This window comes from Paroedura picta, chromosome 6 (genome assembly GCF_049243985.1).
Source record: "Paroedura picta isolate Pp20150507F chromosome 6, Ppicta_v3.0, whole genome shotgun sequence".
Taxonomy (NCBI): Eukaryota; Metazoa; Chordata; class Lepidosauria; order Squamata; family Gekkonidae; genus Paroedura; species Paroedura picta.
The window spans coordinates 91,704,245-91,825,875 of NC_135374.1; the positions used below are offsets into that span (position 1 = coordinate 91,704,245).

At 41.3% G+C, this 121,631-nt stretch overlaps 5 protein-coding genes, 1 long non-coding RNA gene and 1 other non-coding gene across 21 annotated transcripts; 3 read left to right on the forward strand and 4 right to left on the reverse strand.

The window, feature by feature from the left end:
• The first annotated feature begins 5,658 nt into the window (after positions 1–5,658).
• On the forward strand, positions 5,659–5,730 carry TRNAV-GAC (transfer RNA valine (anticodon GAC)). The gene has a single exon. It is a non-coding gene; the product is annotated as a tRNA-Val (tRNA).
• A 17,601-nt stretch (positions 5,731–23,331) lies between these two features.
• On the reverse strand, positions 23,332–33,987 carry CHAMP1 (chromosome alignment maintaining phosphoprotein 1). Of its 2 annotated transcripts, none has more exons than XM_077343646.1 (2): positions 33,767–33,987; positions 23,332–27,173 (listed from the first exon to the last, which is right to left on the reverse strand). In XM_077343646.1, exon 2 carries the CDS (start codon positions 27,145–27,147, stop codon positions 24,145–24,147), a length of 3,003 nt encoding a protein of 1,000 aa, XP_077199761.1. In that variant the 5' UTR covers positions 27,148–27,173; positions 33,767–33,987; the 3' UTR covers positions 23,332–24,144. The 2 variants fall into 2 exon arrangements, with proteins under 2 accessions (XP_077199761.1, XP_077199762.1); XM_077343647.1 differs by lacking the exon at positions 33,767–33,987 and adding an exon at positions 33,202–33,224.
• Positions 33,988–34,171: 184 nt separating this feature from the next.
• LOC143840306 (F-box only protein 36-like) lies at positions 34,172–50,396 on the forward strand. 7 transcript variants are annotated; one of them, XM_077343661.1, is made up of 8 exons: positions 34,172–34,382; positions 35,462–35,608; positions 38,037–38,204; positions 40,011–40,135; positions 40,239–40,316; positions 41,538–41,646; positions 49,202–49,374; positions 49,641–50,396. In XM_077343661.1, exons 5-8 carry the CDS (start codon positions 40,260–40,262, stop codon positions 49,803–49,805), a joined length of 504 nt encoding a protein of 167 aa, XP_077199776.1. In that variant the 5' UTR covers positions 34,172–34,382; positions 35,462–35,608; positions 38,037–38,204; positions 40,011–40,135; positions 40,239–40,259; the 3' UTR covers positions 49,806–50,396. The 7 variants fall into 7 exon arrangements, with proteins under 7 accessions (XP_077199776.1, XP_077199777.1, XP_077199779.1 ...); XM_077343662.1 differs by lacking the exon at positions 35,462–35,608; XM_077343658.1 differs by lacking the exons at positions 34,172–34,382; positions 35,462–35,608; positions 38,037–38,204 and adding exons at positions 38,401–38,466; positions 39,244–39,333.
• A 1,437-nt stretch (positions 50,397–51,833) lies between these two features.
• Positions 51,834–72,634, reverse strand: UPF3A (UPF3A regulator of nonsense mediated mRNA decay). Of its 7 annotated transcripts, none has more exons than XM_077343651.1 (11): positions 72,310–72,634; positions 71,255–71,361; positions 69,762–69,799; positions 69,153–69,206; positions 68,196–68,294; positions 67,986–68,096; positions 66,359–66,414; positions 66,106–66,264; positions 63,470–63,618; positions 59,883–60,177; positions 51,834–56,156 (listed from the first exon to the last, which is right to left on the reverse strand). In XM_077343651.1, exons 1-11 carry the CDS (start codon positions 72,568–72,570, stop codon positions 55,983–55,985), a joined length of 1,503 nt encoding a protein of 500 aa, XP_077199766.1. In that variant the 5' UTR covers positions 72,571–72,634; the 3' UTR covers positions 51,834–55,982. The 7 variants fall into 7 exon arrangements, with proteins under 7 accessions (XP_077199766.1, XP_077199768.1, XP_077199764.1 ...); XM_077343653.1 differs by having other exon boundaries at positions 59,939–60,177; positions 69,762–69,868; XM_077343649.1 differs by having other exon boundaries at positions 69,762–69,868.
• Positions 72,635–72,782: 148 nt separating this feature from the next.
• LOC143840307 (uncharacterized) lies at positions 72,783–113,433 on the forward strand. Of its 2 annotated transcripts, none has more exons than XR_013232115.1 (3): positions 72,783–72,929; positions 73,841–73,929; positions 113,325–113,433. It is a non-coding gene; the product is annotated as an uncharacterized LOC143840307 (long non-coding RNA). The 2 variants fall into 2 exon arrangements; XR_013232116.1 differs by lacking the exon at positions 113,325–113,433 and adding an exon at positions 78,231–78,355.
• Positions 75,057–90,569, reverse strand: CDC16 (cell division cycle 16). The gene is made up of 18 exons (XM_077343648.1): positions 90,344–90,569; positions 88,871–88,925; positions 88,276–88,373; positions 88,013–88,051; positions 87,059–87,199; positions 86,578–86,737; positions 84,542–84,636; positions 83,468–83,601; positions 81,370–81,449; positions 80,764–80,813; positions 80,594–80,667; positions 80,216–80,341; positions 78,792–78,944; positions 78,076–78,139; positions 77,321–77,382; positions 76,608–76,743; positions 76,395–76,485; positions 75,057–75,819 (listed from the first exon to the last, which is right to left on the reverse strand). The coding sequence occupies exons 1-18, from the start codon at positions 90,389–90,391 to the stop codon at positions 75,554–75,556; spliced, it is 1,872 nt and encodes a 623-aa protein (XP_077199763.1). The 5' UTR covers positions 90,392–90,569; the 3' UTR covers positions 75,057–75,553.
• On the reverse strand, positions 91,538–105,264 carry CFAP97D2 (CFAP97 domain containing 2). The gene is made up of 5 exons (XM_077343665.1): positions 105,071–105,264; positions 96,817–96,897; positions 95,413–95,531; positions 93,784–93,976; positions 91,538–92,686 (listed from the first exon to the last, which is right to left on the reverse strand). Exons 1-5 carry the CDS (start codon positions 105,161–105,163, stop codon positions 92,534–92,536), a joined length of 639 nt encoding a protein of 212 aa, XP_077199780.1. The 5' UTR covers positions 105,164–105,264; the 3' UTR covers positions 91,538–92,533.
• Positions 113,434–121,631: the final 8,198 nt, after the last annotated feature.

Consider the following 121,631-nt stretch of genomic DNA (forward strand, 5'->3'; position numbering starts at 1 on the left):
CAATTGGCTGTTCTATTTGATTGACGGCCAGGGGTGGGAAGAAGCACGGGAAAACATTGCCTCCTTTGTTGCGATTTCGGCGAGACCGGAAACTTGTGCATTACGAGAACAGCGCTAGTGGGAGAGCCTTTTTTCTATAGAAACGGCTGTGTGCGTTACCGAGACCTACCGCTTTTGATCGCAGTGCTTTTCAATAGCGCTCAGATTTAGCAACATTGCCCGTTGTGCGGAATGGCCCCCAATTATACCTAGCCCTTAAACTTCCAGAGGTATAAGGAAAAGGCATATCTTTACAACAGAGGGGCTTCCTTTTTTTCAAAAAGTGGGAATTTAAGAGTATCCACTGCACCAGTCTTTACAATATTTGGCAAGAGCTCAGCTTTGGCTAGAACAGAGTTTGCTAGTTTACTTCTGAAGTGAATTTTCTATTTGCAGTTATGGTAATTGTATCCAATGCTCTTGTTTCTTTCTTCTCCAATCCCTTGTCAAAGGGGAAGGAATGCCCAGTTAAAAAGCCATTTAATCTTTTCAAAGCATCCTGTTTGTGTGCAAGCAACTGTATCACATAAGCCAGCATTGTACCTCAGGGGAAGGAAGTTCCGCTAGCATAAGGAGACTTCCTCCAATTTAAGTGGTTCTTCACAGGAGGACATTTGCCTTAGGCAGGAGGAAGGCTTCAAATTCTGTTTAGAGTAGGAGACAAGCCATTTTCCAGGAATACTCTCTTGCTCCTGAGCCAGTACTCCAAGCACACAGGTAAGAAACGTTTTGCCAAGCTGCCTACTCTGTATTTATGATGAAATCAGAGGATTAGGCAATTGAGCCAAAGCCACCCTTTCGAATTAACCTTTTCAAGAACAACTTAAATAATCAACCTATTTTCTGCTGCATGTAGATTTTATTATGTCAGCCAAGTGTTAATGGTAAGGACTTTGCTGAGTTGCTTCTAATTTTGAAAATTATATATATTTTGTTACGGATCTTTTAAAAACAAATACTATGGAAGAGCCCAGAATGAATGTGTATCCTTTTACTGTACAAAAATATTTGAAATTTCTTGCAATTTTTGATTAAACTGAGCATGGAAAGGATGAATTTCTCACATGCCTCAAAGTTAAAACTGAATCCCTCACTATTCATTCATTCATTCATTCATTCATTCATTCATTCATTCATTCATTCATTCATTCATTCATTGTGTGGCAGAGTTACACACAGGAAGCATATCATAAAATAAAATACGTAACCAGGTTGATACAATGGGTATACAGACCTATGATATTTATCAATTAGTATCATTATTATTCACACATTTTATCCTGCTCTTCCAGCAGATCACAGCATCATATATAGAATTAATACATTGATTCTCATGCAACACAGCTCATGCAATATGGTAAGGAAGGTTCAATATTGTGAGTGCTGTTCCTTTCAGCTGGAGAGCACTGATACATGGGCCTCATGCTGCTCACCGGATCTTAACATTCTGAACCTTGACTGGCTATTGTCTCAGGGTTTCTGCCCTACCCTCCCTCCACTAGAAATGGCTCAGGCTGCTTCTGTGGCTTCACATAAATGCAGAATGGCAGCAGGGATCAAAGAGTTCCCAGAGTTCCCAAATCAAGTCTTCCAGTTCCCTCCCATAATAGCAAAGGAGAGGGGAAGGACATAGCTATTTAGGCCTTCTAAAATACATGAGCACGAGGCCACAGGAACCGGGCTGGTACAAGCGTGCTTGGTGGCAGCACTCCCCCAAACTCTCCTCTGCTGATTGAAAACGGAAGGGAAATGGACGAGCTGGAAAGAGGCCCCTCTGGAGCAACAGCTGTGGGTGGTAATTGTTGGGATGGTTTCATTTAGTGGCTTTCAGATTCTCTGCCAGCTGGCTGTGCTTTGTCCTTGGACACACATGCCACATGTCCTGGGGCATTCTGTCAGTTTATGCACTCCATTGGACAAGCTCATTATTTCCCCCCATGCGATCTGAAGACCAAAATGGACCTAAGTCAAAAGATCCATGATCAGGCTCTTCCGAGGTGTTTAAAAAAAAAAAATAGGAGTCCCCTCCTCCATGGCTGTTTTCAAGATGGGGAAGGACTGTTGGGTGAGAAGGTGAGGAACCCTTTTCTACCATGTGCCTTTCCTTCCTTCCATGTGCTCTTTTCATGCCTCCTGCAGCATGCAGTGATGATTTGCATCTGTTAATGGATCATCGCATCACAGTCATAATCATTCAGATCACATTAACTGCACTGTTTTGCAGTTGTATCAGATCCCTGTATCAGATCCCTGTATCCACTGCAGCATATGCTATATGGTTTGTTTGTTTTGTTTTCAGTGGGGAGCGTGTGACATAGAGTAATAACTGATGTCAGCTTTTTGTTTGATTGTTTACATGGTACTGCCACAAGGCATCCCCTGTAAAGTACTGGAGAGAAGAAATGCAACCATGTGGACAAGGACCATGTGTTTTTGCAGAATACTGTTTCTTTTCCTGAGGGGAGGCTGTGCATTTAGGCAATAAAGTGCTAAATGAACAACTTCTTAATTTCCCTGCAGAATTCCAATTAATAGTGATGCATTTGTTTAAATTGCCCCCTAATTTTAAGGCTTGCACATTCGGCACACTTTTGTATCTTGGTTTATGTTTCCTTTTCCCAGGCTGAGAAACGCTTTGCAGCATGAATCAAGGCCCCACCCAAGAAAGCAAGGCTGTGCCTGTTTGCATAGCAGATGGAAGCTGTCATGCTAGAAATTCCATTATGACAGGGTTTACCAAAAACGCAGCCCATCGTAATTGACTATCATGCCAGCAAATAAATAAAACCACAGGCCAATCTTCTGTAACAGCTATTTAAAAAAATGAAAATCAAGAGTTTGCTAAAAAGGAAATTCAGCAAGGGCAAGGTTCTTTGAGTTTAAACAAGTTCTTTTAAAATTAACTGTCTCATGCAGCTTTTGTAGAATGAAACTACATTTCTGAGCTATCAAGTCTTCTTTTGATTATTGAGAGATTCCCCCCCCCCCATGCTGAGGGGATTTTTGTGCCTTTGGCAGCTCATGATTTGGTGCCCCACCTACGGCTATCTGGATACAACATGACCCAAATATGTGCAGAATCAGACAGACAAGGAAGCGACCACCATCACCATCTGAGAAGCTTGTTGCTAATTCATGTGAGAATTCTTTTGCCCCATCAGGCCAAAGGTGGCATCTGGCAACCCCACAGGGTTGTCAAGGCAAGAGATATTCAGAAGTGATTTGCTACAGCCTGCCTCCATTTCACAACTCTGAAATTCCTGGTGGTCTCCCTTCTGAATACTGACGAGGGCTGACCCTGTTTAGCTTTCCAGTTCTAATGAGATTGGGCTAGCCTGGGCTAACCAGGTCAAGGTGATATGAGATTACTGGGTTTTATACTGAGGAGGGGAGAAGTTAGCATACAAGTGGATTGCCAAAAGTACAGTAAGTTTAGAAGTAAGTTCTACTTCAAAAAGTTGGAGAACCACAGAAGTAAGACACAGATGCAAAGGAGGCAAGATAGTAATGGGTTAAGATTTCCCCTACTGCTTCAGTGCCATGATTTGGGGGCAAATGACATTTCCACACTGGCAAAACATTGTTCTTTCAGCTCTAGGAAATATGGTATATGAAAAATTACAGCTTGCCGATGCTGTTTTTAGGGCTCACTGAGAGTCTCCTCATGCAAATGTAGTGCCCACGATGACTTGTTTACAAAACACTTCACAGAATGCATGACTTACATGGATATCACATTACTTTCAGAGTCTGAACTAGAGCTGCCTTTGGGCCCAGTTGTCATGGCTTTGGTGAGTTTCAGCTGACTTCTCACCAAGAAGGTACTTGGAGAATTCTGCAGCATACTGTGGCTCTGTGTGTTGGCTTTGGTTGTATGATGATAAATTGACAGCAATATGTGCCATTTGCCCAGAGAGAGATGGTAGTTAGCCTGCCCCCCCCTCCCCAAGAAATTATCCTTCTATGTTCATCACCCAGCAACAATAGACGGATTTTTAATCTGGCTTTTGGAAGCAATGTATTTGATTGACAGGATGATTCTAGTTATTGATTCTACCTGATCATTAGGATTAATCTCAATCAGGCTTCTTATTTGGTGTTGGGAGATAGATAGATAGATAGATAGATAGATAGATAGATAGATAGATAGATAGATAGATAGATAGATAGATAGATAGATAGATAGATAGATAGATAGATAGATAGATAGATAGATAGATAGATAGATAGATAGATAGATAGATAGATAGATAGATAGATAGATAGATAGATAGATAGATAGATAGATAGATAGATAGATAGATAGATAGATAGATAGATAGATAGATAGATAGATAGATAGATAGATAGATATGGCAAATCTTATCAAGTAGGGTGACAATAGCAATTCAAGGCACGGTGATCTGACCATGGGGTAATGTTACTCACCACTAGATCCACCTCTACCTCTGCATCAAACATCAAATCGAAGGTATGGCCATCCTTGATGAGTGGGGCTGGCAACACATTGCCAAATCCTGGGGACGGCGAATCCACATGGACACTGAAGTCCCCCAGGATTATAAGCCTGAGAAAATGTAGTGCCCAGGAAGTCGCTGCCCCCAGCAGGCCCAACAGGGTGTCTGGTTGGTGCAGTAGGCAAATGGTACACAAACCAGGTACCCAAGTTCTCAACCAATTCCCACCCAAGGCTGACACATTCCACCCCCGGGATCAAAGGTACAGGGAGAGCCCTGTAGGAGTAAGCCTCCCAGACAAGTATCGCCACCCCCTTCTCTACCATATAGCCAATACTAATGGACCAAGAACCCAGGTGGGGCCAGATATTTCAGGGTGACAGTTTTGCCCTCCCGCACCCAGGTCTTCGTCACACACACAAGGTCTATTTTATACCTTGTGAGATAATCCCGCAAGGTCAAGGATTTCTTGTTAATGGACCTGGCATTAGACATTATTAGCCCATGACCCTAGCGCACCCCCTCCCCATCACTTTTTGTCTTAAATGACACTCTACTGTTCCATCTCGAGCATATTTAGTTTTCTTCTGTCCAGTTTAACATATTTCCCCCTCTTTTGGTTAATTTAGAAAGTCACATTTCATGAATATGCTGAGAGTCCCCTGGGAAGACAGAAATCCATAACTTATCCTTAGATTAACTGCTTTTTCTGCTTTTGCCAGCCATACAGCCAGTCAATTTATTATTAGATAGAGTGATATAGTCATAATGTTGTGGAAAAGTCCTCTGTTGGTCATTGTTAGTGCCTACTTACCATCACTCCTATCAACCTCTGCACATCTCTTGCTGCCTGTTTTAATCTATATTAGGATGTAGCAAACAAATTAACTTTCACTTTGATCATGTTTTGTGAACAGTTAGCTCAACTTCAGGTATCTTGCACTACAAGCCCTCTGATGACCTGGTTCTCTGAAGCTCAGTCCCAAAGGAAACAAGTTTACCAAAAACCCTTCTCTTCCTCCTCTTTCTCTGCTCTCTGGGTGCCTCAGAAGTCAACAAGGGAGTTCTCCTTAAGTAAACTTGAGCATGCTTTTACAAACCCTGATCTTCTTTTCATCTTCTTAGAAGACATTTGGTCTTCCAGTCTCCCTCTGGTTAGGGTGGCATTGTGGCTCAGTAGTAGAGCATCTGCTTGACATGTAGAAGGTCCCAGGTTCAATCCCTGGCATCTCCAGTTCAAAGGATTAGGCTGTAGGTGATGTGGAAGACCTCTCTGACCGAGACCAGGGTAACTGCCGCCTATCAGAGAAGACTGTGCTGACCTTGATGGATCAATGTTCTGATTCTGTATAAGGCAGCTTCATGTGTCTGTGTTCCACTCTGTCCAACTTTACCCACTGTTTCCCCAATGGCTGGGTTAACTGGAAGATGGATGGCTACTTTAGCACCTTGCGCAGCTTTCCCTTCTACACTGCAGTTTGGCACTCTGATCTTAGAATTCCTTTGGTCTCTTCCCTTTTTTGTTTTAAGTAGCCTGCCTGCTGAGGCAGGCATTTCCACTGGTGTGACGAATGCCAGGGCTTCTGGGGAAATGCTCGAGAAGCTTATTTGCACACCGCTTCTCAAAGAATGCTTCAGGACAAGGTGTGCATTTTCAGCCTTGGCTGTAAGCATTTCCTTTGACAAACTACAGGAAGACCAGCCAAAAGCTGGATGAGGCATGTACGATGATGCATCTCTGGTGACTGGGTCTGCTAATGATATCTAAGGAGAGTATTATGAGCTTGGAGCAGAAGTGGGGAGGGGAGGAATGGAAATAAAATATTAATGTGTATGTATTAAGTATTGTCAGGTCACTTCCAACTTATGGTGACCCTAGGAATTAACAACCCCCAGAATGTCCTATCATTAGCATTCTTGCTTAGGTCTTGCAAACAAAAGGCCATGAATCCATTCATCTCATGTTGGGTATTCCACTTTTCCTACTACCTTTCAATTTTTGCTAGCATTATTGTCTTTTCCAGTTACTCATTTTCTCTCTCTCTCTCTCTTTTTTTTTTTTGCTGTCAACATGCAATTGATTATGGACACCCCATAGCAGGAGTATAGTTCTATGGAGTTCCCTCCTCCAAAGCAGCCATTTTATCCAGGGGAGCTGTTATCTTTCATATGGATATCAGTTGTTATTCTAGAAGCTCTCCAGGTCCCACCTGGAGGCTGCCAACCAGGCTGGGCCCATGGATCATACCTCCAGCAGCCAGGGAATATCATGGTTGCAATCCTGAATTTGGCTGCTGCCCATTACTAGTAGGGTTCCCAGGTGTGGGTCATGCAATACCTAGGGATTTGGGGGGTATAGCTGGGAGTGGGTGGAATTGGGAGCAGAGAGGGAACTTGGTGGAGCAAAGTTCTATGGAGTCCACCCTCCAAAGTAACCATTTTCTCCTGACCTCTGTAGTCTGGAGATAAGATATAGTTCCCAGGGAACCCCAGGTCCTACCTGGGGACTGGCATTTCTAATATGAGCCTTTATAAACAGAATTAAACAAAACTCCCACAGGCCTACAGACTAGTGTCCATTGCCTTTCAGGGTGCAATGGACTTTGCCTCTAGTGTATTTATAATGGTAAAATAATTCACATGTTTTTCTGTTTGTCCATTTGTGGCAGGCATAACTCATTGGAAAAGAAAACTAGGAGTTGCATAATAAAATGACTGTGGGAGGTCCATGACCAAAAATGAAAGAAATCAGAATATTTGTTGCTATTACTATTAAAAATGTTCTAAGTTACCAAATCAGAACAGATGAGAATAAGTTAGACCAAAACTGAAAAGAGGGAGGAATCAGGATAGAGGAATGATAGAAGTTTTGTGAGTCCCCAGTTGTCATTACTTTTGTCTACTTGATGTTCAGAAGTAATCTTGCTTTGGCACATTCTGCTTTAACCTTCCTCAGAAGCTGTTTCAAGTCTTCACATTTTTCTGCCAGTAATGTAGGATCATCTGCATATCCCAAACTGTTGATGTTCTCCCACCAATTTCCACTCCAGCTTCATCTAAATCTAATCTTGCTTTCCTGATATGCTCCGAGTCTGCATATAGATTGAACAGATACTAAACAGAAAAAGTGTTAATGCATGAGATTAAATGCTCCACCTTCTTTTGAAAGAAAACGGTTGCTAGCAATATGTTTATCCAGATGAAAAGGATTAAGGAAGGACAAGGAAAATCATACTATGAATAGACAGAAACACCACTCCCTTTGAGTGGCTTTGGATGGCATAATGTGTGCATTTTTGTTTCATGTACACATTGACAGGTACATTCAGCTTTGCAGACTTTACAAGATATGTACATGAATCATTGGGTTGGATCCAAAAGCAGTGCCTCTCTATACATTCCACTCTTTCCAGCGATCCCAGAATCATTTCCCAGTGTTGCAGGATCCCTTTAATTTAGGAGTCATGCAGGTTGTGAAATTGGTCTTCCTTCCTCTATCATCAGTTTGTGCTTGTGGAAGAGGTGAATTTGCCCCTTCGCACTCTACAATGCAGTCTCCTGCCCCTCCCCAGTGGCTACTGATACACATAGGCCTAGTGACTTCAGGAATGCTGGGCAAGGGAGAGAAAGTGTGCAAAGATCTGCATCTGCCAGTGCCCTCCACCCACAGGTTGTTGGATTCAGCCCATTAAAACAGCTCTTTCTTTGCAACACAAGATAATTTGCTACATATCCCACTCTTAAGTCTCCAAGGGTTGACTGCCAACCTTCAGGGATTTCAGCTGAAAACCAGGCACCAGTAATCAGTTAACCTGGAAAAAATGGCTGCTTTGGAAGGTGGACTTGACATTTTGTCCTAAGATCTTTCCTCAAACCTCATCTTCCTCAGGCTCCAAGCTTAGAATTGTATTTCCCAACCCAGAGCTGTCAATTCAATGCACTCTACAGATTTCAAAGAGAGAAGCCAAGCTCGCTGTATTTCCCCCTCCCCACAAAACTGCATCTCTAGCAACAAAACTTGTCTGTAAGACAAACAAAATATGTCATCAGCATGTTATATTCTTTCCATATCGTATGTTATTCCAGAGTCAACTTCAGGTCTATCTTTGGGGCATAAATTGGGTTTAATTCATGGAAACAAACCAACCAACTAACAAATAATGTAGATTATAATACATAATTGCCATGTTTCATCAAAATAAGAACACAAAGTTAAAACCAGTTGCTGGTAAATTATTGCATTCCTGCTTTACTTGAGATTAACACTGAAAACAATTTTAAAAGTTGTTAGGTGGTTTGGGGAAAAGATTTGTTCTTTCAGAAATGCTAGTCCAAAGTATCCTCGGACTCATCAGATAAATAGTGTGGTTCCATTAATCTAGGCCAAAATGATCTATCAGATAAGGGATTTTCCGCTTCCTTGCATACAGGCACTCAGCATATTGGAGAAAGAAGGGTGCATGCTGGGAGAATTCTGTTATATTTTGTCAGTTAGAGTCAGTTAACAGAATCTCAGTCAGTTGATGCCCTTACTTGTATGTACTTGTGTGTTTGAGACAGTGTCTCAATAAGTTACTGTAACAAAATGTACTGTATTGTGAAACAAGATTGAATCTGTTATTACAATTTTATCAACTGAGAAGAAAAGAGAAAAGCCTCTCGGCTGTACAAGAAAAGTTCTTTGTGTTTGGTAACTGTGATTATAAGTAAACGTGTTTAACAGTTACTCAAAGAAAACTCCATTCCATTCCATTGTATCTGAAGAAGTGTGCGTGCACACGAAAGCTCATACCTTGAATAAAACTTTGTTGGTCTTAAAAGTGCTACTGGACTCAACATTTGTTCAAAGAAAACTGAATGATTATTCCAAGTGAAAAACAAGCTGATCTTAGCTGATACAGAAACATTGTCCCAAAACAAAACTTCTCCACTATCACACAGGTTTATTCTCATATTCAACAAGGATATTGGTTTAAGTCATAAACCCAGTCCAAAATCCAATTTTTACAACATAACATGTATGGTTCAGATATCTCTTGGCTCTCTTTTTCTTTCCTGCATCCCGGCCTTCCTCCTCCTCTGTTTCCCTCTCACATTAAAAACATGAAGAAGAAGCTTGATGAGAACAAGTATGCTGCTTCTGTCTCCCAACTGCATGTTGCCTAGGTCCCAGGGAGACTGGATCCCTTCTCAGATCCCCTGCCCGTGATTCTGCTCAAACCAGTATAGCAAAAGAGCAGGGAAGAGCTGCCAGGTTTAAATCTGTGCTGGGGTGTACAGATGAAACTCTGTGAATGTACTGGGAATGTTTTAAAGCATGGAGGGTCCAGGATTCACCTGGGAAATGGTATGCCTATATTTGTGAAACAAGTAGGAGAGCCATGTAGATGTACCCTCCTGTGGAAACTAGTGTTTGAGGGAACACTCTGGAACACTGAGAGCCATTCTGTACCTGATAAATATAGTAAAATGCTTATCTTATGAAGACACCATCTTTTTTACAGACTCGTAATTTGATAAAGGGTGGCATTATAAAAAGCACTATGCATCTATGATTAGATTCACAGGCATTTCAATGGAGAAGTCTTACTTTAAAAAACAATTAGCTGGCACCATGGGCCTTTTAAAGCACGGAGAAAGGGGATTGGCTCCCTGGCTTGACTGATGTGCAGAAGAGAGTCGCGTGTAAAGCACATTGCTCTCTTCTGCCATTTCTAGCAGGCATGTGGAGTGTGAGGAGCGCGTGAAGATGGCAGATGAAAGTGAGACAGGAAGGAGGTGAGAAATAACCAGAAGCACAATTATTTTTAGTGCTACGCCATTTTGCTGGTGTAACGCTATTTTAAAAGATGTGCAGAATTGCTCTGAGAGTATTTGAGAATGATTAGTAGTGATAATAATCCTTATTTTACAATTACCACAATAGATTTCTTCCAGATTGTAGCTAGGTGAGAGTAAAATCAGCACAGAGGACATATCATATCAAAAAAAGACTTGTTGATTAACTAATTAAATCTGATGTCTTATTACACATTCCAGAAAATAAGATCTGCATAAAATATTAAACTTGTACCTTTTGAAGAGGCATTTCAGATATCAGAGTAAATGGATTACTAGTTCAGTTTTTTTCCTGAATCCCAGAAAGCGGGGATGTTCTGTTTGCAATACTGATTATTCTTAGCTCAGTTGCCATGTAGCAAAGCCAAGATAAATCCCTGTGTTGAATCTAATACAATCTCTCCATTTAATCCTTTTGCTTTACTCTTCACCATAGCTGCTGAACCAAAAGAACAAGATTTACATGGAACTGTCATTTCATCAAGGCTGAGAAGAGCTAGTGCTTCCCTCACTGAGTATATGTTCATACAGCCATTTTAAATTGCCTATTAGACCATAAATTTCAGCCACGCACACCCATACACACCCATATTATTATTTATATATAACAGCTTTAGAAGAGTGTAACTGCTTAGGAACACACTGCTAAATATGTTTTCTGTTGTGGCCTAAAGTGAAATGATAGAGTTTATTGTTCAGAGACTTTCCTTTATCTAAACTGTCTGGCAACTGGTCATCTGTGGATGTGTCCCAAGATCATATAACAGTAGTCAGTTCTACAAGGCTTAAAGACTGCTTTACAAGATGTTTTAATGACTCTTCATATTAAAGTTGTGGCCCAAATATATTACATACATCTGTAGCATTACAGTTCATTATAAACCATTGATGCTATAGCTTAAAAACATGTTTACTTTGAGATTTTTTCAGTGTTGGTACTATCAAAGGGAGTATAATATCAGGGGTGGATTTTTCTTCTAACACATGAATAGTAGCATTTGTTTGTTTACAAAATTTATGCCTCTCCTTTCTGCCCAATCAAGTCAGGTTGTCAGATAGTGTCAGGGACTCAGCAGAATACTGTGGAAGCACATGAGGGGCACTGCTACAGTGACATCATTGCATAATTTCTGGGCTGAACCCAAAAGTAACAATATTGTACCTCTAGGATTTGGCAGTCTAGAGAAGTGTGACATCACATCTGGGTTTTGGCTTGGAAATGACATCATGCCATTTCTACGATAGCATTTTTCTTCATTATTTCCCCTACCAAGTAGCGATGGGGGTCAAGGGATTGCCAGATGAAGGTCTCCCCCAGGAGCTATAATGAGAGACTTGGCAACCTTGCTACCAAAGCAGCTAGCAAGCAAAACATATATATCATTTTAAAAACTGGCCAAAGTAAAATACATACCATATATACTCAAGTATAAGCCGAACCAAATATAAGCTGAGGCACCTAATTTTACCACAAAAAATGGGAAAACTTATTGACTCAAGTATAAACCGAGGGTGGGAAATGCAGCAGCTACTGGCAACTTTCAAAAATAAAAATACATGCCAATAAAATTACATTAATTGAGGCATCAGCAGGTTAAATGTTTTTGAATATTTCAAAGAAAAACAGTAAACTAGCTCTGTAAATGCAAAAGAGGATAATCCTCAGAAGGATTATCGCATGAACCAACCCTACTGTCCTCCAGTGGAGGAGCTCAGGGTGGCCTAAGTGCTTATTCCATGTTCCATCATCACAGGCTCTCCCATCCAGCCTCCCCCCCAACAAATACAGAAAAGTCAAGAGGATGAATAGCTGCTGGTTTTTGTACCCCGCTTTTCATTAATCAAAGGAATCTCAAAGTGGCTTACAATTCCCTTCCCTTTCTCTCCTAATGCCAGATACCCTGAGAGAGCTCTGACAGAACTGCTCTGTGAGAACAGCTCTGGCAGGAGAACCAAACCGTGCCCCCCAGGCCAGCAAACCAGGGCAGAACAACAGTATCCGAAGTTGACAACCTACTACAACAAGTACAACAGCTACCAAACTGGGAGAATGGACAACTCTAACTACAACAACAGTGTCCCCCAGAACAAAACACTGAAAGAAAGAACTGTAATACTGAACACTGAAAGAAAGAACTGTAAAAATCAACTTTTAAAAGGAACACAACCCCAAAAAGAAAAGCCAACAATGCTGCTCCTCAGAAAAAAGAAAGAAACACTAGGAGAAAGAAACAATGAATCCCCAAACCCACCCCACCAACAGGAACCCAAAGAATAGTCTGGAAGAAGTGATAAAGAGGAAGAAGAAAAGTGAAGGCAACAGGAAAAAAAAGATCATAGTCCCTCAGTCAAACCATTGATGTCTTCTCCAGCAATGACCCTCCAATGTTCAGTACAGCAGCCAGCCAGCCAGCAGCACATTCTCTGGGAGTCAGACTGTAAGACTCTACTCCACCAGACAGAGCAGCACGGGCCAGGAGGCCAGTAACAGAAGGCAGGAAAGAAGACCCCTAGCCTTATATACTTTCCTGGCCAAAGACAGAAGATTTTCAAAATGGAAAAACCTTCTATGCTTGGCCAGGAAATATTTTTTCCCGAAACATGCTTTCCTGTAGGCTAACTTCCTCAGTAGTGCAATACATTTTGCAGATGCAAAATGCATTGCAATGATTGGCTAGCCTCAGCAGGCTGCTTAAAAGAATTTATTTCAATTACCATATATACTCGAGTATAAGCCGAGAGTAAGGGGTTCAGTGTGAAAAATGTGCTGAAAAACTTGGCTTATACTCAAGTATATACGGCATATAAAACCAGCAATAAAAACATAAGGCAGGAAACAGGGGCTCACCCAGTCAAAACAAAACAAAAAAAGTTACCCTTTGATCTGGAGAGTAAGAATGTTCACTATTATTAATTAAGCCTTTATCTTTGCCTCAAGTCTATCAAAAGAATATAAGTGATTCTGTAAGTAAGGAAAGGCTAAGAATAGGATGGCAACAGCTTGATCTTTAAAGGACCAAGGAGCATTTGATGGTGACTCAGGTCCTTTAGTTTCAAATAATTTCATTCTTTTGGGCACCTGACATAGCCCCGTTTACTGCTTCAGGGCTTAACTTACATTTAAACTAAACAGCTGAGCTTTTTTGTGAAGAGCAAAGCCATTTAACCTCCTGCTTTCTGTTCTTCATGTGCTGCCACAAAATTTGTGGAAGCTCATGGTCACAAAGATTCTGTTCATGAACATTGCTTATTAAACCCCAAACTGGCAAAAATTCACAGTGAGCTATAATTTGTGAGTCAGTTTGTGCCCATCCCTACTTAAAGTCATCTTCAGTCTATGGGAAAAAATAAGTAGCAGCAGGATACACTACTGTTACTATTACTAGTAGCACTTTTTCTTTTGCCCACTTTACTGTTAAAGCTAGATTTAAGTCTCTAATGTTGTATAACCATAGATGAATAACCATAAGACATGCTAAAGCATGTTGTAAACATTAAGATTTGGACTCAAAGTGGTATATCACCTCACCAGTACACTATGGTTTGACATTTATGTCCTCACAAATAAGCTTTATTGGGTAAGCAGTTTGATAGTGTCTGAACAGAGTAGGTCTGGTTATGGTTGGTATTGTAATACTGTTTTCTGTTACTTTTTAAAAAATTCTTAAATGTCTGTGTTAAATGTCACTGTCAGATTGAATTTGGGGTTGGATTGTAACATTGTGCAAAATACTCTAAAATACATTTTATTACTCAGTTTAAATTCCCTAAATTCCCTACATATTTTGCTAACAGGCTTCTTCAGGGAGATCTGTTATTCTTGCAGTATTTCTTCCAAAAGAGTACAAGATCAGTACTCATTGCTACTGCAAGATTCCCCTGAATGAGCTTTGTGAAGCTCATAGCGAATTTCGGGAATTTTAATGTGCTGGTTTCCTGGATAGGGAGGTATATAAATCGAAATTAATAATAATTAACTTGTACCATTGGTCTTGGCCTTATTTGTACCTGTTAGTGATTGGCACGGTCCTTTTATTTTCTCCTGGATTGTAACATCACCACATCACCTTGGTGTTGACTTTTGAAATGTTCATTTTCTACTAGTTAGAGCCTAGTGGCATTTAAAGGTAAAGTGCGTGACGCCCTCTAGCGTTTTCATGGCAGACTCAATATGGGGTGGTTTGCCAGTGCCTTCCCCAGTCATTACCATTTAGTGGCATTTAGAAGAGCCTAAAAAACAGCCTCTTGTGGCACAGAGCCTCTTGTGGTGCAGAGTGGTAAGGCAGCAGACATGCAATCTGAAGCTCTGCCCATGAGGCTGGGAGTTTGATCCCAGCAGCTGGCTCAAAGTTGACTCAGCCTTCCATCCTTCTGAGGTCGGTAAAATGAGTACCCAGCTTGCTGGGTGGTAAACAGTAATGACAGGGGATACCTTTGCCTTTTAAAAAACAGCCAGTGCCATGAACATCATGAAAAAGATGGATTAAAGGCATGGAGACCATGAGAAATTTAAATAGTCCAGCTTAGCCCAGACTTGTCATAGCTTGGGAGCTAAGCAGGGCTGGTCACGCTAACTATTTGGATGGGAGGAAGATGCGGTTGCTATCAAGAAGGCAGCAATGGCCAACCACGGCTGCTTGTCTCTTATTTGGAATGGGTTTTCCAGGACTCAGTTGTGAGTTGACAACACATTTTTCATATCCTCCATTTTATCAGGTGTATTTTATCTGTCATGTGTATTCATGAAACCTGTAGATTCTAGATGAGTGCCATTGTGAATGTAGCCAAGTTTCAAATTCAAGCTCAATTTCACACTAAATTTCTTAAGCATAAGGAAGAAAATTATTCTTCCTCTCTCTCTCCTATGATAAAGGAGCTGCTGGCTTATGTTTCACATCCAACTAAAGAATGTTCCCAATATGGGTGATGACTAGTCAACACAATGACAAAGAATCTTTTTACATGTTTTCACTGGTCCATGTAAAGGAAGACAGGAAAGAAGTTGGTCCCATAACAAGACTGTGGGGGCAGACATAGGAACCCACATATACACTTGTTGGCAACAGTCTTCAAATGAATTTTGTGTTTAAGTTACTTTTTCACATCTCCTTTGATGTCCTATGTATTTTTTAAGGGTAGTGTACTGAACCTTAAGAATGCTATTTATGGCTGTAATTATCTTTCCCTGACAAAGAAATTTAAATTAATTCTTGGCTAGACCTTCAAGATTTCTGAACAACAATTGGATCTATTGACACCAAAGCTTTAGTTGTTTTCTGTTTCAAAGTAATAATGGGAAAAAGGTCATCACAGACAAAACCACATTGTTTTCTCTTGAGACAAAGAGAGCAAGTCATTTGAATTTAAGCCTTGCTGAAATGGCTGTTTCTTGAATGTGTATAAAAAGTTCACACAATATGGCTGGGGACAGATAAGATAAATTTTTGTACGAACCTGGGGGAACTTCCAGATTTGTAGGTAAATCTGAAATTAACTGCCCTGCCCCTAGGGAAAAAAAACATGGAAGAGTTAAAACCCTCCAGAATTATAGAAATAATAGTTGTAACTTATTGAGAATATATGCTAACAAAGTCTCACAAGGCCACGTGGTGAGGTATTGGCAACAGTGTTGCCAAAGTATCAATCCACTTTTTGGCCCAGTTGAGTGGAGGGAAAGAAGCTGAAAAGGTAATAAAATAGGAGGAAAAGAAAGAACTAAAGAATCAGGGAAAGGGAGGAGGGTTGACCTGCAAGGGGAAGCAAAGAACAGGAGGTGGGAGGAGCAGTAGAAAAGAGGATAAACTGCAGGGGGCAGGCAGAAGATGATCCAGACAGCTAAATAAATTATGGGAGGGAGGTTGCGGAGAAAGGCAAAAGGCTGTGATGACTACAAGAAAGAGGAAGAGATAGTGGGAAGGAATGGGGGGTGAAATATTCATTGTGGGGCTCCCACTTGCTAGGCACAGGGAACCCAGCATTTTTCCAACGCACCATTTGAAATCACCAGATAAAATGGTATGTGAACTTTTGGGGGGTTTTCTAACTAATAGAAGCCTTCAGCAAACAAACAAAAGTAAAAAGACCCCCAAAACAAAAGAGTTTACATAAGAAATAGGATAAAAATAGATGAAGGCTGCTCACAGCCTATCAACAGACTCCATCATGCAGCTGTTTTAGGATCTTTGGCAATTTCCAAGAAGTTATTATGTAATCAGAGATAGACACAGTTGCTTCAGAGGTTGATGACTCATGATCATCCTGCTCAATTAACATCTGGCTCACATCACAAATTAATCCCAGGACACCAGCCCTCTCACTGTCCCCCTGTTTCCAGATACTCTATTGCAGGGGTAGTCAAACTGCGGCCCTCCAGATGTCCATGGACTACAATTCCCACAAGCCCCTGCCAGCATTCGCTGAATGAAGTTTGTCATACCCCTGCTCTATTGCCTTGTTAATGTCATTTGATAGAATACTTCCCCATTAAGGAAGCCTTCAAACTGGTCAGTGTTATACAACTGAGTGGTTTGCCCAGAGCCAACTTTGCTGTATTGTATGGACTGATCCTAAACTTCTATTGCAGCACAGGGACACAGAATTAGGAATAAATATCCCAGCATAAGAACAACCCTACCTAACCCTTTGCTTCAGTGGTATCTAACATTCTCTTCCTTCTATGCCCCAGGGTAATGCCAAGCAAAAGGCATGGAGTTAAAAACAGTAGTCTACTAGAAACACCTTTAGCAACAGGAGGGAAAGGACTGAACAGAGTAAATGAATTCCAGTTGGTATAAAAGTATAAAAGTGCATAAATTCACCTGTTTGTCCCTGTTCAGATTTTGAATTTTGTGATGGAGTTGCTAAATAAAAAGAGCTGTTTTGGAAGAATTGGGAGTCTGTATTCACTGAGCCCGCAGACTAAATAATCCAGTATCAGCAGAAGAGAGTGTATTTTGCAATCATCACACGATCTCCATCCCAAGACTGTGATGAAATGTTGGCTTGTGCCAGGAGAAGCAAGAGGAAGTTTGTCATAACCTGCCCCTTCCATTAACCTTGTTAGACACTACCATTAGCCAGGAGATAAAAAGATGAATATATGGCACCTGGTTGATGACATAAAATGCCATGGCTTAGACCTTAACGGGATTTCTGCTTGCTCAGGATTCCCTGCCCCCACCCCCTCCAACATGCTGCATTTTATTTACAAGGATCACCCAGTCCTTAGCAGAAGATTCTCAGGGTCGAAGGGAGCTCTTAGGGAAGGTGGGGAAGCTGTGCCTCTGCAGGCAGAAAGTTCATAGGACATAACCTCCTATCTGCCTCCAGAAGAATTACTTAATGTGCTTATTAGGCCCTTAAAAATGAAATCAGCTTGTCTGGATTTGGTTTAAGAAACTCTGGCCTCTTTAGATAACACTGTTACTAGTAAAGTGGTGGCAGCCACAACAGAACATTCTTAAGGGCTCTGGCATTGCTTGCCTGCACATTCCTTTGCAACAAACTCCCACATATTGGCAAAATGTTCACTACTCGAGACTTCCTTAGTATAGATAATTTTTAGAAAAAATTAAATGGTAGCCAAGTGAAAATTACTGCATCAGCTAATTAATAATTCAAAGCATTTCACCCAGTTGACTCGAGTGATTGATTTGAGGGGGCTGCCCATGGAAATCAATGATGAAATCTCCACCAACATCAACCTAGTTGGATCAAGGCAGCATTCACAGTGGCCTGGAATTGTATTTGGCTGCAAGCTCTGCACGCCAAAGACTCATATGCTCCCCATCTCCATTAATTTTAAAAGGGTGCGCAAATGAGAACAACAGCTGTCTTTTACCATTTGTGGTACATGGTGAACAAATTATTGCTTTGAAAGGGATTGCGTATACTGCAGGAGTTCCATAATTTGCAGTAGGAAGATTGTACTGAAATATATTCTCTGTTCTCTTGATGTGTTTCTACCCATTGCAAGACAAATGTGTTTTTGAGATGACAGCTGTGTTTTTAAACAAATGACTGTATAGAAGACTGAACTGTAGACATAGCCCCACCGCTTTCCAGTTGTGAAAAAAAGGACAGAGCTCTCGGTGAACCTTAACAAAGGAAGTGTGGCTGCTATGTTAGCAAATCCCCAGTTGGGGCACGCCATGGCTACTAGGCCATCCATCAGTCGGTTTCCTGCGTTCAGTTTGTTTCTTCTTCCAAAGTATCTTTCCCAGAGCAAAATGTCACTGCTGGTTTTCCTCCACCTCATTGGAACAGCAAGAACCCAGGACATATTACCTTTGTGTCCACATGAAGCACTGCCTTCATAACAGGAGGTTGTTGGGATTTGTAGTCCATGAGCATCTGGACGGCCAGATCATTAATGCAAATGCATAACTAAGCTTGGGCATGCAGAACTAAGGCTTCCTCTGAAAACTCAACTTTTTAAAGCTGTAGTCCGGGGGTAGTCAAACTGCGGTCCTCCAGCATTCGCTGCTGTAGTCTGTCCCTGTAGTCTGTCCCTACAATCCCCAACAGGGTATCCACAACTATCCGTACGTTGTGACCTCCCCCACCTCATGGAATTATTGAGAGCTTTTCTACACAGGTGAATGTTTGTTCCTCTTATCCATATGCTTGCACTGCACAAAATGCTTCGCAGTTATTTGGAATAACTCTTAGGGACTGTAGTCCATATTACAGTGTATAGGTTGCTATAAGTTGTTGTTAGGTGCGGAGTCGTGTCCAGCCCATCGCGACCCCATGGACAATGATCCTCCAGGCCTTCCTGTCCTCTACCATTCCCCGGAGTCCATTCTCCTTCAAGGATCGCTGCCTTGTCATGGCGAAGGGGCTTGCGTAGCTCAGTGAAGCTATGAGCTATGCCATGCAGGGCCACCCAAGACGGACAGATCATAGCAGAGAGCTCTGACAAAAGGTGATCCACTGGAGAAGGAAATGGCAAACCACTCCAGTATCTTTGCCATGAAAACTCTATGGACAGTTGCTGTAAGCAGGCTCCTATAATTTTGGCATCATTTAATGTGTCATGTTAATACTTACACTTCGCTTTAGTTCTGTTTTTTTTAGATTTCTGAGTGGTCCAGGGAATGGTACAGTATAGCCCAATCTTGTCAAGACTGGATGGGAGATGTTCAAAGATGTTGCAAAAGGCAGCAATGGCAAGTCTTGACAATTATTAACTCCTTATTAACTTGCCTTGAAAACTCAGCGGGATTGTCACGAGTCATCACTTTACATACATGGCCCCATTGCATTTTGCAATCTGTATTCAGTCCCAGCGAGAAAGGCGGATTATAGACAACTGAAATAAAAAGGAAAAAACAAACAAGGTACTGGCCAGTATTTCTTTTTTCTTGGATCCTTCCACACTCCCCGATCCTTTGCCATCGCCTTGTTCAGACTCCCTTTTGTTACATTTTACATGCCTTTCTTCCTTCTCATTTCCATGCCTCTCTTTCTCACAAGTCTCAGTGTCTTCTCTGGCCAGCTTCCAGGCACACTAAAGGCCATAGGAGATTGAAGTGGTGACGCTCGACGTTTTGTGCGGTATGTGAAGGAATTAAGCTCCAGGCAGCTCACACGAAGTCCCAAGCAGTTACTGCTGCTTAAATAGTCATTGTAATGGGTACCTGAGCACCCAGATCATCTTGTTTTCATTACAGGTGTGTGTGCTTGAAACTAACCCACAACAACTCCGCCCTCAGCAGGAAGCATGTATCTATGTCACCATAAGAAGGGACATGTAAAAGTCAAGGAAAGAATAGACACTTTATAGTCTCCCAGAGTAACTCAGCTCAGCTTTCTCATACCAGCCACATCTGACATATCTTCAGTCTTCCTCTCCATTGGGCTTATGGATCCCAGTATTGCTTGTAATGGAATGTTTGGAACTTGTTGATAGTAACTGAGGTAATCCACAGTTTATTCACTCCCTCCCATGAACGCTATCAACAAAAAGAGGTCATCTTAGATTCACATGCAATTTACAAGTAGGTACAGGAATAGTTTTCTGTATGCCAGTGGAAGGGCAGGGGTTGCCTTCATTCAAGTAAATAAAGTAGCTGAGTTTTCTTGGCCAGGACTCTCCTCCCGTGAGCTTTCCATTTAATGGGAATTTTATTTTTAAAAAATATACACCAGGAAGCATAAGGTTCTCTATGGAAGCCATTTTACTGTTTGGCATCCATTATCCTATCAGGAAGTTTTCTGCAGGCTCAACAAGATTGGGGATCCTTGAGTGCTTAAAGCTACACAAAGCCATCAGGTTGCACTGGCTGTGAGTCACCATAAATACACCAACATAATGTGTCAATCCTGTCAAGTAATACATTCTTTGCCTAATGCACACCACAGGCTAAAAATTACCCAGTGAGATACAAATGTAAGGAAGATAATTTCCCATTTAATGTCTCACTGGTTATATGTATTTTTAAGATAGAACTTTTAGACGAAACTAATATTTTAGTTTTCTGTGTATGAAAGGATGTTTTACTGGGCTAGGCCCTATGACTTCTGGAAAGTGAGGTCTTGCTATGGAAGTTCTTCCTCCATAGCAAGAATACTTATTTTGTGGACGTGATAACATCCAATACAGTTTTGATGCCCCATAAGCAGCTTTTGAAGAGCTTTTAAAAAGCTATAGTGACAGTATAAATTCCTCAGAAGTACATGCTTCATTTCCCTTGTCATTATAAAATCATATTTCTCTACAGTACTATACACCAATAGTCATTCAAGTAACACCCATTTATAGCATCGCAATGGAAGAATCCTGTTCTGTGAGTTTTGACTTCCGCAAGGACAAATATTATTGTGCATTTCAGCTGCATACCTAATCTCTGACAAAACAAAATGCAGATCATTATGTTTTCTTACATAAGGGATCACGGTGACCTCTCTGGGTATTCAAAGTGTTTAGAGTAAACTCACACAAAGATAATGGGGTCTCTCTCCTCATTTCATTAAATTCAGATGAAGTTTCACTCTCCTTAATCCATAATAGAATATGATTGAAGATTCCTTCAGTTATTTTACATATTAAAATACTTGCATATATTTAGCCAGCAATCAGGTACAAACCAATCAAGCAATCCTGTAAAGGCAGGTAACTACTTGATTAAACTGAAAAATGGCTCATGTTTGGCACACAGGCAATGGAAACTTCCAGCTGCCTTAATTCTATTTGCGTACCTGCTGAGATAGCACTTGTCCAATAACTAATACCTATGGCTGAGCGTCAAAAGAATTGAGGCTTTTGAACTCTGGTGCTGGAGAAGACTCTTGAGAGTTCCTTGGACTGCAAGGCGAACAAACCGGTCAGGCCTAGAGGAGATCAGCCCTGAGTGCTCCTTAGAAGGCCAGATCCTGAAGATGAAGCTCAAATATTTTGGCTCAAATGAGAAGGAAGGACTCCCTGGAGAACAGCCTAACGCTGGGAGTGATTGAGGGCAAAAGAAGGGGACGACAGAGAATGAGGTGGCTGAACGGAGTCACTGAAGCAGTTGGTGCCAACTTAAATGGACTTCGAGGAATGGTGAATAGCAGCTTGCTGTGAGTTCTCTGGCACTGTAAAAGGAAAAGATAAGATGCTCCATAGTAAAACACAGACAGTTCTTGCTAATACTTTGGATTCTGGATGTACTTAGGAACCCTGAAACAATACAGAAATCCATGGACCCTGAGACAGTGATACATTATTAGGATGGCAAAATTGTGGCTTTTTGTGGGAGCAGACAAGCTACTTGGGATCTCTCGGCATTCCGCAGGGCCTGCAAAACGGAGCTCTTCCGCCAGGTTGAAGCCCGGTGGCAAGGAAGATCGAGGCCCCCCTACAGGAGAGTTGGTAGCAAATTCCACCTGCGTCCTGTCACCCTACCCCTCCAGGATGTACTATTGGGAGGATTATTAGTTCTGGGATGAGTTTTTGCGGCAGCATCTTTTTCTCCACAGGGTTTGGATTGTATTTTGTATCTATATTTGTTCTGTTTTTATGTCTGTTTTTATAATTGGAGTTTATTGGGGTTTTATCCAGACGCTGTAACCTGCCTTGAGCCTTTGGGGAGAGGTGGAAAGTAAATTAAAATAATAAAAAAATAATAACTTTTAGCACTGCAGGCTGAATTTGGTCCTCAGAGATATAGATTTAGTTAATTTTTTTCTTAAATTGCAGTAAGCAATCAACATTGAAATTATCTATAAACATGTGCCCTCCATATGTAGATAATTAAATCCATGAATTTGGACCAAAATGAGGTGAGACATTTTTCTACAAACTTGGGGGACCCTCTTAGGTTTGCAGAAAAATCTTAATAAAAATATACTGGAGGTTTCAAATTCCCCCCAAAGTAAAGTAGCAGTCTCTGGTCAAGTGCAGAGAAAACACTTAGCTTCAGTGGTGGGCAACAGCAACAGGGAGCCATGTTGGGTCCAGCGCAGTCTGGGGCTCCATGCCGGTCCCTGTAGATGGCAGCATAGCCCGAGACCTATGCTTAGCATGCTGCTGCTGGTGGCACAGCCAAGAGGTCACACAGGACTTGATGGCAGAGGCACGGGCCTGGAAGTCATGCAGCAATTAAGTATGGGAGGGGAATCCCCCCCCACAAGTATTGCAGGTGGTACATTGGCAGCTGCTGTGGGCCTGCATGTGGTGGATGATGCCACAGAAGAGGTTAGTAGCTGCTGCTCCAGACCCAGGTGTGGCAGCAGCACCGCAGCAGAGACTGGCAGCTCTGTTCCAGAACTGGGTGTGGAGGCTGATGGCTGCTGCAGGCCAGAGTGTGGTGGCAGGGAAAGGTGGCAGCTAGTGAGCCTGGCCACAATGGCAGAAGCTAGCATGGTAGGTGATGGGGGCCGGAGCCTCATAAGGTCAGTGATGGGGAGGAATATGGGGTCCCCCCCTCATGAGTCATGCAGGCCCCTACTTGTACTTACGCTATTCATCGTAATTTGAGTTAAAACAAACTAATGAAGCAGTAATGCTTACAAATTAACAATCCCAAATGAAATTTTTATTGTTAAAAGAATAAAAAATGTCTTTAAAATGCACAGTTTCTCTGCTATAAAGAAGCATACAGGGCACTCAGCATATATGCATTTAAGTTATACATCCGACATTGCTGTAGCTATTTCACACTCACTAATTTCATGCTTCTAGTATGAAAATGGAAGAAGCACAACTACTTCAATAATCTAAGCAAACAATTCATTGGAGAATTGGAACTCCCCCTCCCCCAAATACTTAAACATTGCTACAATTTACAATTCCAGCAATCTAATACTTCATGCAAAATTTAATCAGATTACTCTATGATGATATAACTATTTTATAAAAAAGCTCACTAAATATTTTGCAGGTATAAAACTAGGAACTGTTAAATTGAACTAGATGGACACTGCCAAGCATCTGCTTTTGTAGCTTCATATTTTAAATTTGTAAGGGCAGTTTTTTGTTTAACAATTGTGACACTAGTACACAAGCTTAGTGATGTAGTGATGCCTGAAGTCTGTTACTATTTCTGCTTCCTAAGTATAATGGTCACAATCTAATACATGGTCAAGCATGCTAGAGTTCCTAATATCAATGGCTTGAGCATGCTTACAATTGCCTTAGATTGTGCCCAGTGATTTTAGGATGACTGCTAACATAGCTCTATATAGTAACAGCAGCCGCTTTTTACTTTATTTATTTGATTTTTATACCTTCCTCCCATATGGCTCAGGGCGGTTTGCTATATAAGCCCAACTACATCACATAGTACAATGCAATATGTCTGGGGCTTCTCAACCTTTAAAACAAAAATCACTGCTTTTGTTCATTAAGTGGCTCAGTAAGCGATTCACTCAATGGTTCAGGGCCATCCACGGGTATCTTACTGGCCTCTTCATTGGGATAACTCTGGCTAGGTGGCTCAGTGGTATCCAGCTGTTTCTTATTGGCTTCTTCATTATGACGGCTTTGGCAATGGGTCAAATGTTTCTTAAAGCCTCTGGGGAAATTTGACTCAAAACTGCAGCGCGGACATTTAAGCAGACTCTGACCGTGAGCAGCAACATGATTTTTCAGGTGAGATTCCAAGAGAAAAGCCTTCCCACAAATGTCACACTTAAATGGGCTTTGGACATTATGCTTGTTGACTAAATGATGCAACACAGCACCCTTTTTCATAGCTCGGCAGCAACAAATTTTGCAATAATATTTGCCTTTGCCACGTTTCATGTACTTTGCTATTTCTTCTTCTGAGATAAACGCTTCCTTCTCTTCTGTAAACTGCAGCACACACTGAGGCTGTGTTGTAGTTGTCGCATCAGTCTTAGTCTCTTTACTGAGATCAGATGATTCTGGATCAAACTGTTCCTGATCGCTGAGGGAATCCTGCTCTTTCACCTCTGACGTATCCATCTCAGTGTTTCCACTGTCGCTGCTATTTAGCTCTGCACTAGAAGCTTCTGGGTTTTCTTTCTTGGCTTTCTTCTTTGGACAAGTATACAAATCATCTTCTGCAGATTCCTTATTTTGCACAGGCTGTTCTTTGGGAGCTAACAGGCCACTGAAAGGACTCTCATCTTCGGGATTTTCAGTTAAGAAATCTTTACTACTAGGTTCAGAACAGGCCTGCAACTCTGAAAAGTCAGGAGCAGAAGGCTGGCTAAACTCAGAGGCAGTTGTTTTGCTGACTTCAGAGGAAACAAGAGGCATGGGTTTGGGGATCTCAGAACTGAGAACTTGCTTCTCATCGGAAGCCACAGAAGGAGGTTGTTTCTGGAGTTCAGGAGAACATCTTGGGGGTTCTGTAAAGAAAATCGGTCTTTGTTTCTCAGGAGAACCAAGAAGTGGCTTCTGGATTTCAGAAGTTACAGGAAGTTTCAGCATTTCATGAGAAAGAATAGGTGGTTTCTGAGGTTCTGATAAAGGAACGTGCTCTTGTATTTCAGGGGAAACAGCAAAATGTTTCTGAGGTTCTGTGAAGAAGGCATGTTTTGGGGCTTCAGGAGAAACAGGAGTAGGTCTATGAGATTCAGAATAGAGGGCATGTTTTTGAACTTCAGGAAAAGACATATGAGTTTCATGGAAGAAGAGTCGCTTTTGTATATCAGCAGCAACAGGAGGAACAGGTTTTTTGGGCTCAGGATACAAGGCCCGTTTTCGAGGTTCAGAAAAAAATCCACGCTTCTGAAAGTCTGGGGAGACAAAAGGACTGGGTTTTGGAGCCTCTTGCAAGAAAGTAGATTTTCGAGGCTCAGAGGAGAATTTCCAGGGATCAGGTGATACAGGAGTTGGTTTACGTTGCTCAGGAAAGAAGGAAGGCTTCCAAAGATCGGGTGACATAGGAGGACCAGGCTTTTGGAGTTCAGCTGGCATTGGAGGAGGTGGAGGTGGTGATGGCCTCCACGTGTCAGGAGATAAAACTGGCTTCCAACCTTCAGGATAAACTGATGAAATGGGTTTCCAAGGTTCTGAGGAAGCAAGACTAGTTTTCTGGCTATCAGGTAAGGAGCTTGATTTACAAGGGTCTGTCACAAACTTCTGAGGCTCTGTGGACATCATAGGGGCTGGCCTTCGGGAATCTGAGATAGGCCTTCTGGATTCAAGTGACATGGATGAGGAAGGTTTTGAAGACCAGGGGGACATATTAATAGAGCACTTCTGTTGTTCATGAGAGGTACTAGGGGCAGGCCTCCGGGGATCTGGAATAGTGGGAGGTCTCCAGTGATCTGCAGAAATTGCAGTTTCTGTTTTCCAAGGCTCGGGGGAAAGTGCTGAAGTGGGTCTCCGCATCTGAGGAATATGCCTGCGCGATTCTGAGGGCAAAGCACTGGCAAGCTTCTTTGGTTCCGGGGACACAGCTGGAGAATGCCTGCGGGGCTCAGGAGACGCAGCTGGAGAAAATTTCTGCGCTTCAGATACAGCCAGAGATGGAGGGGAAGGCAGTGCAGATTTCTGAAGTTCTGGGGATACAGGTGGAATTAATTTCTGTGGCTCCATGGATACCTGCATTGTCGGTTTCTCTGGCTCTGCCGCAGAGATATGTGGTTCTGCCTGTACAGCAGCGAGGAGCTTTTGAGCCTCAGTGCCTATAGCTGAAGCAGATTTCTGTGGCTCTGGGGACATAGTGGAGACAGGCTTTGGTGGCTCGGAGGGCTCAATTATGGCAGGTTTCTGTAGTTCTGGAGACAAAGAAGGAACTGACTGCAGTGGTTCTGACGACAGTACCGGAGCAGGCTTTGGAGGCTCTGCAGCTAGAACAGAGACAGGTTTCTGTGGTTCTGGACACACAACTGGAACAACTTTCGGTTGCTCCACAGATGGAACTGGAATGGCCTTTTGCATCTTGGGAGATAAACCATTATCAGCCTTGACGGGTTCAGCAAGGGCAGGCTTCTGACACTCAGGAGACAGGGAGGGTTTTTGTGACTCTGGAGACACTGAAGGCTTTGGAGACCCCACAGATAGAGGTTTTTTCAGGGATTCCGAGTCTAACAACTCTTTCCGCTCTTCGTTCCATTTGTCTTGCATGGCATGTTGTGCCGTAATGTGATAATAAACATTACAGTACATCTTGCTGGTAAAAAAGCATTTGTGGCAATGGAATAATTTCGCGCTTTTCTGGTAAAAGATAAGTTTCCCCAAGCCAGCAGTATCCATTTCATCGCAAAACTCAGGGTGGATGGTACCCATGTGTATCTGTACATTTTCGTAGTCAGAGCCTCTGAAACTGCAGTGATCGCATTCTAAGCTCTCTGCTGGTTTACGCAGGATCTTCAACACGTCCATTTTCCTCTCAGCTTGCAGCACACTGCACATGATTCAAAGTGTAAGCTTCCGTATTCCTGAAATAAATGTTAAAATAATTAAGCTCCTGAAATATAGAAATATTTATTTTTATTGATGTGATGTGAAAGTTGGATTAAGCAATTAAGTTACACACAAAATCAATTGTAGAACTAAAAATGTTCTTTCATCTTGTAAAAAAGTTAACATTTCCAAGTTTATGACTGCACAAAGCTTTCTGAATAAAAATCTTTTCACTGTTTACAGTGCTGTCAGCACTCTGTTGACAGCCCTTCAAGCTGGGTCTTCTTTATTTATGTTTTTATATTTTTATACTGCCCTCTCTGAAGGCTCAGAGCGGTTACAGAAAGACTAACAAAATAAACTACTATATGTAGAGAAAGTGCAGCTAGTTCAGTCATGTTTTATAAGGTGCCATAAATAGCCTGATGCACATCCCACTGACACCAATGGTAAGAAATTGAATTAGGCTTAAACAAACTCTTTCTGGGTCCCCTGTTTATTTGTTCTTTATTCCAATAAGTAAACAGGTTGAATGTTTTCATTAGTGAAAACAGATCAACATCCATCCATAAATTATATTTGCACAAGTAGAAAAGATTGTAAACATTAAATTATTAAGATTTGTTCCAAAGCCAAATCATGTTAATATGCATTTAGTTTCTTCTCCAATTAGCAATTTTCTCATCTTCCTGTTTTTCTCCCTTTTAACTGGCTTTCAATATGCCCCCTAGAACATATTCATTCTTCATCAGCCAAGCTTTTTCCTTCTTTTGACTAATTTACAAAATCATAATTTTAGATACTGAAGGAGTTTTCCAATTATAATATTCCTACCATTTCAGTAGGTGGCTTAGTTTTACTGTGTGCAACCACCTCCAGATAGACTTATTATGTCAGGATCAAATTCTCAGTTGGAACCTATGGCTTCCTATTTGGGTTGTTTCTGAGAGTCTTTATTCCCATAATGAAATCATATTTCAGAGATTCTGCAGACTTCAGTCTCTCCAATTATTTGTGGTAAGAACCTGGAGGGGGGAGGGGGCACCAGATGTCATCTATGTGCCCCTGGCCTCAACCATATGCTTGGTGGAATAATGCTGTTTTATATGCCCTGAGGAACTTTGATAGTTCTAAGCTTCTGTCAGCAGTATATTCTACCTGGCTGGGGCCAGAGCCAAAAAGGCCCCGGCCCTATTTGAGGTCAGGCATCACCAACATATTAGTATTGATGATCTTTAAGTTTTTCTGGGGGAATATGGGGAGAGGTGGGCCTTAAAGGTTCTTGGACTTGATCCAGAATTCAGCCAATGCAGCTGTTGGTGTACAGATTGAATATAGGTCTTCCCCAATTTTGCATCAATTGCAGTTTCCAAGTCAAGGTTAAGGGTAGACCTGTGTACAGCAAGTTATAGTAATCCAGCCTAGAGGTGACCATTGTATGGATCACTGTGGCCAGGTTCTCTTGAATGAAATAGGGTGCTAGTAGGTTCGCCTAATGAAGGTGGAAAACTGCCTGGTAAGCTACCACTGTGATCTGAGCCTCCATCAAAAGGGAGGCATCAAATACCACCCCCAAATTCTTGATGAATTGTAAAGTTATTAATTGCACCCACCATCTAGGTGGGACAGGCACACTTCCTTCTGGTCCTTTCTTCCCCAGCCATAGAACCTCCATCTTTCCTGGGTTTAGTTTCTACTGATAATCTTTGGGTCACAATATTTAGCACATGAATATATGACATGAAAAGACCCTCTCTGTTGTGGAATTTTTTCTTCAGAAGACATAAGATTTGTCTTCTCCCACTAGCTTTTTGATGAAACTCCAATAAATTATCCTAGATAAAAATTATTTTCATTCTCAAGAACAATTTTATTTCCAAATTCAGTGGTTCCTACCACAGATTATTTGTGCCATTTTGAAGAATTTATTTTAAAATTTTCTTCTACTTTAATGAATCAATTGACAGTTTATTAGATATACTGATACTGATGATGCCATTTTTATGATTTTAATGAGATAAATTTTGTGAATGTGCTGAGTGGCTGAATAGCCTACCATGCCTCTGAATCCACTCAGATTTTTTTAAACAAAGGTATATGTCAATGAAAGTCAGTTATACACCAAAACTTTTATGAAACCTACAGATAAAAATTATCTCTTGCATTATTCCAGTTTTTATCATCCAAAGCTGATTAGGAATCTTCCTTTTAGTTCCTCTTTATGTATTAAATGCAATCTTCTCTTGCTTCTTTCTACTTTGTTGAGGCTGAGGCCTTGGCTCAGAAATTTTATCAACCTGGATTTCCTAACAGGGTCATGACATCAGCCTGGAATGGACCTAACTGCAAACCAAGGAGAAAATTTGTCCATTCAAAGTCTTACAAGAAAGGTGTGATATTTTTTTCACTAGCATTTCCCCAGTCAGTTTACAGATTAAGAGTAGAATTCTTAGACACTGGCATGTGCTAAATAACATTCCATCCTGTAAAACACGACTTATCATTGGATTTAAGAAGATACCATCTATTAAAGAATTACTGGTATATTGTGATCTGAGAACAGCAAAAGCATTATTTTGAATGGAATGAATGTGCTAACTGTCCAGGTGGCTCCAATCAAGAGCTTTACTCATCCACTCAGCAAATAACATTTTCACCATATTTTTTCCTACTGCTTATCTGTTCAAATTGTTTACATATTAGTATGCCTGTACAAGCTCTTGAATATGGGAGTAAAAGTCTTCTTTGAAAAACAGGCTGCCCGTAGTAAGATGAGGAATCTCAACTTTGAAACTCCTTTGATAACCTAACAACCTACTGGTTTCAATTTTTTAGTTATTGAGACAATTCCATCTAAACCTTATCAATTTCAAAACACTGATAACTTATAGTTTCAGAGTGGTCTTTTAGATTTGTACATGGGACACATTATCACCCAAAGAACTTAATGACTGTTTGTATTTGACTGCCTTTGTTTAACGTGAGATATTTTTTGTTTGGTTTTTATCTCTAAAAGATCTGAGTTGTCATGACAAGGCAATTGTATGTGTTTGCTGTCCCTTTAAAATTTTGGCTGCTTAGCTCACATATAAGAGGGTCTAATAGAATTCTCATTTACCTTGGCTTCTTGGTTATCACAGGCATACATGAAAAGTTAGATTACGGGTATTTTTAGAATTTAAATTGTGAGCTTTTCAAATTTTGTTGCATCTTTCCTTTTCTCTTTACTTCTCTTTACTTTTGACTCAACTAATTGGCTTATACTTAGTTACAGATTATTTAAATGTTCTTTTTTATGATTGGCTTATATAAACAATGAGTGTTATCTTTGCTGTAACAAGTCCACTTAGATTATCCATTCTCAACGTTTTTACCATTGAGAAACCCCTGATATTTTCTCCAGGCTTCGAGAAACCCCTAAAGTGGCATGATTATGGAGAATATATGCACATAGCTGTTCTGACTCTTGCCTTTTATTGATAGTTCACAACAACTGCACAAGGCAACATAAAAAGGTAATGAATCAGTAATTAGCTTGTTATCAGGACATTTGGGAACTCTTACTCTTTACTGGGACAGTCAGCACTGTATATAATAACAATTTATTTTTAGACAGTTAAAGACAATTACTCTCTCTTTTTGTGGTAATAGTACCTTTTCTAGTTTTACTGAGACCAGATACCTCACTATTAGGAATGGGAATTTTATTACACAAGTAATCACTATGAATATTATTTTCAGCCATGCTATTGTCCTATTTAGATATGTCAGGTGCAGCTAAAGATCCAACATAATCAATTGGGCAGGACAGTTCAGCATGTACACTATTCAACAACCCAGGACTAGAAGATTTAAACAACTATTGGCCAACAGTTAATATACATTCTTTGGCAAGATATATAGGTGTGGCAATCAAGCAACAGGCAGTCTTGAAGGAAGCAGACTACCTAGAGCCATTTAAATCTACATTTAGACCTGGTTTTGAAATGGAAAAAGCCTTGCATATTTAGCTTGACAATAATAGCTGGGAGAGACAGAGTACATTGTTTCTCCTGGGCCCCTCAGCTATCCTTGACATCCTCAAACATGAACAGATTAGTTGAGTTAGAGATCAATGGCACTGCACTAATGTGGGTTTTCTCCTACTTGGCCAATCTACCCTGGAGAGAGTACTATGGGATTGCTGCTCAGTCCTCTGGACATTTATGTAAGGGGTTCTGAAGGATTCTAGTTTGTCTTCCAGGCCATTTAACATGTACATGAAATGGCTGAGGATGTTCACCTGAAGAGTAAGGAGCTATCACCCAGCTCCATAACAGCCCACTCAAGCAGGTCTGTGGAAGTCTAGAAAGATAATGTGGATAATAAAGCAAAGCTCAGCAGGGATAAGCCTGAGGCACTATTGGTAAATACCTTTGAGTTAATTTATTCCTGGCAATTTTCCTCTCTAATTTTATGTGTTCTGTTTTATCTGATATTGCTTGTATGGCTTTATGCTGATCACAGTTCTTACTGCTGTTTTTCTATTACCATATTGATATTGACTATTAGTCACTGTTTTGATTGTTTTAACCCCTGTTCCAAATACTAACAAATTAACTTAACAAAATCTGTCATGCATTTTCTAAGCTGTTTCATGCAGTTCTCTGGAGAGACAGCTAATAAATAATAAATAACAAATATATATAATTAAATTATTGTTCCATCAATGAGTTTGTGCTACACCAAACTGTATATCAATTACAGCTATAGAGAAGATGCCACTGCCTCTGAGGTCACTTGTAATAGAGATGCTACAGCTTTTTTGTAAGATGCTTAAGGCTTGGGGAATTCCTCAAACAAAGATCTTGCCTTGTGACACAGATATCTCCATCTACACCAACAACTGGGCCCAAAAGTATGATCCCAAAGAAAAGAATTCTGTATTTTCCCCAAATCTGTGTTAGGATTGTGTTCTGCCAAGTTAGTCTTCCAAGTGGTTTTAGTAAAAATGGAAGCATCTGAATAGATTTAGACCACATCAGTACAGTGTTTACCTCCATAAACAAGCACAACAACAATATTTGTTACCTTTCTATAAAGAATAGTAACATAGATTTATTAGCCTAATTTGATCTCCTGTATGCTTATCAATACCTGTAATTTTTGCAGCCGACTAAAAATATGTTTCAGGAAATAGGAAATTGTGATTAAGCAAGGAAGCCGTAATATTTAAACGTAAGTTTCCGTTCTGACCAAGAGGAATAAAATCTTCCCTTATTCAAGAATGCAATTAATACTAACAGGATCGAGATCAACTCTTTGATTAACTATTAACAGCATCACTTTAATGTGATAAAATGATAGCCTAGAGCTTGCTATTGTTATTAATTGTATCTAAGTCACCTCCTTTCAGTTGTTACTTCCTTCCCTAGAGTAGCGATCCCCAACCTGTGGGCCGCGGACCACATGTGGTCCTTCGACTAATTGGAGGTGGGCCCCGAAGGATGCCTTCTCCCCCCCAGCCCTTTACAACACACTTCATTGTTGTGGCGTGTCTGCATCTTATTTTGAAGGGATGTTTAAACATTACCATAGCGATCAGAGAGCGTTAGGGCAGTGGTTGAGAGTAGGGGAGTAAACTACCCCCCCCCACTGGGCCTCAGTAAAAGGCGTTGAGTGGTCCCCGGTGAGTGTTCCCCGGCATTGAGTGGTCCCCGGTGATAAAAAGGTTGGGGACCACTGCCCTAGAGAGCTTTGTCTATCTCCCTGCAGTGTTTTTAATAGCAGGTTTTAAAATGTCTTTTTAATTGTTTACCAGCCTGAGGGCTCTGATAGGGTTGGAAAGGCAGCACAATCCATCTGTAAAGAGTTCCTGTTTGATTAAAAAACAGTGTACATCAAAATTATTGTTTATATGTTAATAATTTTGCAATAAAAATGTTTTTAATGATAGCATGTTATTAATGAGTTCTATTTTCTAAGTTATAAAGTTAAGCTTAACATCCAAACACGCTGCCAGCCCTACCTGTTGTGTCTCTCTGAGAAAGCTTCTATGCAAAGAATACACTTTCCTTAACTTACTAGCGAATTTGTTTTCCATCTTCACCTTTTGCTTTTTCCTACCTCTCAGGTAGCAAAAGGGTTCATGTGCTCCAGCAGTACAACCTGTAGCAAATTGCAAGTGTGTCTCAAGAACTGGATGCACTTGCAGTCTTTCTTTCACAAAATGAAGGTTCAATCCCATACATTTGCCAAACAGTTTTGAAATGTGGCTGGGGGTGGGAGTCAGAACGTAAGTCACTGAGAGAATTTCCCCGTGAGCTCTTCACAGGCCCCTGCTTGTGAGCATAGAAATGCCTTCGAAGCGTCCGCCTGGCGAAGGCGGGGAGCGCGCCCGCTCAGCCCGCTGGCGGAACAGACACGGTGCCCGCGCGCGCGCCCCCGACACTAGGAAGGAACGCGCCGTGTTTACGAATCGCGCGCACGCAGACACGCTCTGGGAACGAGAGGGGCGGGAGCGGAGCAGCCTCGCGGAAAAGCAAGGAGAGGAGGCAGTTCTAACCCCCTCCTCTCCGAGCCCTCCCCGTTCTGTTCCCGTAAAATTAATAACTACGTTTGTGACACGAAAAGCACGGCAAATACGTACCCGAGACGAGACGTAGGCAGAGAGGCTCCCGCTGGGGCGCTGCGCTCACAATGTCGGCAGTTTCCGAACCGCAGAATCGAACAGGGGGAGGAAAGGGGGCGGCGGGTGGGACAAAGAGGGGCGCGCGGCCAGAGACCCGCTTTTTTATTGGCTCGCGGCCTCCGAAGGGGCTACCCAGCCGCTCCTCGATGTTTGCCCCGCCCCCCGTTGTTGGACTTGGCGCAGGCGCAAGGAGGCGGGAATACATGTCGTTGAAAGACGTAATGGGGCGGGTGGGAAACGAGCGTGCCGTTAGGAGGCGCAACGACGTCCCCGCTGGATAGGGCGAGAAAGGCCGGGGGGGGGGGGGATTTGTATGGGCTTGTTGAAAGGATTTGTTACACCAACGCGCTCTGAACGCGTGTCTAGTGTTGTAGTACTTCATTTATTTAAAATATATTTATTATATTCTGCACTGCTCCTGGTTAACGGGGTCATAATTTACGATGATAAACCCGGCTAAACAAAATTTGAGTCCGGTGGCACCTTTAAGACCAACAAAGATTTATCCGAGGCGTGAGCTTTCAAGTGCAGGCACACTTCCTCAGACCATGGAATAGCGATCTTAAGAGTACAGGTATAAGGAGAAAGTAAATTGGTGGCAAATTAGTAAACAGCATCATAAGTCCAAATATGTAATGGGATAATTCTTTGCTGAGCCTCTTGTGGCGCAGAGTGGTAAGGCAGCCGTCTGAAAGCTTTGCCCATGAGGCTGGGAGTTCAATCCCAGCAGCCGGCTTAAGGTTGACTCAGCCTTCCATCCTTCCGAGGTGGGTAAAATGAGTACCCAGCTTGCTGGGGGGTAAACGGTAATGACTGGGGAAGGCACTGGCAAACCACCCCATATTGAGTCTGCCATGAAAACGCTGGAGGGCGTCACCCCAAGGGTCAGACATGACTCGGTGCTTGCACAGGGGATACCTTTACCTTTACCTTTAATTCTTTGCTAGACAAGCCAGTCAGTCCCATGGGTTCAATTGTTTACAAAAATATTGGAGCAATAAAAGTGTGATTAATGGCAGGTACTTTCCTAGTTGTGAAAAGTAATTAAAAACAACTTCTTGTTAGCCGGTGGGGACACCTTCAAGGAATACCAGAGTTGCTATGCTGAGGCAAGCAATGGTAAATCACCTCTGAACCTCTTGCCTTGAAACCCTTACAGGGTTGCCAGAATTCAATTATATTGAAATTAGACATACAGTATTGTATTCTTTTAGAAGTGAAAGCATTTTTGTTAGGTTTGTTTGAAAATAATGTTTTCCATTGTTAAAATATTTTTGTGAATGTGTGCAGTGTATGTTATGGAACATCTTTGATTTTGTAATTGCACAATAAAAAGAAGTTATCCACAATCATAATTGACCATGTACCACTAGAAGCACAGGACAAAAGCTGCAAGTGGAGTTTCTACAATTTTTGCAATGTATTGGTTGATTGCAAGGTATTGGTTGAACTGTTGTTCAAGTGTTAGTTTAACTTTACTTCAGTTATCACATTACTAATAACAGAGCTGGATCCCTGATGCCGGGTGGATCAATACATGTCTTCCTGGTGAAGAATAAAGAATAAATATGCACTGTATATCATCATTAGGGAGAAGAGGGGACTACAATTTACATGATCAACTGACCCCCACTCTTCCCTCCTTCTTGTCAGGAGCTGCTGTGAGACACCTCAGAAGCCACTGCTCCTCAAGTGATTCCAGTCTAGCATTCAGCATTCATTCTCACTAGACAGAGTCAAACTGTCAAAAATAAAGAAAATATTTGGAAGCTGGAAAAGGAACAGATGGAGATTGTAAAAGTAAAAAGGGGATGAGGTGGGGGAAGGAAGGTATGAGCGGTGGGAGGTACAAGTAAAATGTGGGTGGTGTTGGAGTGTTCTCTGAAGGGCCAAAAGGATTGGGGGGGGACTAATTCAATGGAACCTTTATGGTTTTGTCTTATTTCAGTTTTTGAGCAAAGTGGGGGGAAGACTGCAGCAAAAGGACTTTCAAATAAACTGGAGATAAAATGGTCAAAAAGCAAACTGAGGGCTGAAGTGAGGGAAAGTGATGCAGAGTCCAAAATTAACCCTAAATAAGGTGCATAGTGAACTTGATGGGAAAGCAGAATGACTTTAAAAAGTTGATGGAAATGCACTGTGAAAGCAAGGGAAATTTCTAGTGCAAAAACATAAAATTTTCTTTTGTATTATTTCTTTTAATAACTATGATGATTGTTCAGAGCAATGCTTGCTTCCACCTAGTGGCTGTTCTCTAAAAAGCAGCAGTAAAATGGTTTTGGAGAAAATATAAGCATAATTTTTCTATCTCTAGATATGCATACATAATATGTCTATTGCACAAGCATCATTTTTTTAATTAATCGATATCTTCCTAGCAACTGCAAAAAGAAAGAAAAACAGAAGGCATATTCGTGTTATGTCTGTTGTGCAAAATGTATGTTTACTGGTATATTCTTGATTAGCTACCTCTGTCTCTTGTCTGTTCATTGGGAGATATGTTGTGATATATTAAACAATCTCACAGCTGCAGCTAGTGTCCAGACCAGCTTTTTTCAACCTTTTGACTGTGGAGGTACCTCTGAAATATTTTTCAGGCTTCAAGGTAACCTGGAAGTGATATCAGACATGATGTCAGACCCCTCAGGTCTGAAGAATACCTGAGTTTGTGAATCTCTCCACTGCCAGTGTGTCATAGCACTACCTTTAATAGCATATAAAAGTACAATGTAAGAAGGGAACGTGCAAAAGGATCCACTGCTAGTGAAAATATAGGCAAAGATCATGCTTTAGGGTAGGACATAATACATTCATGGTTTCTCATGGCAAGATATAAAAACCTTGCAACTGGTTCAATTATATCAGGGTTCTGGGATGTCAAAAGAAACTGAGTCTTTTGTTCATCCGAATGCAGTTCTCTTTTACACAGCAATGAGTTAAGAAATTTAGCTCGGATCGAATAATAAAATGGACAATAGAACAAAATGTGTGTAATTGATTCTATACAGCATTGTCCACATGGGCTCAACCTAGCTGAATACGGGATCTGTTGAAATCTCCCATATAGAACAGCAGAAAGCAGAGCATTAGTTTTAGCTAACAAGAATGCTCTATGCTGTTGTGGGATGATTAGATGGTAGAAGTACACAGCTAGGGGCTGAGAGCTTGGTGAGATCCCCAAGCTCAATGGCGAGCAAACGTTTCTAGCTTTACTGCTAAGTTCCTGCAGTTCATTGTAAGCCGTGACTTCTTCGGGTAGTAAAAAGTTCCAGCTCTTCATGGCACCACCTGTGAATGTTCCAGTCTGCCTCAATTGCTGCCACTGCCACTGGTTCCAAGAAACTCAATTGATAGCACATTCTTGGTTGTTATGCAAATTAGCTCCTATATCCTTCCACTCGTTATGGGCAGGACATTGGATTCATAAGTGGCCTTTTTCACCAGCCAATCCACACATAGAGTTTAGTTGTTAGAAATTATTGGTCACAGAATGCAAGGTCTGATGGCTCGACTAATGTCCACGGCCGGCTGAACTTCCAGGATAGGTTGTGTCACCCCTGGGGGGGGGGTGCTCCAGTCACCCTGGTTGAGAAACACTGGTCCAGATATTGATGGAATAGGCTAGTATTTGGCTGTCCCTGGTGACTTCTGTGTTCTCTGATTGCTTCAAAGCTGACTGTCGTGGAATGGGAAATATACTTAAGAGAGTAAGAGGGTCACAAAATGTGGAGGAAGGAATGTGAAAGTGTACAAAAGAGGGAGGCCAAAGGAAGAAAAAAATAGAGGGACATGAAAAGGTATTAGGAAGGAGTGTTAAAGGAGTCATATAACAAGCAGACTCCAGGAAATTCATTGGTGGGATCATTCCCTGAAAATGTTCTTGTTTTATCCATTTACTTTTGTTGTTTTCCCCTCCAACTGTTCTTATTTCAACTTTTAAAACCATTTTATCTTATCACATTAAAAAGGCAGCTGTTACATAGCCTAATAGAGACCCAGCATATTGCCATATTCATTCATTCATTCATTCATTCATTCATTCATTCATTCATTCATTCATTCATTCATTCATTCATTCATATTTGTATACCTTCCATACAGCTCTGGGCAGTTTACATAGAGCGTCACAGGGTAATTACATAGAAATATTTAAATGTTTTATTATACTTTTAGCAGAAACTGATAGCAATACATTAAAACAACCAAATAACTTTGTATGCTCTGGCAGGAACGGTTTATATGCACAGGAAGGTTTGGCGTGATGCTGGTTGTTAACTTGCTGATGGAAAAAGAATACAAGAAGTGAATCGGCAATACAAGAAGTGAATTGGGCATCAGAAAATACCTGCTGTGAGAGTCAGGGTCAATCACAAAATACTGGGAGATTCCAAACCAGGTATTTGTATATGATGGAGACTTATTTCTGAGTAGTTGCTCCTTGCAGCAGAAAGGTTATGCTTCTTGGCCTTATCCTGAAGCAGCTTGTATGGACAGAAGCAGGTTCTGCCTTTCCCTAAGCAACCAATGAGAGCTGATGGAATGTTGGGGCAAGACAGTTGGAAAATAGCAGGTAAGATGAAGATGGCAGTTGGCAATTGGCAGTGGGGGTGAGAGGGAAGATAGTGTGTCTGACTGAGCGAAATCATGGAAAAGGAATGGTTAGAGTGGGATGAAGATATTCAATTTTAACTAAAGGTTCCCAGTTAGCAGATGTGGGAGTTTTTGAAGCCAAATTCATGGGTGGTGGGAGGGGGTGGGGGAACAACTGCTGCATCCTCAAAACTAATGTCCTCTGAATGCTTTCTTGTCGCTCCCCTGTATATAAATTCATAACTAATCTAACCATGTTATAAACTTGAAGTACACTCTTCTTCAAAGGTGAAATGTCTACTATTTAGGTGTAGATTTGCGGAATACTGTGAGAATGAATAATTAGAAATCAGCTATGAAAAAACAAAAGTAATGGCTTTTGGCAAATACTATAGGCTTGGCCTATAGTAGAGAAAAAGGTAGAACAGGTTAAGAGTTTCAAATACTTGGGGGTGACCTTTCAGTCCTCAGGATCTAATCTAGAACACTGCAGACAAGTTACCATCCTGGGAAAGATCCTCGCACAATATAGTACAATTTTTCTGATAAAAGGGAGCCCATTTCGTTCCAGCCGCTCTTAGGCTATTCCAGGCCAAAATAATTGCACATATGTTGTATGGAACATTCCTTAGTTCCCCTCCTTCAGGCATCTCCTTGTTAGAGCACCTACAGTCTAAGTTTCTTAGAGCTGCATTACAAGTCATTAAATGTATCTCTAACTCTATGAACTGCTTGGAAACTGGCATGCAGAAGATTTGATGCTAGAATTGGCTTTTCATCTATTATGATTTGGCTCAAGGCTCACTGTTCCCCAAGTGGCCTGCTACATTTAATTATAATTTTAGATCTAGATGGTAGCAGCATACAGAAGGAAGAAATTTAAGCCTTGGATTCTCTACACAAGCTATACTGGAGCTGGGCACTGACTACGCAAGGCAAGTCATTAAAGAAAGGATTAATGACACAGAGTGCAAACTAGACCTGTCAAGTCCCCCCCCCCAACAGATATATTCAGAAACCAGCTGCTTAACTGTCCTTTCTTGAGATTAAGAACCACACGAAGACATCTACACTTGTGAGGTGCTCTGCTTTGCCATCTGCTTTGCTTGAGGGGCACTATAAAAAGACTCCCAAGAGCAGAGAGGATCTGTATATGTGGAGGTGGGGAATTGGAGACCATTGGGCATGTCCTCTTCAGATGCTCACTTCATGTGGGAGTTTGAAATAAAATAATCACATACCCCTCATGCCCTGGATTCCCAGTGACTCTGAGGAAGGGGAAATTAAGAGCCTCCTTTCTGGGGGAAATACTGAGGTCACAAAACAAATTGCCAAATACTGTGCTATAGCATGCAAAGTATGACAAAACTGTGCTATTGGGAATTTTCCTTCGGTAATCTTGTCATGTTTTAATAGTTTTATAAGGTTTTAAATGTTTAATTCTTAAGAGTTTTTATTGTTGGTCATTTGTACACTGCCATGATTATGGTTTTGTAAATTGTGTGAGTTTTGTAGCTGGCTTGGAGCCATATTTCAATAAATCTAATCTAATCTATTTAGGTGTGCAAAACATCACTGAAATTAATGAGAGTTGCTCCCTCCCCCCAAATAGGCATAGGATCAGACAACTAGCATTGCCTGACTATTGACTAAATGATGCTGCTGTCAACATTGCACATTTGAGTTCTACTTGGGTGAAGATATTGACCTCAGGAATGCAAACACTACTGAGACAAGGCAAGTTCAAGCCCTCTTTATATAAAGTCCATAGAAACAACCTTCTGAGTTTGATTTCAGTTGCTAACAGACAAGGAAAACCAAAATGTCTTCTCTACTGCAGGATAAATTGTATGAAGTTCACATGCAGGCACCTCCCCCTAGCAAAGACTTCCATCACTTGACAATTACAAAAAACGAGGTAAAAAAAAACATTGATATCTTATTGTATTTGGATTAGGATGGGAAAAAGCTGTACCTGGTAAGCTTCTGCCTTTCATGCTGCTTTTAAAAATAGGTGAGGGGGGAATATGGCAATACAACTTATAGGTTGTGCAGGCAGTCCTAGAAATAATCCAGATATTTTCATTCCTGGGGCTGTATTCAAAAATAGGGAAAGGAAATTACTTTGTTTCTGTGTAAGCAGTGTAATTAATTTGTCTGCAAATATAGTTTGAAATTAAAACCCTTAATTCATTATGTAATATTTGATAATCTAAACTAGGTTCAGTATCTCTTTTCTGCCCATTTTTAAAGATTTATATCTATTCTGTAAAGTAGTGAAGTAAGACCAGACTTGTACGAACTTATCTCATGCATGTCTTTTTCCATACCAGGACTTCCTATATTCAGATATTTGTGTGAATGTTCCTGCCTACACCAACTTGTGCTTGTGTATTTAAGCAGAGACTGACAAGAAATCTCCCTACTCAAGTTTTAAAGACATATGGGAATAACAGATACAGTTACTTGTTTGTGTCTAATTTATCTTGTTTCATTTTTATACAAAGTTACCTCATTCCTGTTGCTTGTTCACCTAATAAGTTCTAAACTTAATTCCTACCTGACCATTTCAGCAGTTTGTTAGTTTTGAATTATAGTCAGCTTCTCATGTGACATTATAAAACAAGGACAAAAAGAGGATTTTAGTCTCTCCCCTCAATTCCCTAAACTGGATCAACATTTGCTAATAAAATTCAAACAACTGGGTGGAACATCCGGAGAAAAATAAAGAAGGAAGAAAAATAGGCTGTTAAGCTAAGAACAATAAAAAGAAAAATCATGTGATGGAGGGTTAAATTGCCATAGTCTTATTCCAAAACAATTATGTACTGCCACCAGATATGAAAGACTAAGCCATTATTCATCACATCTCCATCTTATATTTGATGTGGTAGATGTTAGTTTCTTTAACCTGTCTGGTGTCAAATACTACTAATACATGCATTTAATGATGATTTTCCTTATAGAAATATTTGCTGAAACATTCTTTATACTTTTATGGAGATTATTCCACGGATATTGTATTATGTTATGTAGTATTACGTGTTGAATATTATGAAAGTAAAGCCCTGAATTCCTGACAAAATAGATGAAGCAGGATGCACAAATTGATTCATTTGTTTAAATATTGATGTTCAAGGTTATCTGGAAATCATGGAGAATCTCTTTTCGACCTAATCAAGAAAGAAATTGCCCAAAAGAAGTGAAAAAACTTCATAAAGATTTTGGCATGGATGAACAATTACAGAGCAAGTATTGACTGACTAAAGAACTTCCATCAAACTTTGTATTTCTAGTTCCATAGTGTTTGTGTGACTCCATAGGTCACTGTACTACTTTTACAGCCTGATCATTCATAGGATTTTTCAAAATAAGTACAGCTGAGTTCAGTGGGGCTTATTTCTTTATAACTCGATCTTACATGGAAGCACACCTCTCCTGTCTCAATGGGGTGTAGCTGCAGGCCACACATAATATCAGGAACTTGGGGTTGATCCTCAATACCTTCCTTACTATGGAAGCCTAAGTCATTAGAGTAGCCCACCAGGGTTTTCCCCATCTATGCCATGAAGTATACCCTGAAACATTCATCAGGCTTTAAGTAACCCTGGAAGTGATGTCACACCCCTGGAAGTCACATGATTATAGTATGCCTGCGATAACTAATTAAATAAAATGCTTGTTAAATAAGAAGTTACTTTCATTTTTGTGTGTAGTACCTTGCTTGAGCAAAACAAGGAAGCATTCATCTCAGCTGTCATAAAGCCCACTATGCAAAGCAGCAATTCTCGTTAGGGAACTGGCTATCACTTGTAACTTTGGAACTTTGAAACCTCAGGGTTTCATGAAACACTGGTTGTGAAATCCTGTCCTAGATGCTTAAGAATGATCCAGAATAAAATTTACCTGGATACCTAAGTGCTATAGGATAATAGTTTAACAGTTTCAATGTTTAATAGCTGAACAAAGTCCAATTTTGTCTTAATCATCTTAAGTTTTCTCTTAATAGTCTTAAAGGGAAGAAACCCATATTTATCTAATACTAAAGATTTTGAGTTGAACCTCTAGTCTAAACAATGTTACTGTGTCTTTAAGAAAGCATCTTTTCTTATAGTTACTCGCAATTCTAACTACAATTTAGCATAACAATCCGAGTGGAGGAACAGGCAGGAAAATTAAAATGAAATCTCAATTACTACACTCAGGACACTCAGGTAACTTCTTGGATGGAACAATGTAAGTCCAAACTGGAGTTACACTCAGGTAACTTCTTGGATGGAACAATGTAAGTCCAAACTAGAGTTCATACCTTATGGAGATAAAGACTGTAATTTAAAAAATGTAGTACGCTTCCTGCTGTAGTAGGATACTAGTAAGATCTCTCTTATTGTATCTGTGCCCCACCACCTTTTTTCAAATTAGAAATACGAAATCCTCAGGGGAATGTCCACCCTCAAGGAAGTGTTCAACCAGAGGAACATCAGGAACCTGATTTTTGATCTGTAATTTGTGCTCGAATAACATTATTTTGATTGGTCTTGTACTGATTCCTATATAGGTTTTTTTCACAGGAATATATAACTGCATATATTACATTCATTGTATTGCAATACCTCCCTTACTATGTTTGCCTTTTTGAAATAGAAATAATCAGTTTCAATTGAATGTGTACAAGCCATACAAAAGAAGCATCCTTATCTCCACAGGGTATGAGCTCTGGGTTTATTGTGTTATCTCCACACACTATGCAATCCCCTGTTTTTTTTCTTACCCCCAGGAAGTTGGTAATCCTAGCAAGATTTGAGAATGTATTTTCCCAGGGTCCGAAATGGCTGCCAGGGCAAGGGGAAACCTTGCACAGGCTGTGCACAGTCCCTGCACTGGATCCAAGTGTAGTAGCTAGTGAGATTACAGTTTATCTCCAGACTACAGAGATCAGTTTCCCTGGAGAAAATGGCTGCTGTGGAGGGTGGACTCCATGGCATTGGACACAGTCCTCAAATATTTGAATCCCTTTGCTTGCAACAGCTTTTCTCCTGCCACTTTCTGTCGATGGGGCTCTGAGAAGAAATTCTGAAAGGGAGGAAATGGGAGGAGCCAATGGGGGGAGTGCAGCTGATTCAGCTCTTCCCTCCCATTCCTTTTCCATTGTGTATAAATGTAACAAGACCACTGCAGAACAGACAGATAGGCAGAAAGCCACTCAGTCCTCATGACTTCTCCCCCCTCAACAGAGACCCCTCTGGGGCTCTGGTATAATCTGGGGCTACTAGTAACTCTAGCTGAGAATGTTTGAGCTAGAATATCAACTACAGAATGTTAACTATGATGAAGCTGTAGACCTGTGTGCATATGGTGTGGATCTGGAAGCTGGATCTTGGACTGGGAATCAGCTTTGTAGGTTTGATGAGGATAAGAAAACTACTGTTGAGGATACTAGCTGGAATGACCACTAATTAAAGCACAATAGTTCATTGGACTTTTCTGTAATTTATTAAATAGCTCAGAGGAGGATGGGAAAATGGAGAGGGGTGCTGATTTTGGTGGGTGATGACAGAGTACTTTGAAATGAACCAAGATTTAAATTTCTTCACTTTGTTTAAAAAGCTGGACAAAAATAGTGACTAAAATTTTAAAATGATATAAAATGATATAGTATGACATTCAGCTCAATTCAATGTTACTCCTTTTTTAGTTTATAGATTAATTTTCTATCCTGTAGCCCCAAGGGTTATCAGTACAAGTAGTCTTTCTCTGGAAAGCTAACTGGAAAGCAGTTGGCAGAAAATTGTACAGAAATCAAATGCTTATTTCTTTCACAAATAGGAGTTGGAATGGTAAATCCAGCTTTTGTAACATGAATTACATAGATGTTAGGGATCCATTTACATGGCCTTTTCTGAAATGCAGTCATTTATGATAGATTTCTGTGGATTCCACATTCTATTTTGAGGCTGTTACAGAGATAGTTTGCCTTTCTATTGAAATGAAATTGTTCCAGTAAAAACTATCCTAGATTGTACCATCTATCCCAATGTTTTGCAGCCTTCACTCATTCTTGTTATGTTGTTACTTCTTACAACCTCCCTTTCTCCCTTTAGAAAATGCTCCCTGTATGCGGTTCTTTGGTGTAATTTCCCAGTCAGTTTTAGCTAACTTGGACTTTGTTGTCTGTGAAGCAACAAAACATAATTATATTCTGATAGTAACAAATCATGTTTTACCTAGGATAACAATTGACACTAATTGTGCAGTGCCAAAGCAAGATGTATATTCACTGCATACAGTTAGTTTAATTTCTTCCTGTCTTATTTCCCGTCATTCACTCTTTAAAATTAACTGTTTGTTCTGGTTATGTACTTAATGAATAGGCTAGACCACATGATCTGGTAGCTATGGAGAAATCCATTTATCATTCCAAATACCCTCAGTATACACAGCAAGCTAAGCTTTTGTGATAAATATAATTATCCTTAATTATCCTTTAATTTTATTTCTATTTGGAATCTGAAAAGCTTTCCGAGTTACAAGAACTATGATACCTGACATATGAAAAGGAAATGCCTTGGACCCAACTGGACAAAGAAAACAGTGTACCTTTCATATGCCATACCAGGACAACTCAGAATTAGTATTCTACTTAATAATTACCATGGCAGCTTTCTTGTGCACCTAATAACCCATTCTTAGTATGGTAATGTAATTCATTGGAGTGGCTCCAAGTTCCTGAAAAGACCTCGGTATTGACCATGGCAAAGTCGGGCAGCAGGGAACAGGCAATTCTGTTGGGGGATTTGCATGATCATATGTTCCTGCCATAGAATGATGTCTTTCAATCTGCTTTTGCAATCAGCTGTTGAATATTTGTTGAAATAATTGAGTTCTTTACTGATGTCTGTTGATCTTATGGCTGGCAGAGGTACTAATAGGGCGGTGCTTTCCCCCCAGAAGTAGGATTGCCCAGCCTGGCCACTAGCAGGAGACAAGGGAGGCAGGGATATGCAGACAGCTGTTGGTGAGAAATCACTTCCAGGTTTTTCCTGGGAATGATGTCATACATTGATAGGCATTGCCAGAAACTCTATGATAAAGCCTGTTTTCCCCCTAGAAGTCATGTCAGTCTTTTCTAAGAATTGCAGAAAAATAACATATCCAGCAATTCCTAGAGAGGTGTAATGCCATTTCCATTTTCTCTAAAATTGATGACATACAGGTGGCCTTTTTCCAAAATGTTTTATTCAGCCAGAAATCAGCGGCACTCCCAGAGTACATACTACTTTAAAGAAGTGTACATTGCCATGATTTATTCTCACAGTAGCAGAAGATAAATCGAATGTGTATCCACAGTAGACTTGAGTACTTCTTGCTTGGGAACTCTGAAAATTGTGCTGAGGATCTGTTAGAGCTGGCTTGGTGTAGTGGTTAAGAGTGGTGAACTCTCATCTGGAGCACCAGGTTAATTTCCCATTCTATCACATAAAGCCAGCTGGGTATCCTTGGGTCAGTCACAGTTCTCCCAGCCCCACCTACCTCACAGGGTGTGTCTGTTGTGAGGAGAGGAATAATCACCACCTTGGCTATTGTTATTGTTGAGAGGTCATATTGTGTTTTTATTATGTCATATTGTATTTTATTCTTTTACTGTAAACCCACCACAAGCCAGACTGGTTTCAGGAGTGACAGGGATGAATCGAAATATAAATAAATAAAATAAATAAAGGGAAGGCGATTGTAAGCCTGAGATTCCTTGAGGTAATGAACAGTGGGGCATAAAAACCAACTCTTCTTAACAGAGAATTTTTACTGGGTGGTAGACATGATAGACTGGTATAATGAAACTATTAATTGTGTATGTAAGGCCTTATGCAACTCTTCTAGTGAACATAGTTCTATCATCAAGTAGTAGAATATATCTAGTTATACTTTCAGTACACAGGATTAAGTTTTTTCTGTTCCCCAATTCCATATGGTTGGATTTGCTGAGATCTACTTATTCCAGCATACAGATGGTCACTTAGCAATTGGAACTGTCCTTGCAGCCCACTCAAATCATCATTACTGTATTAAGTATATAATCCTCTCTAAAGCTCTGGTCAGGGGTGCCCTTAGGGGTGCCCTGAGAAGGGCCTTTGGAGAGAATCTTAATGACCCATTATGCACGGGGGTTTTAGCGCACATTCGGGGTGGAATGGCGGCGACTAAAATCACGGATAACGCACGGAGCCGGCTGCAACCGGCTGCAGCTTCGGTGCATGCCGCCGAAAAAGCCGCGTCAGTGAAACGCGGAAGAAAGCGCAGCTTCCGGGTGAGCGGGGCGCAACCAGAAGCGGCGCCCGGATCGGCGCGTGCATAATCGGTTACTCTGGGTTTTGCCGCCGTCGCGCCCCGCCCCGTGTATAACCGGTATGCGTCGCGTCTTCCCCCTCCGCGTTTTCCATGTGACCCAAAATCGCCGTTTCGGCAGCCGTGCATAATGGGCCAATGGGTGGACAGAATCTTACAGGGTGGTGATTGTCCTTTTAGAATCTTAACCTCAGATGATCTGAGGATTCAAAAACTGTGCATCAAATGGCTCTCATAAGTAAAATGGAAATTAATGAGGGGAAAGGGGAAGACAAAATGCAGCTGTCCTATTAGCTGATCAGACTTTCAAAATTAAGCTAATATAAGATGGGGTTCTTCAGGGTTACACTTAGACCCATTATGCACGGGGGTTTTAACGCACATTCGGGGTGGAATGGCGGCGACTAAAATCACCGATAACACACGGAGCCGGCTGCAACCAGCCGCAGCTTTGGTGCATGCCGCCGAAAAAGCCGCGTCAGTGAAACGCGGAAGAAAGCGCAGCTTCCGGGTGACCGGGGCGCAACCAGAAGCGGCGCCCGGATCGCCGCGTGCATAATCGGTTACTCTGGGTTTTGCTGCCGTCGCGCCCCGCCCCGTACATAACCGGTATACGTCGCGTCTTCCCCCTCCGCGTTTTGCATGTGACCCGAAATCGCCGTTTCGGCGGCCGTGCATAATGGGCCTAATACTCATCTTTCCTTTTCTAATATAAGTGCTTAACTAGATATGCTCCAGAAAAACTAAACTTTTATCCTCTTGTTTTCACTTTAGCTAGGTGTCTGCTTCCCTTAGTGATTTCCCTCTGAAATACAAAAAAGGTAGCCATATTGGTCTGTAGCAAACTTCAAGAACAAAAAACATATTATCAATACCAGCTGAAATAGGATAACACAATGTGACTGATTATGCATGGGAGTGGTGTTCGCACAGCAGCGTTCGCACAGGGTGGCGTTCGCACAGCAGCAGGTCAAATTTCCACTGATAAAAGATGTCGCCATCAGCCCGGCCCCCGCCCTGGCCCCATGTAGGTCCTACAAATGCTGATTTTTCAGCATTCCCTTTTCTAATGAGGACGCCATCAGTATCTATGCTAGGCCAGGCCCCCCACACCTACAGAGTCACGGCAGGGACACAAAAGATCCTAATCCAGCTGGGCATGACCCCAAACATCTTTGTTAAAAAAATCTTAGGACTTCCTCAGGGTACTTGAGCAGCACACTTAAGAACCAAAGTGAAACTCCCTTCAGTTTCCATGAGGGTCCATCTAAAGCTCTTGCAGTTTTATTTAAATTGGCAAATGTGTCAAACACTGTTGTCAGATACAGACATCAGTTCTATTTGAAGGAGAACCATTGGATTGAGGTCTTGGCCCCTGTTTTACTACTCTATTCTTTACCTTCCTTAGAGGTTGTTAAAACGTAGGACTTAAATAGAACCCACAAATGGGTAATTGAATAGGAGGCAAGTCACATCATCCATTTAATTCAAAACTCCAGGTTCTCTGTATGGTATTCACATTTTAAGTCAGTCAAAACATTTTCACAGTATCCAGCAGATCTTTCTGATGCCCCTCTAAGGAAGAACATTCATGTATGCCCACTTTCAAACAACGCCCTCTGCCTATCTTAAGGGAAGATACAATAAAATCCCCTCATATCTGTGCTTCTCCCCTTGTGCTCTCAGTCAAACTGAAGATCTTCCTCACTATCTTTTCCACTGTCCATTATATGATTCCATACATTATAGCTAGTATGAGGTCATCCCGCATTATCTTGGAACAGTAGAGGACCACATCAGTTTTTTGCTGGCAGATACAAATTCATCCATTACATTTAGGGTTGTCTCCTTCATGCTATCATCAGTTAAGCTAAGGAAGTGTTTTACTCCTTTTATGGCTAAGTTTATTTTGTATTTTTATAACTGTATTTTTATTTCTGTATTTTCGCTGCATTTTATTGTTGTTATAGTTTGTCTGTGATGTTAAAACCTGTATCTATAACACTAATAAATTACTACTACTACTACTACTACTACTACTACTGCTGCTGCTGCTGTTGCTGCTGCTGCTGCTGCTACTACTACATCAATAAGTTATCTTTCAGATATTTTTTCAGCTCAGCTCAGATATAGTCAAATGCACATCCCAAGTACACACATCCCTAGTATACATATACTATATTTGTATGAGAACATGCATTTAGGCTTACTCAAGAGAATTTATTCCTGGAGATTACTAGGAGACCTAAACTCAAGAATTAGGAATAGAAGCTCCTCACTCATGCTACATTACTATACAGTACACTGAACATGCAGGTGTTGCAGTGGATCTTTATATTTTTATGTGCACAAACTTTTTCAATAAAATAAAAAACACAGCATAAGGTGGAATTTTCCTGCTGTGGCTGAATTTAAAATATTCTCTCTCTCTCTCTCTCTCTCTCTCTTTGAACAATTCAGAGCAACTACAAAGCATCTTTGGAAAGAAAATGTTAGATTATGTTCTCAACTTGTGTCAAGGACATTATGATTTCCTTATTCGAATGCCTGAGAATTTGATCATACACATCTTGTCATTTCTCACCGTGGAGGATATTGAACAATTGTCAAAAACATGTAAAAGGTTTCGCCAGGTAAAAATTCTTACATAATTATTTATTGGCACATATTGATCCTCTAAAGAATTTCATCAAGATGGGAACTTCAGTGTAGATGAACTTCACAGAAGAAACATGTAAAGTCACTTATCTGTAGAAGTTTGTAAGCATACTCAGAATAATGTTGGTTTCAGAGTAGATCAAAAGATTAAGTAATTATTGGAACAGTATTTTAACTAACCTGAGAGTCTGACATAAACTTATGTGTTATGTAATACATATTGCAACTATTTATCTTTCAGTTGTGCAACACGGAGGAATTTTGGGGAAGAATAAAACAACTGCAAGATAAATACACTCTTGATGCCCAAACAATCAGGTTTCCAACTCATAAGAGGCTGGTGAATTTCAGCCAAAGACCAGGCTATCTGAAACAGATGCAGAGAAGACAGACTACATTTTTTTAAAAGGGGGCACAAACTGATGGCTAAAGGCTGGAATCCTGTAAGCAGTCATGGGAAGAAAGAAAAAATCTGGACAACCCATATTACCCTCCATGTACCTCCACCTTCAGAGGAAAGTTACAACGTTACTGAGACATTCTCTCTTATACACCCCTGAATCTCTCTTGTGGACGATAGGCAGTATTATTTGCTCTTGTTTTTATGCCTGGTCTGCTTATTGACTTTCTAACATTTTATTTGTTGCTTTCCTGATATTATCTTTGTAGTTTTTATTGCTTAAATTTTGGCTGTAACTTTTCATTATTAGTTTATACTACTGATTTTATTTTGTTAGTCCACTTCCTCCTGAAACAAACAAGGCTGGAAGTCCAAATGATATGGGTGTAAGAAAGATATGCCTGTAGTTGGTCCATTCAACTACTTTTTTTAAAAAAGGAAAGGTTAGTAATAGGTTTAACTATGACCATCTATAAAGACAGCTTTTCCAGACCACAAAAAAATCTCTCTTCTGATATATATATAATTAAAATATTATAAATAAATAAACGAATGTAAAATAACAATGAATAACAAATAAATTAAACATGAAGAATTTTTCCGTTTTGAACTGATTATTGACTGTTTCAGCCACAGGCCTCTGAGCTCCACTTTGCTGGTCTTAAACAGCCAGGATGGACACGGATTTAAATATGTAGTAAGTTTGACAACCAAGAACACTATTGACACCTGTGAAAGAAACAAGGTTGAAAAGATCTAGGAAATTCTGATGTGGACAGAGGTACTATGGTGGGTGGGGAATAAAATAGGTCCGGCTACATTTACTAGCAAAATTATTACAATGAGTAATTCTCCAGTAACTTGTTTGAAAGGCATACACATCCATCACCCAGAACAGATCACCTAATTGTGATTTCACTGATAACCTGGTGACAGAGAGTGATTCATTTGTTGCCACCACTCATACCCCTGGAAACAGTCTCAGCTTTGGCATGCGTTATGCCACAAGTGCTCTCTACATATCTGTTTCATAGCTCTTCTGGGTATCAGAGGGTAAGAGTCCTTTGAGCCATGCGGAGAAGATGACAAGTTAATTTTGTCAATTATCCAGCTAAACAATCCAGCAGAGATACTGCTATGATCTCCTGTACATGTATTCCATTGCCCACATTTTGGAATATAATTAACTGCAAAGGTGACAAGGGACAGATCATCTTAATGGGCCTAGCAGCCATTTAAAGTGAATAATTTTGTTAATAGTTTCAATACAGATTTAAAAGAAAAGAGAAAATAAAAAGAACATAAGAAAAAAGAAAAAATGAAGACACAAAGAACATACATCTGTTTCAGACCTATCACCCACCGCCCAACCCTGAGGTAATGGTTTGCTCATGACAAAGATCTAAACTCAGTACTTATTATCACCATACAATCAGAATCCTACTTACTACAAATCAGTCTACTTGAGGTTTCATATGTGTAGATCATACTAATGTGCAAACAGATTCTAGAGGCCATAATGTCTTGAATTCCATCTTTTAATGAAAGTTCCCAGCGTTGAAAATCAGAGAGTGCTCAACATCAAGTCCAAGACGAGTATAAGCAACTGTTGAGACTGTATGTTTCTGTTGAAAATACAGGAGTTATATATAGTAGTATTAGTAGTATTTGGGCTTTTTTGCCACACCTCCCCGATGACAGGCTTGTGGCAGCTGACAACAATAAAAATATACAGTAAATATAAAAAAACATGGGCAATGCAAAATTTTGTGCGTGTCCAGACTGCTGCTGAGCAGGGCTTCCTGTGTTAATGAGTGGCTGCTTATACAGTTTATAAGGATAACCACTGGGTGCCACCTCCCCCCACGAGTAATATCACATACATGTGGCGGATCATCTATTTTTGTGGATGGACTGGCAATGGGACTAAATTCAAATAACTGGTTGGTGTGTGAACAGATAAATTTGCTGTGTATGCTAGAGATCAGAACATTTAAACTCATGCTCTGATCATATTAATTAAGAAACACAATGCCTTAATCATTTCAGTTTATTCTTCCAGTGGTTGAAGGTCAAAGCACTTTTATTTATAATTAGAACAATCAAATGCTGATAGTAGGATTAGTAATAGAAGATTTAAAACAGGGGTGGGCAAACTGTGGCCCTCCAGATGTCCATGGTCTACAATTTTCATGAACCCCTGCCAACATTCGCTGGCAGGGGCTCATGGGAATTGTAGTCCATGGACATCCGGAGGGCCACAGTTTGTCTACCCCTGATTTAAAACATTGAGTAAAAAACAAATGTATACATGAGTCTTGGCAGAGATGCTCTTTACATGTGGAGTGCTCACTGAAGATCCCAGAAACAACATGGTTCTGAACTATCGTAGTGAGCAGAGAGAGTTGCCATAACAGTTTACTCTGCATTCTATTCCATAGTTTATCTATATACAGGCTCCATTTGTCACTGATGAAAAAAAACATGTAATATGAAACATTAACATATAAAACATGCTCATATATTAAAAAGTGGCAAAACATTTAAAAATGCTATTTCAGGGAAATTAGATACAGTGTTAAGCCTTCAGCAAAACATTTTCTGGTTTAAATACAGGTAATCTGTTGAAAGGTAAATGCATTTCAGACACTGGTATGGACAATGGGGCTAACTAATGGTGACAGTTGTAGATTGATATGAGAATTTCTGTAAAATGGGAATGATTTAAAGTTCAGCATAAGCTGAAGGAAGAAGGATGCTGAACCCTTCCCATCCATGCCCAGCTGTTTGTTTCCTGGTGGAGTTCTGATAAAAGAAGCAACTGCCAGGGGAAAAGAATGGCATGATGGAAGAAGTTTAAGGCTGGAAAAAACATGAACAGGTTCAGCATTCCTGTCCTGCCCAATATGTTGTATTAAGCAGAGCTATCTTCTAAGACAGAATATGGATGCTATGCGGCGAGAAGGCGGAGCTATGGCACTTAGATAGCTTGAATACTTCGAGCTCCTGTTCCACTGAGGGTCAATCGCTGCTGTGATTGACAGAATCGGGTTTTGGATACGCAAATCCACCTACCATCAACTCAGGAATTCCTTGTGAATCTCTGGGGCCTCTCTGTTCCGCAGGGAAATTAATATTCCCTGGAACGCAAGCTCAGTGTGCACAGGGTCCAGTAAGTGCCGTTCGCCATTTTAAAACTTTCATCTTTCCTTACAACTCTGCAATCTACACAGCTCTTACTCTAATCTTCAAAGCTAATTGGATTCCTCCTTGCAAGACTTTTGACTTATTACAACTCCGGAGTGAAAACAACTGGCAGACATCAGATCAAGCCTACAAACAGTGAGTGGGGGTTTCCCTCGGCACCTTCTCTTTTGGAACAAACTCTTGGCGTGCAAAGCTGCTTTCTTTAACTTAAGCAAGCTAGAGATACAGAAGGAATGTGAGAGAAGGTAAAGAAAGGAGTTAAGGTAGCCAGAATATCCCCTCGCCACTGCTTATAAATCGGAGATTGAAAAAATAGATACAAGAATCTCGCGAGAGCTGCTTGCCAGAACGAGAACTGGCTCGGAAAAGCTTCAACAGGTCATTAAAGCGACGGACATTACTGTAATACCAAAACAGACTGTTGCTCTTCGTTAGGACACCGTAGGACCTCTACTGGTTATATGCAAAATTGCTTACAAAATGTCCATGCTAAAGAGATTTGCTTATCTACTGGAACTACAGACAGAAGACCTGAAAGCACATATAGATGGCTTGCTTAAAGATATGCTCAAGGAGTTCAAGGGTGGTAAGGAAGAAGTCTCTAACAGGAATGATAAATCAATAACAGTGGCTGATGACAGCTCTAAACAAGGTGAAGATATGCTCAAGGAGCTCAAGGGCGGCAAGGAAGAAGTCTCCAACAGGAATGATGAATCAATAACAGTGGCTGATGATAGCTCTAAACAAGGTGGAAAATTACCAGTAGAAGAGAAATTGGAAATTATGGAGATGGAAAAGGGGATGCCGGAGCTTTGCAGCCTAGATAAGGACCCCCTACCCAAGAAGACATACAGCCACTCCAAAACAACAGTATACAAGAACCAATCAAACGATATATGGATCTGCTGTGAAAGTAATCGACTGAAAGGAGCTTCTTGGAAAAAAAACTGTACTGATATTGGAGCCCAGGAGGTACAACTGTTTCAAGATTCACCGATGTATACACCGAGGGAAAGACTACAACTCCACTCGAACATGGGTCAGTGGGAACAACAAGATGCGGCAGGCCTCGATATGAGACCCCCTTAAGCCTCCTCCTGCTTTCTTCAGTAGCCATATAGGCAAGCTGAATTTGAATTAACATATCTCTGTAGTGACTCTCAGCTTAAACTTAAAGCATAACTAACAGGAGGCAGCTAACTGAGGAGGTGTAAATGTAACTAACGAAGACCTTATTTTACAAACTAATGAAGACTCTATCTAATCATTTTTTGTATTTAATACTGTACACTTATATAGCTTACAACCTTAACAACCTATACATATATATATATTTCTTTTTCCATACAATTAAGTAGGCTTTTATTCTTTTGTTTTCTTTTCCCTAGTGGAAATGAGGATGGCTCTGAGACCACGTTAAGTACAAATTGTTTATGATTGTTAAAAGTGTTAAAAACTATGCAAACAAATGTTGAAACTTCTCTTTTTAAATGTGGTGGAAAGGTGAAAAACTTTATAAGCTTTGCGTAAAAGTCTATAACATTGTAGCCATGTGGAGTCTTATAATTCAAATGAAGAGAAGAGGCTTTTCAAGAACAATGGGGCTCTTATCTGATCTACCCAAGAAAATAAGTTAAAAGGGGATTGAAACGGGGTATCAAGTGTATCAATCGAAGAACATAATCTTTTTCTTTCTGTATCAATAATGTAGATTATTTTACTTCAATCCAAATCACATTTACAAGGTCAACTATATAACCTGTTGGTAAAGTATGAAACTGAAACAGAACAATGTAGATTATTTGCATTGTATTATCTTTAAATATTACAAAAGGGGATTGAAACGGGGGACTAAATGTATCAAATGAAGAGCATAACCTTTCTTTTTCTGTATTAACAATGTAGATTGCCTGTACTTTATTATCCTTAATTTTGGAAAACAAAAATAAAAATCTTATTAAAAAAAAAAAAAAAAGAATATGGATGCTATGCCACAGTAATGACTAACATCCCCCTCCAATCAGAATAAGCTCAGTGAGGTGCTGTGGACTGCTGAAGATACTGAACACAAATGATTGCAAGTATGTCTGAATTGCCCACGAACTTGCTAGGATCTTGTATTGTCCTACAATAATAATGTAAACATTGCCTTAATTACAAACATATGAACCCTCCTAATGACAAGGTGCTATTAATTGATCATAGATAATGATGCATTAATGCATGCTAAATTGGGACTAAGCTCTTTGTAGGACTAGGACTATAGTACCTCTGTTGTATGTGCTCGCCAGCTATTTTATTGTTATTCTGTTCAGAATGCCTTAGTTTTGTGGTCCTGCAGGGCTGAGCTCTGTAGTAAATTTAATTCATAGAACATATAAAGGCCTCAGATTTTAAACTGATTTAAGTGTACACCAAAAAAAAAAAAATCCCCTCAGTTCAACAGATTAGAAAAGGCATTTTCAGAAATATTTCACATGACACACAAAATATAAAATAAACTAGCAATCAGTAAAAGTTTCCAAATCCTGGATTCAATCTAGCATAATATTCAACAAGATACGTCAAACATGTCCTTCATCTTTCAAGCGATAGGATACTTGAAGGAACAGTCCCCCCCCCCACACCTTAGGCATAGAGATGTGACAAAATTACAAAATGCCTGTAAAAAGACAAAAAAAAAAACAGGATTTTGTAGGATATTACTGTCACCTTAAGCAATCAAATATGCATCAATATGCTTGATGAGCATAGAAGGTAGTTTCGACACATACAGAAAACTTCAGCTGGAGAGAATAAATGCACTTTCAACATGGTCTTAAGACATAAAAGGCATTTCCTTTCCTTTTTCATAAACTGTTTCCAGGTACTGCCAGCAAAGTAGAGAGGGGAAAGGCCATAATTGTTTTGTTGGCGATGCTGGTTGACATTAGTGGGGACACTAATGATTAATGTCTTTGTTTTGCCCATTTTGTTTTATTCTGCATCTTCACTCTTCTCAGAACCAGCTCCAGTTGAATTGTCTGCCTCATACTTTCTATCATAAGCATCTTCAGGAGACTTTTCAGAACAGTCATAGGACCTACTTGTAGACCCCGTATGTGTTCGAATGCGAACTCCTGGCTGGTATAGTTGCATGGCTGGACGATCCTGTGCAAAAATATAGAAAGAAGACTTTCTCAAAGCCATCAGTTATCCACTCAGGGGATCTCAAGACGTCTAGTTTGAGTTGATATAGAAAAGGGGGCTTTGTAACAAAGTGCAGAAATGGGGAAAACTAGATTATTGTAATCTGACATTTGATCATTTCTCTTTTGGTTGCAGGGAACAAAGAACTTCCACCAAAACAAAACAAGGGTGGCCAAATTAGGCTATTATTTGTGGTTGAAAAGTAATGGAAGGTAGCAAAATGTTAAAGTGATCCATGGAAAATTTCAAAGTATCTTATAAAATTTTAAATCCATTGTGCCATTGTAGGAGAAAACTGGATGTAAACAAATGTGGAAATGAGTCTATATTGTCAATTTGCAGCCTGATTAAATAGTTTGCTAGTTGGCAAATTAGTGCACAATATTTATTAATTAAAATATTTATATCCTGCCTCTCCTTGTGGCCCAGAGTGGCTTAAAAACTATAATTACAAATATTACCATTTAAAACAAACAAAATCCCATTTAACACATACACCCTGCCTCCCCAAAATAAAGGCTACAAAAGAGGAATATTGTGTGGCCTCTATTGCCTCCACTACTTCACACTGTTTAACCTTGAGGATTGTCTGAAAATGCTTGGTTGTATATTAGCTATGAGGCTTTAGTGAACATTTTGTTGAGAAAATCATGCTGCTCTGCCAGGACCTATCTGCTGAGGCCCCTTGACTATCTCAGGGTCTGACTTTGGACCACTTCAGCCTGCTCTCCTTGGCCGATGTAGACAGGAGTCTGGAAGCTGTCTAGTATTTATTTATTTTATTTATTTCTTCAGTTTCTTACCTGCCATGCCCGAATGGCTCATGGTGGGTTACAAAGTCTGTATAAAACTCTCAATAAAACTTCCATTAAACCCCCCTGTGTCCCTCATGACTGGTGGAAGCTGCTGGTGAGGAGAAGAAGAGTTGGTTCTTATATGCGCTTTTCTCTACCTGAAGAGGCTTACAATTGCCTTTACTTTCCCCACAACAGACATCCTGTGAGGCAGGTGAGGCTGAGAGAGCCCTTATATTACTGCTCGGTCAGAACAGCTTTATCAGTGCTGTGGTGAGCCCAAGGTAACCCGACTTGGTTGCATGTGGGGGAGTGCAGAATCAAACCCGGCTTGCCAGATTAGAAGTCCGCACTCCTAACCACTACACCAATCTAGAGTTTCCTGGACAAAATATTGGCTCTTGATGTAAAAATTCGAGACACAGTCTTAAAATGTCTGCTGTCCTTCCTTCAAGGTCAGGAACAGAAGGTGGCACCAAAGAAGGGAACATCCCAGTAGTAGGCACTAGCATGCGGGGTCCTGGAGGGAACTATTATTTCCTTGTTGTTATTTAACCCCTTTCATCCCAGCTGGTCCAGGGTAAGATGGCCATCAGGATACTGATGACATCCATCTATTTCTGTTGATGGATGGCCATCCATCTACACCCCCAGATTCTCTGGCCAAATGTCTGGAGGCCATGGTAGACTGGCTCAAGTGGAGTTGGCTGAAGTTAAATCCAGCTAAGATGAAGGTCCTCTGACTGGGTTGACATGCCAAGGAAAATCTAGTGCAACTCTTGACTCTTGATGGAGTCTACTTAATACCGCTGGCCACTGTGAACAGCTGAGATGTGATTTTGGTCATAAATGTTGCTCGCCAGGCATTTTACCACCTCTGACAGGCACAACAACTTCCACCTTACCTGTTGGCAAGTGACCTAGCCACTGTGATCCATGCAATGGTCACTTCCAGGCTAGACTTCTGTAATTTGCTCTATGCCCTTGAAACTGCTCCAGAAACTCCAACTGGTCCATAATGCGTCAGTTTGGGTCCTTACTGGGACCCAATAAAGAGCACACATTGCACATGTGCTCCCTCAGCTGTACTGGCTCCAGATTTGAGACCAAATCAGGTTCAAGCTATTGATTTTGACTTTCAAAGTCCTAAACAAGCTTTCTCAACCTGGGTTTTATGAAACCCTGGGGTTTCTTGATGGTCTTGGAAGGGTTTCCCAAAGGGATAGGGCTTAATTTGTATATATATATTAAATTTGTTACACTTATTTGGATGATATGACCATATATGATCATGTTAACCTGCCCCTTCCTCCCCAAATGGCAAATTAATGTACCTTGAGGGGGTAGGAAGGGGAGGGGCCGCAGGTGGGCATGTACATAGCTCTACTTCCCAACCATATTCTGCATGATTGAGTCACTTCTGGGATTTCTTGAAACCTAAATAATGTTTCAGGAGTTTCTCAATAGGAAAAAAAGTTGAGAAAGGCTGTCCTAAATAGTCTGGAACCCCTGATCTTCTGTTACACCCCCAAAAAACATTAAGATTAAGTGAACAAAATGTGATCATAATCTTTGCCCCAAAGATGTAAAACTGACCTTGACCAGAACCAGGGCTTTTTCAACCCTGGCCCTGCCCTGTTGGAACACTCTATCAAACAGTTCCAGAAGACCTGTAAGATGGAGCTGTTCCATCAGGCCTACAGTTGAGGCCAGGAAATAACATCAAGAAGATGCCAGCCTCCCTGTCTGAGAATCCATCTCTCCAACTAATCCAACCAAACACCAATTAACCCCCGTAACAAAGATTTAAACTGTAAATAGGAGTCAGTTTTCAATAATTTTAAAATTTAAATTTATAATTTTTTGAATTGTATTATATATATAAAACTTTATACGGATTATTTTTAATTCTGATAAAATAAAAATTAAAATTAAAAGATATCTGAAGCTTATACCCCATTAAATTGGATCCAAGAGCTACTCCCCATGTGCTGTATTGTACCTTCAGGCTTTTTACTTTGCTAGAATATCTGACTGAGAAGTCAATGCTAAATCCTGGGCCATAGATATAGGCAAGACAGAAAACAACTCACTGCATACATTTCTAATGACCTTTCATCCAACATATAACCAGCTACATAGCCTAAGGCTGCAGTTCTAAACACAGCTCTATAGAACTTTCACATATTCTTGAATAATTGTAAATCAGTTTAATGGGGTTGCAACTAACAAGCTGCACACAGCAGGACTGCTTACAAAGGATGCTGCTGTAGTGAGGTTATTGAAAGCCACTCTTTATGCTATGGAAGCCACACATATCCACAGGATCAAGGTATAAGAAATAAATTTGTAGAAAACACTAGTCTCCTAGACTGTGTCACTATTAACACCTAAACTGTCACTTAGTCTACCTGTATAAACCTTGAGAAAAAGGATTCCTTAACATTTTAGATACCTTTCTCCATTACTCAACAGATACCCCTGCTGTGTCTTTTCTGTTATTTAACCTATGCTAATAGTTGTTAAGCTTAGATTACTTATGGGTGGGCTTTCTCTTTCTTGTAATATGATGGTGCATAAGGGCAGGGTTCCTATGAAGAGGGTAGGCATTCTGCCAAGTGCTTGTTAAAACAGGCAACCATTTTTTTAAAGAGCCAAGATCCCAATGCTTTGTTACATTATGTATTTTTTAAAATGAAAATTTATAAATAGGAAGCAAAGAGTGATGGCATGCCAATACCTATCATTTGACCTGCTTTGGCCATGTAAATATGGAGTGTATCTGACTGAAAATGAAACTGCTTAGAAAATCATGCTGTGACTACATAGGCAAATCCTGTGTGACCCTGAAGAAATTTACTAATGAAAGATTATCCTAAATGAATAAAAGAACCTTATTTCTTATGCGCTCCTTTTTGGATGCCATGTCATCACACTTGTCCTCTTTACCCAGTTTGTCTATTGTGTCCACAGTGAAGCTGTAGTTGTAGCTCACTTTCTTCCCTCGGTCTTGGTTGTATCCTTTCCCCCATTTCAGTTCATCTTCATTCCTTCTTACAAACTTGTCAAATTCATAGTGAGTTCTGTGCTTTCGGCCATCATCCAACCTATACCTTTGTCTCTCTGGCTCCTTATCACGAAATCTTCTGTCTGATTCTCTTTGCTCTTTATCACTATCATTTTGTGACCTGTGAATATTTTAAAAATGAAACAACAACAAAATTTGGATACTGTGGCAAAACAAAACTCACAGTAGGCTTAGTGAAGCTGGAGGAGATCCAATTATCCTAACATCTATAGAGAGAATTATTTATTTTTAACAGGAGTATTTTTATGAAGTATTTAACATAAATTCCACTCTTTCGCATTTATTTTTTAGAGACAGAGAAGCTGAAAAACATATAGAATAAAATCCCAAACCTAAAATTTTACCATTTGGCTATGTATTTTTTGAGGCTTCCCTAAATTCAAATTCTTTAGTTAATAATAATAGATGCTAATTGATAAGCTTTCCTTGATAATCTCAGAATAATCTGAACTATTAAGATGATACATCATTTTGTATGCATAAATGCTGAAGAGACTCAGATTGAAATGTGGCAAATCAAGAAGGTTCTAAACAACAAGCACAAGGAATGACCACAAAAGAAATCCCAGAAATCTGTTACATTTTAGTCTACTCTTTCTCAAAGGAGATTAGAGTGGCATATGCAGTTTCCTCACTTCCAATTTATACTCACTAATTCCCAAGGGTGAGCGTCATGGTTGACTGGAAATCTGAAACCAGGTCTTCCCTGACCTAGGTCAAGTCTGCACTTCGCTTTTATCCAATCCCAGCCCTAATAAATCCCTCCCTTATGTGCTGTATACGATTTCCATTTTGATTTTGGGTGCTTTAAATTTTCCCTCTGCAACATCCATGATTGATCTGCGGTGACCCTAACTTTCCCCTGCGAGATCCAGGAGCGGATATAAGTCATTATATTTGAAAAAAACGACTTTGAAAGCCCCCAGTATAGTGTAGATGTTCTGCGTTTTGCAGATTAACTTCCTGCCAGTGCCTGCAATGCTGACGTAGCAAAGCAGTCTTCCCTGATTGGCCAGGGCATCAGTTCAAAGACTTCCTAGTTCCCAGTTGCTAGGCTTCCCTCCCAAGACTTATTTTACCCCTGTTTTAAAATGACTGCACTCCAGAAGCCCATCCTTCTCTCAGCAGAGATTTGCCTCTTGGATTTATTTTCCCCTCCTCTACTGTCTCCAATTCTCCTTCCCCCCCCCAGTTCAGGAAAAGAAAGAAAGAGTTTCCTGCTGTGTCTGGCTCCCCTCCCCACTCTGAGCTTCTCCAATCAAGTGCAGAATACTTTCTGTTTCAATTCGGGGGGGGGGGGGGAGAAAGGAGGAAGACCCAGGTTCAAATTGATCTGAATTCAGCAGGATCAACAATAGAGAAAACAAAGTAAGTGCAAAATCAGCCGTAGTTAGGGCAAAGTAAGTGCAAAATCAGCCCTAGTGAGAGCCAGCATGGTGTAGTAGTTAAAGAGCAGTGAACTTTAATTTAGAGAACCGGATTTGATTGCTCACTCTTCCCCATGCAGCGAGCTGGGTGATCTTGGGCTAGTCAAGTTATCTTAAGGCTGTTCTCACAGAGAGGTTCTCTTAGAACTCTCTCAGTCCTACCTACCTCACTGGGGAGGGAAAGGAGAGGTGTTTGTAAGTCCCTTTGGGACTCCTTCTGGTAGTGAAAAGCACGGTATAAAAACCAGATTTTCTTCTCTTCTTTTTTTTTAGTCTAATTCACCAACTTTGATCTCATGAGGCATAAAATTCTATAGAATGTGCCAAGCCCTGACATGTTTCAAATTAGGGCAGGCTTCATCAGGAGCTAATTTGAAAACACAGCTTTCTAGTACTGAGATGAAAGATTATGTCCTCGGGCTACTTTTGTTAATATTCCATTATGAAAAATGCCCCAACTCAAAATGTGTTAGGACTTGGCACATTCTATTAAAATAATGTTTATAATAAATGCAACTGAGATTTTGAAGCGTTGTTAAAATACATCTTCCTGTGACATAAAGCCGTCACTGCCATAAGTGTGCCGGGCCATTACGGGGACGAGGATTCCAAAGCACAAAGATCTTCCTGTGGTGTGTGTGCTCTGGGCTGGGGGAATCCCTGGGTGGCGCACGTGGCATGCTGGGGGGAGTCGTGGTCACACAGCAGCAGGGATAAAAGGAGCTGCGTGAACCACACCAGTTTCCCACCCTCCCATCCTGCTTTTCTTGTAAACATGCCTGGCTCAGTTTCTTATGTTCATCTTGTTAATTGTCACAGCTAGCGTTTGTTTGGGGGCGGATCAGAGGGGCACAACTGGCACCTGTGAGCCAGGTTGAGGCCCATTTGCAGGAGCCTCCCTAAGAGACTGCCATGGGAGCAGGGGCAGCTTCTCAGATGGGGAGCTTTCCTCTGCTCATGGCAGGGCAGCTGGGTAGGCTCCAATTGAGGTTGGAGCCTACCCAGCTCCATGGGGCCTTTACAGGCTTGCCTTCCCAGAGGGCTAGCGGGCCTGATGGGTTAAGGGATCTGGCTGAACGGTCACCCAGTCCCTGCGGGCAAGCCCACTAGGAGTTTTTTTCCCCTTCCCCTGTGGGGCTGCAGCCTACTGGCTGCAGCAGGGAAGGGGCTGTCACGGATCCACACCTTACTATGGGTGTGCCAACACTCATGGCATGATTTGTATATGTTTTAATAAAAGTTGTGGCCCTGTTTATGTCAAAAAGATATATGGGTATGTGTGATCTGTTGTGCGATGGAAATGCCCTCCTGCCCCCACAACAAGACAGTAGCTTAAAACAAGGTAATCTGCACAACAGTAACTACAAATGGAAAAGCATGGTGGATACAGCCCAGCTGTACTAGAACAGCTTCCAAGCTATGTTCTAAAATAACATTACTTTGGAGGATTGCAAATTTCTAGGTAAGACACAACAGGAGGGTTTGTGATTGGACAGAACATGACAATAGTGAACTGAGATCATGACACTGTAGCTAAGCACCAGCCTGAGTCCATATATGCTATATATTGCATTCCACAAAACCTTTACATCTTTGTGTTGGCTTGCAGGCAAATAGATTATATGCTGGTCATAAACTCTTATTTATCATTTGCAGCATTGGGATATTGTGTCACAGACTGAATGTTCATACTTTCATGCATTATCTCACATACAGTACTTATAAATGGAATCAACTCACATTGAATTGCAAGTCATCAAATATATGATTAAACACAATAAACCAAGTGATTAGTTCAGCTCTGCAGCCCTACGAAAAATAGGAATATGAGAGCTTCAACACACCCCAGCAGTTAAGCTCAGGGTAAAGTGAGTGAAGTGAGAATCATCAATAGAAGACGCTCTGATATATTCTTCACTGGGATTCACTGATTTTGAGTAAGAAATCAAACAAAGAATTACTTACTTTTCTTTGGATTCCTTTAGTGAACCTTCCAATGGCTTTGATTTTATGGTCCCATGCCCTGGAGATTTCTCCCATTTAGTTTCTTCTGTGTCTTTTTCTCTGTGCTTTTCTGTAGTTTGCTCATCTCCTTTCTCAGGCTTCTTAAGAAGCTGAAGAATATATACATATTTAAATATTTAGTTATTGTAGAAAGTCTTGCTTGGATGTACATGCATGTACATTGCATATTGTGAAATACACTAAAATTCAAGGCAATGCACTTTTAAACAACCAAAATTTGCTTGATGGATATATCTGAGTATGCCCCCTGATGAGCATTACACTCAACCGATGCCAACAGTCCCTAGCCCTAAAGAGGATTTGTCTAACCTCGACCAGGGGCAGGGACTTTTTGGCTCTAGCTTCGTGGAATCAAGTGAGATCAGGGCCCTTACTGAACTCCGGCAGTTCCACAGAGCCTGTAAAATGGAGCTCTTAGGTTGAGAACAGTACGTACCTACTTCAGGCAGCAGATATTGATGGGCTTCCCCCTCCCTCCCTCCCTCCCTCCCTCCCTCCATACATACATACATACATGTATGCCTGTGCTTGTGTAATTGCTGTATGTATACTGCCCCCTCTATTTCCAGGATTGGGAATTCACAATCCTTTCCTTGGGCTGTTCCTTACCCATGCTGGGACCAATGAAGGGGACCGATTGTTGTTTTATGGAAGTGCATAATCTTACATTATCTTATCTAATGTACAATTTTATATAATTTTATTTTATCTTATAGGTTTATTGTAAACCTTTATTTTGTTAGCCACCCTGAGACTTTGTGAGGGCCAAAAGACAATTAATTAATAAAAAATATAAGTGAAATAAATATGTTCTTTGCCCTTCCAAATCAGCAACACCTATTTGGCTTTCTCATTTGCATGCAACCAAGAAATAAAGTCTACAATCCAGCCACAATAAAGATTATGTCCACCTTTTATTCAATCTTTCCTATAGAAAAGCACTTAACTATGATTAAAGGTTTTGCTGTTGTGGATAAGCATGTGTGCTGTGTACTACTTGTTGAACTGCAGAAAACATGAAGGAGAGGTGTGCTTCTTCATTTATTACTCACATGTAGATCTTATCAATTTTTAAACTGTAAAGTAACCAGACCTTCAAGCCTAGTTTCTTCATCACTAGGGTTAGGCAATTAAGAGGTTTTTATTTCAGCTGTGTTTGTAATTTATACATTGTCCTGAAAGGGCAATCTGAAAATGGATTGGCAGATCAATTAACTTCTAACTTCTGGCAATCTGCTTTGTTTTTCTATTAAGACCTTCCCTTTAAAAGGTATTGTACTGTTACATTGCAATAACATCCCTTGCTCATAGATTCAGGTGAGTAGCCATGTTGGTCTGAAGCAGCAGACCAAGTCCAGTGGCACCTCTAAGACCAAAAAGTTTGATTCAAGATATAAGCTTTTGTGCACAAGCACATTTCTCCACTGGACTCAAACTTTGTTTTACCCATTACTCAATATTTCAAATACAATGAATACATGATAAAAGTGTGTTGATGAATGGGTAGGAATAGAAGAGAGTAAAGTGCATGATAGGATGTACTCATCTCCTTTCTGCTTTTTCCTTTAGCAGGAAATAATTCAATTTTTGCTACCCTATTCCTGACATCATTTAATTATCAGTGTAATACACACTGTTTTGATCAAATAAAATCTTCAAAATCAAATTTAAATTTCTATTTATTTTCATCATTTGTGTATGGCAGCTGTTCACAGGAATAACCACAGCCCTCCTCTGTGAGTTAAGCCTGAGTAATTGCATTTTCCCCACAAACATTGATGCTTTTTGTAGACTCAGCAGGGGACTTGTATAGAATAGAGGTCCAGTTGACAATTACGTACATGGTTTGTCTTGAAACCTTGGACAAGGGAACAATCAGAGGTCTGGGAGTGCTTCTTGTTGTGTGGTGTGCCTATGTTGTGTCTTGCTGGTCAAGCTATTCCTCTAAGATGAGGGGGAGGGAGGTATGTCAGAGACAAGGGAAGGCCTTTACTTGTGGCCATTGTTTGGAATGTATAGATTGATCTGTGGGGTGCTGGAGGAAGGCAGTTCCTGGCTTGAACAGGAAGTTCGACTGGTTGGCCACTCAAGTTTTATAATATTTAATTTATTGGAATACTGCACAGAGCAATCCTAAACTGGTTAACTCAGCAATGCGTCCAATTTTAGGCAATGGACTAAAACAATGGACTAAATGAACAGAAGAACCCAACTCTGGTACAAAATATTTAAAATGTATAAAACATTTAAATAATCAGTTAAAAGAATTTTTTAAATTAACCAATACCTCATGGATACAGGTAATTCACCCAGATAATCAGAGTTCTTCTGTATCACAGCTCTATTTTCATTATTAATAAAAATGAGTACTTATAGCTGCTGCCATTCCAAATTACTGTGTCTGTCCTGAATGCTGCAGCCCTAAGCTGCTGATCCAGAAGTAAGTATCATTAAGATCAGCAAGACTTCTTCGTGGGTCTACTTTGAGGGTTGGGTATGTGTGAAACCCAAACAGGCACTGCTAGGAAAACAAAAAGTGGGAGATAGCTAAAGATGTCCAGACCATCAACATTTACCTTGATCCTTATTTCTTTTTCCGCAATTTTCTTTTGCTTTTCTGCTTCTTTTCTTTTACGTCTTTCTTCCTCTCTGCGTTTCCTTTTTTCATCTTCCCGTAGACGTTTCTTTTCTGATTCTCTTCTCCTTCGTTCTTCCCTTTTCTCTTCACGTATTCGCTAAAAAAGTGGAAAATCACTTCTATAGATTTGTACAACTGTTGAAAAAAACTTAAACATAATTATTAAGCTTTAGTCCAAAATACAAACATACCTGTTTTTCTATTTTTCTATTTTTAATATATTCCAAAAGAGGTGTTGTTCTTCTAGCTAAAACACAAAAAATTTGATGTATTGGTCCACCTATAATATAATATTTTGTCATACATATTTGGTTGTTTTGCCCTTTAATTTTTAACATCATGATCACTAACACACAGGGGGTTATATAAAGTAATCTTTCGCCTATCATTAAAAAGACAGTAATTTCTCATCATATAAACTAGGCATATGTACAAATGATAAAATACAGTTTATCAGTTACATTTACAAATGTAAATGTATGTTTATATGTTCCATCTTCTTCTTGGTTGGTGGTTGGTTTTGCATACTCATACATTAAAAAATGTAGTTTTGTGTTTTAAAATCCTGAGTAAAAATACACATTTTTACAAGGCCGTCACAATTTTACAAAACGTCACAATAACCAATTCATAATTAAACAACAGATGATAGCTTTTGTCTCTATATATTATTGCCTACAGTGTCCAGTTTTAGTGGAAACTTTTTCCTCTACTTTGAAGACGTAACTCCTAGTGTTTCCTGCACTGCTACTTACATGCTTTCTCTTAAAACACAACAGATCACTTTGTAACAATAAAAAAGTAATTAATCCTATGCAAGTCCATGCAGAATTCTAATCAGGTCTGTTTTGTGGACCTGTGTCCCAGGAAAGTGTTGCCAGGATCTACTGCTGTTATTAAATATGTTCAACCATCCTGGTAGGTAGGCTAATGTTGTTATTTCCAATGTAGAGGTGTGAGTTAATGCCCTGCCTAACACTACTCAGGGAATTTTTATTTAGCCTGACATTTAAGCCAAGATTTCTGGTCCAGAGCTCAGTTTTTTCTTTTTAATGAGAGTATTACATTGCCAATGCACAGTTCCACATGGGTCTGAAGAACTACAGAACAGTCACCCTGAACTGTAAAAGAATATGGTTTGCTCTTCACATGTTGCAAGATAAGGAGGTAAAATCCTAAGACCATACCATTTCAGGTTGTAAGGCAGTAGATATCATTTTGGACTCTTAAAAGAAAAATTGGACATGTATATTGAGCAGACACCCACTTTTTGTTGTATTGGTGGTCTTCAGATGAGAAGGTATTTTTGCTCCTTTGAGTGCTCAACAATGCAATTTAACTTCCTGTTGTCTTAAGTGGTATAATTTCCCCACTTTAGAACGTTTCATTCTGCTGCTTGTGTAGACCATGCAAATATAGCAGGGGAGGGGGGAGGGAGTATCACAAGCCAAAAAGCCAAGTTGCTGGTTTGGTTTGGAGTGAGTTATGATTTCAAATATACAGGAAGTTTAAATGGGCCAGGCTTCCTGTCACAAATACTAAAATTGCTCCTGAACACAAAATCATGCTTGTATTTTAAATAGTTTCTACTGTTCTCCCCAAGATTAGGTCACCAGTAGATCCTAAATATAAAGTATTACAGAGGTTATTGTATCCATGTAGATTCACGGGCCTATCTGAGTGTAGTGTGCTAGTATTCTAATCATGCTAATGTTAAACAAGAAGCATGATGGCACAATAAATAATCTTCAAATCTGAATTTTTAACCTCTCAAGTCTAATAAATAGGCCAAATAGGGAAGAAAAGAAGAACACAGACCAATGAGTTCCCTTGTTTTTGCCTCGATCTCTCCCAGTAGGGTCTCAGGGTTGGCACATATTTTTTCTTCTTCAGCACAATAACTTTCTAAAAATTTTCTATATTCTGGATCTGTGAAAGCAAACCATAGGATTTATCAAGTTATGGCATAGAGAAGCATCACTTAACTGCCATGTTAGGAAAATGATTCTGCTAACAAAAATGGTTTACCATCTTCTATGCTTCCAGCTTTTGCATCCTTCTTCTTCAGCTTCTTTTTTGAAATCTTTTGGAATGGTGCAAATTCAACTACAGCAGGATATTCTAAACCTTAAAAGAATCACAAATGTATCCAGTGGAGTGAAATTTTTTTTATCACATTTATATTCAGCCAAGTCATTCCTAGCAAATCCTGGGAACCCAAAGTGGAACCTTAGAATCAAGACATCAGGGACACAAAAATCAGAAAAAAACTGACTCCCTTCATTTTGTCACTACCTAGATTTGACATAAACGAACACAAACCAACAAGGAGGAACTGCAGAAGTAAGCTTTTCAAGACAGCTAGTGTATGGCTGCATGGGCACATATAGGTCACATCTACATCTGCATTCTGATGCTTATGAGAGCTCCACTGCTCTGGATATACCAGTTTAGGTGAATACAAATTTTCCCCTCAAGGATCATTAATGTTGCCCATGACTGTAGCTAGATTGTATATAACCAGAGCTAGGTCAGTGTCTTCAAATGTCTCTATTTAAATTTCTTTCTATTAGACAGAAAAAAAATTACGGTGCAATGGGACCTGCATTTTAAAGGGATATATTAAATTTTGTGAAATTCACATAAAGTTCAGCAGCAGTTTCTCTATGCAAAACATTTAATACCTAATTTATCTGAAAAATCCAACTGGCTTACAATTCAAAATGTAAAACTTCTAGCTGAGGACTCTGTGACTGAAAATGGCAAAACCTTTGGCAAGGATAGCTGTATCTGAACAAGTGTATTGCACATCAAAGCTTTTGCCCAGAATAGAATTTTGTTGGACTTAAAGGAGCCACTGGAGTCAGACTGTTTATGAGAGGATACTGGATGCAACAAATAGTGATAAAGCTGTAGGCTTCTAGAAACGAACTATGCCATAACTAAGTAATAAAGCATTTTGGAGACTAAAAAATAAGAACTTACTAACAACACCAGGTAGATTTACCTCTGTCAAAATAAACCTCTGGCAGGACTGAACTGTGAACAACAAACATCATAAAGGGAAATAAAAACCCAACCTGCAGAACAGGTGAGAACAGGTTAGGGATAAAACCATACATAGAAAAATAGAAACAATTTATTATTAGGGTTCAAAAATGTTTAAAAACATAAAAGAATATCATATTTCTTTGGCTCACATAAAACATCTCAGTGTATATACCCAAATGCCAACAAATTCAGACCTAATGCATTCCAATTATACTGATCTTCATCAGAGGTCAATATATATATATATATATATATATATATATAGATACACAGTTGTATATCACTTTTTTTCCAATTTACAATGGGAAAATGTTCTTTAATCTGATATGGCTAGTTCTGGTCCTGCAAAGTATTCATATTGGCAGAATCCTTAGTCAGCAAATATTTCATATTCCTCTCCTGGATATGGGAAAATCCTGTGGTGTGCTTCTCTGACCAGAACTATTGAAACATGTACATAACTTTTAGGTTTAGCTAAGGTAGCTATTGTAATAATACCTCTATGAGATTCATTGGATCCTGTCAACAGTAATAATGAATTACCTTTATTGTCAATGAAGACATAGCCATCAAAACGATCTCTAAAAAGAAGGATGTCATCAGGATTTCTAAAATTAATATATGCTCTTGAGTAGAGGTGAGGGTAAAGACTGCAACAAGAGTACATATATCTTCAATTATTTATTTTTCAAAAGAAAGCAAAGTTAGAGGTAGAAATATTTTAGTAATTGTAATATTTCCTGAAAAGAATGTATCAAACTTGCACAGCAAAGAAGGCAACAGACTACTAATTAAAAAGAGAATTTTCTTATATGATGAACTCCTTCCAGTCATGGGCTTCCAGTTATGGGCTGCAGTCTTGCATTGAGTGAGCATGGGCACCATGCAGTGTACTCTCCCATCAACCAGCACACTATCATTGTACACAGTGTACCACTGCTGTCAAGATAGGTTAGGAGTGAACTCACTCATTCACTTTCAGCCAACATCTTCCTGAACCTCAGCCCAGGCTACTACAGCCCCACTCCTGCTTTTGCTAGAAATATGTTGCATTAAAAGGGCCAAAGAAACAGTGGATATCAGATGAATGAGGAATGGGTGGTGGGCTTGATTGAAACTGAAGGGGTGTTGCAGTTGCAGTTTCCTGCATACATTGGGGTATAAGCTTGTTTTTTAATGCAAAACACTCTGAACTTTGGAAAAATTATAGACAAATATTTTAAATATATACAAATGCAGTAGTACAAATAGATATATAAGAGGGCATTTGTGACAAGCTGTAAAACTCATTCTTTCTTCTGTTTCCTCTGTCATCTGCAGGAAAAACTTGTCCTAGTGCTTGTCCTAGTTATAGTAGAACAGTGTTCAGAAGCCTCTACTTAAGAGGTTATTACATAAATTAACCTAGATATCCAAAAACATATCACCATAAAAACATGGCTATAATAACTATTACATTAACATGCAGGGCACACTCAGTTTAGTGAGCTACACCACTGATGGGAAAAGATGCGTGCTACTGCCATGCATCTGTTTGGTGTAGTGGTTAGGAGTGCGGACTTCTAATCTGGCATGCCGGGTTCGATTCTGCGCTCCCCCACATGCAACCAGCTGGGTGACCTTGGGCTTGCCACGGCACTGATAAAACTGTTCTGACCGGGCAGTGATATCAGGGCTCTCTCAGCCTCACCCACCTCACAGGGTGTCTGTTGTGGGGAGAGGAATGGGAAGGCGACTGTAAGCCGCTTTGAGCCTCCTTCGGGTAGGGAAAAGCGGCATATAAGAACCAACTCTTCTTATTATTATTATTTATTTGTTATATTTATATACTACCCTCCCCTGAGGCTCATAAATGCTAAAGAAAATGTACCATGCATATATATTCATTTATTTAAAATGTATTAATATAGTGTTTTTCAGTGCTGTGTGAAACAGCATCATTATGTTTTCTTTGTTTTGAAAATGCACATTTTTTGTTTGAAATCAAACAATGCCAGCATAAACTACTTCTACAGGCATGCCAACCAAATTCTCACCTGGGATCAGATGTGCAAAATTCAAAATAATCATGAGCAGGAAGTGGATGGAGTTGTTCCTCTAGCTGTTCCTTGGTAAAACTAGGAGGCAACCGACGGATAACTACCTGCAACATATCAAATGTAAAACAGAGGACATATTATACTCAGGACATCCTAATATCTGCAATACCACTGAAACAAATGTATTTGCTATATTTGCTATATTTCTACAGTATTCTTGGAAGCTTCAGGAATTTAGTCTGTACCCACTTCTAGGTTCTGTCTGTCACAACTACCTCGCACAAGCACTTGATTCACCTTCAAGTACTTTCCCAGTTCAAACTACATCAGGCAGCTTTTAATCTATGCTTGAATTTTTCTTTGGGTTCCATTTAGATGGTTAAATGTGTAGATGATGATGACTTATTGATGGCCACTTAGAAGCTGGGACCGGTTGTAGGAAAGATCATGGCTTGGATAAGCGAGGCCAGGCAGTGTCTCTGACCAGGGTCCTGAACTCAGCCTACCCGGAGAACCAGCCTGTTTGCAGGCACCAATTTCATTCCCCCTTCCTTCTTCTGCCTCTAAAAATTAGCAGGAGGCTGATGACACATTTTTAAAAAATTAATCCAACGACACTGAAGCCTAATCTTCCATGGGCCCACTTCTTCAAACGTTACGAGCGAATCCTTTTGCGTGCATTTTATGTAAGAGACAGGGGAGAAACAAAAGGGCACAGGTTCACGGGATTGCGCAATTGCAGGCGTCGGTTTCCTGACCCCATCCCAACCTCCTACATCAAATGAATGCAGTATACGGCGTGAGCCCAGGTGGGATCTAGACGCTGAGATCTTATCCTGGAATACAACCCTGTCTTGAAGGCGCCACAAGGGTCCATTCATCCGTCCATTCCCCCCCCCCCCACACACACACCCTTTGCCATTTCTCCTATTCTGAGCGCGCTCCCTCCTCCCCCTCCCCCTCCCCCTCCCGCGCGCGCTGTCCCTGGTGCTGGAGGCGAGCCCCCCCTCCCTCCTTCCCCGCCGCCCCCCAATCCCTCGCCGGCTCCTCACTTTACTCAGCGCCGCTCTTTTTTCCTCGCGCTGCGGCTTGCCCGGCAGCGCCAGGCTGGGAGGAGGCGGGGGCGGCAGAGGGGGTGGCGGGGGCGGCCCCGGCGACGGCGGAGGGGTCTCCGGCACACGACGCGGGGATTCCCGCGGAGCCTCCATGGCCATGGCGGGTGGGCGTGGGGAGGGCAGAAATGACAGCTTCTCACCAGCCCCCGGCGGTAGCGGCGGCGGCGCGGCGCCTCCTTTCTCCCCCTCAGCCCTCATTCAACCGCCTGCCCAAACTGGCGCGGAACTCTCGCGAGAACGCCCCTCTCCTCCGGAGAGGGTCTCGCGAGTCGCCGGGAGGGGGAGGGGAGGAGAGAAACGGCCAAGGGCTGCATAGCCCCCTCCCCCCCCCCCCGCTTGCTTTCACGGCCCAGCGCAATTTGCCCTTCCGGAATATGGACTCGTTGGGTGTCCAGGATGCTTCTCCGTGTCCTGCTTCTCGCCTCTTCGGGGTCTCGTTCTAGGATTACTGGTGGCAACTGACACCCCCGGCCAAGAGGTCGCTCAAGAGAAGCAACGGGAGGGCTTGCATCTTGTGCAGTCCTTGCAAATGCCTCTACGGGTAGTGGTCGTTAAAGGTAAAGGTATCCCCTGTGCAAGCACTGAGTCATGTCTGACCCTTGGGGTGACGCCCTCCAGCGTTTTCATGGCAGACTCAATACGGGGTGGTTTGCCAGTGCCTTCCCCAGTCATTACCGTTTACCCCCCAGCAAGCTGGGTACTCATTTTACCGACCTCGGAAGGATGGAAGGCTGAGTCAACCTTGAGCCGGCTGCTGGGATTGAACTCCCAGCCTCATGGGCAAATAGCTTTAAACAGCATTTCTGCTGCCTTACCACCCTGCGCCACAAGAGGCTCTATAGTGGTCGTTAGAAGAATATTTTTGCATATTTATCTTGCAGGGGCAATGTCGATCGCCAGTGCCTGTGGCAGGAACTATTTAATGTCAGTGATCTGCACCAGTAGGCTTAAGCTGAAGTAAGGGATCAGATTTCAGGTGCCATTACAATATGTCCACCCCTTCCTGCTACTTATATTACACCTTCCTATATACATATTTCAGTATGTACAAAATGTTTAAGAGTTGCTTCTTATACCCTGCTTTTCACCACCCAAAATGTGCCAAAATGGCGTACACTCCCTCCCCCCTCCAACAGACACCCTGTGAGGTAGGTGGTGCTGAGAGAGCTCTGACAGGGCTGCCCTGTGAAAACTGGACTGAGTAGCCTCAGGTCACCCAGCTGGCTGTATGTGGAGGAACAGGGAATCAAACCCAGCTTGTGAGATTATAAATTGCCGTTAACTACTACAGCAAGATGGCTCTCTAAAGGTTCTAAAAGCTGGTTCAAGGCAGAAGCAATAGAATCTACACTTGTTTATTATAAAGTCTGATAATTTTCTACCCTCTGGAACCTGTGATATTCTGTAAAGTTAAGGAATAAGCAATATCTTGTTCTAATCCATTATTTCTCTACTATTCAACCTGCAGCCAGCTGGGCTGGGCACAATTCTCTTAGAGCGCTCAGCACCATCTACATCAAAGGATATCTGTTGTGAGAAGAGGAAGAGAAGGCGATTGTAAGTTGCTTTGAGACTTCTTTAGGTAGTAAAAAGCAGGATCGCAAAACCCAGCTCTTATTACTTACCTTTGATATATACAACTTTTTTGGCATTTATATCATTTTTATGCTTCATATTTAAATTTAAGCTTAATTTTGTATATAGAGTCAGAAGCATTTAATCTTATAGCAATCATAACACTACTTATTTATTGGGTGCACTCACTATATTCCAATTATGTAATAAACTTCCATCAATAGCAAGATGCCATATTCACACAAAAATACTAAATGGATTAAAGATTCAGAAGAAATGCTTCCATAACAAAAATACCCTCCTATTTATTTACATATATCTCAAGTCAATCTAACTTCAGGAAGACATTTCTAATAAAATAAACTTTGTATGTTAATATATATTTCTGTGCTATAACTCAAAAGTTATATCACGGACAACAAGGCCTTAACAAGACAAAGACACAGGTTCACCTTACTATGTTTGAAGACCAATTTAAGAACCACTGCAATAACTTACAGCGTTGTTCTGTCACAAAATATTTCCATCTGGCTTGCTGTGTCCTCTACACTAGAACCTTACATGAAGTATGTTATAGGAACTGTCCTTTGAGACAAGGGAACTTACAAAGCATTCCTATAAATCATTTCATTACTATGTCTTCCTAACTGTCAACAAAGCCACTGAATCATTGACACCTAAGATTGTTCTCTTCCAACCCAGCACAAAATCATTCAAGTACTGTACTTTGGCCCCCATATTCTATTCCTTGATCACACTTGTTAATGCAGCCAGCTTAATTTTGATTCAGAGTTTTCCTTTGGGGTTCATTCAGATTTACTTGTCCTTTTAAGGACTCTACTTCAAGTCTGATTTCTTGGCAATACCTACCCAAATCTTCCCATGAACCATCTCAATTTTGACTGGTGCCTGGTATCATCTCTGAAATTCCCTCCTGTCACCCAGAAAACCTTTGTAGCATGGCCAACTTTGAATTTTCATTTAATCAGTAATTCACAGCTAAGACCTGACATATTTACCTGCCAGAGGAGAAGGATGCAGAAACAGCAAATAAGCTCCAAGTAATGGCAAACACAAGACAAAAAGAGAACTTTGAACATTTGCACCCATGCTTTAAGAAAACTCAGCAACAATTTAATGAACAAAATTGAACCAACTGATAAAAATTATTTTTCACAGATGTGTGTAATGGTTGGACAAAGTAATGAAAACATTAATTCTGTTTTAAAGAATAAAATGTGTAGTATCAAAATCTTTTGACAAATATTTAGCATTGAAATCTAGAAAGTAAGATAGCCAAAGCAATAATTCATCAGCTCTTGGGCACAGGAACTGTAAACCAATTACATTTTTAAACATTTTTTAAACATTCACAGTTTCAATAATAGCAGTCACAGAACAAAGTGAACAGTTTTAAAACTAGGAGGATTATTTTGCAGAATTAAATTGGTACATTTCTTATGAGCAATATTTTCAGTCTTGAGCAGTTCTCTTGACTTCAGAGGAGGAGTCTGTAATTATATAAAATAGCAGATCCTTAAAAGCACAAGATGACAAAAATGTTCAATACTTTGCATGATGATAAATCTGCTCCAGGGTTTTAGAGTCACGTACTGTGATCAGACATTGATGTTTCTAGCATCATATCGCTTTCATTCATTTCAATTTCAAAAGTTTCATCTAGTGGAGGAGGTGCTTCTGTAGTTTTTCTCTGATGTGGTGCTTCAAGTGCCATAATGCTACTTTCTTCTAGAGTTTGCCTTTCTATATCAAATTCCAATACATCCCACTCAGGTGAAATGATGTTCTTCAATGTCTTCATCGTATGCACATCAAAGTCATAGCACCGTAGTTTATCCTTAATTGCAGTTCCTAAAAGAGATTTTCTAGGTTAATGTTGTTGATGTACTCAGTTAACCTGTGCCATTAGATGGTTTCCTTTAAACTATTATTTCTAGTCCAGTAGAATCTTAAGACAATGTTTGCGATACATAGCTCATTACTATAACCTTTAGGTTTTTATCCAATTCATAACAAGTGTTTGTGATGTCCACTGAAGAAAGTCCATTCTGCATGACACTGTTTTTCTTTAAGATTAATTATCAGTAGTAGCTTCTGTCAATAATTTACATTAGTACTTAAATGCAACAGGTTGTACCCTAAATACTGCCAGCAAAACTTGACTTGTGAAATAGAACTTTACTTCCCTCCCACTGCATTCTGCTGTACCCCTAAAATACTGCTCCCAGTTTTAAGAGACTCCACCTCTACAAGAACGGCGTAGAGGTGGGGGGGGGGATGGATGTCGGGGAAAGTTAACCTCCCCCTTATCCTGATGCTTCTCCAAAGCAAAAATCAAGCATTCAGCCTAATTACTTACATTCAGAATGAGATATTCGCTTGAATGGCTAGCTGTTAGAAAAGTTAGGGGAATAAAACAAACTTACCAATGTAAGCTTCAGAATCACCAATATACATTTCTATGCAATGTCCCAGCATTGTAACTGAAAAGGAATCATCCCTCCTAAGACCAAGGGCCTGTTTATTTTTTAAGGCAAAAAATAAAGAAAAAGGAAATATATTACTTTAAATCTCTGCAACTTAGAAGGCTTTGCAACAAATAATTTTGCTATCTGGCAAAAAACAAAGATTGTACGTACTGTGTGAAAATAATCAATGGCACTTTCAAAGTTTCCCATCAAACTATGTATATATCCAATGGCAGAATAGGTAGAAGCATTCTGAGGAATCAGCACGAGAGCCTGGCGATGATATTCAAGAGCTTCTTCATATTTCCTATTAATGTATTAAAATGAACAAAAATTCATGCTGTGGGTGTCTTAATATTTCATATCTAAAAATTAGACTATTTTACAATAATATTCTTCCTAACATCACATTAAAATTAGTAAGTAACAAAAAACTCTAGGAGGCAGAAGCATCAGATATTTGGCCATAAAACACATACACACAATACCTTGGGGTAAGATTAAACAGATGAAAATAAGCTGTAAGACAGGGGGTGAGGTGAGTCATAGAACAATTGCAACTATAAGCTTTGAAGAACACCAATCCGAGGAAATGGACCAGTGCCCATTTAATTAATTAATTAATTAATTAATTAGGATTTTTATACTGCTTATTCTTTACAGCTCTGGGAGGTTTACATGAACCATTATAACTTTACATAGAACATTATATTAATCTATAACATTATACACGTTTCAATAGAACATCACAAACAAGCAAACAAAAAGGACAATCACAGACATAAAAATTACAAGTTATCATGTTTCTCAGGCCTTGCAAACTGAGACTCAATGTTAATAAGGATAAAGTTAATCTAATCACAATTGCTTGTTTTCCCACTTACTTGAGTTTTCTGCACACATGTCCTAAGTTATTCAATAAAGGTTCCCATTTATCAACAGTCACCTGAAAACACAAAGCAAAAATCACATCTGAACAAAATTTTAACAGCATGGTATAGTGGTTAGAGTTTTGGAGTAGGATCTCTGAGAAGCAGTTCCAAACCACATTCTGCCATGAAAGCTTGCTGGATCATCTTGGGCCAGCCACATATTCTCAGCCTGACTATCTCACAGGGCTGTTGTTGTGAGGACAAAACAGAGGAAAAGAGAATCATGTAAGCCAAGCTTGGTATTCCAATGGGGAGAAAAGTAAGGTATAAATGAAATAAACAAGTAAAGGAGAATCCTGATCCCAGAAAATCAGGTACTCCTCTAGACCTTTTTGAATAATGAACCTTCCAAATAGTATATTGTATGAAAAGAATTCATATTTAGATAGTATGGATAGGCACTGAAAGTTACACTGGTGTCCTAAAAGCTTTAATTGTACTCAGTGGGATATTTATTTTTTAAATTTTTAATGCTGCCACAGTGGTGCAAGGCCTGCTAACACCTAGATTAGATTGCTGCAATGTGCTCTATATGAAGAATGTCCTTTGAAGAGTGTCCAAAAGTTATAATTGGTGCCAGCTGCTGTGGCCAGAATTCTGGCTGGAGTGAGTCATATGCCGCCATTCTATACCTTAACTCCAAAATCTATTGGCAGAGCAAAATCTATTGGCCAGCCATTCTGAAAACATAATTAAAGCTTAAATACCTCATTTCCAATGGCTTTAATCTTCTCTAGTGCATCAAGAAACCACTTTTCTGCAGTCTTCCAGCTGAAAGAAAAACGGTAATTAAGAAATTGATCCTTCTGTAAGAGATCTGAAATTGTTCATCAGATTTTAAAAGAAAGTGATCTATTTTCAGTGTCATAAAGGGTACGCCACTAATAGTGAAGAGCACTGTCCAGTCACAGCTGATTCACAGGGACCCTCAGCAGTTTTCAGGAGACATTGCCACTGCCTGGACCATCAAAGGCACAGTATTAATATGCAGCAATAAAATTGCTTAAAATAACTTGCAAAAGCATAAATTGATTTTTTTTAAAGCCATTATTATCTCTCCTTACTATCCCAGCCTCAAAAAGAGTTCTCAGAAGATACAACAGAACAATAGATGCTTCACAGTTTTAAAGAGCTACTTGTTACTATATGATGAAATAATATACTTGCTGAACTGTTACTATGATAAATGGTATAACATGGTTTATCCATGTTGGCACTATACATAAGCCAAACAGTCAAATAGTAGTAACCAACAAGGCAGCATGTAACAGGGTCTGTCATATTTCATGAAACACACAGAGGACAGTATATTCTGAAATGGCAGCTATAACTTAAAAGCATTATTTCTGAACTTTGACTCAACTCACCAGAAATTCACAGAGATTCAATTAGCCCAAGAAAATCCAGGGAAAAATAAACTTACTCTCCATTTTGAAACGCTACCACTCCAACTTCATGCATAACAAAAGGATCTTCGGGTGCAATGCATAAAGCTTGGCTGAAAAACCGTTCTGCTAATTTTGAATTGTTGGTCAAGCCATATTCCAGCCCAATATATAACATTGGCAAGTGACAACTGCAGCAAAATAAAGACAATGAGACATTGTAATGCATTTCATTTCTATAAAGCTTTTATCTATAGTGTTAAAAATTTTGCACACACTGTTCAACATGAACAATAAGGAATACAGAAATAGTCTTGGTGGTACAGACTGATACAGAATACATCCAGATTGGTAGCCATATTAGCCTGACTGTAGCATTAGCAAGGGCCAAAGTCCAGCAACACCTTAAAGACTAACAAAATATGTGGCATAGCATGAACTTTCATGAGTCACTGCTTGTGCCCTGTCACAAATATTTTTAGTCTTAAAGGTGCTACTAGACCAGGCTTTCTCAACCAGGGTTTCATGAAACCCTGCGGTTTCTTGACAGCCCAGGAACGGTTTCACTGACTTAGTTAATTAGTTTTAATATATTTTAAAATTCTGTTAAACACTTATCAAGTGATATAACCATATATGGTCAGGTTGACCTGCTTGCCCCTCCCCAATGGCTAATGATGGTCCTGAAGGGGGTAAGAATGGAAACAGCCTCAGGTGCGTGAGTACACAGCTATGCTTCCCAACATATTCTGCATGATAGCACCACCTCTGCAGTTTCTTGAAGCCCAAATAAAGTTTCAGGGGTTTCTCAATGGTAAAGAAGTTGAGAAAGGTTGTCCTAGAATCTTGTTCTTTTCTATAATACATCCAGGTTGCCAGTGTGAACAACTCATATTCATGCAAAACAGAGCTCTTCCGCCAGGCACTTGGCTGAGGCTGGGTAGGGCCCCTGGGGTATGTGATCAGGTCTTCCCCTCCTCCCAGCCTCCCCCCCCCTTCTGCATGGTAGTAGACTGTGCTGGGGGCCTATATTTACCATTCTAACTGCCAGCCATTTTAACACCAACTTTGATGCCTGGGGAGTTAGATGGGTTCCATTTTAACCAGTTAGATACTGCCATCTTTTGTAGTCGGTATGTTTTTAAGGGGTTTTACCACATGTCTTATTGGTTATTATGTCACTTCTTTCATTTTCTGTAAACCACCGCGAGCCAGTTTTCACTGAGTGTGGTATAGAAGCCTAAACATAAATATGAAAACTTTATCAATTCCACAGCAAAAGTACCACGCAAAACTCCAAGTACATCTTAGGACTCACGGAGTAGTATTTTATTAGAAAAAAAACCCTTCATTCATACTATTCCTTCATTAACCATGATCTTGCAATTTTGTTCAGCATTCCTATTACCTAGCAGTCTATTAATTATTTATAAGGAATAAATAATAATAGTTTGGGACCTACCCTTTCATTAGCTGGGCTGCTGTGAAGTATGCAGCCATAGCTTGGTCATGTTCACTTTCAACGGCAAATGAGTGCCCATATGCTATCCATGCCGGCCCATATGTTCTCTCAAGTGTAGTGGCTTTGCTGGAACATAAAAGGAACCAGGTACATAGTACAAGGACCCATAAAACCAGTACTGTTAAGAGATAATGCTTCAATTTCAGCTTCATGGTCAGAATAATGCCCAAATGCAATGGACATTTACGAAATCTGAGCAAAGTTTAGGGCCTTGGATCTTCATAGTATCAAGGCTTGTAGCACAAATTGGCACATACCTCCTGAAATTACTAGTCTGCAAAATCTCAATTTAAGGCTAAGTAAAATAGAGTAACTTACCTAAGATACCTCCTGGCATGCTCATTTTTATGGCCAACCATGAGATAGTAGCATCCTACTGCAAACCAAGAAACCTAATTACCAAACAAATCATATATAAAAGTGTTACAAGATGTTGCATGTGAGATTTATAGCAACTTTATGAAACAGAGAACGAACAATCAACTTACAGGATTATTTGGGTACAAATCCACCAGTTTATGAGAAAGGTAGAAGAGTTCTAGCAGGGACAGAGAAAAAAAAGTCAAACACAATTACTTAAGGTTTGCTTAGAATACCAAAATCACTACATTAGTGTTGTGTATTTGATTTCCTGTGTGGATGAGTCACCACTAATGATTTCTTTACAGGAAGAGTTTATTGCCTTTTGTTAAAAATCTGGAGCAAGACTCAAATTCAAATACTGTAGGATAATATATATTCATACTTAGTAACTTATGATAAACTAGATTGTAAAATGGAGGAGTCATTTGTTGTGTGGAAAGAAAATAATGAGTCAAACTCCAGGTGACATTAAGTTTTTGGTAAGCAAAATTCTGGTATGAATGTGTTTTAAACTGTGTTTTAAACTGTGTTGCCCTTATGATTCTTCATCGGTCCCCAGCTCCTTCAAGAAATGCGTACAAAACCTTGCACCTTCTGCCCAGTCACATTTGAAAGGCTCATTCAGGAGAACAGGGTAAACCCCCCCCCCCAAAAAAAACAAACAAACTTGGAGCCACTTTTGAAAGAAAATGACCCCCAGTGTCTGATAAAAAATTTAAACAGGTCCTTACCATTTGCTTTATTCAGTTCCACAAGTGTCCCAATATGCACAGGCAGGCAACTGGCATGGAAAGGATCTTTTTCCATTACTCTAAAGTTAATCCCAAAAGAAGACCCTGATTTTTATTATGAACTAAAGTGCTTCAGTCACAAATAGGCCATAGACATGATAATAGATGGTACTAATATCTATATTCTTGCCACCCAAAGAGGTACTAAGAGGGCTTTGTTATATTTAGTTTGTGTTATTTCTCTCTATTCTTAGGCCAAATCTAGACATTTTGTGACCGTGTGTCTGGAAAGCATGGTTACCAACCTCCAGGTGGGGCCTGGAGATCTCCTAGAATACTGATATCCAGGCTAACTAGATCAGTTTCCGTGGAGAAAATGGCTGCCTTGGACTCCATGGCACTATACCCTACTCAGGACTCTCCCATTGCCAAACCCTGCCCTACCCAAGCTCCATTCCCCAAATCTCCAGGAATTTCCCAACCTGAAGTTGACACCCCTACTGGGAAGTAAGGCTGTAATTATTTTGAAACAAAAAAGTAGCTGGGAATGGGGGGGGGGGGAACAGAAACTGTTGCTTAACCCCTTCTGTTACCCAGAACTTTTCTCCTTTCCTTTCCATCCGGTCATAACTCCAATAGCTGTATTTCATAAACACGGACCTGAAATCCCAGGCAAAATTAGCAAGCAGGAACAGGCTAAATACTACTCTTGCCACATGCTTCTTTCCCCTAGCCACACCCTTGCTCCTTCCACCTGGCTCCACTTCACCGCAGGAAAACAATGGCTGGCCTTCTCAGACATGCAACAGCAGCCAACACAGATTCCAGCCTCGTATTTCAGTTTGCTAAATGCTTTAGCAATTCTTAAGTCCATGAATGCACAGCAGCACACTGGATAAGAATCTCTCCTTGCCAAAAGCTTGTGACAAGGCACGGGGTGAATGGGCCCTGAAAGCTTTACCCAGCTGCCACCACCATTAGATGCCAGTTCTAAGGGAAAATGGCACAAGAATTGTTAAAGCCTCTGGCATGCTGAAAACTTCCACAGTAAATCGATTTTCCCTGGCAACATCCTAATTATATGGACAGTAGTTGTTCTCCTCTGACCAGACAATTGGGCAGACTTCTCACAACTATGTTAATCTGCTCAGCTCAGAACACTTGGCACAAGAATGAATGGGAAACGAAGTCTATGAGGAGTAATGGCCAGGGAATCTCCCCTTGCCAGAAGCACAAGGGAAGGCAAGGAGTGAAATGCTGAAAGTGCTCTCAGCCGCCACCACTTGCATTAGCCATGGGGGGGGGGGGAATCTAGGGTTGGGCGCTTCAGCGTTTGCGCCTGAAGCATCCAGCTTCAGGCGTGAATGGCTGCTTCGGACACCGAAGCGCCCAACCCTAGTACACATAGCCTTCAAGAACTGCAAATTGATCTACTGCTGCATTAAATGTTATTATATAACTAAGTTCCATATTTAATCAAGTAGAACATGGATTTTTGAAATTTAACATTCACAGCATTCCTTGTGGAAATAAGACACCCTGCACTGGTGTACCAATGAACCTTTAAGTCTCCTTTGAAAGTATAACTCCATAACAGCACTGGAAAGATTTAATAACTGTATGGAAAAGAATACAACTGTAATTGAATCACAATGTTAAAAAATTAAAAATTCATAATAGCAAGGCCTGATTTTTAAAAAATATTCATGTATTATGCTGCCCTATGCCTTTGCCCCTTCTTATGGCAGCTTCTGACTGCTAGAAACAAGGCAGGTAACACAACAGTATTACCTTTTTAGAGTGTTCATCATTATTAGCTTGCCAGTTATCTCCTTACAAAATAAATCCCAACCAAATACCACTATGCACACAGCATAATCATATCATATGCTGTGCTTGTTTTCACTACAAGTATAACTTCCTAGCAGAATTCTATTCCTGCTTCAATGAAATCAATAGGCAAACATTAAACAAATATATTAATAGACAACCTGCAATGTGTATGTTTCATAAGTGACCCTCAAACAGGGTTCATCATTGTGACAGCAATTCCGGGTAAGTATCTTTTTTTCATAATGAAAGTAATTTCTGTACTTACACAGAAGTAAGCTTGTAGCACATTTTGAAATCACAGTTATAGTAGTGTCTTTCGGCTAAAGACACTACTACGTCCAGATTATCTTGAAGACCATCTACAGATTCGGGAATCAGGGTTTCACTTGGTTTATTATACTGTAAAAGAAAGTAGTTTCGATGAAGAACTAAATGGCAGCAGCACAGATCCCTATTCCCACCCTAGAGATACAAAAGGTCCCCATGTCTAGTACTGTTGTAGATGCGGCTTAGTAAAATAATTTAGAAAATTTCCACAGAAATAGACATGTAAATTTCACACACAACTTAAGAGTGTACTGGTACCCCCACAGTAAGAAAACAAGACATCAGTACAAAAGTTGACAAATACACTAAATAAGTTAAATATCCTTGAATTAGCTGAGTTGGGCTAAGAAGTGGTAACAATGGCTACCAGCCTTTTGGGTAAGCCCACCCTGCCTCCAATTTTATCCAGCATTACTACTGCCTTTGGTTATCCTAACCTGCCTGTAAAACAGTACTGAGAGGTGTTAAGCCTCATCCCCTGAATGCCATTTGAGAAACTAAGAGCTCAGTTGATAACGCTCAACCACCAAAGGCATTCGCTCCCCAGCCCCCAACGCCTCTCAGGCCAATGATGGGCTAGTTTGGGAATAGCCTCCCCCCCATGGCTCAGTGTGCATGCCAAGTGATACTGTTTTGTTTGCATACATACAGACACCCTGGCAAAACATGTACTTGTTAACTATATCATGCTACTATCACTTGAACTTGTTCAGAATTACTGCAATAATTTTTGCAATGTTACACATTTTGGCAACTTTCATTTCTTTTTATAGCTGTTCTGACTCCTGATTCATTGTTTAAAAATTAAGTAAGGCATACCTGTTGATAATTGATTAGAATTCATTTTTACCATTTTTTTACTGACTTGTACTAAATTGATAACAAGTATAACATAACTAGATCATAAACCTAAAATAGTAAATATAAACTATTTTATATTAGTATAAAACTAAGACATATCAAGTTTACTTCTGAAAACAAGAAATTCATAATATCTTAAGATAGATTTTACCTTTTTTAGTTTGTTCTCAAACAAAAAATGTAGCAATACTTGTTCTTCTTCTGTGCACTGTTTCCCAAGAGGTAGTGATTCAAGAAGTTCTTTTTCTGAATGCATTAACAACAAAAAGAATTCCAGCATAACTGCCTATTCATTCAACTACTTGTTACCAAGGGCAAAACAACAGAATGCAAACATATTAACCGACTCACAGTATCATGGTAAACAGAGGCTGACACTGAGAACCAGTGTGGTAAAGGGGCTGGAATATGATTTTTTTTTAACCATTGAGAAATCCCTGAAACATTCTTCAGGCTTTGAGAAACCCCAGATGAGGCATGGTCATGCAGAGTATAGTTGGGAAGCATAGCTATCTCTGTACACACTTGCCTTTCCACCCCTGTCCAGACCCATCAATAGAGATGGGGGTGTGTGTCAACATGACCACACATGGTCAGATCACCCAATAAATTTTTAACAAATTTCCTGGTTGAGAGAGCCTAATCTAGGAGATCCAGCTTCAAATCCCCACTCTACCCTGGAAGCTTGCTCAGTGACCTGGGGTCAGTTCCTTTCTCTCACCCTAAACCAGCAGTCAGCAACCTTTCCGTAGCTGTGGACCGCTGCCACGGGGTGGGGAGAGAGGGCGACCCGGGGCCCCGCGCATGCGCGGCAGCCCCAGTGCAAATGTGCACACGCAGACTTGCTGCATATGCGCGTTTGCGTCCAGCGTGGGCGCAAATGTGCTCGTGCGGCAGCGCTGTGCGTGTGCAAAACTGCTGCGCATGTGCATTTGCGGCCCCGCTGGAAAGAAACGCGCATGCGCATTTGTGCCAGCGGCCACGGCTCCCTCTCCCCGCCCCTCCCCACAGGCCGTGAGCAAATTGGCCTCCAAAGCGGCCGATTAGCTTGCGGTCCGGCAAGCTTCTTGCTTTGGGGGGGGGGGGGGAGAGGGAGCTGCGGCTGCTTCCCCCCCTCCCAAAGCAAGAAGCTTGCCAGGACGCAAGCTAATCGGCCGCTTCGGCGGCCAATTTGTTCGCGGCCTGGCGAGCTTCTCGCTGCGGGAGGGGGCGGTGAGAGGGAGCCGCGGTCCAGTGCTGAGGCCTTCACTGCCCTAAACCCCGCAGTTTACCATTCTAAGATTGTTGATCTCAACCAACTTAAAAGGGTAGAACTCTGCTTAGGAGGTCTCTATTCAAGTCTCATGATGCAACTTTAGATTGGAGCAGCTCAGAAGATTACTTGCAACTTCAAGAATACTTTGTAATACTAGACTATGGCAACTAATAGGCTTTTAATGAAGTTTTGTGACAGCCGATTAGAGGAAGGGGCGTTTGCTTCTTTCCCAAACAGCCTGTGATTCTAAACTATGATTGACTCAAGATTTAGATTCCCTGTTTGTGGTGAGGAAACCAACTCCAAGTAGCCCAGGCAGCTGCAATCAGATACCCTGGCTAACTGGAGTTTGATTTTAAAAACTTTCTGAACTAGGATGGCTGAGGAACGAGATAGGTGTGCGAGCGTAGGAACAAGCTAGATTTGTGTCCAGCCATTTACTTATAGAGCAGAAAGGAGTGCAGCTGCAGTTGGTGTGTGGGGGTGAACCTTTGGCTCCCCATGGCCGTGAGCATCTCAGGTGAGGTGTGGATTTTGCCACCTCAACAGTGTCCCAAATTGCATCCTGTTATCTTTGAGGTACAGAATACAATGGAAGCCAGTGAGAACTCAATCATCCCTTCTTTATACAGCTCTCAGTCTTGATATCTAACCTAGGTTCTAATTCATGCTGTAATGCAAGAATGTAATGGTACTTAGGAACATGTCTCTTTTCTCTCTCATCAAAGACAGAAAAAGCATGTGCAGCTGTACAATATACATAGTCCATTATTCACTAGATATAAAAGGGGGAAAAAAAGATACTGACAGTCTTCATAGAGCACCCAATTGTTTATTTTCCCCACTGTCATTTTTATTGAACTGTTGATAGTTAAATTTTGTCCAATGCATTAAGATTCTTTAACCTTCGGAATCTAAAAGAAAATTCAAACCTTCTTGCGCTGTCAGCATGTGGTGGGACGTTAAAAGGTCAAATGCCTCAAAGCAGTAAACATCAAGTTTCAGGGCCTCTTTGTAGCTGAATGTTGCCAGGGTTCTATTATCAAGAGCATCATAGATCTTTCCCCGCAAAAGGCATATAGAGCTCTTGATCTGTTGAGAAATCAGGGCCAGAGGTGAGAGACTGAATCAGGGTCTGGATTTGATGATGAGCAAAAAAAAATTTAAACATTTTACCCATGTGGCTCTCTTCCAGTCTGACACAATACAAAATTAGTAATTTATCAGGCATCCATTTTGTATAACCTATGATGTATGGGAATTATGCACACTGCATAAACAGTAGCCTATTAAAGTAAGACATGACTATTTCTATCCTACATAGCCAAGATTTTAAGGCTTAATGTGGCAGATGTAAAAAACAAGTACTGTTGAAAGTTAAAACATGCTGCATAGATTTTTGTTTTTACTTACTGAAGACTGTGAAACTTCCCAGTCATTAGAACAGTCTTTCAGTCCACTTTCATCCTTTAAATATTTTTCAAACAGTCTTTTGTTGATTGGCTCTTCCATGTCAAGAATATCAAGAGCTTGTTGATACTCTTTTGCAGCATACTACACAGAGAAATTCAAAGTTAAGAATGTTAACTTTAGAATTAAAATGTCACATAAAGAGGATTAACATTTTACTAGTGTATACCCAAATTATCACACTCTAGTACATGTTCAAGGTCAGCTTTATCTTTCTCTTCCACTTCTGCTTGTTTACATCCACATCTAAACTTCAGCCCAGTCCACCATTAAGAGTGGTGACTTCTAATCTGGTGAGCCAGGTTTGATTTCCTGTTCTTCTATATGCAACCACCAGGGTGAGCTTGAGCTCATCACAACCCTGATATAGTGCTGTTTTCACAGAGCAGCCCTGTCAGAAGCTCTCTCAGCCTCAGCTACGGTTGTCTGTTGTGGGAAGAGGAAGGGAAGGTGATTGGAAGCCACTTTGAGACTCCTTCAGGCAGAGAAAAGCAAGGTATAAAAACCAACTCTTCCTTTGGTTTTATATTTCCTATAAATCTACCTACGTAGCTCATCTCTACTTTTTGCTTCTGCCTTTTTCAGTTGTACCACCGTTCTACTAACCCTTTGCCTTCCTTACTTAGCCTATCCCCTTTCTTCTTTTTGGCTAAAATAAGACAAAACAAAAAAGTAATTTTTCAAGATCCAGAACATTTTCATGTTTATCCAATCTTATTGACTTGAGTCTTAAATAAAGACCTCAAACTACCCTCTGAATTGACGTTATAAACGAAGTTCCAAGAAGTTAAGACATTTCAAAGACTTATTTGATCAGCAAGATATATTGTTTTGCCATGTGATTTCCTTTCACATACTGACAGTTTAATTCAGAAGAGATTGTAAATAAATACTTACATGACACCTAGCTGCGAGGTATCTACATGCTTCATATAACTAAGAGAGAAACAAAGATCACTCAAATGATTTTATACTTTGGGGCAAAGTAAGTCATTATTAAGAGTCAAGACCTTGATTCTTGATATACACAATCAGCAGTCTATTGTCTAATACTCCACTTAGGGTGGAAGCCTAAATAGCTTTCACTGTGTCACATTTAGAAATTTGTTAAGCAAAGTATTAAAAATTGAAGTAGCAGACTACATGTGCAAGCCTCTTACCTTATCTAGCTTTCTTGATCGAAGGGCATGTGCTGCCCTATGGTACTGAGCGGTTAGGTAGAGACACTGAGCTAGCCAATAGATGTCCTGTGGCTCCTCTAGAAATAACCATACAGTGTTAAGCATGATCCAAAACTCCACAGGCCTCCTGATCTTGAAATACATAGCACATTCAGAAATACATTCATGTTACCAAAATAAATATTTATACAAAGAAATCCAGCTGCAGGATAAAGTTCATATCACTATCTTAGAAATATTGGGACCAAAACCAAACCCTCAGAATTTTTACATACCATTTGGCAATATTGTATACTCCTGGATGAAATCAGACTGTTTCTAAAACCTGCAAAAATTTCTAAGGAAGCAGACTCATTACCCTGGGGAAATTCATTGTTGAAAACCTTTGGTAGCAATACAAACTAGGCCAAAAGTAATAGAAAACCCTTAGCTATGGCAGACTCCAGATGTTTAAAAATATCGTGATTCCTTTAAATATTTAAAGCAATCATCCCAAGTAATCTAAATTCTGAAGGAAAGCTCGTGTTTTTCTAGAAAATACCAGAAAATGAACTTGAAATGAAATCTGGCTTACCATGAGACAGTGAGGCTACTTTGTCTGCCCAAAACAGAGCACTTTGATATTGTTGCTGTTATTAAGGAGACAAAAATATACCAAATGTTACAGTCCGTTTATAGAAAACAAATACATTTAGAGAATGATATTATCCTACAGGCCCTAAACTTATACTAGGAGTAGTTTGCTCCATAATGGGCAACTTTAAATTCAGTTTCATGACTGGGAAAGATGCTTCTTCAAAGACACTTCATGTGTTATTAATTCAGACACATCATATCGTGTTACTTCTCACATTAATCCCTATATTTTTACCTAAGGTCCCCTGGTAACTCAACCATGATGTATTGATACATTGCAGATGGGCAGCTGTGTGGGTCTGAAACAGCAGAACAAAGTTTGAGTTCAGTGGCACTTTCAAGATGAACAAAATTTTATTCAAGGTATATGCTTTCACGTGCAAGAAGTAGTGTGCTTGTACAAAAACATTTATACCTTTAATAAAATTGTGTTGGTCTTAAAGGTGCCACTGGATTCAAACTTTGATGCATTAGAAATCCCAATAAATTGTTAGTGATGTAATATTATAGATGAGACCCAGGAAATATGAGGCTATATCAAATTACTAAAGATAGCATTCTTATGTAAGGATAAATGACATAAGCACAAACAACGTGGCAGGTACATCCCTAAGGGACTAGGTCTCCACATACCAACAAGAGGCAGAAAGTAATTCCAAGGAAACAGTAGTACAACATGGTGTGAAGTTGCTGAACTACTTTGGATCCACTCACCACCAGGGCCTTCTCTACCTTGAAGTACTGCCTACCTGACAAAATCAAAGTGCAGTAGCAGCTTAAACACCAATACATTTTCCCAGGGTAAGGTGACCAGATTTTAACATTGGTAAAATGGGACACCATTGACCGGGGGGGGGGGGGGGAGATTCTTGATTAAAAATTTGGTCTATATGGAGCAACAAAAAGTTTCATAGAATGCAAAAACAATATTGTAATATATATTTTAAATTTTCAACTTAAATACAATTTGCCAGGTGCCCCCTGATGTCCCTCCAAAAGTGGGTCAATCTGGTCACCTTATCCCAGGGTGTAAGCTGTGGAGAGTCAAAGTTCCCTTCATATCTGACAAAGTCAGTTTTGACTCTCCAAGGCTTACACCCTGGGAAAATGCGTTGGCCTTTAAGGTGCTACTGGATTTGAATTTCGCTCTACTACTATCGTGTCAACGCCTCAAAGTACCTAGGTGAACTGCGACATCTTAATATACTGTAATTTAACCAGGATTTCCGAGCATACTTTGCTTGCATCCAGATGTTTACAAGACGCAAAGAACGGGCTATAACGCTAAACAAGCCAACATGTGGTCCACGAAAGTCAATCGCCCCCAAAGGCCCAGATACCATCTGAAAGACTGGCAAGGCAGCGCAGGGTGCCTGCGAAAGCCTCCTATGAGGACCCCGCCTCGGCTCACCTGGTCGATGTACTGCCGCACCCGCTTCCTCAGCCGCTCCAGATTCATGTCCCCGCAAAGTGCGTGACGGCGACCAGCGACGAGGCAGGCTGATCCCCGAGGCAAAGGCGAAGGCGGCGGCTACTCCTCCGAGCCCCAAATCCTCCCCCAACTCTCGCACGGCTACTCCACGGAACCGCATGGGTCCATCGGCAATAGCTCTCCCTTTCCCCGTGACATCGCTCTGGTGCAACGTTCATAATGTTCCCCCCTCCGAGCCGGAAACACGGAGCCCGCATGCGGCGTTCCGACCGGCTGGCGAACGGGAGACGGCGGCGGCGGCATGCAGCTGGCGTGGTCGGAGTTATAAGACCGGCTGTTTTTCCCCGACCGACTAATTTTTACTTGGATTTTTACTTTTACTGGAGTCGAAATATTTTGAGCAGAGAGACAGCAGTCCTTTCGCTCCCAAGGAATCAAGCAAGTGCCTTGTTTCTTCCAGATGGTGTTTCTAACTTGCGCTTTCTGGGTCTAAGGACAGCCCTGCTGGATCGGACCAGTGGCCCATCTAGTCCTCTCACAAAGTGGCCTACCTGCTCTTCTGGGTGGCCAGCAATAGAGTTGCGAACCTGCAGACAGCATCTGGAGATCTCATGCTATTACAACCCAGACGGACAAGATCAGTACCATTGCTTTAGGATGCTTAGGGCTGATCCTGCGTTGAGCAAGGGACTAGATGGCCTGTATGACCCCTTCCAACTCTATGATTCTATGATTAAAGGAAATAGCTGCTTTGGAGGATGTCTATTTGGCTATTCTTCAGCTTTTTCCATTGTGCTAAAATGCTACGATGAATGAATGTGTACAGTTTTAATCAATTTTACTCAAATCTATCTCAGTGTTTAGCCTTGGGCTGCCCATCGCCAGGTGGAACTTGGAGAGCTCCTGGAATTATAACTAATCTCCAGAAATACACAGATCAGTTTTCCTGGAGAAAATCGTTACTTTGGAGGGTGAAATTTATGGTTCTTTTGAAGCCCCTCCCCAGGTTCTAATCCTCAATCTTCAGGAATTTCCTGAATCAGAATTGGCAAGCCGCCTACTTTTAGACCAAAGGCTTCCATAATTGCTCACAATGCATCAAAAAAGTAAAGTACATTACATGTACTTTATATACATTTAAAATATATTGATTAAAGTTCTGTTCAAAAGGGAAAGAGGAGTATGTTATTCAACTTTATTGTTATTCGTCACATTTTGTTGTCATAAAAATGGTTCACATTGCAGACAAGGGTCAAATGTGGAAATTAATTTTAAATTTTAACGCATCGCTGTATGTGTGTTAAGTGCCATGAGGTCCCTTCTGATCTAAGCTGATTGTATCAATAATGACCTCCAAAATGGCCTATCATTAACAGCCTTGCTGAAGTCTGTATACTGAAGGCTATGGCTTCCTTTACTCAGTCAATCCATCTCATGTTAGGTCTTCCACTTTTTTTTTTGTTGCTGTTTTTAACTTTTCTAGCATTATTGTCTTTTCCAGAACAAAGCTTATGTCCAGTGACACCTTTAAGACCAACAAAATTTTATTCATGGTATGAGTTTTTGTGTGCAAGGCAAGCATATTTCTTCGGGACACCAGTGCTTATCTGTTCCACCATATATTTCTGGTACGGCCTTAGAGGAGGAGTGTGTCTCATAGCTTCATTGCTTAACACTCACTGAGGGTAGTGCCTCCTCCTCCAACTGGCTTGCCTGTGTGTCCCTCGGCCAGCCAATCACCTTCCGTTCTCCCCCACCCCGATCACCCCCTCCTCCTTCCACTTCCCTCTGAGGCTTGGAGGCTGCAGATCCCTGCTGGTGAGTTCCCTAACAGCTGCCTGCAGCCTTTCCAAATCCTGGGGGGAGTCCATCTGCAGAGTTCTTGCACCGCCCCCCAAATAGTGCCCGTTATATTCCTATTCTTAATAGGAGGTAAACTAATTCCCACTGATTTCAATGGAAATTTTCAGATAATATACAGAATTGCTATCCTAGCCAATGTACTCATATGTTGACATAAACATTTTTAGGAATCATTTAAAGTTAAAAGTAAAATGTTTCTGGTATCTACTCTTGGTATTGCAATGCCTGCTTTCTAGTGATGATGTTCTTCACATCAAGACTTCTGCTATCCATAGTCTGAACAACCATCATAAGATAGGGATTCATTTACACATTTCCCCCTTGATTTTCACTTTGTTGTTCATTAGTTGTGTCTTTGCTTTCTTTTCCTTCTTCAGGTGTGTCTGCTGGATATCCATCTTTCAGATGCTTGGTTTTCTGTTTACCTCGTTTAGGTGTTCTTTTGACATGTTTTTGTTTCTGTGTAATGGGAAAGGTCACACATTTATGTGTGGAACACGCATTTCACCTTTGCTACTGTTAGAAAAGATAATTAAGCTAGGCAGTTTAAATCATAACAAGTCAGTCATTATACACTGCAGCCATAAAATTATAAAATATTGAAATCATAACTCTTGGCTCTGTTATAATTTTGCCTTTTAGATAACAGTTTTATGTTATACTCTTACAGCGGTCTCTCTTTTCATTCATTCATTCATGTATTTATTTTTGCCCAAGCTTGTTCTGAAAGCACATGACAGTGCCAGAGGAACTGAAATAAATGGCATTTACACCTTAAAATTTGGGGGATTACTCTCTAGCATTCTTGTAAAGGCATTGATTCCTGAGTGCAAGAATTTGGGCTTCATGAATGCTTTGAGATTTGTGATAAATATAAGATAGATAACAGCTATGCAACTTGAGAAATCCAATCTTTATCCTTTATATAGCACTTCTTTTGCCTGACTATAACAGATCTAAACATCTTTTTAAGGGAAGATGCCTTTCTTCTTCTCCTGCCATGGAGAGTTGATTCTGCTGTGGGTTTTTTTTTTTTTTTTGAGGTAATCCAGGCTCTTTGGAGAACACTTCCTCTCTGCCTTCAAATGATGAACAGCTGGTCAGACTATTAGAAAGATCTCTCTCCTCTCTCTTTACAGAGTTGTTCCTATTCTCAATAAAGCTATTTATTATTCAAGCAGCCAGCACTGTGCTTCTTTGCATGTTTAAATGCCAGGCAAAAGAGCAGCCATCCAGGACTTAATTCCTGATGAGAGCACTGACTGGGCATATATCGCTGAGACCTGGCCGGGGGTCCTATGGCTCCTGGAGTACTTTGAATTGTAAAGGTTTTATTCTAGTTGCTGCTGCTCCATAATATTGCTAATGAGGAGTCAAACACAGCAGAAATGGGTCTATAACATCTTTCCTTTTCATTCCTAAGGGAGCTGTTTCAGCATTTCCTAGCTTTACCTTAGTATAGCTTCCCCCCCTCCCCCCAGCCTAGTAATTGTGAGGAACACAGCCTGGGAAATGCAGGCCACTGGTCTTCTGAAATCTGTACCACTGAGGTTTACCTTTTGATTCTGCAGTTTGCAGAATCCACGAGGGTATCTTGCAATGCTGTTCATGTACTCCTCAGCCTTTTGCCAGTCTTCATCCCACTTCTGGACTTTATATTGAGGCTTACAATTTGTAATCCTTTCCAGAATGGCATGGTTCTCTTTGGTCATCCTCAACAATTCTTGCTCTCGTTTTCTTCTGTTCAGACTAAAGGAGATAATGTGTACAGGTGTACATGAACACCCACAGAAAATACAAGGGAAGCTAAGGCAGTTATTAGAAAAGCAGGATTATTATACATACATTTATGTACTAGAAAAGCCTTTCTCAACTTTTTCATTGTTGAGAAACCCCTGAAACATTCCTCAGCCTTTGAGAAACTCCATAAGTGGCACGATTATGCAGAATATGGTTGGGAAGCGTAACTATACACACCCACTGCATCCCCTCCCCTTCCCACCCTCTTCTGGTCCATCATTAGCCTTTTTTTTTGGGGGGGGGGAAACAGGTAAACATGACCATATATGGTCATATCACCCAATAAATGCTTTTAACATTTTTAAAAAATATATACAATTTAATTAACTCCCACCTATTCAGGAAACCCTCCTCAAAAAACCCTAGTTGAGAAAGCTAGAGGAAAACATCAGTCAGATGTAGACAAACTGGAGCATGTCCAGAGGAGGGTAATGAAAATGGTGAGGGATTTAGAGACCAAGACGTATGAGGAAATATTGAGGGAGTTTGGTCTGTTTAGCCTGGAGGGAAGATGACTAAGAGGTGATATGACAACCACATAAAGGATGGAGGTGAGTTGTTTTCTGTTGCCCTAGGCGGGGGTCGGACCAGAACCAATGGGATGAAATTAATTCAAAAGAATTTGAATTAGAAAAAGAACTGGAAGAAATTCTTGAGAGAGTGGTTCCTCAGTGGAACAGGCTTCCTTGGGAGGTGGAAGGTTTTCCTTCTTTGGAAGTTTTTAAGCAGAGGCTAGATAGCCATCTGACAGAAATAGTGATTCTGTGAATTTAGGCAGATTGTAAGTGGGTGAACAGAAGGGATTGTGTAGGTACTTGGCTCTTGTGGCCATTTCCTGATTTCTGCAGGACTAGATGACCCTGGAAGTCCCCTCCAAGTCTATGATTCTAGATGGGAGATATAATACACAAACTTATATGCAAATGCCAGGGAAGGCTCCATTATATGTTACCATTTCCCCCATACAGTCAATGTTATTTTCTTATGCAAATTTAGATGCCAAAACTGATTTCCTCCCCTATGATTTTTTCACTAGAAAATTCATTTAGATCTTTTAAGATCCCAGTAGCCATTTGAGAATATTCTCTGTCAATACTCTTTTGGATTTATAAAGAGGGCTTCTGTGGGAAGGACCAAAAATTTTGATCCATGTACTTTTAAACATAGATGTCTGTGTCAGTAAAGTCAATGTCATTTTCTACTACACTGTCAAAATTAAGATCCCCTTCCAACTTATTATCTGAATCAGTGATATGATGGATTTTTAAAACAAAGATGATCAATGAAATATACTTCAGGCTGAATGTTTGTAAGACAGGTTCCATCCTAATTCTGCCATCTTTTGTTAATGCAATGCCTTATGGGACACGTTATTCAGACTTTACCTTTTAGCCTCATAATCGTTTCTGTTATCTATTCCTCCTTTAGTTCTCCTGATATAAGTCATCTTCTCCAGGAGCAACTGATTGTCTCTCTCAATGACTGACAGGCGATCTTTCTCTAGCTTTATACATTTTAAAAGACAAAAGAATATATGTAGAAGCTGTGATGACATTCTGAGTCTCCTCTCTAACAAAGCACAAGTACAATAGTTGTCTCTCCCCCTTCAAATCTGTCTTGTGTTGGTATCTGATCTTTTCACTTCACAGTGGCTATGAAAGAAGTACAAGAGATATTTTGCCCTTCAGAAGGTCGCTGAACTTGAGTCTTCAGTAGCAAATAAAGCTCTAGATTTTCCAAAGTAACAAATAGGGAAAGCACAGAATAATTTAACTATGTTAGGCTGAAATACAGATGAGTAAACAGGAACCACTGAAGAGATTACTGTAAGCCAATTCTTAACATCTTACCTACATTTTAGATAAAATTGTACAAATATCTTTTTGTGACATTTTCATTCACCTCAAAATTGGTACATGGCCTCCTGATGTGCCCATATATTCTTGGGCCTAGTAGTTTAGCGTAAAAGACATGAAGTCTTCCTTCAGAAGTATAAGAACATGGTTGACGTTTTTATTGATATTCCACCTTTCTTCACAGGCTCATATACAACACAAAAAAGGTCCTCAGAACATGTATTAGGAAGTAAAACATGAATACACATACAGCAGCTCTAGACAATGAAAGCTTATGCCACAATTTATTGTTATTTTTCAATCTGTAGGATTGTTTTCTGTTTTGCAATACTTGGCTAACATAGCTAACCTCTGGAATATGTTACTAGGAAGTACATTCCACTGAATATTTTATGTGTATTGTACTTCTATCCCTCCCCATTATTCTGTCATGAAACTCAATAAAGCATACAGAGAGAGTTCCTAGTCCTTATTTGCTCAGTAAGGTACACATTGCAATTATATTCTGGGATCATTCAATCCAAGTACACATGCATGGAATGACACTGAAAGGAGGTAAGCTGGCAATACCCCTTCCTAATGGATTACATTAAGCCTGAATCTAGCTTGTCCCAGTGTTCTTAGATCAACATCATTAACAGTGCTATCCTGTGGACACTCCTGGGAGTAAGCTCCATTGAACAGACCTGAGTAGGATTCCAAGTGAGTCACCTGGGCCCATTCTACACAAGTTGGATAATTTTTAATTCTGAAATATTGTCTTGGAGTATGGTTTATAGTCTGTTGAACCTGAATAAAGTAAAGTACTGAAAACCCTACTGGATCACCAAAAGTTGGCTATGGCTGGATGGAACTTTACACATACACACATACACACAATTCCAAGTTCACTTGCTTAAGATTGCTTTCAAGGAGCACTCATCAGTAATGTACCTTGAGTTTCTTTAATTTCAAATGAAGATGACGATACGTTGGAGGAGCAGAGGTGTCTACCACAGGTTTGGCTGCCTGGATCTGTAGTAAGAAAGACAAAAAAAAAAAGATTTTTTGGTACATTTCTACAGGGGAACAAAGGGAAAATATATACTAAGGTAGCACTAAGATGCAAATGTTCTGCTCTACTTAGTTCGGCCACAAATTTACTGCTTGATGTTATATAGGCTGCCATCAGCCTCTGGTCTATAATATGGAAGCAGTAATCTTGGTTTGTCATGTTACTGTGAGGAAGGTTGGGTTATGACTATGAAGTACTTTGGCATTTAGAACATAGTTTATAATAGGGGTGGCCGAACTGGCTCTCCAGATGTCCATGGACTACAGCCTGCTGGGCTCACAGAAATTGTAGTCCATGGATATCTGGAGAGCCACAGTTTGTCCACCCCTGGTTCATGATTTCTGTTTAGGGTTGCCAGCTCCATAAAAGTCCTGCAGATTTGGGAGTCCAGGGAAGGTGGGGTTTGGGGAGGGGATGGGCCTCTGTGGGTTATAATGCAATACAGTCCATCCTAAAAAGCAGCAGTTTTATTCAAGAGAACTAATCACTGTCATCTGGAAATCAGTTCCAGGAGCTCTGGAGAAGTCCCATCTGGGGGAGCTTTGATGAAACTCAGACCAATCCAGTACCCAACCTGTCATACAGAAGAAGTGACCTTGAAAGTGCTCCGTTTGGTTCTTGAATGCTATGAGAATTGAAGCGGGGCTTCAAGCTTCTCTTCTACACTGTTTTCACAAATGTAAATAGCTGTGTGTGGTGGGGTGGCTATTCAGATATTTTTCATTATAGCAGTTCATAACAAAACATCTTACATGCACCATTGTTCATGTATTCAGATCAATATGGTTATTCAGATGATAGTAATGATAATATATTTAAGGCTGGATACAAGAACAGAGTCCTGATCACAAAACAGAATATCTTGAATTTAAAGTTCACTAGAAAATCCTGTCTCACTGACATAAGTAGTGGGGGAAAGTAGTGGGGGAAAAAGGGGTTAGGTCTTTCCCAGCACTGTCATTAGGGAACTGGATCCTAGATGAATCAGTTCAGAGGAACTTCTGTTAACATGTTATACAAAAGACAAAATGACAGTCTTTTTCTCCTACTCCCACTAGTATATAGTAATTCATCTCAAATTGGACCTAAGGATTCAAAATATTCAGTAGTAAATGTGCTTCAGAAGGTACCTTAACGATGCAAAAATTAAGGAGTCCCACAGGTTGTGTAGAATACAAGAAGTACAGCAGTGGAATCGCTAAACCTTTTCTTCCTATCCTAAGACTGTTTCCATTATATGTCACTCCATTATGTGTTACCCATGCCAGTTTCTTCCATTTCTCATCCCACCCTTGTCTTTCCCTCTTCTTTTCTGAGGGGCTTTACGCACCGGGATCTTTGTTGCAAATTGGTCACTGAATGAAAAATCGCCATTTAAAATAGTGGAATTCGTCGTTATGCATACCTGCCTTTGTAGTGGAATCCAGTTGCGTTTTGTAGCGTTTCCCACAGCTTCTGGTCTCGGCAGAAATCGCTAGAAAGGAAGCGCTATTGCCAAGCTCGTCCCGCCCCTGGCCGTCAAGCAGCCAATGGGCAGCCGTTAGCATGCTCCCAAACAGCCCCTTTCCCTTTAAGAAAGGTTTAAAAAAAAAAAAACAGACCCATTGTAACGAATCTGTGTAGATTCGTTGCAACGGAGAGACCCATCCAGCTGCCTAATGTGAGCTGTCATTTGATCGTATGATCGTTGCCACGCTGCCTTGAGTGAAAAAAAAAAAAATCCCCCCCCCTCTCACGGGCCCGATTTTCGGCTGAATGAATGTGTAAAAATTAATGGGAAAATACATCAGCAAACGGGCTTTTATGTGGTTTGTGCTTAGTGACTAAAGGTGAAGGACTGAAGCCAGGGAAGCCTCTAAACAGAAAGAGGCTCGCTGGTGCGTTTATCCCCGCTCGCTCGGAGAAAAAAAAATGGCGATCGCTTCGCCGGAAGTTTGGAGGACAGGCTCAGGAGGAGGGACTTTGAAGAAACCGCAACAATGTTAACGCACAGGTCTTTTTCGCTAGTGTTGCAGATTGGTTGCAAGAGTGTAGCGCTTTCCGGAGGGTGAATCCACTTTTTGGGATTCCCCTGAAAGCGCTACAAGGAAGCGCTTTTTGCAGATTGGTTTCAGGTGTGTGGCAGATTGTCTACGACGTCGTGCGTTATGGCAAATCAATAGCGTTTCCAATTGGCAACCATTGTGCGATTTTGAAGGCGTGCAAAAAGGCCCTGATTCTTCCCCTCCCATAGACCGTTTATGCACTGGGCACTTCACTGTCCCAGCTCCCATGCAGGAGCAAAAATCGGGGGCAGATGAGGAGCACCAGGCCAAATGCTCCCCCGTGTGGGTGCAGGAAGAGGTGGGGCAACATGCCACGACTATAACTCCAGCCTGCAGCCTGGCATCAAACTTCCAGTGCATAAACAGTCATACAGATGCACACATGCCTTGCGACTCACTAGGACAAAATTAGAGTTATGTTTGAGGGTTATTTCTATTTGTTTGTGTAGCTAACAAGTTGAACACAGCTCCTACATCATCAGTAGAGGCATACTCTATGAATAAATATTTGTGTGGGGCGTCTTGGGTGCTCTGTGCCTATTCAAAGTCATTTATCCGGAGAGGTATAAATAAGAGCAGAAGATGAACACAATAAAATGAAAATGACAGTTGCCAGGTTAGTTTATATCACTTGTAGCTGCACCCAAAAGAACTCCCTTTACATGAAATAGGAGTAAGTAGCAGCTAGAATGCGGTGGCTGACCACACAAATGTCCCCCCCCCCCATCTGCAAACAACCTTGTGGGGAATTGGGGGTTATTTGGATAAAAGCTCCTCATCCATATGGAAAAGTCTTGCTTCCATGTTGCTTAGCACACCAGAAGGAGTAATATAAAGCAGTTTGGGGCGTGGGAAGGTATTACTTGGGAATCACCCCTGGACAACCAGTATAATTCTGCGTCAAAATAATCTCCTTTGTATCAAATTGCCGAACAGTAGGACTTCCACTGAGGTATTGTTGTCTCAGTTTAATATAATTATTTTTGAAAAGAAGATTAGAGATGTTAAGAACCTCGTGTGCTGTTTTCAACATCGAGCAAAGGCCCTTTCGTAGTCGACAAAATGCTATGGCATCTATCAACACTTGGCTCTCCCTTCTTTCCGAAAGGCTGCCTGGCGGTGAATCTCACCCCAAATCTCCACTCCATGACCTTTTTTTGCATGAGGCATTTGCCTTAGCTCAGGGGTAGTCAAACTGCGGCCCTCCAGATGTCCATGGACTACAATTCCCAGGAGCCCCCTGCCAGCGAATGCTGGCAGGGGGCTCTTGGGAATTGTAGTCCATGGACATCTGGAGGGCCACAGTTTGACTACCCCTGCCTTAGCTTGTCCAGGGCTAGCACTTCTGGTCGTCAGTTGCTCCGTGGCAAAATCAGCAAATCAGCATTCCCCAATGTTTGCTGTGGGATTCCTCGGTGTGTATGTCAGGGGTGGGCCAACAGGAAGTGGAAAACCTGTGCCATCCCGAGCTGGGGCATTGCCTCCCCTCCTCCCCCCATGCATCACTTCTGTCCTCAAACCCACCCATAGCCTCCCATGGAATTGCTTACAACGTGAATCTAGGGTTTCAAAATTGCCCCGCCAGTTCATCCTCCCCTTTCTTTGGAGAGAAATGCAACGGCTGTGGGAGGGGCTGTACAAATTTGGGGCTAGAGCCACAGAGTGTGTTCCCCCCTTCCCCCCTCCTTTATGTTATGCACGGGGGTGGGCATGACGCCGCTTTCCCTGTTTTCCTCATGGATTTGGTGTTTGCCACCTCGCAGCAGACTGGGGCACATGGTCGCACTCCTCCCCATTGTTCTTTGGTTTTTGGTTGCTGCTTTGGTGGCAGCGGCCTGGGGTGTGTGGGTCGTACCCCCCTTCCTCCTTTTTTCTTTCTTGGCTGGGTACTTGCGGCTTCAGCAGTGACGGCTGGGGCAGTTTTCTCCGCTTTGATTCTGTTGCTTTGGCAGAAACATCCTACCATGTGCAGAGAGCTCTCCCTCTCTGCCCACCCTTCCCTTTAGGTTATGTGTTCGCAGCTTAAGAGGTAACAGCCCCTCCATTTTCTTCTTTGTTTTGATTATGTTTTGTGTATTTGATTATGTCTCCACTCAGCCGCAGGCACCCTAAGGGAAAAGAAGGCGGGGACCCAACCACTCATCCCCCTCCCTCTGAAGGAGGGGGAAGGCTGAGGAAAGCAAGAGGCTCTTGGAAGTAAGTCCCAGTAACTGTGCTGGGAAATAATGTCAAACACTTGTGCATAGATTACCGTTCAGGCTGTGAGTTGGAGTCAGTGATCCATGCAATGTAAACATTTAGCCATTTGTCACTCATACCTCAGTTCTAGTCCCTTACCCGGGAACTCACACCTGAATGATTTACAACAGGTTTGCACCTGTCCTAACCCCCCCCCCCCCAATCTAGAATGGCCATTAATAAGGATGCCTAGGGATGGGACCTGGGGATCCCCTGGTTTTACAGCTCATTTCCAAATGACAGAGATCAATTCCCTGGAGAAAATAGCTATTTTGGAAGTTGGATTCCATAGAATTATACTCCAGTGAGGCCCCCCCTGCCCCAAATCCCACTCACAGTCTCCTGGCTCCACCACCAGTCTCCAGGGGCTTTTCTGCAGGTCTTAATCTTAGTGTCATACTTACCCTATGAAGACGCTATACTTCGGGCGCTCCGCATGATGTCACCAATCTCCTGCGTCCGGCCTGCAAACTGCTTGCCATATCCTCCATTTTAAAGCATGAGTTGGTGAATCCCAAAAAGTGGATTCACCCACTTGAAAAGTGCAATCCCTCAGCGGACAACCAGCAGGCCAGTAGCAAAAGAAAAGACACGCCCTCACACCTGCCTCCCTCTCCCTTCTTATGGGGGATTGGAAGTGCTTTTTAAAAATGGAGAACAGCCTGGAGCAACTAACAGATAGACAAGCATGCAGGCGATGCCAGAAATAAAAGCATTTTTCCCCAGAGTTGTGACATAAAGCATGCCTCTCTAAAGCCCCCCCCCCCAAATTCAGGAACGAGATTAATATTTAAAAGTATCTAAAGACTCGTGATTCCATAAGGGGTGGCTACGCATCTATGCATAGGCGTTTAAACAGAGAAGTATTAATTTAAAAAATTAGCAGGCATCGTGGGGCCTTTAAAATTTGGAGAAATGGGATTGATTGACAGGTGGAAGAGAGTTGCATATAAAGCGTGTTGCTCTCTTCCATCATTTCCAGCAGCAGTTGTGGAATCATAGAATCATAGAATCATAGAGTTGGAAGGGGCCATACAGGCCATCTAGTCCAACCCCCTGCTCAACGCAGGATCAGCCCTAAGCATCCTAAAGCATCCAAGAAAAGTGTGTTTCCAACCTTTGCTTGAAGACTGCCAGTGAGGGGGACTGCATGTCCTCTCCTCTGCAGCCAACAGAAACAGCATACTTAAAGAGGGCTATCATGTCCCCTCTCAACCTCCTTTTCTCCAGGCTGAACATTCCCAAGTCCCTCAACCTATCTTCATAGGGCTTGGTCTCTTTAACCCAGATCATCTTTGTCGCTCTCCTCTGTACCCTTTCAATTTTATCTACGTTCTTCTTGAAGTGAGGCCTCCAGAACTGCACACAATACTCCAGTTGTGGTCTGACCAGTGCCGTATACAATGGGACTATGACATCTTGTGATTTTGATGTGATGCCCCTATTGATACAGCCCCAAAGGGTGAAAAGTATGAAAAGGTGGTAGACAAGAGCGAGACAGCAAAAAGGTGAGGAGTGGTTGGGAAGCACAATAATATTTAGTGCTATGCCATTCAGCTGGCGTGATGCTTTTTTTACCGATGTGTGGAAATGAGTCAGATATTTCCCAACACAGAGCTGGCAATCCTAGTTGCCAACCTCCGCAAACCCTAGCCTTTTTAGGCTCCACCCCCCAAATAATTAGATATTTCCCAAACCACAGCTTACAATCCTATTCCCACCTGATTTTGGATATAAAAGGCCATGTAAAATATTTATTTCATGTGCATCGGAAGAAGTGAAGTCTGAGGGCGTTTCTGTACCTTGAAAATGTAGCTGGAGAGCCTCCGGAGGCAGGCAGCATACTGTGCCCCCTTCATATGATGTTGCCCACCTCCAGAGCCTGGCCAGTAGCTGGCTTGCAAAGTCCTGCAATTTAATTTGTGACTTAAAGAAGTGGATTCACCACCCTAAAATTCATGAACATACATACAACCAGCCTTCAAGCAGCAGAAGGAGGGTATGGTGGGGGAAAGGTACTGTAGCCTGCCAGCTTTATCCTGCCCTCGCTTCCACCCTTTCCCCCCACCTTTCCCTATTCACTGTTAAATGCCCCCCCCCCCGTCATTTAACAAGTCCTTTCCCTCCCCCTCCTTCCCCGAGTACCTTGTAAGCACCTTGTGCGTGAGTGTGGGGACAGCCGCGAGGCCACATGGGAAGATGTGTGTGGGGAGGGGAGAGGTGGTGGCAGCAGCAGCAGCAGCAAGGTCTTTGAAACCTAGTACTTCATATTTGTATTGGTTTTCTAATTCTTTAATGGCCTTAGGAGGACATTCCCTTTTGCCCATGTACAGAACCTTTTGTCAGTCTTTCCTGATTGGTTTCATTATAACAACTCCTGTGAGATGGTCCAAAGATGAAATACAAATGCAGGAAGATTAGTCAGGGAAATTGCTGTGATGGTTTGAGAAGTGTGATTTGCATTTATGTTATTTATTTCAAAAGGATTATTTTTGAATAAAAATCTCATTCCTCTACCTTTTACATTATAAAAGCACTTGCATTCACCAACAGGCAAAGATGATTCAAGAGCTAATTTTCTCTCCTACCAGTAATTGTTGTAGACATCTGTAAAATACAGGAATATATGTGTACATTAGTGAGCCTCTGAAAAAGATATTCCAGGAATGACACATTGCTAACTCTATTTCTCCCCTTGAAAAACATGGGTAGGTATGGCAGTTCTGAGAGCCATGTCTGCCCAAAGCAGGCTGCTGCCGGTGCACCTGTGGGCTGCTAGTCTATTTCTTATGGGTTCTGGCAGAAGACAGGAGGCAGCCAAAAAGATGAAGAGTGGGACTGTATGGACTGTGACTTCACTGCATCCCCAGCAGCAACCACGTCGTTGCTACCTGAGGAGGTAGGTTGCCAACATCCTTGAGAGCTTCTGAGATTGCAAGTGATCTCCAAGGGACAGAGATAAGTTCAGCTGGAGAAGATGGCTGCCTTGGAAGGAACTCTGTAGCATGATACCTCAGTGAAGTCCCTGCCCTCCTTAGGCTACAAGTGTTACATTTTCCTCTTAACTACCATGAGTTAAAAGAAATTGCTAAATGGGAGAATTAACATTCACTGTTTTAGAACTAACACATTCAATTTTTCAGCAAACTGGAAAAGTGCTAAATAGTTCCAGACAGCTGAAAGAGTGTACTTTTTCAATACTGATTAATGCTTGCATCTGGAAAACATAATTTGTCATATACGGATGACCGTTTCCCCCCTCTATGTTCATGAATTTGAGGAGTTCCTAGTCCATATACCTGTGACTGAAAAACACCCACACTGTCACTGCCCTTTCTCCTCAGAAATTAATCTTCATGTCAGAGAAAAAAATATTGTGAGAAAGAAATGGCCTAGAGAACCCATAGAAAACCATGCATTTTTATACAAAAGGATTTTGAAGAAGAGCTGTTTTTATGTATCCTGATTTTTACTTTCAAAAGAGTCTCAAAGCGGCTAACAATCTCTTTCCCTTCCTCTCCCCACAACAGACACCCTGTGAGGTAGGTGTGGCTGAGAGAGCTCTGAGAGAGCTGTGCCTGACCCAAGATCTCCCAGCTGGCTGCTTGTGGGGAATCAAACTCAGTTCTTCAGATCAGAGGCCGCAGCTCTTAACCACTACACCAAGCTGGCATTTCCCCCTCTTTGGTATCTAAATTCTAGGCATGTGGTGCACTTTAGTTTCAAAGGTGGTTATTGGTGGAAGCAGCTCTTTTAAAAAAAAACACACAAAGAAATGACTCTTCATTCAGATTTCAGTGACTTTGGCCTTCCTGTAGGATGGTTTTTACTTTGTCAGAGTTGTGCTTACCTTTCTCCTGTGCTCCTCATAAACAGCTTTGTCCCACTTTTGCTGAAGGTATCTGTTGCCACATGGTAAAACGGGCTGGTAGGCTCGATACATCTTAATCAGTATAAAACATCTCTAAATCAGGACTACTTCACAGAGAGTGAGTCATCATTAGCTGGAACCTTGAGCGAAGCTCTGGCAAAGAGTGGTGTGTTTGCAGTCGGTCATGTGGTAGTTGTCATGGTATCGCTAAGACAAAAATTGAATAGCTGGTGGTAGCATTTTAAACAGGATGTTGGGGGGAATAACAAAACAAGAGTGCAGCACCTAAAACTGAGACTCAAAAGGGTTTCCTTTTTGGTCTCGGAAGGGCTGCAACCATGAGAATACTTTAGTGATCTTGATTACTGTTTCAACAATTAAAAAAAAAAAGAAGTCAGGCAACTAGGAATGAATTTTATTGCTCTACAGGTACATAGGCATTGCACTGACGTAGCCTTTGTCATGACTCATAGTAAAGTGTGCCTCCTATAACTGCCTAAAAAAATTGCTTCTCCAGTAAAGACCACAATACAAAATTATTATGTTGGAAATATTCTCTTATGGGATGTTATACGTAATGGCCCTGTAGTCTACCAAATGTGACGTGGGATTTTCCCTACATATACTCAGCCAGTCACAACATCCCATGATACGTGCATTGCCAATCCGACATATGATAACCACAGGTGGTTATTCACACATCTTCTTTACAGGTAGGAAGATCATATTGTGTAGACATAATGCCCAAAGTTTATCTACCTTCAATCCTTCACATAGTTCAGCAGTGGAATAGGCTGCCTAAGGAGGCCCCCTCACTGGCAGTCTTCAAACAAAGGTTGGATACACACTTTTCTTGGATGCTTTAGGATGCTTAGGGCTGATCCTGTGTAGAGCAGGGGGTTGGACTAGATGGCCTGTGTGGCCCCTTCCAACTCTAAGATTCTGTGATTCTATGATTCTATTTAAACTAAGTTTATTTTTTGTGTCTCCTGAATGATAATGGGACAGCTCGGGCAGACTTCTTTCTGTGGTATATTTCCATATCTGAAAGGAATGCTTTGGCTGTCTTTTAAAACAGAAGTTTAATTGTTACCCAGTTGCCTGGCAGCTGCTGACCAACTGCAAAACATATACCAATGAAGATGTAAATGTTATTGCTTGGATTTGCTTTCCACTCTTATTACTCAAAGCAAGTGGCTAGGGATAACCAGACACAGGTCAAAATAAAACTGTTCTTTCAGGGTCTAAAATGTCAATAGTCTAGATACAAAGCTGCTCTTCCATTGGCCCAAGAGCACTTCCTGCAGTGGTGGAACATAGTTCCATAAGACGAACACTATGCCTGCTAGAGACTTTAGGAGTTTTGAAAATCCTGAGGGGAAGATTACCGAAAGAGGGGGATTCCCACATAGAGCAGTGGTTCTCAGCCTTCCTAATGCCACGGCCCTTTAATACAGTTCCTCATGTTGGGGTGACCCCCAACCATAATATTATGCAAGTGTTCTTTCACAGAAATTAAACCGAAACTGACAAATGGCGTGAAGATCCATTGTTCATGATTGTATGGAAATTGTTTTCCCCCCGGGGTTTCTCAGTTCAGCTCTGCCTCTTATCCCACCATGCTGATCTAGCTCTTTTCTGCTGCTCCAGACAGACGAATGCTCTATCTTGATCTACCCGCAAGGCTGTTGCGTGGATGGCGCCCCCCTGGCCAAACTGCTTGCCCTGCGGCAACCCCTGTGAAAGAGTCATTTGACCCCCGAAGGGGTTCTGACCCCCAGGTTGAGAACCATTGACATAGAGGATAAATGGTGAAAATATGTCTTATCCTCTCCTTGTTCTAAAGCTTGTCATTGTCAAAACCCTGCTCACATGTTACCTGTTTAACTGTTCCAGTCATGCCATGTTCACATGTTACCTTCCCTACCTTGACATGTCGTATGTTTTCATTGCCCAGTATTTTTCCATAGACCAGAAGCCGGAGGCAGGCCTTTCCCTCCCAGAGTGTTTTTTTATTGCTCTGATCCTGTTTATACATAGATGAGTAATGCTTTGTGGTTTCTAGATTCCAGCACATGTTTCCACATGGGAAACTTCACCTAAGATAATTTTGTGCCTGGTACTTTGTTTACTTTCATATTGGGGGAGGGGATCTCAGGGAAAACATAAAAATTATACTTGTAAGCTTGCCCTTTGGCTCTAGCAAAGAAGTACCTACCTTGCACTCTGTTCGCTACTTTCTTCCTTGAATGGATTTTCTTCAACCGTGAGTCAACTTTTTGAGCGTTTGATGGAAGCCTGACAGTCATGGACAATTTCATGACAGTGTTAGACTGCTGATGCTCAGTACTAGAGGTGGAGGAAGCTACATATCTAGCCCTAAAACTATGTGAAGGATGCAAAAGGTCAGCCAAGACTGGAGTTTATTTGCTAGTTGCCAATGATCTCTTGGGATTACAAGATCTGACCTCCAGACTAACAAAAACGACTAACTGGAGGGTGGAATCTATGGCATTATACCCCATTGAGGTCTTTCCCCTTCCAAATCTTGGCTTTCACATGCTCCACCCCCAAGTCTCCAGGAATTTTCCAATCCAAAGTACATATTAAGTTTCTTTTGCAAACCTAAGAAGTTCCACAAGTGCTTCACCATTTGTGGAACTTCTCAGGTTTGCAGAAAAAGTTTAGTATGTAATTAGAAAAATGAGAGGAACGCACATGTACACCACAAACTCCCTGATGGTGACTGAGCATGCTCTTTGAGCTTAGAATGTTGAGAGTGGTTAAGAATCACTTAAAGGCAGGGTAGGGGAAATGTAAATACCGGGATGCCTGTCCTCAGGAGTTATCATTTCCTAAAAGGGGCAATTTGGATGGGGAGAAGATTCTCCAATCCCCTCCTCTGCAAATTCTTGTGGGCCTCCAACTCAGATTTATTGAAGTGCTTGGTGGAATAGGAATACTAGCACAAAAGAAGAGAACGAGTCCCTGTCAAGAATGCTTGGTGCTTTTTCTCCTTTGCTCTTTCTGTCTAACTTCTCAGAACATTAAAGCGGGATTTAATCTGGTGAACCGCTAAGTAATCTGAAACAGTGCCGCACATTTACAGCATGATTTGACGCCAGAGCTTTCCAGCGCACTTAATGGCATTCCACAGTTGAAGAGCTGGATTCACAGTTCATGTATTCAAAGACATTCTGAACCAGAATACTAATGCCTTCTGATGTATTGGAACTGAACACAGAAATCCCCTCTCACAAACACACTCATAGTCAGGTTTGCCAATAAGAGTCAGGTCTCGGTGTGGAAATATTTGGAGATTTGGGGGATGGAGCTTGGGGGGGGGATTTCAGCAGGGTGGAGGGAAGTTCAGCAAGGTACAATGCCATAGAGTCCACCCTCCAAAATCAGACCTTTTCTCCAGGGGAACTTATCTCTATAGTAGGAGATCTCCAAGAGGAGAGGGAAATCTGTATTTTTTCTCTGTGTGCTATGTTGGCCTCAGCCATATGCCTGGTGGAAGAGTGCCATCTTGCAGGCACTCCAAAACCCTGGGAACTCCAAAAGTCCCAGCTTATTCTGCCAGGCTGGAGCCAGGGCTGAAAAGGAAGAAGAAGAAGAAGAAGAAGAAGAGTTGGTTCTTATATGCTGCTTTTCCCTATCCGAAGGAGGCTCAAATCAGCTTACAGTCACCTTCCCATTCCTCTCCTAAGGAAGGTCTAACACACTAACACACTTCTTTAGGGGCCATGGGCAAGTTAGCTAATTGTAGAGCTCTTTGGGGAGTACATTTGGAGATGCACTCCATCAGGTATGCTAGATGGAACATGCATGTAACTCCGATTCTACTGTCATTCCACTGGCTGCCCATCAGTTACTGGGCTCAATGTAAAGTTTTGGCTATCACATATACACCTCTTCATGACCTTGGACCTCACACCTGTGAGATGTTCTCCGACCTGTGCTCTTCCATAACAACTTCACTCACCCAAGCAGGGCTGTCTGCAGATGCCAACCTGCAAATGGACAAAACCAACAACTGCCCATACATGTGCCTTCTCTATAAGGCCCCCACCTTGTGGGAAGGTCTGCCGGAGGAGGTCAGGAAGGCTTCCACCATCCTGGCTTTCCACAAACTATGCAACACTTAATTATTTAAGGGGACTTTGTGCCACAGGCAACACACTTGTGTTGGCCCAGTGGCCCTGTTGCCTGGTGTGCGAACACCCAATGATGAACACAGCCAGTGATATTTTAGGAGCAAACAAAAGTGTATTGCAATAAAGGGGACATTGGCAGGAAAACCCAAAGACTGCCCAAGCAACATACGCTTCAGTAGAACTGTATACAATGCTTTGCAAAGTTACTTGGATACATTGTTAGGGACTGTAGTCTATACAACAGTATAGTTTGCCGAAAACTGGATCTTATTATATAACTAGCTTCAAAGCCCGTTCCTAAGAACGGGACTTGAAAGGGTCCCCTCCCCTGGCCAGGCAACTTAAGGTGGCCTTGGGGGGCAGCTCACAGCCAAATCAAGTAGGGTGGGCAGCGGCTGGCCAGCTCGTTAGCAGGGCTGACAGAGCTCCTTATCAGTCCTTAACAAGCAATCAGCAGGCTGGGAGGCCCTCATCAGCAGGCCAAGATGCCCTCGTTAGCGAGCCCTCCACCACGATCCTTTGCCCAGGGCCTCTCCTCTTACCAGCTGCTGGCTCCAGGCACTGAGGCATCTGAGAGCAAAGAGGCTAGTGTCCAGGGCCGGAGGGTGGGAGCCACAGGGGCAGGGCCAAGCAGGGCAAAGCTGGCTGAACCCTGATTGGCCCTATTCCAACTTTGACAGCTGGACACATCCCACCCCCTAGGTTGTTTCATTAATATATAGAGGAACAACAATGGAGAAGGATATTTCAACTTAGACAGCCGGACACGTCCCACCCCCTAGGCTGTTTCATAAATATATAGCGGAACAACAATGGATAAGGATTTTGGATCATGTAATGCCTCATGTTAACATGCCTTTTAGACCTCTGGTTGGTTTTTCAACTGAATCCTAACACACAGTTTATTGAATGACCCATCGTTTTGATTGATTGATTCACTCTGCGTAATCCAATTTAGGTCCTGGTGAGAAAGGTGGATTATAAACAATGTAAAATAAATAACTGTAAATGAATAAATATTTGCACCTTTGGGAGTGTCTTTCCCCATCTGAATGGGGATGAAAAGTGATGGCAGAAGCATGGCACTTCTGACAGGTGACTGGACAGATTTGCCTAGGAGTCTTTCCAGCATGTGAACCATTATTCCCTGTAGCATCCAACAAGATATGAAATGCATGTGTGAACAGAGCCAAAGGCTGCCTCATGTTGGCTATACAGCATGCATTTTCCTTTTTGATCGGACATGAAGAAGAGCAAATACCGCGATACAGTCTATGCATAGCGATGCATACTTGGTGTTTACAGCAGATGTCCTTTTGTAAAAATGTTGTAAGAGGAACCCTTTTATGCAGATGAAATGCATGGCAAATGGGCGTGAAATAATACCAGTGATTTGGGGGCCTGCCTCTTATTAGATTTGTGTTTCTTTGGTATGAGACTAGCTGCTGCCCTTTGCAATTCAGCTGAGATTTCAGTTTCTGGCAGGTTGCTGGCTGACGAATCTTGGTACAAATGGCTGGCTTCCCAGTGTACTTGCTTATCTGGCTACATGGCAATATGGGGCCATGAATTGTTTTGCCCACAGTGATTAGGCTGCATAACTGACACAGATTAACAGCAACTGTAATTTGTCAGTGCAACATGCAATTATAGTAACAGGCGTCAAAGGAAGCATAGGATTAAAAGAACCCAAAGAAAATAAAGGGCAATACTAGGCAAGAGAGAGTACTGAACAGATGCTTCCAAATCATGACATAAGCAAGCTCTGAGTGTCTTCTGAGGTGCATTATTTGTGTGGTGAAAATGATTTTATTGCATAATAATGCAACGTAACCGTTTGAGCCTAATTGCTGGTTTTAATTGTGCTACTGATGTGATAATAGATAATCATACTTAGTATTTATATGACACCGTACAATACTCAAAACACTTCCTAAATTATCTCAGCAGTCCTTTAATCACTCTGTCAGGTTGGTCAGTTTTATGAGCTGTCTATTGCAGACAGGAAAATGCTTAAGTGACTTCATAATATGCTCTAGAGTTGAACCAGGGATCTCCTGAATTCAGGAATCCTCTGGATTGAGATGAGTGATCAGCATGATATAGTTGGGACTTGTGATTATTTTATTTTCCTATCTGTGCAACAATTGTGTGTGTGGGCGTGTGGGGGGGGGAAGTTGGGAATGGATTCACATGGCTGAAATACTTCTGAGTAATGATGTTTCTGGAGATGTAGAGTTGACTTCTGTAAGGATCTTCAGAAAGGAGGGTCTCACACTGGGTTTGATCCATTAAGTAACAAGCTAAGCAGGGCAAATTTTTACATCATGGAATTTGCAGTGCATCTGTTTAACAGTTTCAAACATTAGAAAGCCAGTGTGATGTAGTGGTTAAAGTGCTGGACTAGGGTCTGGGAGACCCAGGTTTGAATTCCTACTCTTCCACGAAAGTTCACTGGGTGACCTTGGGCCAGTCACACACTCTCATCCTACCCTACCTCGCAGGGATGTTGGGAAGACAAAATGGAGGAGAGAAGAGCAATGTCGGCCATTCTGGGTCGCTGTTGGGAGAAAGTAAATAAAGCAAAGAAATGTTTCCAAAGATTGTACCACCTCAAGTGCAAAAAGGCACCACAAAATGAGAATGCAGATAGTTTGAATCGACCTCAATTTTTTAGTGTCTTTTCCCCATGCATCTGAAGACATTTTTGAGAATGTGGGATTTTAGTTTATCCCCTCTCCTCACTAGACATTAGCTGATCTGGAACTATTAGGCTATTACAGTTTCACGCCTGCATCTTAATTCAGGAATTTCTCCATCCTTTGGGGCGGAGTTCTATATCTACGTCACTAATATGAGAAGCATACATAATGGATAGGTGATACACTTCTGGGTAGCAGTGTGTGTGAATGAGATCTTGGAGGTACTTGTGGACTGTATGATAAATATGAGCAGACAGTGCAACGTGGCAGTAAAGAAAGCAAATACAGTCTGGGGCTGCCTCAACAGAGGCATCACATCGAAATCGCAAGATGTTATAGTCCCACTGCATGCTGCATTGGTCAGACCCCACCTGGAGAACTGTGTGCAGTTTTGGAGGCCTCACTTCAAAAAGGATGTGAATAAATTGAGAGGGTGCAGAAGACAGCAACGAGGATGATCTGGAGCTGGGGGGGACCAACCCTATGAGGAAAGGCTGAGGAACTTGGGAATGTTCAGCCTGGAGAAGAGGAGGTTGAAAGGAGATATAATTCCTCTCTTTAAGTATTTGAAATATTGTCACTTGGAGGAGGACAGGGAGCAGTTCGTGTTGGCAGCAGAGGACACAACTTACTGTAATGGCTTTAAACCACATGTAGAATGATACCAACTAGTTATCAAGGGGGGAACATTCACAGTCAGAGTAGTTCAGCAATGGAATCAGCTGCCTAAGGAGGTGGTGAGCTGCCCCTCACTGGTGGTCTAAGCAGCAGCTGGATAGATACTTATCCTGGATGCTTTAGGCTGATCCTGCATTGAGCAGGGGTTGGGCTAGATGGCCTGTACAGCCCCTTCCAACTCTATGATTCTATGAAATAAGTAAAAAACAACAAATGGAAAGACAAGCTGATTCTTTTAGTACTATAGATTCATGGTAATAGCAAGCCAAGTTTGTTTTCAGATGATATTTGGTTTGGATCAGGGTCTTATGAGGCGGGCTTTCAGCAGCCTTGCCTAAAAGCATCTTTTTATGACTTGACTATTCAGAGAAGACTTAGAGCCCACCTATCTGCATGGCTGCTATGGAAGATACCTGAGGATCTCTAAATTGAGATCAACTAGGTTCCTTGTTCCCAGTGAGAGAGTTGTTGACCCATATGCTGAATGGGGGAGAGGTTTGGTGTTTTGTTCGCCATCTTGTTATGCTATATTATATTTTTGTATTAAGGGGTAATTTAGGGGATTTTACTGTATTTTTACTGATTTTGTAAACCACCGTGAGACATCTGAAAGCAGCGGTATATAAATATAAATTAAAATACAAAAGAAGTAGCATGATACACAGTCGCCCTATCCTTCTTGTTTCCACATAGCATCGTAATTGGCTCTTTCTGGAAGTGAAAGGTCTTACCAGCAGAGGGCAGAGAGATACTGCTTCTGGGAGTCCAGAGAAGCAGCCTTGGAAAGTGAGGACCTTACAAGGTAAAGTTGAGGAAGAACTCGGTTGCCTGTGTTTTCTTCCAGTGGCCTCAGAATCAAACAGGCATATTTGAGTATCTCTCTTTCCCCCCCACGATTATGGCGTAGCAGTTTTTTGCAAAAAGGTTGATAGGCAATTTGACATAACCGTTTGACTGGGTATGGGTTGGTTTGTGCCACGTTTTTAGTAACTTCTTACCATTATGTTAGGGGAATTAGAAAATCCCTTAACTCTGCTTCCTCTCGGGGGAAATCTCTCATCTAGATCACTGAAAGGAAGTGATTTCCTTGCCTGGCAGAAATGAGTCACAGAAAATGACCTTCTGTGTTAAATCTAATTGTTGCCTAATTTAGACTTTAGAACCCTTTGCAGCATTATAATGTCAACCTTTTATCATTTTAAGTACGGAACAATGAGAGTTTAGCTCTCCTCCTGAAAATACTTTAACTTCCCACAGAACAGGGACATAAGCATAGGGAGCAGTGAGGCATTCTGTCCCTTTTAATTAAACTCTCTGCTTTCCGATTTGAGAGAATTTCCTATATTAGGCAGGACCAAATCACGCCTTCAAACCCCCAAGTTCATATCTCCCTCAAAGGCTGCAGATCAGGAACTGGCAGCAGATCACATTTCGGTTGTGGACACTAGAACTATAGAGTAAGATTTTGATGGTCAGAACCCAGGCCTATTCCGCACCAGGATCAATGTGGCAAATTGGTTTCGGAAAGAAAAAACGCAATTTTAAATAGTGGAATTCGTCGTTATGCATACCTGCCTTTGTAGTGGAATCCTGTTGCATTTCAATCGTTTCCCATAGGTTTCCGGTCTCGGCAAAAATCGCTAGAAAGGAAGTGATTTTTTCTGTGCTTTGTCCCACCCCTGGCCATCACTCAAACGAACTGGGACTGCACCCGGGGAAGCCTCGCTGGGTGAATGAAGGCTCACCGGTTCATTGCTCTCCGCTCGCTCCGAGAAAAAAAATGGCGATCCCTTTGCCGGAAGATCAGAGGAGAGAGCCAGAGGGAGGGACTTTGCTGAAACCGCAACAATGGTAACGCACAGAACTTTTTCGCTAGTGTTGCAGATTGGTTGCAAGAGTGTAGCGCTTTCCAGAGGGTGAATCCACTTTTTGGGATTTCCCTGGAAGTGCTATAACGAAGTGCTTTTTGCTGATCTGTTTCAGGAGTGTGGCAGATTGTGTACGATGTTGTGCATAACTGCATTTTAGTAGAGATTACAATTTGCCACACTCCTGCTACAATGAATCTGTGCGGAATGGGACCCAGAGCCTCCTTGTGAGGTCTGTGCAGCCTATAACCTTTCCTGGTGCTGGTTTTATGTCTGAGGGCATTTGCCAGAGCGTTGGCAGAACTGGCTCTGCTTTTAACCTGTACATTGTTTGTATCTTCTCAATAGACAATCACTGTTTCTGCATCCTTGACATTTTCCTGTTGCCTTGAGATCATGTAGGATTGCAGCCATTTTCTGTTACCTAGGGAAAAAGATTATGCATTGGGTGCATCTTTGCCTTCAGCAGCCTAATTCCTGAGTTTCTTAGTCATAAGAAGAGTTGCCGCTTATATGCTGCTTTTCTCTACCCGAAGGAGTCTAAAAGCAGCTTACAGTCATCTTCCCTTTCCTCTCCCCACAACAGACACCCTGTGAGGTGGGTGAGGCTGAGAGAGCCCTGATATTGCTGCTTGGTCAGAACAGCTTTGTCAGTGCTGTGGTGAGTCCAAGGTCACCCAGCTGGTTGCATGTGGAGGAATGCAGATTCAAACCTGGCTCACCAGATTAGAAGTCCACACTCCTAACCACTAGACCATGCTGGCATCCACTGGTGCATACACCAGTATACACAAGTATACTCCTGGCTGTACCTCCTTGGCTCCTCCATCCTTCTATGTGCCTTTACTCTAGCCATCCAGCTCCTCTCCTGTATCTGCTCTTTTAATCTTTTGAGCTTCTTCATACATTGATCATACCATCTCTCTCCCCTGCAAATACTCTCTCCCATTCTGAAGTCAATCATGTATTTGTGCTAATTAAACAATTTACACTGCCTTTTGATGTAGAAGACATTGCTTTTTGGCGATCCCATTAGAAAACCCCAAATGGCCCATTTGCCAAAGGCATGGGATATTATTTGCACTCTGTCCTAACTTCTGATGAACTTGCTCTAGAGTTCCCTTTCCCTCTCCCTGCATACTTTGAAAAATCACAGTTTAGGAATTTGCACTCTGTTTAACAGTACATAACAACTACAGTCCATGTGAACCTAATATTTTGGCATGATGCTGAGAACCCAAAGCTGCAGTGAGCAATGTTTTAGGGATGTAAACATCATCACCCTCATGATCACGACAGGAAAAACAGACTGTTTCAGAATAAAGGTCTCTTGGGATAACAACTCCTGCGATAGATTTTCTCCTCTGCCTTAATGGACCTCACTGGATGACCTTAAAAAAAAAAATCAGCCCTTCACGGCTTACACTCTGGATTTTCTGCTTTCTTTTTTCAGTTGCCCACTACCCCACAGGACTGCAAATAAGGGTACTCTCTGGGGCAATATATGCTGGGTGCCTGCAACAACTGAATTGGTCATTTTGGCTGGAAGTTCTCATCCAGCAGCCAGGACCTGATTTTTTTTTTTTCATGGCAGTTCTTCCGGTGACACATTAGAGTGCTGAACTGGGAGCGTGGGAAGCCAATCCTGCAACAGACACTAAACAACAAGGGAGAAAGTTCAAGGCTGCTCTGTCCATGCAAGACCGACCAGTTCAGCCAACTGTGATCTGTCACCACAACTTCATCCCTGGAAACCTCTTCTTTGACTCATAGCTGTGTCCTCCTATACCCTCACACTAACAAGCCTGGAGTTTCTCTCACCTCAACATATCATTTACTCCCATGGTGCTCTGTGTCTGAATTTCTTGTAGCCATCCTTATAAACTTAAATTAAGCACATTGCTGTACTTGTGTTCCTTGATGCCATTTCTAATAGTGCCATCCTAACAGCACAGAAATTAGAGCCAGTGTGGTATAGTGGAAAAGAGTGGCGCCTTGTGATCTGGCAAACTGGGTTTGATTCCTTGCTCCTCCACATACAGCCAGCTGGGTGACCTTGGGCTCATCACGGTCATGATAACGCTGTTCTGACCAAGCTGTCCTGTCAGAGTGCTCTCAGTCCTACCTCCCTCCCAGGGTGGTTGTTGTGGGCAGAGGAACGGAAGGCAATTGTAAGCCACTTTGAGACTCCTTTGTGCAGTGAAAAGTGGGGTATAAATACCAAGTCCTCCTCCTCCTTCTTCTTGATAGTCTAGGGAGCCACAGGGTAGTTTCTGTGAGCACTATGGTGCCCAGCCACACTTTCCTTGGTGCCCTGCAGGTGTTTTCAAACACTCAATAAGAGCCCACATGGGGCTCTTATACAGCAGAATTATAAAATGCTACAGAAGATCTGTTTGGAATTGCTTCAGTGACCGTTGCCACCACAATATTTGCTATATTTTGTTTTATCCCTTTTTCACCCTGTATTTTTTATTATCTCTGTTACCTCTGCACTTGGGATTTCTCTCTCTGTGTGGTCCCATCTCCTACAGCAGCCATGTTGTGGCTGGCTTTGCCTCAATTGTCAATTCCATAGCTGCCCATAGGCCGAATAATGCTGAAATAATCACTCTTGGCCATGGAGTGTGTTTTCTCATCTGCTAAAACTTCCACTGGGGCAAAAGGCCCATCAAAAACCTTTGACTTTGTATAAACAGAAGTTCTACCTGTGTGCCACGCAACTCTGTTCTACTGCCCTCACCACGCCCACTTCTGGCCACTCCCTTCAGAGGCCAGAAGCTCTGCAGGCTATGATAGATGGGCCATAGGAACACAACTCCAGTCCCAGCTGAGCCCTGTGCCTCACCACCTGAGCCAGTGGATCTGCCATGTTTGCTCTGTCCTGGAATGAAACCAACCCTGGCAGTCCTGAAGACTATCAATGGGAGAGGATGGCTATTCAAAGCTGGTGCCACCCTCACAGACTATTGTGGCACGTTGGCACCATTGATGGGTCTCCTCATCTGGGCTGATGGGGGAAGACCCCCCAATGCTAGTGCAGGCACGTGCCTGTCTCCACCACTAGATGTATGTATGACCACACCTGCTCCCACTTGATGCGGCTCCTTAGTTCTTGCATCACAGAAATCTCTGATGATAATTCAGGGTCCAATACCCCAGCCCAGGGTCTCTCCACAATGGCCCCTCCAAAGAGAAGAGGAAGGCATTGCTGCAGTTCAACATGGGGCATGACCACATGGTGCATAGCTTGGCACAGAGGCTGTATGGCTCTGTGGCCCCCCCTATGTGGTGGAGGCACCGGAACCACATATTCAGCTGGCTAAATGCCCACTCGCTGACCATGTGTTTTTGGCAGTGGGTTGTAGGTTACGCAGTCTGGTGGGTCATCCTCAGGGTATAATATCAGCAAATGTGGCTTCAGGGGGGACCCTCGGTCACCTGCAGCAGGGCTTGGATGGTGGCTCTGTCTAGAGGCCAAACCAATTGAGGCTGGTGCTGTCCAAAAGGCAGAGAGTGCTGAAGGGAGCTTGGTACCAGCAGGCATGGTGCCTCATTCACCATTGCTGTGCCACTCAGATGTAGAGCGCTGGTAGCAAATGGATGTAGCAAACCCCTAGCATGGGTGGCAAGGGCAAGAAGGGGCACCAGCCTACCTGCAGTGGCTTGGGCCCTGTAGAAAGAGATGTTAGAGTTCATGATGGTATAAATTGTGACCAGGGCCACATTCTTCCACATCTATGTGTGTAGCAAGGAGGAGATGGAACTGACTGTTAGGGAGAATGAATGCAGCTGGGCTTCCAGGATTACAGATGAGGGAGGACTGACTGCTGTGTTCTCTCCTTGTGCCTAGATCCCTGTTCCCTGACGTTCGGGGCTGATGTTATGGACCATCTATGCAGCCTGACCCTGAGGATGTGTATGGCAATGGCATCCTTGTGGTCCTCTGGTCTTTGGGCATCATAGAGGTTTTTTCGCCTGCTGCCTTTTAGTAGTTTTAGCAGTAATAGTAACGTAATTAAGAATTATGCTGTTTTATTGTGCTTTTATCCTTTTATTGTTGTAAACCACTGTGAGCCCAACCGGGAACGGTGGTATAGAAATCTAAGTATGAATGAATGAATGAATGAATGAATGAACGAATGAATGAATTGATTAATTAATTAATTAATTAATTAATTAATTAATTAATTAAGTGTCCTCGGCAGCAGCCATGCCCTGCCAGACAGAGGAGAGGCATGGCAGTGGTGAGAAAGTTCACCTTGGGCCAGAGGAGGGGGTATTCTGGCCAGATAACTGGGTACAGAGCTGTCATTCAGCTCAGCTCATCCTGTCTACCCTTTCCTTTGTGTGGGCAGCGACTGAGTGTGAGTGACTGGAGAGCCACCTTGAGAGGAGGGAAGCCTTTTCCAGGCAGCAGCAATGATCGGAAAGACTGGAAGCGTCTATGACAGTAGCTGCCAAGCACTTGAAGGGGCTTCTTGCTATCACAAGGGACTTAAGTGAGGGACGGGATCACACTGAGTGGTTCCTGGGGGACCTATTAGGGGAACCCCTGTTATCCAGCAGGGTTGCCATGGGGGATTACTGTCAACAATATGGACACCCTGCTGGATGGCACAGACATGGGTGAGTGGAAGGCATATGCACATCCATGTTCTTGTCCATTGTGGTCTTTGGGGGCCCTGTGTGCAGAGTGACACCATGGTATCTGTTATGTCTGTGGGCATTTGGACACAGATGCAAATGAGGTTCTCCGCGTGATCGCCCTCCCCACCACCGCCGGTCTGCAGCCCTAGAAAAGTTGCAGACCACTGCCTTAAAGAACATTTTGATCAGCTTATGCCAACCAGCTGGAGGTCTTCAAACCCAGAAAAGCACGCTTGGCCTCAACCAGAGCCAGGGCCTTCTCAACCTTGGTTCCTGTTTGGTGGAAGGAGCTCCCCAGGAAGATCAGGTCCCTGATGGAACTCGCAATGTTCTACAGGGCTTGGAAGACGGAGCTCTTCCACCAAGCCTACGGTTGAGGACTGTGGTAATACAGTCAAAACATCTGACATGGGTCCCCTTCCTCCCTCTCTCCTCCCCTTTAGGGGAGCAGTGTTTTTAAAATTGTTCTATATTGTTGAAATTTTAACTATCCTCCTATCAAATAATTATGTATTTTGGTTTCATACAAATGTGTTTGTATTATGTATATGATGTGCACCACCCCGAGATGACCTTGTTGTGAGGGGCAGTATACAAGCTCAAAAATGAATTGGCCCTGCCTGCCCTGTCTTTCATGACTCTCACAGCTAGCAACAATGGTGGGAGAGAACTCTGGGATGGAAATGTCACCAATGCCACCATGGCAGTGACCACCAATGTTGATAGAGGGCCTTCCCCCCCAATTTGGCTGCAGTGTTACTTTACTCTTAAAGAGGCAACTGTTGGGCTGTGGCCAGTCACCCCAGCACAAGCCCAACAGATGATTGTTCTGCCTGCAGGATCTCTGAATCCCCAGCATTTATTTTTTTTAATTATGTCTTTATCTCCCTCCCTGGTAAGACATAAGGGAAAAGGCATATCTCCATGAGGGAAAGGGTTATAGACTTACTTTTTTTAAAAGCTGGGAATTCAGAGAACCTGCTTAAGCTACTCAGAACACTGTATCAATATTGGCATTCCCTTGGGGGGAAATAAATTAAAAATGAAATTACTCATCTTCAGGGTGGGAGAACGGAGTAGTTTGATAACGATAGTCTAATTGAAAAAAATGGGCTAGAGGTGGTGAGAGAGGTTTTAAAAAACCCTGAGTGAAACATTAACTATGAGGGAAATGCTGACTCAGAATTGGCTTCCAGAAAAAGACTGGGGTAAAAGTGGTTTAACAAAAAATGAAACCCACCCTGGAAACAATAGCAAGATACAAAGGAGTAAAAACTAAAGGGACAAAATAGTGCGTGGAAATCAGGGGATAAACCAAAGCAGCATGAAGCCAGAACCGCTGAAAAATCCATGTGGAAAATCCTCTGTAGCATAGTGTAGCTTGCTTTAGTTTGGTTCAGTAGTTTAATTATCTGTTCCTTCCAGTAACTACACATGTTGGGCTATTCTTAAGCAACCACTCTGTCCTTAGGAACGGAGCTCGTTTTCCTTTGCTGGGCTCCTGTGGTTTTGTTTCCTTTATCCTCCCATGTTGCCTTCTCTGCTTCTAAAAGTAGAACCACTTTTTAAATCTAGCATTTCTGAACTTCAGTTTGTAAATCTGTGCAGTGGTATTAGTGACAGCATTTGTACTGAGAGTACCAGTGAAAAATCATCATGTGGTTGCTTTCCATTACATATTTTTGAAACATGTTTAGCTGTACCAGTATACTTTTATAATTGGACCTGAATGTCATTTTTACCCTTCTCTAGATTTATTTAACGCCAAGCCTAGTTTTCCTATTTGTCAACAGTTGGGAGTGGTCCTCATTCACTTCCACTAGATTTCTGGCTCTTATGATTGGATGCTGTTAAATTAACTTCTCTTAGTAACCCCTCCTGTTTTTTTAGTTCTGAGTTACAAAAAATTATGTCGGAATAAATGAGCCCTTTGAGGAATGACAGGGTAAAAAAATCTAAAAATAAGATAAAAATAAATAAATCTGGGTTATCTTTAGGGTGCCACTAGAGTGCTTTTTATTATACTAAACTGAAATGACCAATATGTCTGTCTTCAGTCCAAATCAAGCATATTTCCTGTTTTATGTTTTAGTAAAAATATAGGATAGGATAAGAAAAAGGAAAATAAAAATAACAGACACAAAATGACAAACGTTAAGAAAAAAACACAAACTATTCAAAACAAAGTGTAATAATTTAATACATATAAATAAAAGTCAAGACGGCATTTCCAGGTTAACAAAAACTTAGCTTGTTTTGAAGGATAGTAAGCAATATACACTTAGCTCATTATCCCTTAGTAATTAACAGAATAGCTGGTGAAAATATTCATTGTGTTATTTAGTTGTGAAACCTCGCTGAGAAGGGTTTCGGATTGCTATTGGACTTTGTTCCCATTGGCTAAGTTGGTCTGAAGAGGCAGAGCAGACAGAAAGTCTTGAGGACAGAGAAAATAGGTCCAGGACAGTCATTTTTGACAAAT

Coding starts and splice junctions, on each gene's coding strand:
- CDC16 (XM_077343648.1), bottom strand. CDS start 90,391: ATGAATCTGGAGCGGCTGAGGAAGCGGGTGCGGCAGTACATCGACCAG. Junction 80,814..81,369: donor GGAACTGAATAAAGCAAATG/GTAAGGACCTGT, acceptor TGTCCCTGCTAG/AACTCTTCTACCTTTCTCAT. Junction 80,668..80,763: donor ATTTGTACCCAAATAATCCT/GTAAGTTGATTG, acceptor TTTGGTAATTAG/GTTTCTTGGTTTGCAGTAGG.
- CFAP97D2 (XM_077343665.1), bottom strand. CDS start 105,163: ATGTATCGAGCCTACCAGCCCGTTTTACCATGTGGCAACAGATACCTT. Junction 96,898..105,070: donor ATGAGGAGCACAGGAGAAAG/GTAAGCACAACT, acceptor TTCTTACTACAG/ATCCAGGCAGCCAAACCTGT. Junction 93,977..95,412: donor AACGATTATGAGGCTAAAAG/GTAAAGTCTGAA, acceptor TATCTCCTTTAG/TCTGAACAGAAGAAAACGAG.
- CHAMP1 (XM_077343646.1), bottom strand. CDS start 27,147: ATGTGCAGTGTGCTGCAAGCTGAGAGGAAAATGGACGTGTTGAAGATC.
- UPF3A (XM_077343649.1), bottom strand. CDS start 72,570: ATGAGGGCTGAGGGGGAGAAAGGAGGCGCCGCGCCGCCGCCGCTACCG. Junction 71,362..72,309: donor AAAGAGCGGCGCTGAGTAAA/GTGAGGAGCCGG, acceptor GATATGTTGCAG/GTAGTTATCCGTCGGTTGCC. Junction 69,869..71,254: donor TTTTGCACATCTGATCCCAG/GTGAGAATTTGG, acceptor CTCTTGTTGCAG/TCTTTACCCTCACCTCTACT.
- LOC143840306 (XM_077343657.1), top strand. CDS start 40,221: ATGTCTTCTCTACTGCAGGATAAATTGTATGAAGTTCACATGCAGGCA. Junction 40,317..41,537: donor TGACAATTACAAAAAACGAG/GTAAAAAAAAAC, acceptor TTGATGTTCAAG/GTTATCTGGAAATCATGGAG. Junction 49,375..49,640: donor CATGTAAAAGGTTTCGCCAG/GTAAAAATTCTT, acceptor TTTATCTTTCAG/TTGTGCAACACGGAGGAATT.